Source organism: Gossypium arboreum, chromosome 13, assembly GCF_025698485.1.
Source record: "Gossypium arboreum isolate Shixiya-1 chromosome 13, ASM2569848v2, whole genome shotgun sequence".
Classification (NCBI taxonomy): Eukaryota; Viridiplantae; Streptophyta; class Magnoliopsida; order Malvales; family Malvaceae; genus Gossypium; species Gossypium arboreum.
The window spans coordinates 125618034-125729451 of NC_069082.1; the positions used below are offsets into that span (position 1 = coordinate 125618034).

General features: G+C 30.1%; 14 protein-coding genes, 1 non-coding gene and 1 pseudogene across 24 annotated transcripts; 6 read left to right on the top strand and 10 right to left on the bottom strand.

Annotated features, from left to right (window-relative positions):
- Positions 1-2633: 2633 nt before the first annotated feature.
- On the bottom strand, positions 2634-6922 carry LOC108464113 (ubiquitin C-terminal hydrolase 22-like). Its single transcript, XM_017764210.2, has 3 exons — positions 5901-6922; positions 5647-5771; positions 2634-3982 (listed from the first exon to the last, which is right to left on the bottom strand). Exons 1-3 carry the CDS (start codon positions 6758-6760, stop codon positions 3192-3194), a joined length of 1776 nt encoding a protein of 591 aa, XP_017619699.1. The 5' UTR covers positions 6761-6922; the 3' UTR covers positions 2634-3191.
- Positions 6923-11508: 4586 nt separating this feature from the next.
- Positions 11509-14750, bottom strand: LOC108463142 (monogalactosyldiacylglycerol synthase 2, chloroplastic-like). Its single transcript, XM_053024362.1, is given in 8 exon segments — positions 11509-12155; positions 12237-12311; positions 12389-12476; positions 12529-12752; positions 12841-12982; positions 13055-13216; positions 13359-13531; positions 14265-14750. Coding segments are annotated over 8 exon segments (1434 nt in total). The 5' UTR covers positions 14574-14750; the 3' UTR covers positions 11509-11894.
- Positions 14751-17761: 3011 nt separating this feature from the next.
- TRNAR-UCG (transfer RNA arginine (anticodon UCG)) lies at positions 17762-17835 on the bottom strand. Its single transcript has one exon. It is a non-coding gene; the product is annotated as a tRNA-Arg (tRNA).
- A 634-nt stretch (positions 17836-18469) lies between these two features.
- LOC108461866 (uncharacterized) lies at positions 18470-21419 on the bottom strand. 2 transcript variants are annotated; one of them, XM_017761834.2, is made up of 4 exons: positions 21107-21419; positions 19542-19585; positions 19164-19434; positions 18470-19028 (listed from the first exon to the last, which is right to left on the bottom strand). In XM_017761834.2, exons 1-4 carry the CDS (start codon positions 21165-21167, stop codon positions 18739-18741), a joined length of 666 nt encoding a protein of 221 aa, XP_017617323.1. In that variant the 5' UTR covers positions 21168-21419; the 3' UTR covers positions 18470-18738. The 2 variants fall into 2 exon arrangements, with proteins under 2 accessions (XP_017617323.1, XP_017617324.1); XM_017761835.2 differs by having other exon boundaries at positions 19170-19434; positions 21107-21328.
- Positions 21420-31130: 9711 nt separating this feature from the next.
- On the top strand, positions 31131-35089 carry LOC108464253 (pyrophosphate-energized vacuolar membrane proton pump-like). The gene is made up of 8 exons (XM_053024337.1): positions 31131-31611; positions 32309-32883; positions 32966-33345; positions 33432-33518; positions 33607-33937; positions 34021-34431; positions 34512-34571; positions 34659-35089. The coding sequence occupies exons 1-8, from the start codon at positions 31359-31361 to the stop codon at positions 34863-34865; spliced, it is 2304 nt and encodes a 767-aa protein (XP_052880297.1). The 5' UTR covers positions 31131-31358; the 3' UTR covers positions 34866-35089.
- Positions 35090-36018: 929 nt separating this feature from the next.
- Positions 36019-40681, top strand: LOC108464344 (protein S-acyltransferase 24-like). 2 transcript variants are annotated; one of them, XM_017764604.2, is made up of 13 exons: positions 36019-36591; positions 37258-37398; positions 37674-37786; positions 37953-38032; positions 38132-38292; positions 38412-38550; positions 38755-38854; positions 38966-39023; positions 39143-39220; positions 39319-39417; positions 39589-39667; positions 39774-39922; positions 40000-40681. In XM_017764604.2, the coding sequence occupies exons 1-13, from the start codon at positions 36295-36297 to the stop codon at positions 40333-40335; spliced, it is 1830 nt and encodes a 609-aa protein (XP_017620093.1). In that variant the 5' UTR covers positions 36019-36294; the 3' UTR covers positions 40336-40681. The 2 variants fall into 2 exon arrangements, with proteins under 2 accessions (XP_017620093.1, XP_052880117.1); XM_053024157.1 differs by lacking the exon at positions 37258-37398.
- Positions 40682-40729: 48 nt separating this feature from the next.
- On the bottom strand, positions 40730-44143 carry LOC108464342 (protein PHOX1-like). The gene is made up of 3 exons (XM_017764602.2): positions 41530-44143; positions 41255-41438; positions 40730-41161 (listed from the first exon to the last, which is right to left on the bottom strand). Exons 1-2 carry the CDS (start codon positions 43442-43444, stop codon positions 41302-41304), a joined length of 2052 nt encoding a protein of 683 aa, XP_017620091.1. The 5' UTR covers positions 43445-44143; the 3' UTR covers positions 40730-41161; positions 41255-41301.
- Positions 44144-46086: 1943 nt separating this feature from the next.
- Positions 46087-50405, top strand: LOC108461734 (protein OS-9 homolog). Its single transcript, XM_017761660.2, has 9 exons — positions 46087-46322; positions 47235-47311; positions 47666-47863; positions 48036-48107; positions 48458-48573; positions 48740-48806; positions 48906-49012; positions 49786-49932; positions 50060-50405. The coding sequence occupies exons 1-8, from the start codon at positions 46109-46111 to the stop codon at positions 49925-49927; spliced, it is 993 nt and encodes a 330-aa protein (XP_017617149.2). The 5' UTR covers positions 46087-46108; the 3' UTR covers positions 49928-49932; positions 50060-50405.
- A 579-nt stretch (positions 50406-50984) lies between these two features.
- LOC108462441 (receptor like protein 21-like) lies at positions 50985-62998 on the bottom strand. The gene is made up of 8 exons (XM_053024621.1): positions 62731-62998; positions 56485-56559; positions 55699-55857; positions 55555-55611; positions 55027-55173; positions 52733-53166; positions 52425-52603; positions 50985-52314 (listed from the first exon to the last, which is right to left on the bottom strand). Exons 1-8 carry the CDS (start codon positions 62996-62998, stop codon positions 50985-50987), a joined length of 2649 nt encoding a protein of 882 aa, XP_052880581.1.
- A 2003-nt stretch (positions 62999-65001) lies between these two features.
- LOC108463519 (probable ubiquitin-like-specific protease 2A) lies at positions 65002-67532 on the bottom strand. Its single transcript, XM_053024762.1, has 7 exons — positions 67299-67532; positions 66150-66342; positions 65878-66045; positions 65665-65796; positions 65496-65577; positions 65308-65418; positions 65002-65211 (listed from the first exon to the last, which is right to left on the bottom strand). The coding sequence occupies exons 1-7, from the start codon at positions 67360-67362 to the stop codon at positions 65143-65145; spliced, it is 819 nt and encodes a 272-aa protein (XP_052880722.1). The 5' UTR covers positions 67363-67532; the 3' UTR covers positions 65002-65142.
- Positions 67533-71218: 3686 nt separating this feature from the next.
- On the top strand, positions 71219-79727 carry LOC108464239 (ubiquitin-like domain-containing protein CIP73). Of its 7 annotated transcripts, none has more exons than XM_017764420.2 (18): positions 71219-71525; positions 72429-72599; positions 72759-72846; positions 74030-74171; positions 74365-74482; positions 74620-74697; positions 75483-75595; positions 75706-75762; positions 76279-76434; positions 76540-76609; positions 76704-76846; positions 76969-77133; positions 77224-77295; positions 77377-77506; positions 77601-78026; positions 78123-78502; positions 78605-78670; positions 79227-79727. In XM_017764420.2, the coding sequence occupies exons 4-18, from the start codon at positions 74052-74054 to the stop codon at positions 79233-79235; spliced, it is 2103 nt and encodes a 700-aa protein (XP_017619909.1). In that variant the 5' UTR covers positions 71219-71525; positions 72429-72599; positions 72759-72846; positions 74030-74051; the 3' UTR covers positions 79236-79727. The 7 variants fall into 7 exon arrangements, with proteins under 7 accessions (XP_017619909.1, XP_017619911.1, XP_017619910.1 ...); XM_017764422.2 differs by having other exon boundaries at positions 72531-72599; XM_017764421.2 differs by lacking the exon at positions 72759-72846.
- A 1839-nt stretch (positions 79728-81566) lies between these two features.
- LOC108461473 (putative glycerol-3-phosphate transporter 5) lies at positions 81567-83041 on the top strand (annotated as a pseudogene).
- Positions 83042-83381: 340 nt separating this feature from the next.
- Positions 83382-84924, bottom strand: LOC108461475 (40S ribosomal protein S11-like). The gene is made up of 6 exons (XM_017761329.2): positions 84772-84924; positions 84642-84682; positions 84449-84549; positions 83958-84102; positions 83778-83867; positions 83382-83664 (listed from the first exon to the last, which is right to left on the bottom strand). Exons 1-6 carry the CDS (start codon positions 84781-84783, stop codon positions 83574-83576), a joined length of 480 nt encoding a protein of 159 aa, XP_017616818.1. The 5' UTR covers positions 84784-84924; the 3' UTR covers positions 83382-83573.
- A 2493-nt stretch (positions 84925-87417) lies between these two features.
- LOC108461904 (uncharacterized) lies at positions 87418-89314 on the bottom strand. Of its 2 annotated transcripts, none has more exons than XM_017761881.2 (3): positions 88768-89314; positions 88567-88685; positions 87418-87904 (listed from the first exon to the last, which is right to left on the bottom strand). In XM_017761881.2, the coding sequence occupies exons 1-3, from the start codon at positions 88921-88923 to the stop codon at positions 87625-87627; spliced, it is 555 nt and encodes a 184-aa protein (XP_017617370.1). In that variant the 5' UTR covers positions 88924-89314; the 3' UTR covers positions 87418-87624. The 2 variants fall into 2 exon arrangements, with proteins under 2 accessions (XP_017617370.1, XP_017617369.1); XM_017761880.2 differs by having other exon boundaries at positions 88567-88688; positions 88768-89210.
- Positions 89315-91951: 2637 nt separating this feature from the next.
- Positions 91952-92853, top strand: LOC108462440 (uncharacterized). The gene has a single exon (XM_017762386.2). The coding sequence runs from the start codon at positions 92217-92219 to the stop codon at positions 92658-92660; it is 444 nt and encodes a 147-aa protein (XP_017617875.1). The 5' UTR covers positions 91952-92216; the 3' UTR covers positions 92661-92853.
- Positions 92854-101517: 8664 nt separating this feature from the next.
- LOC108463455 (uncharacterized) lies at positions 101518-102184 on the bottom strand. Its single transcript, XM_017763393.2, has one exon. It carries the CDS (start codon positions 102068-102070, stop codon positions 101705-101707), a length of 366 nt encoding a protein of 121 aa, XP_017618882.1. The 5' UTR covers positions 102071-102184; the 3' UTR covers positions 101518-101704.
- Positions 102185-111418: the final 9234 nt, after the last annotated feature.

A 111418-nucleotide genomic window follows, 5' to 3' on the forward strand; every position in this document is an offset into this window, starting at 1 on the left:
TTTTTCCCTTTTTTGCAAATTCAGACCAGACCGGGCCTGAGTCAAAAAAACTTTACTCGAGACTTGACTCATTTTCTAAACGGAATTTATTTTTTTACCCAAACACATACACTTTTCAAACAAATCTTCGAGCTTGACCAATGTACAAATATAGTATTCAAACATTCTGACACATAAAATATTATTTTTCCATTTCTACATTAAAACATTACATAAAATGATTCACATTATTTATAATGCCTACTTAACTTCTTCTTCTTTCCTAAAACATTAATTTACAATATATATCAAATGTTAATACATTAATTTCAAAAATATAATTTGTGTAATTGCACAGTGACGGAGGCTGAGCTTTGAAGGATCTTGAAAGGGTTAAACCTTCTTTTGGAAAAACGATTCAATAAAGTCTGAATCCAAACTGATAATATTGAGGCTGTTAACATTATTCAAGATGGTTCTTCCAGAAACTCTAATTTTACCCTAATCAGGAGAACATTTCAAGTCCTGAATATGTTTAAATAGTGGAAGATTCAACATTTGCCTAGAGAAGAGAACTCAATTGCAGATAGTTTGGCTAAGTCCGTTTGCACTAGAAGCCTCAGTTTAAGATTGTTTGAGTATCCTCCTTTGTTGATCTAGTTTAATTACTTTGTAATTTTAATTTTTCACCAAAAAAAATTATATAATTTAACAAATTAAATAAAGTCTCTTATTAATTTAATTTCCATATATATTTTTATACTGTTTATAGATTTTAATTCAATTTATAATTTTTTTTTGCAGCTTATAATTTTAATATGTTCTTACATAGAAAATTTAAATTAATAGTTGATAATAACTAAATTATTTATTAAATATTTTTAATCAATATTTCTTATATGATATGATTAATAGAATAGTTGATAATGACTAAATTCTTTATTTAATGAATTTATTTAATATTTGGTATATGGTATGGTTTACTTTTACATTTTAAATAAATCAGAAATAAAATCTTTTTTGAGATTATCCACATTGAATACTAAATTGTAGGATATAATAAAATTTTACTTCTTAAATATACATATATTAAAATTAGGTTATTGAGAACATCATGTGATAGTATATTGGTTAAAGGTGTTCCTCATCTTAGGTATGACTTGAATTTAAGTTCGTTAATCACATTTGTTATTTGGACTTTACCCTATTATTGTAATTTAAAAAAAATTATTAATATCAAATATGAAATTGCAGCATATAGTGAATTTGCTCATCTTATATATACATATATTAAAACCAAAGCCTAAAATTTTGACACATTTATGTCTCAATTATTTTATTTTAAAATTCTAAATATCATATATATAATAGATTATATATATTACTTTTAATGCATTTTGTCAATATAACTGTTACATTATAAAAATAAATAAATAAACGTATAGAAAATATCAAATTTAAATATCAAATAAATATTAATATATTGTACATTATATGTCAAGAAACATATTTTTACATCTTATGCAATTAAATTGAAATTTTAAGTCCCTAATAAACTTTCTTTTCTTTCTTTTTTAACAATTAAATTAAGTTTCATAAATCTAAATTAAATAACTTATTTTGGACTTTTTAGAATATTTGCATTAATCATATTGAGAATTTACTTAAATCTATTTATGCAAGAATAAAAATAATTTTATTGTGAATATATAAAATTAAGGTAAACTATATAAATGGTAACTCAATTATACTTGTGTTTCTATTTTGATTACTTAACTTTAATTTTTTTAATTTAAGCACTAAACTTTTATTTGTTCCTATTTTGATCATTTACCGTTAAATTGATAACTGAAATAATTATGTGACCCTTTTAACTGGTATAATAACATATTTTTTTGTACTACTTACATATTCTATTAATTTGATCCTAATTTTAAATAATTCAATAAATTTAACTCTTCATATTAACAAACTCTATCAATTTAATCCTCAAACTTCCAAACCACAACTTTCAACTTTTAAAATAAAAACATTCCAAGTTCATAAATTTGTGAAACCCAAAAAAATATATATATATTTCATCGCATATACGAATAGTGAAATTAAAAGTTTAATTTCTTTCAAGTGAGGTTTAAAAAATTATCACATATTTAATTGACTTTTAAATTTTTTGTTGTATTAAATGTATTTATATAATTATCTTTTGATCTCGTGGAAATACTAAATTCGTACTTTTATTTTATTATTGTTTTTAAAATTTTAAAATTTTAATAATTTTTCATTGAACTTATTGAATCAATCAAACCGATGATATGATCCAATTCAAAAGAACATTGGATTGAAATAGTTTTTTTTTTAACAGAGATAATGACAAAACTCACCCAAAATGGTTAATGAAATTTTAGTTTTAATACCTGATTCAATCAAAATATAATTTAGGTACCTAACTCAAAAAAAAAACAATATAATTTAAGGACTGCATATTGAATTAAACCTTAAACAAATTCTCTCTTTTTTTAAAAAAAAATTAACACTGATTATTTCTTAATTTTTAAAGAGAGGAGTGAAAGCTTGGACTTGTTATTTGATTTGCCACTTTCCTCGTGCAAATTGCGTTGTTGAATGAGGGAAATATCAGACAGACTACAGAGAAGAGACCAGAATAGATATAGTTCATGTATCTAAGTCGTGTTCGTGTTCTGGCAACTTTTGTTTATCTTGTCCGTTTCATGTATATGATTATGCCTGATTTTACCAGGGAATGCCACACACACACATATATATATACACACATGTATATACATATATGTTCCCTTGTTATGATTATGCCCCCAATATTCTTTCAACTCATGCACAGACAGGATTTGAAAGACAAAAAGGAAAAAGAAATCAATTGGCCAACACTCATTCAGAAATCATATTTAAGGAATCCATACCTTATAAAATTTTGATTTCCGGGAATATTGGAGTGCCTCAAAAATTTAGGCGCACTTAACTCTCTGACCTGATCGAGTATTAAGCGCTCGGAAAGAACAAGCAGCCCCCAGTCCTTTTTACCGACAAGCAGAGCAGCTTGATGAAACTTGTTTTCATCGTATACAAAATTAGCCATGACATCTGATGTGTATCTCCACGGTACCTTAACTTTAATTGATGTAGCAGCTCTCCTTCTGAGCTCTACTAGATTTTGATTCGACAAAACACCCAAATACTTACTTCCGAACATCACACCACGAAGCAGCTTGCTTTTCACTTGCTTTGTAATATAGCATCTTCTGTACGTAGAACATCATGTATCCTTGTGCAGCAAGTACGATGCTCTCGTTAACTCGAGTAATCCATGCATCATCGCACTTGTACCAGTGGTTACTTAATCGCAAATACGTCACGTAATGGCCGGCATCTAATTTACCTGTGTGTGTGACAACAGCAAACAACTCGAATTCGGATGATACTTCATTGCATCCATCTTGTTCATCTCCATCAAAAGGGAAGATCCTGTTTCCAAATCGACTCCTCAAAATGGAAGATGAGAGATAAGGAGCCATGTCTAACGAAAATGGGAACTGCAGATACTGGTCAACCTTCCTTGACATCCTTCGTATTGAAGAATGCTCGAATCTTTTGATGTGAAAACACGAAACCAATGGAAGCTTTCTTATGGACATCTGCTTAAGGGATTCTTGTCTCACCTGACACTTTTGACAGAAAAATTTCTGATCAGAACCCAACTTCTCAGCTCTAGTAAATCTTTCTAAGCAACCCTTTAAAGTAGATATCCCACAATTTTGACTTGAACCCGTGCAATCTGCCTCAACATTGCAAGAATTGTTGCTTTTTGCCAATGAAGATTTCCCGGAAACACCTTGGCTTGGCTCCAAATCCAGAGAAATGTCTAGACACGGATCATATGTCGTGGATGTGAAACCACAAGCCATACACATGACATCAGATCGCAGAATACCAGAAAATACTCTATGTGCAATGCAACAATCTCCAGTGCCTGCATCATCAAGTAATGGGGTTAAGAAAATATCCGATATAGGAGATACATAGTCATTAAAAAATTATCCATTTATGAAGAATGGCATCACAAGCATCTAAAACTAGCTCTACGTTTCAAATAAACAACTAGTTATTCAGACATGCCTTCAAACTTTAATAGCTCAAGCTGATTAGCTCCTAGTGAGTGTCAAAAACAAAGAGAGACATGCTTCTACAAAATTTAAACAAGCCTAAATTTCGATTGAAAGCAACTGCAACTCAGATGCTAACTTTCCACTAGAGTTATAGCAAAGAAAAAAAACCCTTTGGGTCTTCATTTACCAGAACTAGGACAGAGAAGCTAGTTCCACACTTGCATTGACCAGAGAAAGGTGGTGATATAAAAATTTTAAATGCAAAATCATTGCAGCTCAACTATCGCTCAATGAAAACTTATAGTTAGAGTTTTTCTGTTTATATTTAACTTCGAGTTTCCAGGCAGAAGATCACTTCTCAACACACATGAAGACATTTTAGGCTTCATAAACACTACCAGAAAATAGCGAGAAAGAAAAGAAGTAAGAGGTAGAGAAATGGATTAAGTTGGGATAACCTTGTAGACAACTTAATCAAGTTCAAAAGAACCCGGGGTTCTTCCCATCCAAGGCGATTGAAGGAAGTTTATTTAGAAACAAGATGATCCAAAAAACAAAAATGCCTTTGATGCACGTTGTAAAACTAAAGCAACTCTCTCCTTTTTCTGAGACAAGGATCAACTTTGTCCAACGAAGAGATCCTATACATGGTTAAGGGGGAGTAAAATGAGAATTAGGTGAGGTGAGAAATTCCTATGATCAAATCAAGTGGGCTAAGGAAGGTTGACTTACTGGAGTAAAGTAGTTGACATCATCAAGTCTGCAGTACTAAATCTGAGAGCACTTGTCAACAACTAGGGCAAGAAAGAAGGGACCTAAACTCACACCCTGCAGTTAAATATCGGAGTTACTTCTTAATCTTTAGCAAAATCTTCGATGATGTCGATTAAAAATATAAATGCTAAAAACAGTAAAGTGAGGGATAGACCGACAGTAGATGCTCATTTGCCCTACATGATTTCTTCATTCAACTCACTTCTTATAGTGATCTATTCTAGTTAGTTAACTAAATTGCTCTTATCTGGATTCGATCAGCCTCTTGGTAACTACAAATTTTGGCCACTAAAACAAATAGGAGCAGACAACCCCATTGTTTGCACAGAGTTAATGAAGATTGCTAACCAAATCCATCAATCTAAAACCGATTATAGAAAAAATGGATACCAGGGCATGTCAGCATGAATACATTATTACTACACAATCAAAGTCAATATTTGATGTACTACACTTCCAAACATTCATATTATTTGATCAAATGCAAAAGATAACAGTACCCTTCTAGAAGAAACACCCTTTGAAGAAACTGACAAACATGTACCTAACACATAGATCAGCAATTACAGAACAAATGTAGATGTGGACCCAGAAACAAATTCCTTAGATTTAGGAGATTCTTCAATCTAAAGATTTACTTTATATGGGAACTCCAAGCATAGGACATATTCAAATTACTAAGCATTTAAAATATATTCTACAAATGTAACTCGAAGTCACTACAACGATCTAACACGGTAAGAAAGCTAGTCACCTGGACTGTGGGTCTTCCTTTTTTCCTTAGCCACCTTTTCATGGATCCCATCAAGCATGGAAATGAAGAATTCATGTGCGTCCTGCTGCTCGTAACTCGCCAAATTTGCTGCATGTTGCCACCAACTGCAAAAACCTCATCAAATTAGCCCCACACCTTTCTTTTTACCTCAAAAGCAAATATTAATAGCTTACACAACATCAATATGGTGAAGAAAAGAAGGGTGGAAATCAACTTTTTGATTGAAAATTAACCTGTGCAAGAACTTAGCTGGACTATAAGGAGTACGATCCCCCGAGAAAACAGCCGAAAACATGGCGTCCATGTCGCAAGCCAAACAGAATCTTGAATTTTTGGAACCATTGAGGGTGGCGCCATTTTTTTGCTGACAATAATATCTATTATGCCGATCACTCAAGAAATAGTTTCGCAATGGTGGCGTATGGAGCAATGCTTGCAAAACCGAATTCATAAAGCACGTATTCCCCAAATTATTCAATCCGCGTAATCCCCAAGGTAATTCTGTCGATGAAATCAATGAACCATTGGTGGCGTCGTGGAGAGGAATCGAATGGTTTTCGATTATGGCGTTTTCTCTTGAATTTGGAGCCCACAAGCTATAATCTACTCGACGGCGCTTTCGGAGGTTATCCGGTTGAGATCCCGTGGCTTTGCATTGAGTTACGGTGGATCCAGAAGTGGAGGTGGTGGAGGTGATAGTTTGAGCGAGGACTACAGCGGCGTCAAAGTCGCGATCGTAGACCTGGTCACGGCACGCGCAGCAAAACAGCTCAGCTCGGTCGACATCAACAGCGATCTCGTGGCCGGGGACGGAAAGCGCGTGAGCCGACGCGTGAGAATGAATTGGAGGCGCGTGACAGAACACGGCGGCGCAGGCGACGCAAGCGTAGAGCCTTGGACGGGAGGATTCGTCGCAAGTGCCACACCGGGGCACCTCGAAGGGTTCCCTCCGTATGGCGGCGCGACCACCGGGCGGCTTGACACGGATACAGTCCTGGAGGGCGCGAAACGGCTTGGAGCCGTTGCGGGAGCAGAAGTCGAGGAGGTGGGGACACGGCTGAGGCGAAACCCGGCCGCTGATCTTGGAGGACATTGTGGTGGCGGGAGATGGAGATCGTGTTGGAAAGGGAAACCCTAGATATGAAGGACATAAGGGTCATGGATCTAGAAAGAGAAGATCAACGGTTGAGATTGACTGAATGAGAGTGAGGGAACATGGAGGTTGATGAAGACGAATGTCACCTTTATTCAAGTTTTCCTCGGATTTTTTTAATACTCCATTTTTTTATATATTTTAAATATTAAATTAATTAAATTGTAAAATATCTATATTTAAGCATGTTGGAACTTTTAAATTATTGTAATAAAATAATACCAGTAGAGTTTTAACTTAATTGGTATTGATATTGTTGTTAATGCATAAAAACGTGTGAATTCGAGTATATTGAAGTGTATTATTCGAAAGCAATTATGAGTAGTTGTAGACATTAAAAAATAGATATTATAATAAAAGTGAATTTTTGTGTTTTTTGTTTTTCATTATATTTTTTGACTTTTTTTATTAAACTAACCCAAAAAAATAAATTAATTATTAAAATAACCTACCTTTTTAATTAAATACAAAAATAACTCGTTTTCTACAGTAAAAAATGGTGGAGCCATATGATATGACGCCACTACAGTGCCACGTCAGCAAGGAGTGTTAAAAAATTATTTTTTGATGGAGCCATGTTGAATGGCGCCACCAGTATAAAATATCAGGAAAATACTTAAAGTTCTGGAAAAATGAGGGACTTAAAAAAAAAATTTACCATTTTCGGGTGAAGCCATTCTAAACGGCGCCACCACTTTTTCTGTCTGACACCTTTTTGTTTTCTTTTTCTTTTATTTTCATATTTCTTTTATTTTTTTCTTTTCTTTTCATATTTCTTTTTTTTACTTTTTATTTTGTTCCTTAATAAATTTTATCTTTTATTTTTTTACTTTTTTATTTTTTTCTTATTTCATTTTGTTTATTTTGTTTTATTTTTATTATTAACTTTAAAATGGTATAATATAATATATTTTTTAATTATGATATAATATAATATATTTTTAAATTATGATTGGTTTATCTTTTTGTATTAAATGAGAATTATAAGGCCATGATTGCTTTTTACCTTTTAAAGATAGGTATTAATTGTGATGAATATTTCATCCTATTTTTCTAAAATCCAATATTATAATTAACAAATATTAGTAAAATATATTGCATTTAAAAAATTATTTTATTCATTCATTTAATTTTTCATTTTCTTAACTTTTAAATCTATTTTTCACTTAAAATTGATGAATTTTTCAATACATAAATAGCTATGTGGATGATATCTTAACATTTAATTAATTTTAAAATTTTAAAAATTTAAAATAATTAAGAATATATAAAAATTTAAATTTTAAAATGAATTAAATGTTGACATATCATTATATGACAATCAAATGTGAGATATGTCAACAAAATTAATTTTTTGAGGTGGTTTTAATAAAAAATAAAAAAATTGATTAAAATATTTTTCTATAAAATTAGACTGCAAAAACGACAAAATGTGAATAAAAAATCATTATAAACATAAAAGTCGATTAAAATGGAATGATAAAATTTATTGAAGGATCATTATAAACGGTTAAGGTTTTGGGGGGGGGCGGGAATATTAAAAGTAAAATAAAAATAAATTTTATTTATTTATTTTAAAATTATAATAGAAAACTATTAAATTTATTTTTAGATTTAATAGTTATAGTAGATAATATTTTCTTTTGACATGGGTGTTAAAATCCAATCATAATTAAAAAATATATTATATTATATCATATTAAATAAAAAATAAAATTATATTAGACACCACATAATTATATTATATCATAATTAAAAAATATATTATATTATATCATTTTAAAGTTAATAATAAAAATAAAACAAAATGAAATAAGAAAAAAAAGTAAAAAAATAAAAAGATAAAATTTATTAAGGAACAAAATAAAAAAGTAAAAAAAAATGAAAATAAAAGAAAAAACAAAAGAAATATGAAAATAAAAGAAAAAGAAAACAAAAAGAAAAGTGATGGCGCTGCCCATGGATAAAGAAAAACCGTTTCAACATCAAAACAACAAAAACTAGAGCAAACATATAATAACGGATTGAAATTGTAACCAAGCATCGCCCATTGGTTCTATACCCGATTCATAACTAGAAAGTTTTTCGGACCCTTTCTAATCGGGCTAAAACTCCGAAATTAGAAATGCCAAAATAGGAATAGCACTTGATATTATTAGAAATGCCCGAAAATATCATATTAAAAAGCGAAACATAGACGAACTCCTATGAATGTGAAAAATAGATCGGATTAGTCGCCCGACACGGAATTCATTGTCAAGTCATCCATAGCTGTTTGTTTAGTCAAAACAACAATTCAGTTTGATCGAATCGTCCGATTTCGTTTGTTTGCGGTGTTTCCATGTTTGCTTTTAAGATTTATTGATTGGAATTAATCCTATTTTATTTACATTCCACTTATTTCGATTTCATTTCGATATAGTACTAATTTGTATAATACTAGTATAAATATCCACCCAAAAATAGTAAATTTATTTTTAAGTCCTCTATTTTTCCAGAACTTTAAATATTTTCCTGGTATTTTATACTGGTGGCGCCATTCAACATGGCTCCACCAAAAAATAATTTTTTAACACCCCTTGCTGATGTGGCACTGTGGTGACGCCATATCATATGGCTCCACCACTTTTTATTGTAGAAAACGGGTTATTTTTGTATTTAATTAAAAAGGTGAATTATTTTGATAATTAATTTATTTTTTGGGGTTAATTTAATAAAAAACCTATATTTTTACTTCAATACCAAAAAAATTAAAATGATTATTCAAAATTTTCTATTAATATTTTTTAGTATTTATTAAGGAAATTAAAGAAATGTGGCATTTTGTAAACCGTTAGATTGAGAATCTAATGTGTGGAAGATCAATTGCTTGGCCCACCAATATTGGTTTCTTTCTTTGTTTTTCCTCTTTTTCGATTAAAAATATTATTAAAATGTTAATATAATTAAAAATCAAGTTAATCACTTTATTTAAAGTATAGACCAATGCCAATACTTTTTGCACTTAAATCATTTTTAATCTTTTAGTCTTACTAAAATAAACTCTTAAACCATTGAATTATAGGAAAAAAATTGCAAATTTTTTAATGAATTTGTTAATTAGCACAAGTGTGATGGGCCATGTTCACGGGCTTGACTAAATTTGTTTTCTTGGTTTGGCCCATGGGCTCAAATAAATACTTATTAAATAATTAAAAAATTATATTTATCTATTTTATAGTAATTAAATAAATTTATTTTAAATTATTTCATAATAAATCAGGTCCATCTAACCAAGGTTTCAAAAAATTATCCGAAATTTCATCAAATAGACGAAAATACAATTTTAGATTAACTCAAAACTTCATATTACTATTTAAAAATAATAATATATATAACTTTTATCTTAATATCTATAAATTTTATAACTAAATTTAATAAACATAAATTTTAAAAAAATTATTTAAATTTGGGTTAAAAGGACCCGGAGACAAAAAATTTATTCAAATCCGAACTAAATCGAATCAGTTGACTTAAATCTTGGTATGTTGGATATAGTTAATTGAATTCTTTTAAGTTTTTAATTGAATAAAAATTGTATTTTAGCCTTCTTAAAATTTCAATAATTTAAGTTAAAATTTTAACACAAATTTATTAGTTTGGTATCTCAAAATTTTATAAGTAAGAATTTAAAATCAATTTTATAAATAAAGAAAATATTTATAGAAGAGATTTGGTTTCGTTTAAAATTTTCACCTACTTTTAACTATTAAATACCAAAAACTGTGTATGTCAAGGAAAATCATTGCTGGAGTAATAAATAAATAAAAAAGAAACATTGGTGTAGTTGGAATTTAGAGTTGTACATTGTGGGGTTAGGATTAGACCGAATTTTAATAAAATTTTAGTTTTGATTTATAGGTTTGGGTTCGGTTTAAAAAATAAGTTTAAATTTTTATCTAAATTCGATTCAGGTTATAGATGTTCAATTTGGGTCCGACTCGAATTGTATTAATTTTTTAATTATTTTATTATATAAAATAAATTTAAAAATATAATATATCAAATACACTAAAAATATTAAAACAAATGTTCTCTATCAACTTTTAAAAATATATGTATTCGGGCTGGACCAAACCCGGACCCTGAGAAAAAAATAGTTTACTCAAGACTCGACCCATTTAAAAAACGATCTTTATTTTTTGTCTAAATCTTTTTATTTTTTTAAATAAATTTTTAAACTTAATCAAATAACAAATCCATTAATAACTCTATTCGACGGTGATACAAAAACATTCATTAATCTTGATCTTTCCGTTGAAGGAAAGGATAAAAAGTACATTGTTATTGACCCACCATCAAAGCATCAACTACTACCACGTCATTATCTTACGTTCATAGCTAAAGATGAATTTAGTTTAAAACTAAATTATAAAAAAATATTTTTTATTGGTTTAATAATTTTCTTTTATCAATCTTAATCGTATTAGTTTAATTGTTCAATTTAATTCATTCAAGTGACTCGTGATAAACTTGTGTAGGTTTAAAGTTGATTATTCAATATTTAATCTTCATGTTTATAATTTCTTTTCGTTAGAATGTAATTGCTTACTTACACAAAAAAAATAGATAAAAATCAAATTTATTTTTTTAGTGATTCAATGCACAATTTTATCGAGCCTCAATTTTTAATTTAACGGCACCAAGAATTCATCTAAAAAATTCATATTCAAATAATCAATAAAATTTATACATGATAAGACTCGAATTTAAGTACCGGAAATCATAGGCGTTCCTGGCTTGAACCTGAACGCAAGCTTAGAACAAATTTCATTCCAAACAGATCACAAATTTGAGCAGAGAATGCCATTTTCAGGTAGAAACGAAAAAAAAAAAACATGTAACATTGCAACATCACAGCTTACAACAATTCAACTTTGACATTAACCTAACAAAACCCCAGAGTTTGTTTTTTTGAAAACTTAGCAGCTCTTTCATGGTGACAAACCTGAGGCCAAAGAATGATGCTATAACAGTACAGCTTAGCTACACAGATCTTGGTCGAAGATATTTAGATGTTCTATTTATATAAGTATTAAATAAGGCTTGTGAATGATGATGTCAAGACATAAGGAACATTGGCAAGAGGCCCTCTTTGCAAGGCTAGCTCATGGATGTCCTTTACAATATCAAATACAGCCTCTGGTTGTGCTAGTTTTAGAGCATTCTCCGACATCCTCTTCAGCTCATCTGTCTTTGTACTGAACCATTCAGCCACGATTCTAGCTGTTTCCGACGAACTTCGGGTGAAAACCCCAGCTCCGTTGTCGACTACATATGGTACATTCCCCTTTTCCTGCAATCACCAAAAACAAGAAGCCATTGAAGCTCATGAATAATGCAGTGTTATTAGTAGAAAAGATTGTGTCATTTAAACCTGTCCTGGAATGTAGTCATTGAGAACAATAGGCAGCCCTCTAATCAAAGCCTCTGCAATGGTGCCGGGACCAGCCTGTAATTCACATAGATAAGATCAATCCATTTATATAAATATAGACAGAGTTTTATATCGAAATTTCATGAACTTACTTTTGTGATTATGCAGTCACAAGCTCCCATCCATTTCTCCATTTGTGTCTCAAAACCTCTTACCTACAATAAGATTTTGTTACTCCATCTCGGGTATGTATCTGTCATGAGTACTTCGAAATAACAAAATGAAACTTAACTTCACCGGGATCTTCCATTCCTTTGATTCCAGTGTCGAGGTAAGGCCTTTGTTCCGGCCGCATATGATGATCAATTGTCCTATCGGTTTCTCTTGATCTTTATCATACAACGATTCACCAAGAGCCTTTGCTGCTTCCTTAACAGGTCCCATTCCTTCACCTCCTCCCATTAGTAGAACAGCAGGCAAATCAGGATCCCTTTCAAGCTCTTTTCTCAAGTCATCCTACAAAAAAGGAAACCAGAAAACCCCATTAAAGTAATCATATAGATGACATAACCAAGTTTTTTTTTTTATGCCTAAGATCACTCACCTTGGAAAGAACTGCTCGTGCGAAAGAAGGCCAAATCGGCAAGCCGAAAACCCGAACCTGTGACTCTTCAAGACCATCATATAATGCTCTCTTGGCTACCTCATTTGAAGGGCAACAACATCTATTAACCCCTGGATGGAACCTGAACCAGTGCTTCCAATTTGTTAAAACTTTAAAGAACTTAAAAAAGGTCTTTGTTTTGTCAAAAACTCACCATGTAGGGTGACAAGAGCTCAGGTCTGTAATAATAGTGACAAAAACTACTTTCTTTTGAAGGCTTTGCCATTTAAGAACCCAGAGTGGAATATGTTGCATTAATGGATGAACACTAATGATAATGTCTGGTTTGTACTTCATTAGGCCTGCCTCTACCTCCCTACAAATGACCAATATATGAGTTGATAAAACCCCATCAAAATGTTTAAAATCATGCTACTAAAGCATCATCACTTATGTGGACCTCTTCAGCTAATCATTTATGAGGAAGATGAAAAGTGATATAAAGAAGATGAAGGTACTTGGCATAATAAGCAGCAATGGCAGCAAGGTAGCAGCTATGTATCCATCTTGGAGAGGTACTATGAAAGGCAACTTTCCAGAGCTGTACATGTTTCACCATGAACTTGTAGGACCTTTCCATGTCATTCAATGGCCACCCAGTGTATTCTTTCCATACATCTTTCACAATTATCTGGAAAACCAAAAACATTTCATCCATAGATTAAAAACATTGGATTTAATATAAACTCACCATCCTCAAATTATATATGGTCAAAGATAATGAATTGCTCTCAAATTTCAAATCTGGTTCTTTTGGTAGCCTATTATCTTGAGAGTTAAATGTCAGCTCAAATCTGATCAAGGACGAAGTTAAAAATTTTTCCTTAGATGGCCGAAACTAAATTACATATTTTTATGAGAGTTAAGATGTACTTTTACTAATTTATTAGTTTACAGCTTTATAATTTTCAAATGATCAAATAAAAAATTATTTTTAGAGGGCCAAATGCAATTTTATCATATATTAATTTATAAATTTATAAAATTTAAAGGGTCAAATATACAATTTTTCATTTTAAACATGATCAAATTGTAAACATAAATAAATGCTTTGATACCTTAAATTTTAAATATGTCATTTTAAAGAAAATGCTCTTACACTTTTTTAAACGTACATACAAAAGTGTACATGTATTTATAATTTGATAACGAGCTTTAATATGCTACATGTCATATTATTTTAATGATGGAATCTAAGAACCAATTTAAAATTTAAACAAATTTGAGGACTTTCAATGCAATTAATCCAAAGTAATGAAATTTGAATTTGCAGGCAAGGATATTTGTTATAAGATACCATAATATTATAAAAAAGATTTTTAAAAAACATAGGAAAATCTATTAGAAAATGAAGGAAATTGTACCCTATATTCATCACCAAATTCAATACTGAAGGCGTCCCTGATAGCCTCAGCCGAAGCCCGATGACCACCGCCGGTATCAGTCATCAGAATCAGCACATTCTTGGTTCTTTCAGCTCCCATCTGCATCAACTGTACGGTCCCAACCCCATCATAATCCTCGTACTCATCATCATCGCTCTCGTAAGAACACCTCCTCAGATGGTTGCCGCCGCCGCCGCTGCTGCTCGAAGAAGAATTCCCGTAAACACTCTGCCATACTCTCTCCGTTATCGAAGCAACTTTCTTCGGCGACACTAAATTCGTCGCCATGGTCGCAATAGATACCGAGAAACTACAAAGAAGACCCTTTTTTTCAATGAGGCATCAATGGAAATTTTTTTTTTTATAAGTTGGCAAAAATATTTGAAGGTTTTATTAAGGTTTTGTTTGTTGGAAGGAAGTTATGAATTATTATTATTGCTTAAATTTTTTACGGTTGATCTTTTGGTGCGTGGGGTTTTAAATCAATTCGTAACCGTCAGATTCGCATTTTGCATTCGAATGTTCGGTGTGATTATTCGAATCTTCGCTATACTCAAATGTTTTATTCTTTCGATTTAATGGTAATGTGGAATTTTTGGTAAATTTTATATTTTATATTTAAATTTTTATATATTAGGAGGAGTGAAATCAGAAAATTTTTTAAAGGGTCGAAAATCAAAATTAATTATAGTTTTATAATAATAAAATATAATTTTATTATTTTAGTAATTTATATTTTATAATTTTAAAAGATTAAATTAAATTTTTATCGGTATAATTTTGATTATAAATATTTAGACGTATATCATTTATATTTATAATTATAATAATTTTTCATTTTAATTAATCTAAATAATTAAATTTTTTCGAAAACAATCATTTGATTTAAGATAAAAATTTTTATGTTAATGTAATAATTTAGAATTTTTAAAAGATTAAATTAAGAGAAATTAAAATATTTAAATTAAATATTAAATATAATATTATAAGACCATTAAAACCATATTTTAAATGTTATGGCAATGTTTACTCTTTAGTCTATGTGTTTTAAACCATTTTATTTTATTTAATAAACAAATGTTTGTCATAAATTCAATATTAAATAATAATTTCTTTTTGTATTTCTTAAATTCTAATATGATTATTTAAGTTTTAAAATTTAAATTTTAATTCCTATAATTTAATTTTATGCATTGAGTCATTGTATTTTTTTAATTTAAAAATCTCAATCTTTTATCTAAGTTTGCTATTAAAGTTAACGATATCAAAGGTAAAATAATTTTTTAGCCCTCAAAATTTACAATTTTTTGTTAATTTGATCATTAACTTTTAGAAGTACATAAAATTCTTAAAATTATTTTTTATTTTTAAATTAAAAATATAATGATTTAAAAAAACAAAAAAATTATGAAAAGAATAAAAACTTTTAAAATTCAAAGAATAAAAAATAAAAATAACTTTAAAAATATAAAAAATTCTAAAATTCAATGTTATCTATATTGGATGGACCAACCAATGATGGAGATAAAAATCAGTTAACTCATGAACCAATATAAACTGATTAAATTGAGCTAAAATCAATTAAATTAGTAATTAAACCTATTTTATAATTTTTAATATATATGAAAATAAATTTTCATTTTTAAAAAGTATACATATATGAAAATTTCAATACGTAATGGTTCGAGTTTATTCTCAATTTAGCATGAGTGTCAATTACTTCAGATTGGATAAGATATTTTTATACAATAAAATAGCATGTTTTATGATTACGAAAACAGTGATATAAATTTAGCACCATATATACATATATATATATATATATATATATATATATACGAGTGAATTTTAATAATAGCGTAAAATTTAAAACACGACTCGAATCTAAATCATACTTGAGGTTAGAGACGAAGTTAGAAAGTTTTTTTAGGAGGGACTGAATTAAATTATAATTTTATAGTAGTAAAATATAATTTTTAAAAATAAATTAATTTTTATCATTTTAGAGGTCAATGTGTAATTTTATTTTTATTAATTTAAAATTTTAGGAGGCCGGGGCTCCTTCCAATACTCCTCTAAATACACCCCTACCCGAGGTGATAAACACCCGACTATAAGCATCATATATTTTATTATTTTAATATTGTTATACGTTTATTTATGATTACAAGCTTATTAAGAAATACACTATATAAGATATTTATACATAAATTATTTAATTATAAAAATTTATATTTGATTATCCCACACTAAAAACTTTATTTATAAATAATTTATATGGTTCTCATTTAGGTTTAAATTATTGAGTTCATGCCTCAAAAATGACTTTATATTAGTGTTAAATTATGTCTCATAGATAATAAGGATAAAAGGTTACTAAAATATATTTTTATTAAAAATTCAAAATAATTAAATAAAATTGTGGTTGAAATAATAAAATTAAAAATTTAAAAATATTGTACTACCGCATCTAAGTTATATATAAAAATAAGAAAAGATAAAAAATATTATAATAATATAATTTAAATTGTTAATAACTTCTTGATCTAATGGTAAGTAGACTTGTCACTTGCCCATGCGTCGGGTCACACAGTCAAGCCCAAAGGCCCATTTAAAAAATGAGAGGACCCAGAAAATGAGCTTGGGTAAAAAAATAATGTCTATTTAGAAAATGGGTTGGGCCTCATGTAAGGTTTTTTGGCCTAGGCCCGGCCCGAATTTGTAAAAAAATTTATTGTTTTTGTTGTTGTTTTCTCACAGTTTTGCTTTCATTTCACTATAATGTTGCTATTATTTTGTTGTTATTTAGATATTGTATAATTCTTGTTATATTGTTAATTTTACTACTATTTTAGAAGTGTTTGCTTGTTAAGTTGCACTTATATTAATGTTATTTAAGTATATAGATTTTTTTAAAAATTTATTTTCAATTGGTTGAGAAACATTTATTTTAATATTTTTGATGTATTATATATTTAAATTTTTATATAAAAAATATTCTAATCTGGTGGATTGGGCCAGTTCGGGCAAAAGTTTAAGTTTATTTTTCAGGTCGAACCAAGCCTATCAATCTAGCCAAAAAATTTATTAGGACTCAGCCCGAGCTCAACTCGACCCATAAACAACTTCAATGACAAGAGTTTTATGTTATAAGAATGAGAGTTTGAACACCCATTTCACACCTTAATTATATAAAAAGAATAATATAATTTAAATTGTAAAAAGTTATTTTAATTATTTTAATAAAATACAAAATAATATACTCTAATAGATAAATCACATTGCATTATAAAAAATATATAAATTCAAAATTTAGAAATAAAATAGCCAACTCTAAATAGGGACATCCATGAAACAATAGAATTGTCGGGTTGGATTTAATTTTTAAAGGAAAAAATATGATCCCGGTCCAGGTCCACAATTATGGTCTTATAGCCTACAAAATATCTGTAATTTTTTTGACTAATAAAAAAGATCGACCACAGTGGGAGTCGAACCCACGACCTTTTGATCCGAAGTCAAACGCGCTAATCCACTGCGCTATGCGGTCAATTGATTATTTGTTTATCAATATTTTAAACAAGACTGTCTTTAAAGTTTGTATTCTATGATAATAAAGTGAGTAAATTATACTAGAGGTATGAAAAGTTATAAAATGACCACTTAACTATTAGTAAATTTTCTTTTTCGGTTATCTAACTATAAAAAGTTTTAAAATGATTGCTCAAATATTCAATTTTGTCTTTTTTTGCTAGTAACAAGCTAATTTAAAAATGAAAACATTAAAAAAATCCAAGATAGTTAAGTGACCGAAAAAAACAAATTTGGATGGTTAAGTAACCATTTTTGTAACTTTTCATGGTTAAGTGACCAAAAATTAAATTTACTAATAATTGAGCAACCATTCTGTAACTTTTCAAAGTTGAATGACTACTTTATCCTAATAAAATAGATGAGATTAACCAAGTTTTTCTTAAAATTTATTTTATAAATGTAAATAAAACATATTTATATTACATAATATACCAAAATTTAAAATAGTTGGAATTAATTAAACCGGCTTAAATCAATTTCAGTGTTTTTTTTTTTTTTTGTTAATCAAGTTAATTTGGCCAGTTTAATCAATTTAGAGTTCAAGGCAAAATTCTGCCTAAAAAAAGGGAATAGCTAAAGCAAAAGGCCTATTAAGAAAAACTATACTGCTGTTTCTTGCAAGAACAGTGAAAAGGTTTTTTAAGGTACAAAATGAGCATTTTTCAAGCATTAATAGCTGCCAACTAGAACATTAGCAATAAAATTGCATGGTTAAGATGCTAATCTGTAAAACTACAGCTTAGATCATAAACAAACATCCTATATTTATGCCCTAATTAACTTGTCTCCTATAGTTCTCGAAAATTAGTACGATAAAACATGTAGATATATGTACAATCACTTCTTTCCACTAGAAGAATCAAATTTGTGACGGTGAAGTGGAACATAACGGACACCGCGGGTCACGCCTCTCCTCGAAACTCGTTCTCTTTTCCAAACAATCCGCATGGTATACGTGGCCACAAACTAGAACTGCCACAACAGAGAATTCACCAGAAGCCAGGGTGTTCCCGAGAATATAAGGTTTCCGTCTCAAATGCTTTTGACATAAGCCACAAACCGCATTCACCTGGTCCGGCAGTACTGCATCCATCACTAATGAAGTGGATCTAATTCTTTCCGGTCTGCCGAATGCTTTTTCCCTACCATCTACAAAAGTTTGTAAACTGAAGTTAATGGCAGGGACTGGAAGTGAAAACGAGCAACATGAGTTTCTAAAATTTGCCGAGAGTTTCCTGATGTTAATATGCTATAGAATATATTCTAGGGATGAGACACTACAACCTGCACCTCGTCCAGACTCGGGTTTATATTGAGCAAACTTGAAAGATAATCTCTCATCATGTAAAGGACTAATCAGGCCACGAGAAGTTGTTGGATTTGAAAGGCTGCCGGAGTTTCGGCGGGAGTAGTGATGACCATAGTAATGGCGTGATCTTTTTAAGAATATCGAACGCCCAAGATTGTAATGGTGATGAGCAACAGAAGAGTTGGAATTAAGTAGCTTCATTGAACTACTTCCAACATCAATGCCAGCATCCAAATTCGAAGAATGCTAACAAAAGCATAAAAAGATATCAAAGGACTATCGGTTAAAAAAATAACGAAAAAACCATTGGAGAAGGAACGATTTTCGAAAATGAATGAGGAAAAGAACAAAACCTCTTTTGATAATAATGCTGTCCCCGATGAGCACGGCATGTTCTCTGCAATACGCAACAAAAGGCACAATGGTTATTCACATTTAAATAGGGGAGACTTCTTAACTATTTCACAAAATCAGATTATTAGCTGAAAATAGGCCAAATCTTCCATTGCATGAATATATTTCATGTACTAAGGCAAAGATAATCCCCGAAATCTCATCTAATCTATGTTGCCGCAACTTTTCAATTTTCTTAAAGTACCCATATCCGACTTGTTCTCAAACATGGGCATGACCCTTTAAGTACCCTTCAAATATATGAAAAAAACTTAGAAAAAACCAAACATACCCATGCCAGACACAAACCCGACACTCACACCTGAGTCCGAGTAACATAGCATCTAACCACATCAAGGTAGAAGAACTACGTTAAACCGAAAATAAGGATAAGAATGCATAAGAAAATGTAGCAAAGTAAGAGTGATGCAAACAAATGCTACATTTTTGTTGATACAAGCGTTCAACTCTAGACAATATTTCATCTACTGAGACGAAGATAGATAATCACCAAAGCCTCATCTAACTTAATGTTGCTGCGACTTTTCAATTTTCTTAAAGTACCTGTATTCATCTCAGACATGGGGATTACCGTCTAAGAACATTCGGTAATAAGATATAGAACTCGAAATTGAAAAGCATACATGAGGTCCTAGATTTTTCCATTCAAATAAATCAGGCCACAAAATTTACAAAAATAATGTGTACATAATGTATAGACTATATCGAAGACTATAATAAGAATAAGATAGACGACAAAAACATTTAAGCCATTGCGAGTTGGAAACCTATATAATTCTATTAATCAACCTTGCAGGTAAATGTGAAGATTTGTTATTCATACCTATAATAACAGGCAAATTATGCAATGTTTATCAAGAGAAACATCTAAGTTTCAAAATGGCGAGCAGGCCGATACAGATACAATCAAACTACTATATAAAGTGGCAAAGAAGCAAAACTAAGCATTGTGCTTAAAATCATTCTAGGGCAAAGTATAATACACTTGAAAGATTATTAGATATTTTTCCCCTTTTTCAATTCAATCTTTAATAGCTAAATCATATGATTTTCCAGCCTATGTACTACCAAAATAAACCTTTCTTTCCTCATCAAATTTCATAATGCACAAAAATCCCACAATTTTACTAAAAAATTCATACAAAATATTGTGAAGAAAAACATCAACTACAAAGCATCCTCATTGTCAAATGAACAAAAAAGAATAGCTTCAACTAGCAATTTCAAGAAATTAAAACCCCACAAGAAGCAGAACTTTTTTATGTACTCCCCCACTAATTAACAAAGTCACCCAGATTCGATACAGATGAAAAAAATAAATTTGCAACAAACCTGAAAACCCCATTCCATTTTCTTAAAATGAAAGGGTAAACAAAATTTTACTTCTTTTTTCTCAAGGATTATAGCACCGATTTCTTACAAAATTGGGTAACATTTCTCATGAATCAACTCTTTTACAAAAATAAAATTGGGTTGAAAAAAAGAGAAGGGAATGGAAACGTACCAGAAGGAGAAGGGAGGTCGAGATTACGATGAAGTTGGGAACTTTTCTTTTTCTTTCCCATTATAATGAAATTTGAAACGAAAAAAAGAAAGAACCAAAATATAGTAAACTATCCAAAATTAAAAGACAAAAGAGTTTTTTTTGGGAGAGTGACGTTCTACGACCAATAATACAAATAACCCCATTTTTCTTTTCTTTTTTGTGTGTGGTTTTTTCAGAAAATAATAATAAAGGGGCTTCCTTTTTTCTGGAAATTTTGGGGGTTTGGGAAGTGTGAGGTGAGTTTCAGGGTTTTTTTTTTTTACTCGGAGGTGAAATAATAGTATAATTTCCCCAGCTTCGCCCGATAAATCTCTTTATAATTTCTTCTTTTAGGTAAAATGGTAAATTCTAAAAATAGTCACTTTTGTTTGCCTTAAGTTATATTTTAGTCAATTACATTATCTCTTTGTTATAAAGTGGTTATTTTGCTATTAAACTCCGTTATCTCCCTAACAACAATTCTACAAGACAGTCTAAATAGGTTTTAAATGTCAACTTGGATGTCCAACTAGGACGAGAATAGGTTTTTAATTAAATAAATTTAAGTAATTAAAAATTTTAAATTAATTACATCTTGAACTGGAAAAGAAAAATCGGATGTCTCCTTTTTTTAGTTTTCTTTTCCATTTTGACTAAAAAAATTATTCTCATCCCAGTTGGCATTTAAAACACATTTGGACTACCACGTAGGATTGTCATTAGAGAGGTAACGGAGCTTAACAGCAAAGTGACTACTTCGTAACAAAACGATAATGTAAGTAACTAAAACGTAATATTTCAAACATAAGTGACTAAAATGTAATTTGAGGCAAATAAAAGTGACTATTTTATAGTTTACCCTAGGTTAAATATATCATAAGATTATGTACTCTTTATAAATTAAAATTTAGTCCTTATATTTTTATTTTTAAGAATTTATTTCTTTTACTTTCAGATTTTAAATTTTAAGTCAAACTCTTAACTATTAAAATTATATTTTTAAATTCAAATTTAATACAAAGCTATTTCTTTTAAATACATTACATCAACAAATTAAACAAAAAAAATAACAATTTTAACATTTAAACCTGAATTTGAAATATAAAAGATAAAGAGACTAAATTTTAATTTTATGAAAAGTACATAAACCTATGACACAATTTAACCAATATTTTATAAATGATAAAAGGATGTAAATGAAATATGAATAAATTCCATTCAAGCATATTTTTATTACTTGTAAGGCATACACACATATATAGATATATACATACATATTATTTTTTACTAAAATAATAGTTTTCTATCTCTCATTCATTTTTTATAAATATATAATCACTTATAATAATTAAATTTTTTATTTTTTAAATATCAGTAAGACATGTGGCAAAATTCTAATTTTACTTTTCATTATCATGCACTAAATAATTACCATTTTATTAAATAAAAAACTAATGATTGTGTTAGTTATAAATTATTTTAGATTATATTATTGTTACGGTGTCTCTACTATGTTTAAAAATAATTTAATATCTATCATTTAATTTTAAATAATCTTATTTCCCTACTCATTAGTTAATTGAAATAGTTGATACTCTCCGTTATTTTGGTAAAAATATTGAGGTCAATTTTTTTTCTTAAAAATATCCATCCCAAACTTCATGTAAAAATATAAAGGGGTGTTCAAATTTTAGTTAAAGCCGAATTAACCGATTAAACTGATCTAATTCGATCAATCAATTGGTTAACTGATCTAATTCGGTCAGAGAACGGTTAATGATTTTTTTTGAAAGTTTAGTTATTGGTTAATTCTGTTCAAAATCGAGTAATTAACCGAACTTAATAATTAATAATACAAACTATGTGTAGTTTTAATTCGGATAATTCGGTCAAATGAATATTATCAAATTTTTATTTATATGTTTTATACTTGATTTAACCAAAAAAAAAACAAAAACATATAAATTTCAGCTAATTTGGTTAACCGAAATAGTTCAATTCGGTTAAATTTGTTTGAAAAAGTTTTGATTCGGTTAACGGTTAAAGGATTAAAAAGTTCAGTTAATTTAGTTAACACTAGTTTAACTCGGTTAACCATTGGAACACCCCTAGAAATATATATAACGTGTTTAAAAGGTGTTTTTGAAGAAAAATCACATAATCATTTTAATCTATATAGCTAAGGATTTTATTTATTTGAGATAACTAATGACATTATAAAGTAGATAATAAAATTGTGTCAATGTAAAATATAAAGACTAAATCTCAAATATGAGCATAACAGAGAGATTGAAACTACAAATTAGCATCCTTAATATTTTTAGTAATTGGTATGAATTTTTTAATAATACTTATTCCAATTCATTACGCAAAAATAATATTTTTTATTGAATAGTAGTTTAAAAATAGACTGAAAAAATTAATTGGAATAGTTAAATATGTTAATTATTTGGACTACCTAATATCATTGTAAAATTAGAGAACTAAATTATGTCAAATAAAAATATAAAGATTAAATCATAATTTTGAGTTTAATAGAGGAACCAAAACTGCAAGTTTACCACTATAATTGAAATGGCAAACAAAAGCTGACGTAAAAATTTAAAGATTATATCTTAAATTTGAGTTTAACAAAGGGACCAAAACTGAAAATTTACCATTATAATTTAAATGGCAAAAAGAGTGGCCATAAAAATATAAGTTTAATAGAGGGATCAAATATGAAATTTTACCATTGAGAGAAAAAGGGTGGACCTTGGGTATAGATTTGAAACTTGAAAGTAGCTTATTTGGGTGGACCGAAATGAATTCGAATGGTCTTGAGATCAAATAATTTTAAAAATATGATTTCATGGTTAGTAATTATCTTTTTAATTAAAATTATAATTACAACCAACTTTAATTTTTTTAGATGTATTTGGTAAATTCAATGTAATTATATCGTAATTTTTAATTTATGTTTAATAAAATAAATGATAATTACACAATTATATAATTTAAAATTTTTAAAATCAACATCGGTTTTCATAAAAATATAAAAAAATTAATTATTAATTTAGAAGGGTAATTTTAGAATTTACAAATATAAATATAACATAATTATGGTAGAATCACAAACAAATATTCTACAAAGTAAAATTAAACAAATGTAAACTACAAATGATCTAAAAACCAAAATAATTCGAACTAAAATCGATTTATCAGAATAAAACTCACATGTGTCGGTTATGTATGATGAGACTTGAATTTAGGTGCACAGAAATCCGATGCCTCAAACTTTTTTAATAATGCCAAGGTCTTAAATGTTTACATCTTCTGTCATTTTGGCCCTTATTTATTTGTTAAGCTAAATTTCGCTGTTAACATTTCAAAAAGAGTTGATTCAATTTTTTTTAATAAAAATGTTAATTAAATTTTTTTCTAACAATGTTGGTATGACAACTCGTGTGATAGTCCACGTATACTTTATCTTAATATGTCAAGTCAACAAATAATTTAAAATTATTAAATATTAAATAAATTCAAAATTTTAGCATGAAGTACATATGATTGCCATGTAGGTTATCATGTTAAAAAATTTAATGTTTTAGTTAGTATTTTCGTAATAAAAAAACAATTTGACTATTTTTGAAAGATTGATTGTCTATTTTTACTCTTTTTAAAATGTTGAGGGGCAAATTTAGCTCAAAAAACGAATAAAAATTAAATTGATAAAAATTGTAAACATTGAGGGCTAAATTTATCATTATGCCTTTTTTTCTAATATACAAAGGAAGTGGGGAGAGATGAGATAATCATCCGTACAAACGACGTCGTATTCGTCGGAGGCCTAAAAACTATGGCCCAAAAGCAACTTCTTTCCCCGATCCAAATGGAATTTCCCACTACACTGCATCAACTCCTTTATCTTAATTACTTTATAAATACGGTTTTAATCTAGTTACTTTATAAAGTTTTTATTAATTGGCCATATTTAGTGCATTTGATTTTTGAAAAATCTCTAAGTCTTAAATCATTTTTTTTCTATCTCATATTGCAATAATTTTTTAAAACTCTAAATACTTATTTTTAAATTTTACGATGCCTAAAATTACTCATAGTCTCTCTTAAATTCATAAATAGGATGATAATACACTTTAACACACTTAAATTCCCGTCCTCCTACATTGACAACAATACTAATAACAATCGAACTAAAACTCAATCAAATTTTTTTTTAAATAATCTATTTGTATATATTAAGATGTTTTTAAGTGTTATGGATACTTTGATGGCTTATCTCTTAGCATTACAAAATTTGAAGCATATGATTCAAAGTTGAAGTAAGTCGTAAAGGATGGCATAACTTAAAATTAGTTAACACCTTACCTAATTATTACCTACAACATTAACTCTCAATATATTCTTATCAAAACATATCTAATATAATTTTTTTAATTAAAAAGAAAACCAAAGCTCTTTAATTCTAGATTTAATTTACAACTATGTGTTATCTAAATTTAAAATAAGTGTTAAATATAAACTGTTTTCAGAATTTTTTTATATATTCAATAATTTATATTGTTCTAAAATAGAAAAGAAAGTTTTTGTTTGATACTTAAATTACATGCATTCAAATCTCGTCATTCTCATTCTTTCTCCCTCGATATTATAATAATACAAAAACATATGGTATATATATTTTTATTTTGCAATGTATCTATTTGAGTGAACTCACTAACTAATCTTTCACATTTTGTAAGCTCATTAAGGAGATAGATGTTAGTCACGAGTTTTAAAATTGCTTCATACTCAAAGGGAGAATCGAACTCTCGACTACCGGCTAAAGTAGGAGAAAAACATATAGCATATTTTGACCTTCAATAAACTTTTTTTTCTTTCACTTGTTAGTTATTTTAATAATACTTTTAAGGTAGTTTCAAAAAAAAAATACTTTAAGGCTATTTTTATCTCAATAATTTAATAAATAAATATCAACCATCCTACAAATTAATTATCGAAATAAGTCATTTGTGATAATATTTTTCGATACCGCTCGACTGTTGGCGGCATTGAACTATAATATAATTAATTATTATATTTATTATATTATAAAATAATTATTCTAGTTCAATTGATATGGCGTATGGCATGGTTGTGGGTTTGATTCCCAAAAATAATATTTTTTGCAAAAAATAATAAAGTAAAACTTACTTTTTGGAGAAAAAAAAAAGAACGTAAAACTTACCTTTTGGAGGAGAAAAGACAAAATGATGTTTGTGAGAATTGACCACACCATCACCTAATTAAAAATCACACTCTACCACCTAAGCTAATCACTAATTATATTTTAATTCGATTTTGTCACTGTGTCTAATAGCACCAATAAAAAAATATTTTTTTAAAAAAACTCACGTGGTGGCGCAATCATTCAGACGGCACTGATAAATATTATAGCAAATAATCTATTTCGATAATTAATTATAAAATAATTTTTTAATTTTTAATTTTTGAATTATTAGGTAAAAAAAACCTACTTTTAACTTCCTATAAGAAAAACCAAAAAAATATAAAATTATCCGTCAAACATGGACTGAAGTGTTGTCTGAGAATATAGGATCTTTTACAGTGAAAGTGACAAGTTGCCCTGAAGTTTGTGCCATGTGCTGCCTTATCTTTGAGAAGATCCAATGATGTAAAAAGAAAAACCAATTCCCATTATTTTTGGATTTGAGAAAAAATTATTATAATTTATTTGAATTACAGAATTTAGTCTGATTTTTATTCAGTTTTTGTTCAAGTTACTAGAGCTAAAACCCAGCCGACAGTTTATAATTTTTTAATCAACAAATAATAAAAAGTTTTAGGCTAAATTACAGCATCCATCCCTGCACTTCAATTAAAATTATATTTCAATCACCCAGCTTTCAAATTTTACAATACTATCTTTAATATTATTGAATTATTACAAAATAATCACCCAATTGTTAAATGTGGTTAATGGGATAATGCCTACCTAATTTGGCATGTTAAAATCCCACATATTTATGAAAGAAAAAAACTTTTCCTTTTTTTATATATATTTTTTCATTTTTTAGTTCTTTCATTTTTTTTTTCTTCATCTTCTCCTCCTTCCCAAACGAAACCCCCGAGTGACCGTTGCCTATCATCGATCGTCTCTCCAGCAACTCAGACCGTTTCCCACCGCTGGGATCCCTCAAATACTCTCTGGATGTCTTCAAGTTTGTGGCTTGCCAAATATTAGTGATTTTTATTGTTGTTTTGGTTGTAATCTGGTTTGGTTTGAATAAGGAAAGGTTTTTGGGTTTGCAAGTAGCGGTTTCTTTACGTAATGCTGATGATGGTTGCCATGGTGGAGGAGAAGCTAGGTGGGTTTGCATGAGTTCGAATGTGTGGGGACGAGTAAGTTAGCTTAACAAGGAAGAAGATGGAGCTTGGGACAATGAGTAGATGGTGATACAATGATGGCAGAGGAGGAGTGGAAAAAAAAAACCCGGTGGAGGTCGGCGATTAGGGCTTCAATTCGGGAAAGAGGAGAAGAAAAGAGAAAGGAAAATAAAGAAAAAAGACAAAAGGTGAAGGATTAGTCACTAATTAATATTAAAAAAGATAAAAATAAATATATTTTAGATACGTTAGATAAACATGATCCATTAACCACGCTTAACGGTTAGCTAATCATTTTGTAACAATCCAATAATATTAGTGACAATTTTGTAAAATTTGAAAGTTAGGTGATCAAAACATAATTTTAATCAAAGCTTAGGGATAGTTGATATAGTTCACCTTTTATTTTATTTTATTAAATAATATAAAATAAATTTATAATATTGTTATTTACTTATTTATATCTAATGTGATGTTTATATGCATTTTAATAAATATTTTTAAAATATACAATTTTAGTTATAGAATATATAAATAATAAATAAAAATAATACAATATAGGAGAAATCTCAAAATTATACAATTTTGATTCAATGTATAATTTGATACATAAATTTTGATTTATGTACAATTCTACACACTAAACTTTAATTGTGATTCGAATATATACATAAAACTTTAATTTTGATTTAATGATACATATTTAAAGAAATAAATACATCATATTACTTTTTATATTGGATAAATATAATTATTTGTGTATGTAAAATGATGTTATATCAATAATTATGTTAATAATACAAGAATTGTATCAAATCAAAATTTCATTTGTAAAATTGTACAAAATCAAATCTTATATATAAAATTACATATTAAGCCAAAATTTATGCATAATTTTCAGATTTAATCTTACGATTTGAAATCTTAAAAAACACTATAGTTATAATTTTACAATTTTAATATACATTATGTACTAAGTGTTTATTTATTTGATTAAATCACTCATAAAATTAGTGAAAAATAATTTTGATCATATATTATTTGGGAAATAATTATTATTTTCATGTTATTATTAAATGAAAATTTTAAATAATTTAGTAATATTTTATAATTTTTTAAATTTGAGTGACTAAAATGTAAATTTATTAACAATTTAATGATTTTGGGTGAAAATTACCTAAATAAAATAGTTAGAGTAATGTTTAATTATAACATTACACCTAATGACAGCACAGTCCCATCCTGACCCTTTTTAAAATTAATTAATTAAAAATGAGGATGCATTTTATTAATTGGTGACAAGTAAAATGTCCAAATTCTGATCCAACAGACAACAGTTGTGTTGTCTATTGCTCTTCGTAGCTGGCACGACAAATTCCTTAATTTGCAAACCAACATTAAGAAAAATATATATATACACAGAAACCGAGAGAATGTCCATATCTAGGTGAAACTTATTTTAATCAAATACTTAGGAAAATTAAATATCATCAAATTTACCAAATTGCAATTTTATAACATTTAACATAGAATATTCATTATCCTAAATGTGACCTACGTTCGAATAATATAATCGTCCTAAATTTAACTTGCTATTATAATTCAACAACAATAACAAAAAAATTCATACGTTATAACCGCCATCCTAATTTTTAAAAAGAAAAAAAAAATATGTTTTTGTTGGGTAGGGATTGCCTCTATAGAATGAAATTTGCAAAGTTTGGTTGGTTTAAAATTTATAAAATTTTCAATGAATCAATATTGTTTTCGATGAGAATTTTATTTTTCAATTTTCTTAAAAGTTTGAGTGTAGGGATGAATTCAAAAATTCTTTTAATCAGGGTTGGGATTGAAATTTTTAAATTTTTAATAGGTCAAAATATAATTTCATCATTGTTGAAGGGACTAAACATAATTCTTTTCCATTTTTGACGGAGGTCAAAGTAGAATTTTACGATATATTTACTTAAAATTTCATTATTCATAAATGGACTAAATTGCATGATTGTCTTTGGGGTCGACCCTACTCGAGTGTCTAGTGGCGGGTCCAGAAATACGATTTAAAGGGGTAGGGCGAAGTCAAAATTTTTAAATAAATGTAAATTATATATTTTATGATAGTAAATATGTAATTTCATCCTTTTAATAGCTAATGTTTTTATAATTTTGGAGGATTAAACCAATTTTTATCATCTTGAAAGTTTAAAGTGTAATTTTAATATTACTAATTTAAAAATTTATAAATTATAAAAACTCAAATAATTTTTTTTCATTTTATGGGGCCGATACGATATTGATAATTACGTCACAACAATTTATAAAATTATTTATTAAATATGAAATTGGATGAGGGTATCAAATAATTTAATATATTATTTGAATGTTAGGTCATAGAATATGTATACCTAAAAATCTGATTAATCTGATTAATATCTCCCACTATAAAAATAAAACTAAATGAAATATTTTAATGAATAAAGCATCTTATGTTTAGTGTGAAGATGATGCTTCCCTGCATTTGTGGAGTTCTATATTTTCTCTTTGTCATTTTCAAGGTTTCAATTTGGGAATTATGAAAATAATAAATAAAATACCTATTTTTATATTTACAATTAATTCACACACTATAAATTAGAAAAATAAAAGCTCGATTCAAATAAAACATGTATTATCATTTTAATATCATTTGTTAAATATTTTCCTACTTTATACAAAAGTGAATTAATTAAAATTAGATCATATCACATTTACGATGTGAGCGAATAAAATAGTAAAATTAAATGTTTAAAGTTCATACAATTTTAAGTTTAAATATTAATTTTATACAAAATATAAAAAAATGAAACCCTCATTTTGATATATTTCACTTTGTTAAAAGATGATTTTTTAATAATTAGTAATTTTTAACCGAGTTAATATCTGGTTGCCTTATAATATCAACTTGGTAAAAGGTATGGTATATGGAAAATCATTTCGTATCCCACTTATGGAGAATTTTAAACTCCACAAGCGTTGAGGGTTTGGCACGTAATTTATAAGGTGTAATAAAAATATAATATATATAAAAGAGACACTTGTCACACTTTTTACCTATTTGTAGAGTTTAAAAAATTCGTAATTTCGATATAATGTACAATTTCGTACATAAATTTTGATTTGATGCAATTGTATAAATGAAACTTTAATTTTCAATTAATTTTCATATCTTGTCAATTTTAATTTCGATACAATTTTGCACAGTTTTTCATTTTTTCATACAGAAATTGTTAATATAATATTTTACTAACTTAAAAAACAAATGAATAAATTAATTTGTTTTCAGATAGATATAATTTAAATTTATTCGTATTATTTTTAGTCTATTTTGTTATATAAATTTGACAACTAAAATAGATCCTTCAAGATTTAATAAGATATTGTCACATTTTTAATTCTTAAAATTTAAGTAATAGACGTGGCATAATCTTATAATGTCACATCTTTAATTTTTTTTATTTGTTAAGTTTATGGATTTAGTTGCATAAATCCTAAATTGAGGGACTAAATCGTAAATCGAATGAACAACAGCAATTTTCACTGTTTATCTGTCACACCATATTTGTCCCGCTCTCCCAACTCAACATATCTGAATTTTCTATTCTATCTTATAATAATAATAATAATATAAAATACAGAAATCTTCATTTTCACACTTTGATTTTTAGCTATTACACTGCAAAACTTTTTTTTTTCTGTATATAAACCCTCACTTGTCTCTCAGTTTTCCTCACTGGGAAATTTTGTTCTTTACCATCAGCTCGTAGCTTCTTATTTCGTTTAGTTTGAAGGGTGGTTTTATTTACGTATGGGGGCTTCGATTTTGTCTGATTTCGGAGCCGAGATCCTGATCCCGGTTTGCGCCGTGATTGGGATTGCCTTTTCGCTCGTACAATGGGTTCTAGTTTCCAAAGTGAAGCTTTCTCCGGGCCGGGAGTCGGTGAACAATGGTTCGGGCGCCAAAAACGGGTACTCCGATTACCTCATTGAAGAAGAAGAAGGTCTTAATGACCATAGTGTTGTTCTTAAATGTGCTGAAATTCAAAGCGCCATTTCTGAAGGTTGTTGCTCTTTTTCACTTATTTTTTGATCTGGGGTTTCTGAAAGATTTATCCTTTTGAGCTTAGTTTGATTCTTTTGGGTGTCTGAAATACTTAACCGACAAGTTTAGAACTTTAGATCTTTGGTTTTTTCATTGTGCTTTCTTTATGTTCGGTTGATAGAGATTTTGGCTTATCGCCTTAAGATTTGGTGGTTTCGTGGATTATTTATATTGCAAGCTAGGAAAAACTAAAGCATGTGCAAGTTATCTTGATTATATGTATATACGTGTGTATGTGCATAGATATGTACATGTACATGTAATATGTGTATGTGTATGTGAGTGTATTTGTATATGTATATGTACGTGGAAAAATGAAAAACTAAAGCATGTGGAAGCTATCTTGATTCTTGAGTATATGTATATGTATATGTATATGTATGTATATGTATATGTATATGTATATGTATATGTATATGAATATGTATATGTATATGTATATGCGTATATGTATGTTTATGTGCATATACATGTAGTGTACATGTATATGTCTATGTGAGTGTGAGTGTATACATATATGTATTTAGATCCAATGCATTGTTCATTTCCTTTCAAGAAATGATTTTGTTACGTAGGGTTATTGGTTTACATTTGCTTGCTCTGTTTATTGCTTTCCCTCTTGGTGCTAGCTAATTTTCGTATTTATGAGTTTACAGGTGCAACTTCGTTTCTTTTCACCGAGTATCAGTACGCTGGCATTTTCATGGTTGCTTTTGCAATCTTGATTTTCCTTTTCCTTGGCTCAGTAGAGCGTTTCAGTTCAAAGAGCCAGCCTTGCACGTACGACAAATCTAAGATTTGCAAGCCTGCTCTAGCCACAGCTGCATTCAGCACCATATCTTTCTTGCTTGGTGCCATCACTTCAGTTGTTTCTGGATTTCTCGGGATGAAAATCGCTACCTATGCAAACGCTAGAACCACCCTCGAGGCAAGGAAGGGAGTTGGAAAGGCATTTATAACCGCGTTTAGATCTGGTGCTGTCATGGGCTTTCTTCTTGCTGCAAATGGCCTTTTGGTGCTTTACATTGCCATCAACTTGTTCAAACTTTATTACGGCAATGACTGGAGTGGTCTTTTCGAGGCAATCACTGGTTATGGGCTTGGAGGTTCATCCATGGCTCTTTTTGGCAGAGTTGGTGGAGGAATCTATACCAAAGCTGCTGATGTGGGTGCTGATCTTGTAGGCAAGGTGGAAAGGAACATTCCTGAGGATGACCCTAGAAACCCAGCTGTAAGTTCAGTACTTAGATTTTGGAAAAGTAAGTTGCGGTTTTTCCTTTCGGATTGTCACCTAGTTGTTTCCTTGTTTTCAGGTGATTGCTGATAATGTCGGAGATAATGTTGGTGATATAGCTGGAATGGGATCTGATCTTTTTGGGTCCTATGCTGAATCATCTTGTGCTGCACTTGTTGTTGCTTCCATCTCTTCTTTTGGCATCAATCATGAATTGACTCCAATGTTATATCCTCTCATCATCAGTTCCGTTGGTATCATTGTTTGTTTAATCACAACCTTATTTGCAACTGATTTCTTTGAGATCAAGGCTGTTAAGGAAATCGAGCCATCATTGAAGCGGCAACTCATAATTTCAACTGTTCTCATGACTATTGGAATCGGGATTGTTAGTTGGATAGCTCTTCCATCTTCCTTTACCATTTTCAATTTCGGAGACCAGAAAGCTGTGAAGAACTGGTAAGCCGTTTATTTACCGAAATATATCAAAAGTCGTGCTTTACTAGAAGTCTAGAACAAGTGTGTAACATCGAGGTTTTTTGCAGGCAACTATTCTTATGTGTTGCTGTTGGTCTTTGGGCTGGCCTAATTATTGGTTTCGTAACTGAGTACTATACTAGCAATGCATACAGGTAACAGTCTCAATGGCGTTATTTTTTCTCCTCGGGTCATCCTTAGTCTCGTCATTGATTTTAACACTATCTTTGTTTTCTCTTGCAGCCCTGTACAAGATGTCGCTGATTCCTGCAGGACTGGAGCTGCGACTAACGTTATTTTTGGCCTTGCGTTGGGTTACAAGTCTTGCATTATTCCTATTTTTGCTATTGCAATCAGTATTTTCGTTAGTTTTAGCTTTGCTGCTATGTATGGCATTGCTGTTGCTGCCCTTGGAATGCTGAGCACCATAGCTACCGGGTTGGCTATTGATGCTTATGGTCCCATCAGCGATAATGCAGGAGGCATTGCTGAGATGGCTGGCATGAGCCACAGAATACGGGAGAGAACAGATGCTCTTGATGCTGCAGGCAACACCACTGCTGCTATTGGAAAGGTTTCATGTTGTTTCCGCTTAAGCATGACACTTATTTCTTCTTTAAATCAGTTTGGCATAACAAGTTTGTGTTGCCTTTTCAGGGTTTCGCCATTGGTTCAGCAGCACTGGTTTCCCTTGCTCTCTTTGGTGCCTTTGTGAGCCGAGCTGCTATCTCAACTGTCGATGTATTGACCCCTAAAGTTTTTATCGGTTTGCTTGTTGGGGCAATGCTTCCTTATTGGTTCTCTGCTATGACCATGAAGAGTGTGGGAAGTGCAGCTTTGAAGATGGTCGAGGAAGTGCGCAGACAGTTCAACACAATCCCTGGTCTCATGGAGGGCACCACTAAGCCCGACTACGCTACCTGTGTTAAGATCTCTACTGATGCTTCCATCAAAGAAATGATCCCACCGGGTGCTCTTGTCATGCTCACACCCCTCGTTGTTGGTATCTCTTTCGGCGTGGAAACTCTTTCCGGTGTCCTCGCTGGATCCCTCGTCTCAGGTGTTCAGGTAATATAAAAAACAATATGATTTAGAATTGAATGTTAAATTCTTAGGATATCAACAATATGTCTTGGTAATATTTGCAGATCGCTATCTCTGCATCCAACACGGGGGGTGCTTGGGACAACGCCAAGAAGTACATTGAGGTATCTTCGATTTGGCCGATTTAAGATTGAGCTTAACGAAAAGTAATCTTGGAATATTTACACTCTTGATTTTGTTGTAAAATGCAGGCTGGTGCTTCACCACATGCAAAATCTCTTGGCCCCAAAGGTTCAGATCCACACAAGGCAGCTGTTATCGGCGACACCATCGGTGACCCTTTAAAGGATACATCTGGGCCATCGTTGAACATCCTCATCAAGCTAATGGCAGTCGAATCACTCGTCTTCGCTCCCTTCTTTGCTACACACGGTGGGCTGCTTTTCAAGTTATTTTGAGTGAAGGTCAACAAAAAGTAAACAGCTAATGGTCCATCCACCCATTGCTGACTCTCTCAATTGATCCATTTGAATCTGTAGAACATTTTGAGTTACCATATTCTCTTTAGAAAGGTTAAATCGGCATTGAAAAATTTTCCCTTGGTAAAAGGGTTGACAAAATAACTTTGATGATGTTGATAATGGTCAACCTAGAAATGAGTTAAAAATGTCCCCTTTTTTTATTGCGGCTATTATTATTTTTTGTCTCTCTTTTCCCTTTCCCTTGCCCTTTCGTTGTTCTAATATGCTTGGCTTTGAAGTTTGAACAATTATCAAGAATGGATTATTGAACATTGGTGAAAAAAAATGTAAAAAAGTTGGCTTTTCTGTATTCAAAATATTTAAAGTTCTATTTTTTTTATAATTAACGTTTATTTACAAAAAAAAAAAAAGCGAATCAAAACATGTCGGGGATATGGATGATTAGGTGGTTGTTGGCCACATTGACTGTGCGTTCATTAGGGCAAAAGATTGTAATTTTTTATTAAAATCGTATAAAATATTTAAAATGGTAAAATTATTTAAATTATTAAAAAAACTAAAAATTGTAAAAACTTAAATATTGAATAATTATTAAATGTTATAAAAATATTTTAAATTTGTACAGAAAATTATTAAAATAATAAAATATTATTTAAATTTTTAAAATTATTAAAATTGTAAATAATTAACGAATCAAATAATTCTCCTTCTTCAATTTTCTTTACAAATTTCAAAAGAATACAAGAAAATTTTCTATGTTGTCATCTTCTTCTCTTGATTTATTCCAAGATTATTACTTTCAGATTCGCAATCTTGAAATAATAATAACATATGGTTCGAATAAAAATTATAAAATCATTTAGAAATTGTGAAATTTCTAATTAAATGTCATCTATTCACAATTTTCAATTTTTTTACAATTTTTAATAATTTTTCCAAAATTTAATAATTTTAATAAATTTTAAACTAAAGTTTTATATTTTTAATAACTTTTTTACAATTTTAAAATATTTTTAACAACATTTAATAATTATTTAAAATATTTATTTTTACAATTTTAAATTAATATATATTTTAACAATATTTTGATCCAATGGGCCGTTTTGTTATTTAAATTACATTTAAATACAAAACAGATTTCTAAATTTATTGAATCAAACTCGACCTTACAAACTCGTATATTTGTAAATGGCTTCAAATTTCAAAATTGATACAGTTGATCATCATAAAAACTTAAATCCAATCCGGATTTGTCGACGGCTACCAAGCACACACCTAAGACCCCGCGCATCTCCATTGAAGGAACTTATTGAGAGAATCAAAATTAAACTTGGATCATCAAAATTTGAAAATTAAAGCAAAAAAAAATTGTTTTCAATTTTTCTTAATTGTTGGATTTTGAGAGATGTCGTCGAAGATCAAGGTGGTGGAAAAGGTTCAACCTTTGAAGCAATTGGGTGGTGTCGTAACGAATGGAAATGGAAATGGTGAAGGGTATAATGCGGTTGTTGGTGATTATGCTTATTATGCCAGCTTGAGGAACGATGTGTATTGCGCTGCTGCTTATGGGGATTTGGGGAGGCTACGTATGTTGGTTGAGTACCTGGGTTTTTCTCTTAAAGAACCTGATGCCCTTGGTTACTATGCCCTCCAATGGGCTGCTTTGAATAATAGAACCGACACTGCCCAGTATATCATAGAGGTTTTTTTTTTTAATCTTTTTTCTTGGTTGTTTGATGGATTTGCTGAATTGGGTTTTTGGCTAAGAGTTGGAAATTTTTCATTTTGAGAATTCGAGTGTATAAGGTTTATTTATTTGGTATCTAATATATGGAAAAATAAATTCTTTAGAAGGTTCTTTGAATTGTGTTTTAATGGGAATGCTGAATTTGATATTGGGAATACATGCTTTTGAGCTTTGGCCATGAAATTTAGGGTTGTTTTGGCATTTTTTAAGGTTTAGTTCTGAGATTGTTGAAGTTTTCATTGATATATATATACACACGCATATATCATTAGAAGGTTTGTTGAATTGAGTTTTAATGGGAATGCTGAATTGGATTTAGGGAATGCATGTTTTTGGGCTTTGGCCATGATTTTTAGGGTTCTTTTGGCATTTTAAGGTTTAGTTGTGACTTGTTACATGCTGAAGTTTTCATTGGATTAAATTTGAATTAGTTTTTTTTTTTTTGTGTGTGTGTGTATATAATATTTCTCTAGAAGGTTTATTGAATTGTGTTTTAATGAGTCATGATATTTTAGGTTGATTTGGCATTCTAAGGTTTAGTTGTGGCATGTTAGTTTTGAGTTTTTCATTGGATTAAGTTAGACTATATTGAGTAGTTTCTGGGTTGTCTCGAATTGCTAGCATGGTGGAGATGTAAATGCAAAAGATCAAAGCGGGCAGACCGCCTTGCACTGGAATGCAGTGCGAGGTTCGATACAAGTTGCCGAGGTTTTACTCCAAGGGGGTGCTTGGGTGGATGCTGCTGACGTAAATGGCTATCGGGTTAGATTTTCTTTCAATGTGGTCGAATTTAATGCAGTTGTTAGTGTAACACGTTGAACATCACATATATGGCCATTGGATTTAAAGTCCTACCATATTGGACAGCAACATTGTCATCTGCATCATACGCCAGACAGTGGGTTTCAACTCCTAATTTGATGCTCGTTTTTAAATTTGATCGTGGGATGATTATCAAGTGCTCAAATCGATTATGTTTCTTTTATTTCAATCTCTGGATGAATGCATACTTATTATTTTTTTGTAATTTTCTGCAGATAACACATGTTGCTACACAATATGGTCAGACTGCTTTTCTCTATTATGTTGTTTCAAAATGGAATGCTAACCCTGATGTTCCTGATAACGAGGGGCGGAGCCCTTTGCACTGGTACATGTTCACTTGAACGGTCTAAAGATAAGGCATTTTGGTGCCATTGATTCTTTTTTATCGATTTTGTTTTGCCTAGAAATTGGTTGATTATGGTAATGAAAGTTTTACGAGTGTTAAGTCTGTTATTTTTATTCTGACTTCCTTTCATTATGGATAACACTAGGGCTGCTTATAAAGGTTTTATGGATTGCATTCGTCTTCTTTTATATCTCGATGCAAATAGAGGATGCCAAGACAGAGAGGGTAATTTTCTGATTCTCAGACTGAAAGTGTGATTTCGCTTGGTTAACCATGATTCATGCATAATTTTACTCGGTTAACCATGATTCATCTTTATTTCAGGTTGTACTCCACTTCATTGGGCAGCTATTAAGGGTAATCTAGAAGCTTGCACGCTCTTACTACAGGGTAGCCAGGAAGGCTTAGCGGTCACTGATAATTCTGGCCTTACACCTGCACAGCTTGCTTCTGAAAAGAAACACAGAAAAATTGCTTTTTTACTTGTAGGTTCCATATGATTTTAACTTGGTTAATGAATTTTCTTTGATGAATAGTTCGTTATGTATTTTATTTGTTTCTATATTCAATCTGTATTGTTTTCCTTAAACACCAAACTCTGCAGGGAAATACTCGAAGGTTGCATGAATATCGATCTAATGGGAACAGCCTTCTTGGGAAACTTCCAAAATTAGGACTTGCACCAGTTCTTTGCTGCGTTATTGTGGTACATCTGACGACCTATATTCATTCCGTCATAATGGGTGCGTCTCTTGATCTCTTCATGACAATGTTGCTCCAAGTACCCTTTACGGCTCATGTTTGGACATGATTATGGGGATATGATACTCATACTCGAGTCCAAGTAACATGACTTCATGAAAGTTAATTGTGCCATACCATCAAAACCGTACCTATCTCTGTCTCTATATTACCTTTTTATTTGTGGCTTTGGATATTAATTGCAGCATCAAATTTGCCGAAATTGACAGCTGGATTTGGCATTCTTGCATGGTTGGGTGTTTTCCTATCTTCTGCTGGTTTGATTTGGTTTTATAGGTGTAGCAGGTATATTCTTTTACATGGACATTACTTATGAATCAAAAAGAAAATCTGGGATAAATTATCAAAAGTGAAATGCATTTTGCCATTCCTTTTCTTATCTTTTTCCTTCTGCAGCAAGGATCCGGGTTACATCAAGATGAATGTCTCTGATCATCAAAATTTGAAAGAAGATGTGCGTTCAGTTATAAAATCCGGGATATATTTTGTTTCTTCAAACCCTATACGTAGAACATTTTAAATGATTTTATACAGTTTCTCACTATAGAACATTTATCTTGTATGTTCTGCTAGGAACCCTTACTGAAAATTGAGGCAAATCATCCTGCTTTGCTAGACGGGAATTGGTCTCAGCTTTGTACGACATGCAAGGTGCTTGCCGAATCTAGTCTTTTTGTCTATATGTTACTCGTTTGATAATATCCGCTTTCTCTGATTCATTTTGTTATGTTATTTTATAATATCATCAGATTATCAAGCCTCTTCGTGCAAAACACTGCTCCACTTGTGATCGTTGTGTCGAACAATTTGACCATCATTGCCCTTGGGTATCAAATTGTGTTGGCAAGGTAGGGACTTGAATACTCATGACATTGCTCTCCAAAAATATAGAAAATACGGGTGAAGTGCGATGGCGGGTTGGTTACAAACTTATGGTCATGCCTATAGATTGAATTTCCCATTCGAAAGAGAATAATATTTAATTATTGACGAGCTTCTTTTGGTAACTTGTGATGCAGAAAAACAAATGGGATTTTTTTCTTTTCATTGTTTTAGAAGTTATGGCGATGGTGATTACCGGTGGAGTTGCTATGACACGTATGTCATTTAATCAAATTCCAAGTTCAAACTATTTCCCAATGTTAGCATAGTAAACTTTTTCCTCCCTGGATGTTGTACAAATGTGTTATTGTCATGTATACAGGAATCTTGATGGATCCGATGGCTCCAGTGGGGTTTTCACCGATGTTTAGCCATGCTAGTACTCATCATATTGGTGCACTAACATTTTTGATAATGGATATTTTCTACTTCTTTGGAGCGTCAGCATTAGTTGTTTCACAGGCTACTCAGGTATGACTTGAGGTTTTATGATCCATAGTTGTCTTTTACATATCTAACTTCTGTTGGACATGAATAAATTGCAACAGATATCTCGGAATATAACGTCGAATGAAATGGCGAATATCATGCGGTATAGCTACCTTAGGGGTGCCGATGGTCAACTTAGAAATCCATATGATCATGGATGCTGGAAAAACTGCTCTGGTTTCGTGATCAACGGCTACAATGAAGATGTGCCAATTGCTGAAGATTCAGCAAATTCTGAAGAAACTGGGATGATACAAATACCAAGGGATTCAAACTTGCAAAACAGCAATTCACATGCTCCAACGGACATAAACGGCCATATAGCTGTACATGTAAATTCTAGCAACACCAATGGACATCATGGCCCTGTTCATTCTCCACTGCAGCCACGTTAACCATACCTGAATCAGAAACTGAGAGCCGAGCCTTTGTGATCAGGCCTTGGTCACGGATGGAATTGTACCCATACCGCTGCATCATCACGATATTCATATCCAGGTAAGTTGAAACTGATGTTACAAACTTCTCTCGATCAATCAGTTGCTCATCCTTTGTGATCCAAGGTTATGGGTCTAATTTTTTCGATTTGTCACATTTTTTCAATGGTTTTTGCAATCCGGGGCTCAGTTTAGGGTGCTTGAACGTTGAAAGTAATCCGAAACGTTTCGGGTCGAATTGATGTTGTAAATAGTTTCATTCGTTTATTTATTACTAATAAAATGATTATCATTCAAATATTGATTAGGTAATGCCTATTACTATCTTCCTAATAATTCTAAAACATATATATTTTGTTATTACTGTACAAAAACATTTGATTTAAATAACAATAAATTTAGAGTTTTAGTTTAATTAGAGCAGAAACTTCCACCTATAAATAACAAATCAATCAATTAAATAAGCAAATATCAATGTATAAATCATTACAACTTAAGAATGGATTCACTGTGTATATGTGTGTGTGTATATATATATTCTGCTTCTTTGAGGGTTGAAGCTGATGAAGGCAAATGCAGAAACCTACTATCAAATATGAAATCACTGCGGCTGCTTCATGTCATCCCCAATCTTGACATGAACATCTATGGATATAATTTCGAACCTATTTCTCGACAAAAGGAATTAATCAAATGCTTCAGTAACTACGAGTCTACGACAGTCTATCTGACTCTGAAAGTTCAAGGCTGATGCTCAATCTGAACGAAAAATCGAAAGAAAAACCTGCGGAGGAAACGACCCAAGGTTATATGGATTACGACAGGTTTTGATCGCATAGTCAATTGTTGTATACTCCAATAGTATCAATCAGCTTACCTAAAAGACCTTGGGACTATAAATCTCACTTCGAAACAAGGAGCAACTCATGCATGATAATTTTTCGAAACTCGCCGTTGAAGTAAAGGTTCTAGTCGGAATGAAGGAATTCTGCTCTGCCACTTTTTGGCTTCGTACGTCTTATTCCATGCCTGTATTATCTCATCGATTGTAAACCCTAAACCTGCAAAACCGAAAGGATAAGTTATGCCTCTAAGGTTGATGCGGATGTTAGTTGCTAATCTGGAGTTACGAATTTTCCAACAATTAGTTACCTTCCGGTGCTTTGTTATTTGAGCAATGGTTCTTTACCATAACGGCTATATCCATAGGTGAAGCTCCAGCATGTTCAAATTTCTCAACAGCCACTTCCAAACATTCTTGCCAAAGAGGTAACCCTAGTTTGAATTCCATGATCGAGCGTTCGTAAAGAATGGTACCCCATAAAAGGTTTATCTGAGCACTCATTGTGAGAGCCTGCTCTGCAACCTCGTCTGCTGATATATCTTTGAATAAACCATCCAATCCCATTATTTGATTTTGTTCCTCATTCGGTTTGGAAAGCTCACGTAGGCGTTGCACTTGTAATTCCTCCCACATCAGCATGCCCTTTTCTATGTTTTCCTCAGCATTGTTATAAAGTTGCAGGACTTTCTTGGAAGGCCAAGTTTCAGGATTAACATTGTTGCTAATTGCGTAATACCAAGAAAGCTTTGCCTGTTCAAACTGTTGTTGACCGAGAGCTAGAAGAGCTTCGTAAAAATCAGGTTTGATCCTCAGTGCTTCCTCGTAACTCTTACCTGCTTTGGTATATTCTAATTGCGCCCAATCATAGGTAGTTTTGATCTGCTTAAGTACAGATTCTTTCGAGCCATCATTCGTGAAGTACACCCTCTTCCTCACCCGGGACATATGAACATTTCCCCAGTTGAACAATGCTAATGCAGTCATCTCTCGGAATTTCTCAGCTGCGCTGCCGAAATGATCCTGAGCCTCTGCGCTTGTAACTGTATCCTCCATGGCCTCGGAATATGGCTTCATACCAAGTTCATGAAGATTCAAGTATGCATCTGAATCAAAACTAACATGGTTCTTGAACAATTGGGCGAACTCGATTATCCAGTCATCGATGCAACATGAATCTTGTCTTGCTTCCGTAACCTTTCCAGCATCCCCATTTTCAAGATTGTGAACTTCCTCACGCTTGAATCTTTCAAAGAATGGATCCTGGTCGGAATTTACTTCTACAACATACAGCCTCATGGAACCCTGTGATACTGCTGATATTTCTGCCAATCTCAGTTCTTCATCACTCGTGATTGTAACTAAATCGCATTCTTCGTCTCTGTATTTGACAAGAACTGCTCTCGAGCTAGGAAATCGATCATGAATAATTTCCCTTAGTTGCACAAGGCTGCAATTAAGTGGCAACTGAGCGCATCTTATATCTTCACCGTAAATCAACTTCACGTTCTTCTTTGATTCTTCTTCCATTTTACTACTGATCATCTCCTGTACGACCCGTTTATCTTCGGCCTTCTTTTCATTCATATTTTCATCAACCTTCTTCTCCTGAATTTGGTCCACACGAGCTTTATCAATCTTCTTGTTCTTCTTCTTGGTTTTCTCTTTAACAACTTTTGAAGCACTAGGATGTTCAACGTATTCCGGAGGCAATTCAATCACAGTATCATTGACCTGTAGCCCTCTTTTCTCAAGTGTACTTTGTACTCTTTCTGAAATCTCCAACGCCATAACATTATTTGGTTCCATGTTCAAAACTGTATTAACATCTCTAAACGCTAATTCCAACCGATTCAAAGCCTCGTAACACCTTGCCCTCTTTAGTAACGCTTTACTATAATTCGGTGTTACCTCTAAAGCCAAATTACATTCACGAATCGCCCTAGGGTACTCACTCGATCCCATCTGCATATAACAGGCAGCCATATTGCTCCTTAGATGGCATACATCCATGTGATTCTTCGGAAGCAATTCGAGCGCCTTTTCGTATTTCACCATTGCTCCTTCATGATCCCTCCTCTGAAACAGTTTGTTCCCTTCTTCCTTCAATTCTCGAGACATCGATACGAAGACCGCCAAGTCTGAATCATTCTGTTTAGGATTAGTAACATTACTATGAACTGCTTTTCCTGTTTGCTTCTTGTTCTTTACACTATGCTTCCCCATTGCAAATCCAAACAATTTCTATATATGGATGTATATAAACCCTATATCCTAAATCTAATTACCCTGAAATCACTAACCCAAAAACTAAGTAATTGACAAACAACTATAAAGAAAGATTTGAAGGTCTTAGGCACCAAAAACAATAAAAACCCAGAAATTATTTCCAAACAAAACCTTAAAATTAGGGTTTCAATCCACAAAAATAACTCCAAAAACTTAAAGTAAAATGGGAATTCTCTCTTACCACAATGCAAAATATGAATCACCCAAAAATGAAAATACTAGAAATAAAAGAAAAATATTATCTTTTATCCCCTCCAAATCAGGAATTGTCACACGTTAAAACAATGAATTAAGAAATCCCAATTCAGAGAGAAACAAAACAATCTCCAAATCCCTCAACTTCAGCAAAAGAAAGAAGACCTTTTTTCAAAACAAAAAGAAAAAAAAAGTTCAAGGCGAAAGAGAGAGAAAGACTTATCCGGGGAAATGAAGTGAAGAATGGGGTATGGAAATTTTCCTGAAAAAAAAAAAGATTATATCTTTTAATGAGAAAATGGGGTATTATGCAAAGGAGAAAAGAATATGGAACCCATATACAGAAACAAACCAACCAAACGTTTCTCTTTTTGTTTCTAATTAGAGGCTGGCGAAAAAGGGTTTATCATATTTCTAACTCTCTTCTCAACTTTCAATTATCCTTCTAATATACTCAAATTCATGTATTTTTATATTGACAATAATATACATGTTAATATTTATATATTTTTTATTTAAATATCTATGAAACTAATGATTTGGCTTTGATTATATCATTTTAGTGGTAAAAGCATCTTTTCATTAGCATTGTACTTAACAACACTTAAAATCTATGATTACCATCTTTTTTAAATATGAAGATCAATGATTAAGTACTTTATGTTGATATAATCATCAAAGTGTTACAGTAATAATGTATGCCATGATTTTTTTGGTTAAATGTGTAAATATAAAAGAATTCATTAAATATATTTTGTTAATGGTACTTAAACATATATTCTTATGTTATTTTTAAAATTTATTAATTAATTATATTGTAATTTATAAAATTTTTTATTGAATTAGTGTCACTTATCAATTAGGTCCCAACTCGTTAATGAAATTACTTTAATATCCTTTTACATTTAAAATAAATTATATTATTTGAAGTTACTTTAGTATTTTTATTTTAAAAATACGAAAAAAATATATAATAAGATTTGAACCTGCACCAACTTAATTAATAGTACATTTAATTTATCACTCAACCAAACTTTCATTTTGATATATTTTATATATTTCTAGTTTAATTTGTAAAATTTATTATTTCCATCAATTGTATATATAATTAATTTAATATAGTAACAAAAGTTTAACAAAAAATAGTGTTAATAGTTAAACTTAAATTTTAAAATCTGAAAATAAAAGGATTAAATTCTTAAAAATACAAGCAAAAGATTAGATTTCTAATATTATAAAAGTATAGGGACTATAAGCACATTTTAACCTAATAATTAACAGTAAGGCAATTATGGAAGGCAAGTTTGGGCAAGTGGCAAACTGCTTATAAACGGCAAGACAGCTGTTGTCGGCAACTCAGATCAGATCAGATCTAAATCCTTATTTTTTCAGCTTTTGTTCGTTAACATTGGTGTGTGTGTATCGGTGTCTTAAGATTAACGTGTCATCTTGTCGGGAAAAAAAGTTGTAATAAAAGATTCGAACAAAACGTGACATTAGCGATTCATATTCAGCCCCCACATTCGCTCCTTCGACCCTCCAATATCTGACCTTCTCTTTTTTTTTTTTTCATTTACTTTTAAAACTTCAGCCAGGTTGTTTTTCCTTATCAATGTGGGAAAAGGATTATATAAATATGTAGTTTAGGTCAGTAATTTTATATTAATAAAAATAAATTTTAAAAAAATTCTAGAATTTAAGATAAAATTATTAATGTAACATTAAACTATTAAAAATAGATAATATCTCTATTTCGCACCATCTTTTCTTTGACGCTCTCTCGTAAGTATAAAAGATATTTGTAAAATAAATGAAACTATAAATATATAACGATAAATTTAGTTCTTAATATTTATATTTTTATTAAATTAGTTATTATTAGTTGATTATTAAACTTTCAATTTTTTAATATTTTTAATGAAAATATTGATTAAAATATTAGTTTCTTTTATAATTTATGTGGTTATTTATGTATATTTTATGTTGACATGATACTATTTAAAAATAGTTTAAAATTATAAAATATTTTAAAAATAAAATATTCAAAATTAAAAAATTATATAAAGCTCATAATTTTTTTAGAAAATAGGAAAAAATATGGACTATCATGTTTAAAGATTTAACATTTTAGTCACTATATTTAAAAATTATATTAAAAATATGTTTTTTTAAAATTAAAATAAACTATATATTTAATTTGAATAAAATTTATAGAAAATAAAAATAAAAAATAAATTTAGAATTTCCTTTTAAAATATGAAAATATGAAGAATTACTTGTTAAAACAAATTCGGCTTAGGTTTTTTAGCACAAATGAACCCATTGGGTCGTAATTTCACTTCCAGTCCATTAGCCCACCTGCATGGTCTCATCGTCATCTTCACCAGCCCTTGATACCGACTCATTATGTTCTTTTTCTTCATAATCGAATATTTTTACCTTCATTTTAGGGAAGGAAAAAAAGAAAGGATGATTGTGGGGTTAAATTTTGAATTTGGAATTGAAAGTAACATCTCTCCAAAAGGGGGGAAAATGAGGTTGTTTATTACGTTGGTAGCAGCAGTTTTATGTATCTTATGCATCAATGTCTTCGCCGATCCCGTTTTCCCATCTCATATAGGTATCTCCATTTTTCTTTCTCTCTATTTTTTTTTATCTGAAAGTTCCGGTTTTTAATGTAAAACTGAGACCTTTTTTTTGGGGTATAATTCATCTGAATGGTGTTTGGGTTCTCGGTTTTCTTTAATTATCTTTAATTTTGAATTTTCATGTGTGAAAATACAGAATAGTTTAGCTTATGAGACCTAATTTAAAATAATCATGCTTGATAATTTTTTTGGTTTGCTTTGTTCTAGATTAATGAATATTTTCTGGATTGTTAGGTATGCTACTTGTTTATTGTTAATGGTTAGTAGTGTAATGTATGCTCCTTTTCCAGTCCTTCATAGTTAGAAAATGAGTTTTTTTCTTTTTTCTTTTTATTTGGAATTTGATTCAACCTAGTGTTCTAATAGAATGGTGCTAAAATTAGATATCCTTTGTCATTCAGTGGCCTGAGATCTATCCTTGTTTCGGTAACAATGAGGAATGTTTTCCGTTTTCCGCACAATTAGAAAGGATTTGCAATTGTAAATAGTTTTTTACTTGTAGCAATGGATTTTTTAGAGTTACTAATAGGTGTAGAAGTTGAGTATTTATCCGTTTAAAGAAAATTTAATGCTGAGAGCTGATTGTAAGATAAATCCGGATATTACGGATCATAGATCATGTTCTTATGCCTGTGTAATGTGTATATGTGGACTAATGAAAACCTTTTGGTTCTTAGAGTTTACTCTTAACCCAAGGGTGCTAATAATGGTGGTAGTCATAACCAAATCAGTCTTTGTGGTTGATATTATCTTGTGCAGAATTTCCATCCTACTCTATTGAAGTTGAATTATTGACTGTGTTATAGTATCCCTTTTTTCATATTTAGAATTTTCGTTCAATAGCTTTCAAGTTTGCTTGCTTGCTGAAACTCTCTGAACAACAGCTGGCACATTTGGCCATAGCTCCCGTGAACCAAAATACAAGATTGAATTTCATACAGAAGATTCGCCCTACCATCCTGTGAGTAAGCTTAGAGTTTAACATATTTTTGTTCTTCAGTCCTACTTTTGATAAAATCTGAATGAACATATTGAAGTTTTTCTTTATTGCTTATTGCATCTTATTCAATCTTAGCTGAAGATTTCACAATCATGTCCACGAATTTACAGTACCAGTAGATCATACTATACCCTTGATAATGAAGTTTTTCATCTTGGGTTCCCTTCTCCTAGGTTTTCTTTGTGCACCGTCAATAACTATCTTAACTTGAATAATTTCCATATGATTGTTGTTTTAATCGGCTGGTTTTTCCCTTTCATGTGAACCTGTTAAGTTCTATGTCGATTTATCCATTTGACTGATAATATTTTGCAGGATGATGGTCAGGAGTCTGTTGTTATGCCCAATAAAGATGGAAATAAGTTTTTATGTTTCTTGCCGAAGGTGGGGAAAGCCAAAAAACCAGTAACCCATCAAAACACTAGTAGTATGATTGTGGAAACTGAGAAACGGGTTAAACTGAAGACACCTGATGAACTACTGGAAGTACTGAAAAATCAATGCTTTGTCAGAGTGAGCATTTGATTCCTACAAACTGTTCGTTTGGTTTTTCCTATTCTATATGTTATTCTTGTCACCTTAAAATAAAAGGAAGGGGAGGGAGGGACCTTTGTTCTTCCATGGAATTGTCATTGTGTGCTGCTTATTTTCATATCTAGCTTATGTTGTCAACTCCTTCATGCAGCAAGAGGGTTGGTGGTCTTATGAATTTTGCTATCAAAAGCAGTTAAGGCAACTACATTTGGAAGAGGATAAGGTAGCCTTTAATTCAATCTATTTAAGGTACTAGTATTTAAAGGTTTGAGGGTTCTATCTGTGATGTATTATTTTTTTTTCTGATATGAACCACAGCAAATTTATGAGCTGAACCTGTTATGGACACTCAAATGGATGATTTTCGGCACTGAATTATTGGCTTGCATCATGTATCTGAGTAGTAATTTGTATAATAGGCGGTAGTTAATGGTAATAATAGTTGTAAAAGCAGCAGTTTTTAACAAATCTTCTTCTGGACTTGTTCTTGTCACTTTGGATTTACTTGGAATTGAAAATGTAGTTGATATGAAGCGTTAAGAATAATTATATTAGTTTTTGTAAGTATTGCAGGTGGTTCAGGAATTTGTGTTGGGTGTATATGATGAGGAGGCCACTGCTGCCGTCAACCAGAATCTCTCTGACATCTCCACATTGAAAGATCCTCGCTCAAAAGATGCTTCGCAAAGGTCTGCCTTAAGTGTGGCTTGGAAAAATTTAGATCGCACTTAATCTTTGGTGTATTTAATTTTGTTTCTATTATTTAAAGGAAAAGAGGTTTCAAGTGGTGAAAGGTAAATGGTTGCATTGAATAAAATGAAGGAAAAGGACTAACAGTTATACTGGTTCTCACAGGTATCACGCTCATCAATATACGAATGGAACTGCATGTGATCTTACTAATCAGCCTCGAGAAACTGAGGTATGAAGCAATGAAGTACAGAATTTTTGTATGGTTTCTAGTTTTGCTTTGGAGGGGTAGAAAAACATATTTGTAGAGGTTTATAATGTGTGTTTGTAGGTGAGGTTTGTGTGCTCGGAGCCAAGAGCGATGATTAGTTCAATTACAGAGTTATCCACATGCAAGTATGCACTAACTATTCAATGCCCAATGCTCTGCAAACACCCGTGAGTCTCTCTCTCTCTCTCTCTCACACACATCTTAATGCTAAGGTTAGATAATAATCTATGTTGCTCAAACTCTTCATTTTCATGTACCTGTGTCAGACACGATACATAGATATGAAAATATGACCTCCAAAGATTCTCCAAATACATGGAGAAACTTAGAAAAGTCTAACCATACCCATGTCAAATACATATCCATATTCAATACTCACACACAAGTCCGAGTAACATAGTTGTTGATACGTGCCTGTTGAAAAGATCAAAGATCAACCATAGAAGTGAGTTGGGAACTGTATGTAAAACATGACTGAAAACTTATTATCCTTTATTCCCAATACTTGGACTTGGGTGTTAGCATCGGATAAGGATATATGTATCACATTGGCATGGTTTGATTTTTCTAAATTTTATTATGTATCGGAGGATCGTTGAAGGTTATATCCCCATATTCATGTGTTGGGCACGAGTGTCAGAAATGAATATTTTAATAAAAATAAAAAGTCGGAAGTGACATAGGATGATAGTGACCTGAAACAATCATGCATTGGGTCATTAATTGAATGGTGAACGAGCAAGTATTAAGGTGCTTCAAAAGTGATTGATAGGTATAATGTAGGGAGAAAAGAAAACCATTTTGGGGGTTCTGTTTTGTGTAAGGGAAACCAAGATGACAATGGATGGTTTTAAAAAATGAATATCTGACGCTATCCGTTCTGCTTATAAATTTTGTCATTTTGAAAAATAAATTATGATCCACATACTTGATTTTGCAGATTATTCCAAGAAGAGAGACCAGTGTGGCACACCATTAATTGCAATATCCTTCCAAAGGATTACAAGGATACAAAGGTTGATGACACTCATTTTACTATGATGATGGACTCAGATGATCCATCTACATATTCAACCAAATGACTGCTGTAAATCTTCATTCACCTTTTGCATACATTTACAAATATATATGTCTTGTCTAACTGAAAGTATTACGGTATCAAATTAAATTATTTGATATATATTTTTTTTACAAATTATTCTTGTCCTTTGCAGATTACGTTCTTTATTAACAAAGATAACAATTCAAGAATTTGAAGATCTGACATGCATCTGTCAAAAAGACTAGAGTTTGGATGAATTGTCTCAAAAAAAAAAAAAAAGATTGCAAAGATTGCAACCTGTCTTTACCATGTCAAAGATAATATTATAGAATAGTTAAACTTCAAGTGTGTTTTCTTTTGTACAGAATAGAAATCATGAGCCACTTCATTGGAACTAGCCAAATACATAAAAAGCTTTTATTGAGAGCATGACAAACCACTAAGGACCAGTTCTGTATTGCTTTTTAAAAGTACTTATGGAAGAAAAGCTGAGTAGATCAAGTAGTTTTTGGTTGAAATTTTTAATTTTTTCTCTTTCAAAAACATTTTTAGTGTTTAATTACTTTTTACTCCAATAACATAGTACTTTTTATTTTTTTGTACTTAATTACAAATGTGTTAAAAAATTAATTAAAAATAAAAATATTTTTGTAAAATATTAATTACAAATATTTAATAGTTATATTTAAATATTTAAAATATAGTTTATATATTCTAATTAAATTTTATAAATAATTAATATTTATTGTTTAAAAATATTTAAAATTTATATTTTATATATTAAAATATTAACAAGAAGTAATAATAATTTTTTATATTCTTACTAAAATATAATAATATTAACTAATTTAAATATTATTTTAATGTATATTTGTTCATTGATAATAACATGTCTAAAATAAATATTTTATTTTTAAAAACACTTTTGACATGAATGTTAAACACTCAAATTTTAAATTAAAATTTTTAAAAGCTATTTTTCATAATACTTTTTCACAGCATTTTTTCAAAAGTATTACCAAACTAGCCTTTAAGAGTACGGCATTGATAAAAAATAAAAAGGAGAAGGAGTGAGCATGGCTTGGCTAAATGGTTCCTTAATGGAATGGTTTAGGCAGAACATGGTCGAGCACAAAATAATAGCAGGACATGGTGGCTGCTTCTACGTGATAGAACCATGCTTGTCTCCAGTAAGGATTAATGTACAACACTATGGCAATACACAATGGCATCACAATGTACGACCCAACAAAACTTGCGTAAAAGAATTCCATGTCAATGAAACCCTTGTCAGTTGCATTTTTCGGCATCGATGAAGATGATCCATCTATTGAGCAATTCTTTGGCAATGGTTCACCACAAAGGAAAAGATTTCCCAGGTAACTGCTTTCTTCAAATGTTGCAAATTGTCCGGTTATTTGAGGTGTAGTTCCTGATAAATTATTGTATGCCACACTGAAAAAGGACAAAAAATGTAACCCCAGAAGTTGGGAAGGGATATTCCCGCTCAAGTGGTTGTGAGAAAGATCCAGACTCTCAATTTGGGATAAGTCGGCAAGTGCTGGAGGGATTGGTCCTATCAAACTGTTGTGAGAAAAATTCAAGACGATGATGTCTCTATAGTGTTGGAATTGGTGGGGAATCTCACCAGTCAACTTGTTGCAAGAGAGATCAATTCCAGACAGGTAAGTGAGGACTGTTGCCTTATAAAAGTAGGATATGCATTTCATGGTGAACTTTATCGGCACATCAACATAGAAAGATCCGATGGAACCGTCGTAACCACTGTTGTCAAAATAAGCACGGGAACTATCATTCGATATTGTATTCATCAAGCAAGGAGGAATTGTACCAGAAAGATTGTTGCTAGAAACATCAATCAACCTTAACAAATGTAACTCGCATAATTGAACCGGAATCCCACCTTCAAAGTAGTTGTTATTTAGGAGAAGATAACTCAACGTAGAAAGGCTGCCAATCCAATTTGTAATATTTCCAATTAAGTGGCTGTTGCTAAGATCCAGTGTCACCAAACCACTGCTGTTAAAAAAATTGGTGATCGGCCCTTTTAGCTTGTTTCTTGATAAATAAACATGAGTGAGCCTTGAAAAGATGAAGCAAGACGGCAAACTTCCCGATTTGTTGTTAGCCGAAAGGTCCAAAAATTGAAGACTAGAGTTGAGATTGCAAAGTTCCATGGGGATTGGACCTTCAAAACGATTATTTGCCATCACAAGTTCTTCCAAATTTGACATCTTTCCCATCCACCTTGGTATCCCACCGAAAAGTGTGTTATTGCTTAAATCCAATGTTAACATAAGTGTCAGATTCTCTATGGAGCTTGGTATATCACCAAAGAGTTGGTTATTGCTAACATCGAATATGAACAACCCCATGGGCAAGTGCCTCGGTATTCCACCACTCAATCTATTGTTGGAGAAGTCCAATAATTGAAGGAAAATCATATCACCAATCGAAATCGGAATACCACCGCCAAAAAAATTATTCGACATGTTAAGAAGCTTTAATGATGGTACTTTGCTCCGATTTCATTTGGGATGTTACCATCGAGGGAATTATTGGAAACATCCAAATATAATAAACCCCTATGAGAAGTCGGTGGTAGCTGAAAATGTCCCGATTGAGAGCTATTGGCAAGATGTAGTTCCTTTAATTTCTTGTTGTTTTCCAACAACCAGTTTGGGAACTGATATCCCTTGAAATTGATGTTAGAGAGATCAACATCTCGCAAGTCATGTTGATGATTGAGAGATTGAGGGAATGATCCACCATCTCCGCAACAAGATTAACTGATAGATCTCAACTGGAATGTTGGGGTGTCTACAGAATGCATCTCAGTTTCAGCATTATATATCGTGTTGTTGTCTGCATATAATTTTTGGAGTTTTGAAAGGTTGAACAACGGAGCCAATGACCTTGGGATCTCAATATTATTGTTCGAAAGCCATAACTCTCGGAGGGATGTTAGACTCATAAAATAAGATATATCTCCAGAAAATTTATTCGAACGGAGATCTAAATACTCGAGCAACTTTAAATTTTTAAGCATAGATATATCTCCAAAAAAATTGTTGGAAGAGATATCTAAATACTTGAGTAACCTTAGATTCTTAAACATGGATATATTTCCAGAAAAATTATTGTAAGAGATATCTAAATATTTGAGGGATGTGAGTTCAGAGAAGCATTCAGGCAAACTAGCATTCCAGTAGCTGTTGATGATGGCCAGCGTTTGTAGCTTCCTCAATTCACAAAAACCTGCAAATGTAACATTACTATTCTAACATTATAAAATGTAAAAGTATCATATCAGTCTTTATATTATATTTTAGATTGTATTTTGGTATTTTATTAAAAAATAGATAAATTAATCTCTATGTTAAACGGGGAGTAAAGTAGTTCCTTTATTAAAATTGTGATGTTAAATGCTTATTTTGGTATTTTATATATAAGGCATATTAATAAATTTAACCTTCAACTTTTATACCTTTATTCAATTTGACCTCTACTCTTTTATATAAGTAAGATGACCTTCAAACGTTCCAAGTCTTGATGTGACATAATTTTATAATTTTAAAAATAATGAAAAAATTCTTCAAAAATGTAAATTACCTATATATAAAAGTTATAGTATAATGATAGAAGCATCTAATTGTAACAACACTTTAATTTTCAGATTAAATTAAAATGTCTAATAGTTTAACGATTATTATAAAATTTAAGTATTTTTTTATGTTTTTAATAATTTTTAAAAAAATTAAAATGTCATTAGATAAATAAATAAAGACCAATAGCAAAGATTGAAACAAAACACCTGGTGATGGTGAATTTTGAGGTCCTCTTTAATTTCCAATTTTTTATTAAATACTCATTTTAAATTGGCAATGGACCAAATACCTTATTCTTAATGAAAAATACTGAAAATATAAATTTTAGATGATTAAATTAAAATTTTATCATTTTAGGGAGGTTAAAGTGTAATTTTACTTTTATTAATTTAAAATTTTAAAAATTTAAAAGATCAAAATAAAAATTTTCTATTTTAAGGAGCGAGGCCCTGCTAGCTCTCTGGATTCTCCCTGCATACATGTAAAATTTATAAATAATCTTTAATTATCACATTACTCTTATATACTGATTTTTCAAAGTCCTTGTAGCAGAATAATTATTTTTACTTTTTTTAATACTTTAAATTTTTTGTATTTCTAAAAAATTATTTATTTTTATTGAATATTGTTTGAAAAACTTCTATAATTCTAGATTTTTATTGAATGTTTGAAAAGCTTTTATACGTTTAGAATTATTTATGTTTATTTTTTATTTTTTTAATTTTGATGAGATTCAATTCATAATTTTTGGAATTATAATTTTATTTATACTTTACTGAAATTTTTATAATTTTAAACTTATATGTTGATGTGATATATATAATAAAATAATGACACATCAATAATGAAAGGTTTGAAGTTCAATTTGCTCTAAATAAAAGAGTAGGGTCAAATTAAAAAATATGTAAAGATTAATGTCTAAATTTATTATTTTGTTTTACATATAAAACACCAAAATAAGAATTTAATAACACAATTTTAATGGAAGGGACTATTTTGTTGCTTCATCTAATGTACAAGGATCAATTTACTCATTATTTAATAGAGAGACTAAAATGTAATCCGAAATATGATACAGTGACTGTTGTGCTCCTTTTATCCAATATAAAGGTTATGTAATAGAAACCCAGTGTTATTTAAAGTATATGTACTGCTTAATTGAATGACATATATTTAGTTAATCAATTAATAAAAAGAAATAAATTTATGAAACAATTATAATGTAATGATGATGATTTTGACATGGACGTTTTGTCAATGGAAAAATTAGATGCGATCAACACTTATCACTCAATATGTGATGGTATTTTTTGTGTTACTTTGTGTTTTTAGGTTATTGTGCTTTATTATGTTGGTGTTATAAGTGTAATTTCTTTAGGTTATTGGTTTCACTTTAATTTTCAAATGTTGAAATTTTTGGGGTATTCTACTTTTTTATCAATAAATTTATTTTTGGCTAAAACAAAAAGAAACAAAAAAACTACAATTGAAAAAGATGTAATAAATGTACCATGTAAGGTGAGATTATCATCAACGTCACAACCATCAATGACCAAGTCCTCAAGAGAAGTGAGGGTTCCAATATCTTGAATAATGTTGGAAGTGCAAGATAAATCCGTTAAGGTCAATTCTTTCAAATTTGTTAAATTTTGCCATCCTATAAAAAACACTTACAGATATGAGTATGTTCTGAAATACAAAAATGCAAAATCAAATATGTTCTGAAATACAAAAATGCAAAATCAAATATTTCAGGTAAGTTGTACAAATATTTTAATATATATATTTTTATGTAATCTGGAAAATAACTTACTTTAGATAATTATTGTCCCATTCATTCTAACGCCTTCCAAGAAAAGAGTTTTCGATGACAGGAATATGTCCAATGATTGAAGTTGAAGATTAACTAACATAGAAACTTTTTTTATGGAGAGAAGAAATAAATTATATAGCATTAATAAACCTTTTTTTTAAAGAGTATTAGGATAAAATTAACAAATTAATTATTGAAACATAATTTTATTCTAGCAGCACGTACCATTTTCATTATGACACTCTAAATGTAGTTTCTCCAAGTTTTTCATAGCAGGTAACCCTGAGAACAATATTCATGGATAATTTTTTTTAAAAGAAAAGCAATGTTGTACTGGGAACAGGAGGAGAGGGAGCAAACCGTTTTTACCTATTGATTCCTCCATCGCGTCTCCATCAAATATATGTGTTAAAGACAAAGACTTGAGATTTGAAAGGCTACCCAACGATGACAATATGTTAGTGTTGAAGATATTCCCCCACAAATTAAGCTCTTCTAGGTTCATCAACTTTAGTTCCCTTTTATTATCTATACAAACACCATATAAAATGTTACAAGACATTTCTTGTCCTGATCTCACTTATGTGATTTTAACCTAACTTGCAAAAAGCTAATGAAATAATAATCTGCTTAGTATGTGCTTGTAAATAGTAATTAAAGATAATTAAAATATCTCTTTTTCATATTGTAATAAGTCCAATTTGTCCCGGCCTATAATAAACCAGAAAGCAAAAATAAAAAATAAAAAATATCAAACAAAAATAAAAATAAATCAATGTCCATTTACAAAACCCCAGGTCCATAAAGGAACCCAAAACCAAAAATAAAACAAACAAAAAAAAAAAACCCAAAATAATAAAAGTCCATTAGTCTAAAATAATCCAAGACCCAAACATTAAAATCCTAACCTAAAACCCGAGACCCAAAATAACTAATCTTTTCTCGTACGTAACCGGCTTCCGAACCCGTTTTTAAATTTACGTACGCCAAAATTGATTTAAATAGAATAAAATATTTTATTAAGTGATCCAATCACATCTAAACAAACCACACTTTATTTTAAAAATCAATCCTTATTTTTTCCAAAAATAAAAATGGTTTCGACACATATATTATAGATTTTTCCAAAAAAAAAAAAGAAACATGTTGAATTACCTTGAGATGGAGTAGAGTCATTTATTTCATCATAGCTTATATTCAGTATCTTTAAATGACTCAAAACATTTAAATCTGCAGAAAAAATTACAAACAATTAAAACTTGTAATGAGAAATTAATAGATGCATATGTTTTAAAGCATACTTGCCTTGAATATAGCTCCATTCGGTCAAAAGGTTACTTTCTATATTCAAAGATTTTAAATGCGGGAGGACAGCGAGAGATGAAAATTTGCAGCACCTCAAGTTTGGTCAACCTCAATTCTCTTTTCTGTAAAAGCGTAATTGGTAATTGCATAAACTGTATTTTCATTTTACTACTCAAATGTCGTATATGTTAAACATAATTATGTCTACTTACGCTTTGGAGGCTCTCGATTTTATTGTCGTTTAGATGCAACTCCTTTAAATTCTTTAAATTATTGAGTTCTGTTAAAACACAATAATACATATCATTTAGTTATTCAAAAAAAAATAAATTTTCTCAATATAAGCATGAAATTTTATGAGTAACTTTGTCTAAGATATTGATATTTCCTTGTAATCCACAATTTTTCAAAAACAAAGTTTTTAGAGATGAATGTGATAGGATGTTTCCTAATAATATGTTGTTGCTTAAATCCAAAATCTCTAACTTGTTCAATTTTGATACCTCTTAATGCCCGATAATCATCCAATAATATCATAAAATTAAATATTAATATAGTCACTAATTATTCACTTCAGCCTCCTTCATGTACAACATAATATTAACTTTATCATTAATAAGATTTGAGTCTGTGAATTAATTGCTTTCAAGAGTTAAAACTTATAAGAAAATCCTTTTTAAAGATTGCAGATAATAAGGTGAAGATGAATGAACCTTGATTGTCAATAAAACCAGCAATGTAGTTGCCTTCTAAATTAAGACTCTTCAATTCTTCGAAGGGAAGAAACAAAGAGATGTTGAGATACCATCCCTGATAGATATCCTCGTTGTCTTTTGTTGAAAAGTCAAAAATGGTGGGTGGTGGGAGGTGCAATTGGCACCGAAAGAAAAAAAGTGGCAAGCAACTTGTTTAAAGTTGAATGGGATAATTGCAATTTTGGTCCCTAATTTTTTAGGCCATTTGCAAGTTAGTCCCTGAGCCTTAACTATAAATAGGCCTAACCATTTCTCATTTCAATCATCCCAACCAATCTTTCTCTCTTAGTTTTCTCTCTTCTCCCATTTGAGAATTCTTAAGGAATTCTATTTGTTTGTAATATTTTGGAGATAGTAAAGTTATCATCTGGTGTTAGTGCCCGAGGACGTAGGTATAATTTACCGAACCTCGTTAAAACTCTTGTGTTCTTTCTTGTCCTATTTTTCTTTCAATATTTGAGGGTATAATAGTAGTATTTAATTGTGCTATTAAATTACTATAAAAGGGATATTCTGACTAAGGAAAGACTTGGTATTTAAGAGATCCTTGTGATCCACCTCTCTTCCCTCGGAATTGAACTTTGTGTGATTTTTTAGTACAATAATTTACACGCTTCAACCCTAATGAAACAACAAGTGGTATCAAGAGCGAAGGTTAATCGTAGTATGCTCTGTGGTTGCAGTTTAAACCGATCTTCCACATCGTAAAAGATTTCTTAGGTATATTGAAAGATTATGGAGAAAACGGTTGGTGTAGGAGCTTCAACATCGTCCATGTGGACAAGACCGACAATTGCAAATGCAAGATTGGCCGTGGAGATCTTTGATGGCACGGGCCATTTTGGTATGTGGCAAAGTGAGGTTCTAGATGCCCTTTTCAAAGCAGGTCTAGACATTGCCATTGATGAAGAGAAACCAGATGATGTACGGAGAAAGATTGGAAGGCGATCAATCGGTTGGCATGTGGCACAATTCGATCATGCCTTTCTCGAGAGCAGAGGTATGCTTTTCAAAGGAGACTTCGCAAATAAGTTGTGGGTGGCACTTGAAGAAAAATTTTGAAGAAAAACAGTCAAAATAAGCTCCACTTGAAGAAAAGACTGCTTTCGCTTCACTTACGTCCCAAGTACCACAATGAATGATCACATCACAGATTTAATCGGTTAGTCACTGATTTGTTGAATATGGATGAGACATTCAAAGATGAAGATTTGGCTTTGATGCTGTTGGGGTCACTTCCTGAGGAGTTTGAGTTCCTAGAAACTACTCTACTTCATGGCAGGAGTGATATATCTCTGAGCGAAGTCTGTGCGGCCTTATACAGTTATGAATAGAGAAAGAAGGACAAACAGAAAAACTCAATCAGAGATACAGAAGCTTTAGTAGTCCGAGGTCGTTCATACACTCGGAAGAAAACTCAAAAGGGGAGATCAAAGTCAAAGTCCGGACTGGAAAGATGAATGTGCCTTTTGTCATGAGAAAGGCCTTTGGAAGAAAAATTGTCCAAAGTGAAGAATAAGGGAAAAAGTCTGAGATGCTTGTGTTGCAAAGCATGATACCGGTGACTCAATTATCACTGGTTGCATCATCATCGTCGCTCCATTCTGATGAGTGGATATTGGATTCGGGTTGTACCTATCATATGTCCCCTAACCCGGGAGTGGTTCTCTTGATTTAGTAGAACTAAATGGAGGAGTTGTTTATATGGGCAATGACAATGCTCAGAAACTCTGGGATAGGTTCAATCCAATTAAAGAATCAAGATGGATCAACCAGAGTTCTAACTGATGTTCGGTACGTGCCCAGTTTGAAGAAAAATCTCATCTCATTGGGAGCCTTGGAATCCAATGGTTCAGTTGTTACTATGAGAGATGGGGTTTTGAAAGTGACATCTGGCGCACTTGTGATATTGAAGGGCATCAGGAAAAATAACTTGTATTACTACCAAGGTAGTACAGTTATTGGAGCAATCATTGCACTTCCAGAATAAAGAATTGGACTCAATGCAGTTGTGGCATATGAAGTTGGGACATGCCAGCGAAAAATCCTTGCAAATTCTGGCAAAGCAAGGATTGTTGAAAGGTGCAAAGGCTTGCAAATTAAAATTTTGCGAGCATTGTGTTCTGGGAAAGCAAAAGAGAGTGAAATTTAAGATCGCTATCCATAATACAAAAGGTATTTTGGAATATGTTCACTCGAGATGTGTGGGGCCTTCCAAAACACTTTCGTTGGGAGGAAAACACTACTTTGTTACTTTTGTTGATGACTTTTCCGAAGAGTTTGGGTGTATACCATGAGAACTAAGGATGAAGTGCTTAGAGTTTTTCTTAAATGGAAAACTATGATCGAAAACCGACCGGCAAGAAAATCAAGCGGTTTAGAACGGACAATGGAGGCGAATATAGAAGTGATCCGTTCTTCGATGTGTGCCAAGAGTATGGTATTGTTCGACACTTCACGATTAGGGATACACCATGCAGAATGGAGTGGCAGAGCGTATGAATCGAACACACGCTGGAGAAAGTTCGATGTATGTTGTCCAATCTTTGGGTTGGGCAAGCAATTTTGAAATTTGAGGTGTGACATACGCCGCCATCTTGTTAATCGCTTGCCATCATCTGCATTAGAAAGAAAAACTCCTATGGAGGTATGGTCTGAAAACCGCCATGATTATGATTCCTTACATATGTTTGGATCCACTTGCATATTACCATGTGAAGGAGTCAAAGTTAGATCCGAGGGCAAAGAAAGCTCTCTTTATGGGAATCACTTCTGGAGTGAAGGGATTTCGTCTTTGGTGCTTAGACACAAAGAAAATGATCTGTAGCAGAGATGTTACCTTTGATGAATCTGCCGCATTGAAAAAGGTAGCAGATAAAGATATTCAGACGAGCGATACTCCACAGCAGGTGGAGTGTACTCCAAAACAGGTGGAGTTTGAGCAGATGGGGATTTTCCCAGTTAATAAGTCTAATTCTCCAACCACAATGGAGGAATTAGAGGTTGAAGAGGTTTTGACCCAAGAACCATTAAGTACACCAGAACCAGTTGCAGTTGCAAGGCCAAGGAGAGAAATTCGTAAACCCGCTCGATTTACTGATATGGTGGCCTACGCCTTCCCGTTGTTGATGATGATATTCCTATCACTTATCAAGAAGCAATGCAAAGCTTAGAAAGTGATAAATGGAAAAGCGCCATGGATGAAGAAATGCAATCTCTCCTGAAGAACAATACTTGGGAGTTGGCGCAATTACCGAAAGGTAAAAGGGCAATCGGATGCAAGTGGGTATTCGCAAAGAAAGATGGATCTCCTAGCAAGAAAGATGTTCGCTACAAGGCAAGGTTAGTAGCTAAAGGCTACGCTCAGAAGGAGGGAATTGACTACAATGATGTTTTTTCCCCTGTTGTGAAGCATTCCTCCATTAGAATTTTGTTGGCCTTGGTAGCACAGTTGAATTTGGAGCTAGCTCAACTTGATGTTAAAACGGCTTTCTTGCATGGTGAGTTAGAAGAGGAGATCTATATGACTCAGCCCGAAGGATACAAAGATGCTGGTGGTAGAAATTGGGTTTGTGTTTGAACAAATCGCTATATGGATTGAAGCAATCCCCAGGAAGCGATGGTACAAGCGATTTGATAGCTTTATGAAAAGGCGTATACACAAGAAGCAAATATGACAATTGTGTGTATTTGCGAAGTTACATGACGGATCTTTCATTTATCTACTCTTGTATGTTGATGATATGTTAATCGCTCAAGAGCCAAAAGAGATAGATAAGTGAAGGCTCAGTTGAATCAAGAGTTCGAGATGAAAGATCTAGGTGAGGCCAAGAAGATTCTCGGCATGGAGATAAGTAGAGATAGACAGAGAGGCAAGCTTTGTTTGAATCAGAAGCAATATCTGAAAAAGGTATTACAATGTTTTGGTGTAAATGAAAACACTAAACATGTAAGTACCCCACTTGCTTCTCATTTGAAACTTAGTGCTCAATTATCTCCAAAACGAAGAAGAAAGAGAATATATGGCAAAAGTCCCATATGCTAATGCAGTTGGGAGTTTGATGTATGCGATGGTGTGTCTGCTGCCCCGACATTTCACAAGCTGTTGGAGTTGTGAGCAGGTATATGCATGATCCTGGAAAAGGACATTGGCAAGCTGTGAAATGGATTCTACGGTATCTTGAAAAACCGTAGATGTTGGTTTAATTTTGAACAGGATGAAGCACTTGGTGGGTTTGTAGTCGATATGTTGATTCCGACTTTCTTTGGTGATTTAGATAAACGTCGTTCAACTACGGGTATCTGTTTACTCTTGCGAAAGCCCCAGTGAGTTGGAAGTCTACCTTACGATCTCATGAGTCGTGTCTACTACTGAAGCGGAATATATGGCGATTCTGAAGTCATTAAGGAGGCTATTTGGCTTAATGGATTGTTGAAAGACTTGGGAGTTGTTCAAAGTCACATTAGTCTATATTGTGACAATCAGAGCGCTATTCATTTAGCGAAAAATCAAGTCTATCATTCAAGAACCAAGCATATCGACGTAAGATATCACTTTGTGCGGAAGTCTTTGAAAAAGGAAAATTCTACTTGAAGATTCCGACAGCAGATAATCCTGCAGATATGATGACCAAAGTGGTAACAACAATCAAGTTTAATCATTGTTTGAACTTGATTAACATCCCGAGAATTTGAGCACCTTCAGTGTATGGCGCCGAGAGCATTTGGAGGCATTACAAAAGATAGCTTTATCGAATTTGGGGAGTTGAAAGAAGTGAAGATGTGATTATCCTAATCAAATCTTCAAGGTGGAGATTGTTGAAAAGTCAAAATGGTGGGTGGTGGGAGGTGCAATTGGCACCGAAAGAAAAAAGTGGCAAGCAACTTGTTTAAAGTTGAATGGGATAATTGCAATTTTGGTCCCTAATTTTTAGGCCATTTGCAAGTTAGTCCCCGAGCCTTAACTATAAATAGGCCTAACCATTTCTCATTTCAATCATCCCAACCAATCTTTCTCTTAGTTTTCTCTCTTCTCCCATTTGAGAATTCTTAAGGAATTCTATTTGTTTGTAATATTTTGGAGATAGTAAAGTTATCATCGGTGTTAGTGCCCGAGGACGTAGGTATAATTTACCGAACCTCGTTAAAACTCTTGTGTTCTTTCTTGTCCTATTTTTCTTTCAATATTTGAGGGTATAATAGTAGTATTTAATTGTGCTATTAAATTACTATAAAAGGGATATTCTGACTAAGGAAAGACTTGGTATTTAAGAGATCCTTGTGATCCACCTCTCTTCCCTGGGAATTGAACTTTGTGTGATTTTTTAGTACAATAATTTACACGCTTCCGACCCTAATGAAACAACATCTTTATCATAACTATCCTCAAGGAAGAGTTGGGTGACTCGTCCAGTGGAAGTGCTGCACTCAACCCTATTCCATCGGCAACAATTTCCCTTCCCCCAAGAAATCCCTTCACCTTTAACACGAGGAAAGAAAGGTTTGAGTTGCAAGAGAGCAGCTTTCTCAATCTCCCAGCACCCTTCACTTTGATACCCTCCAAATAAGAAAGCAACCACAAACACCCACACCAATTTCCAGTACTCCATCTCTCTTAAATCAATGCTCACTAAGTCTCAGATATTGGCATGCAGCAGCACTACACCTTTGGGGTTTATATAATAGTAAATCTAAATGAGTACGTTTCCTGGAAATTCATTGAATAGGCCCACTGTTCAACCTTTAAAGTCTTGAAATCAATGGACTTTCAATGAATAAGTTTTTGTTTATTCTTTACCATTTTCATATTCCACGCTTTAGTGTTTGTAGAATTAAATTTACTTAACCTTTCTTTGTACTTTCCTGCAAATCTTTCTTTGTGGAAATACAGTCGAATTTCAGCAAATCTTTCTTTGTGGAAAATTACAGTCAAATTTCTTATTACTTTCCTGCAATTTTTCTTCGTGGGAAAGTATCCAAACTCAGGCCGTGAAAAACACACTCACCTCAATTACACACCAACTTTGACCCCAAAGCTAAATTAATAATAAATATATACTTAAAGTTTATTATTTTATTCAAAAATTCTATATACTTTTGTTATGTTTGAACAAATTCTTAAATTATAACATAAATTTAATATTTCCCCAAAAAATTAATTACAAATAAAAATAAAAGAAAAATTTAAAAAAAAGTAAATAGTTTAAATATTATTTTAATGTTTTAACCTTAATAATTGGTACTATACCAATAGGACGTATACTCCATTGGAAGTGAATGTTATTGAGAACAGTTGATTTCTTGACTGCATTATAGGTGAGAGGTCCTTGATTTATCTTAATTTTTTACTCATGTGATGTACAGATCAATTTTGTATATCGGCTAAAATGTATTAAATATTTTTCTTTTTTATAATTTTCATGAATGAAATGAAAAAAAATTCAAATTGATTATTAAAAGAAAATTGTTAAAACAAATAAGTGAAACAACAATTAAAATGAATAAATCTTAAATTATATATTAACTTTGATTTAATGTGTAATTTTTACATAAAATTTTAATTTGATCCAATTTTACAAATTATTGATAGAATTATTGATATAACATAATTTTATATTTATATATTGCATACATAAATAATTTATATTTATCCAATATATAAAAAATTAATGTATTTATTTCTTTAAATGTGTATGATTGAACCAAAACTAAAGTTTCACGTATACATTTAAACCACAATAAAAGTTTCATGTGTATAATTACAATAAATCAAAATTCATATATAATTGTTCATTGAACCAAAATCCATGTATGATTTTAAAATTTGTCCCTAATTAAAATGCAAAACTATATATTCAATAGTTTTAAGAATTATAAAACATTATCTGAACATTATTTAACAAATAATTTAATTTAATGATTTTAGAGAAAAAATTTAAGCCCTAATGTGTGAACTATTGCCAAGTTCAGGGCCTGAATTAGATAATAAAAAATTTTAAGCCTCAATGTAAGTTACCAAATTTAGGCTTCAAAATGTGATTTAACCCAATAAAAAACATGTTGTAAGAGCCAATTTTACGAATAATAACAGTGCAAGGGACTAAATTATAACAAAAATAAAACTTTAAGAGATTTAAAATAAAATTATCTTGCCTTTCCATCTTTCACAGCTCATATAATTATAAATACATCTTTTTTATAGTCTTCAAAACCCCTTAATTTCACGTATTTCACATCCCATTCCATCTTCAATTCATTATAAATTTTATCCCATGTGATAGCATTTAAGATTAAATATTTGCACACCCAGTCAAATTTCACACTACTTTTCACATTACTTTGTGAAAGTATCATAAAAGCCCCTGTATTAGGTATCAAATTACATTTTGCCCCTTCTACTTAAGATGAAAAATTAGTTCTTGTATATTAGATCAAAGAGCTAATGTTATCAGACATTCCTAGTTCAGCCCCTAACGCTACACCTTCCCGGTTCAGTCCTTTAGTAGTTAAAAGAATCGACTAGAGTATCCAACTAATCATAAATTATCACATGACATACACTAGCGTCACAATGTCATCATCAACCAGGAAAAAACACTTAAAAAGTCTTAAATTATAAAAAAGTTTCAAGAAATTATAAAAATTTAAAAATATATATATAAAGGGAACCAACCAGCTTCAGCATTGATCTACAAAAATGTTCATATAAAAATGTTAGATCAATATGGTAAAACTACTACTAAGCTAATGAAAATTACATGCCAAAATGTAGCCTCTCGCAAAAGCGTTCCACTGCTTCAGCATTGAACCAGTCATTTTTCATCTGCAATGTAAAATAGACACAAGTAGTACCTCATCATCATATTTATAATCCCGACTTCAATAAATATACCTTCTTAAAATGGAAGGAGAAACATACAAAGTAAGGGTAGTCATTGATGTTGAAGTTCTCCGGGGCACTTTTGACGAACAAATTTATGAAATAGAGAACAAAATTCCCACATTCTTTGCCATTCCTTTGTTGTGGCACCTGAAAAGATATCAAGGGTCAAATTGATTAAAAAAGAAAGGATGATCAAGAACATCAGCAAAGTGTACTATAATCACCTTAGGGACCAAAAGAGGAACTTGATAAATCATCCGCTTATTCTCGGGCCTGCCTTCGGCTTTATAAATGTCGAACATGAACCTGCTAGTGAGAAATATGTATTGAGCATTAGAGACGTACCTCTTTTACTCTATTAGTAATGCAAGTTATGCAAATGAGGAAATATACCTTCGTATATCTGCTTCGAGACGCAACGGGTCGGACATCTGTAATGAATCCAACAGCAATATACAAGGTGTTCTGGTTTTTGATTGCAAACTTTCACCGAAATGACAGAAGATTAAGAGGCTCCAATGACCCCTAAAGAAAATACAGTTTTCAAATGATGAAATCAAATTTAATGAAAAACCGAACACCACTGTGATATTTGACAATACTAACCAGCAAACTATCGGAATGAGAACATATTTCGTCGAAAATATCTCTTTCCTCTTAACCCAAGATAGAACCTTTTCTCTATAAGATGCTTTCCTATACCATGCAAACCATTGACAATCTAAGCGCGTAAACAAATCCCGCTTATCTGCTGGCAACCTGCTCCACAGGGTCCTGAAAATCTCCCAAAACCCATTCAGGAAAACACTCGCACACATGCACACACACACACACCAGAACAACAACACTGAAAATTACTAGAATACAATATAGCTTACTCCAAGTAACACTCAAATGATCCAGAGTCTAGCTTGTTTTTTAGTTTAGATGTTGATTTCTTTCTCGTAACTCGTCGCTTTGATCGTGCACGACATGGAATATTATCTAAAAAACATGGAGCAGTTAATTTAAGGCTTCTTAGTCTTTGAGCTTCCTGTTTTGTTATCTTCTTCCTGGAGGCCCTCAGATACCCTACAACATGAATCCAACATGAACGGTGTTTTGAAACCGGATACCGATTATAGTCTGCCAGAACATAGTGAACTTAGGATCAAATTTCTATTTATCAGTCAGCTTAGCCTTTGATGAATTCATTCTAAAAATTAAAAATAAAAAAAAAAATAGTGAAATGCTGGCAAAGGGTAATTTGATCTTCTACATTGCCATGGAAGTAAGAGCTGAAGAAATCAAATTACTTCATTCTCTTTCTTGCATTTCTTAAGATCATAATAATATATAAACTATAGAGTAAAATAAACAATTCAGTAAAATGCAAAACCAATTTTAATAAAATTGTTTTATATAATACTCATATCATAAATTTTGTTCCAAAAAACATTCCTACTATATTTTAGTCATTAATTCTTTAAATAATCCAGTTTTATCCTAATTCAACTTTAGAAATTAAAAAAGAAAAAGCAAAATAACAGATTCAGCAAAATACATAAGGTCTAATTATGAATTTTAATATTTATATATATAAAAGGTTTAATTTGCTAGAATTTGGTCCTTGTACTTTATGAAAACATAAAACTTAATCCAATTAGATAACATTGTTAAACCTTACAATTAAACAATTTGTACACAATGAATTAACAAAAAACCAGCAGTTAAGCAATTTATATGCAACTAATTAACAAAAATTAAAAGCTAACTAGAAGGATATATTTGAATAATTGCTACAAATGAAAAGGGAAATTAAAATGCAGAATTGCAATGTAATTAAATTAATATAATCATATTTTCATCTAAAAAATGCATATTTCCTGCATAATTTTTCCAATGTTTATATTTAGTTTCATAACCACATTCATTGTTCATTTTTCAAAATTCAAAAGAAAATACTCCAATTAAACAGATCTCTAATTGATAAACCTATAAACAAAAGGAAACAAAAAGTGGGAAAAAAGAAGAAAAAATTTGAATACCAGGATCTGAAGGGGCAATGTCGATTGGTATTATAGAATCATCAACCTGTTTTTTCTTTCCCATTAACTGATTTTTCTATCAAACACAACTGGGGAAAAAAAATTAAAATCTTCTAACAAAACAAAACGGAAGGATATGCAGAATCTGAAAGAGATGGAATTGAGCAGACTAGAACACAGTAGCAGAAGACAGTGATAGAGACCGCAAATTTTGGGAATTTGTATATATATTTTAATATTAAGTTTGTATTATTTTGAAGTTATTGCTAATTACGAAATAGTGAAGTTGACTTTTACTGAACATTTGACCGAGTTAAAATTTTATACTTACTCGTGATTAGAGATGCTCATGGACCGGGTTCGGGTCGGGTCTAAGCATGATATTAATATACTTTATATTTATCTAAGTTCGGCTCAACTTAAAATATGAGTTTAAAATTTTTTCAAAATCCACCCATATTTACAAAAGATTAACTCAAACTCATTTTAGGTTTGTCATTATTATTTTTAAATTTTTTTAAAAATATTTATATTATATTATACTATATTTTTATAATTTTTCATATATTCATCTTAACATTATTTTTAGTATTAATATTAGAGTAGTATTATATATTCAAAATATGTTTCTTTTTTTAAATGTGTTCTAAATTATATAATATTATTATAAACTTAAAAAAGGGTTGGATCAAGCCCGAGCCCGACTCATATTTTAAACAAGCTTAATATTTTTGTCCATACCTATTTTTTGGGCCTAATATTTTTACCTAAACCCTCCAAAATTTCAAGGGACCTTTGGGCCTAGGCAAGTAACCCGACTCATGAACAGGTCTACTTGTGGCTTACTGAAATATCACATTGCCCCAATTTTTTTTAATAATTTCATGACAAATTCAGATTATATCTGCTCTTTTTTTATACAACATCTAGAACTAAGTATAGCTCTTTCCCAACCTATAAATAGGAGGATAATGCGCTTTAACGCACTCAAAATCACATCTTCCTGCATTGGCAACAATGTCAATGTCATTCAAGTTAAAGACACAATCGGCCAATATGATTAGTTTTAAATAAATATATTTGTGTTTAAATAAAAAAATTATTGGTGGTTTAATTGTTCTTTTTATATAATGTTTAGAACCTTTAACCCTTAAATCGGAGGTAAACTCATGTCTTACTGTACTAGCAATGATGTCGATAACAATCAAATTAAGACCTAGTCAACTTAATTGTTGATTTTAAAATAATATGTTACATTATAAATAAAATATATATATATATATACTTATTTTATATGTTTTATTGAGTTGATATTATGATTCAATCGACATCAATTCAATTATGAAATTATTAAAATATTTTTATGTAAAAATTAAATTATATTTTTATGAGTTATTTTTGTTGTTTTACTTGATAACTAAAACTAATTTATTTAAAAATTATTGAAGTTAACTTTACATTGATGATCAAGCTTGCAAATCAAAATTGATATTTTATCTTCGACCAATAATTATATTGATTTCTTAAATCTTTTATTTATGATTTTCCTTTTAGTAATTTTAATTTTAAATTCAAATCATTTCTTCTATTTTAATCACTTGTTATCAAACAAGTTTTATAAATACCATCATGCTCGTCACTAAAATCATACACGAGCTGGATTACGATTTGATTCCAAAAAAAATTTAAGCTCAAGCTCATTTTTGAGTGGGCTTAGCCCAACTCGTTAACTTATTTCACTATTCAAAATCTAATAAAATATTAAAAGGTAAATTAATATTATTTATTTTTATAATTAAATTTAAATTTTGTAATAGTATACCTATACTGACGCATATAACTGCCAGTATAGGTATTAGCAAAATCAAATTCTACAAATGATACTACCCACAGATACTACTTTAACGACACTCAATAAGTTGGTATAAGCCTTTGGAACTATTTCAACGGTCTTGTTTTTGGTTGATAAAAGGCTATGGAGATTACATTTACCAACTATTGTTCTTCTATCGAAATACTCATTTTGATCGTTAGTATAGGGTTTTTAGACTCATGACAAAAATTTTGTTCTAGCGACGATTTTTGAACCATCAATATATAGTAGTTTATTTCTTTTAATGGACAGTTTACATCATTAACTTGAGTAGTTTCGAGCAAGTTTTTAACAACGTTCTCCACAATGAACATTTATCGCAAATTGTCAAAGAATGTTATACAATAATTATTGTAGGTAGGCATAAATGATAAATTATAAATTTATTGTTGTTGAACTATCACAATTTTAATAGTTAAAATAGAGTGATGAAGATTAAGGCGCATAGCAGTTCACTCTCTTGAAACAATATGTATAATGAGAGAAAATGCGAGTATATAATCCCATTTTATTTTAAAACTTTCTTTAAAATTTATTTGAATTTTATTATTATCCTAATAATGAGTCAATTGTATTAATTCAATGGAAAAATAATTCATTTTTATAAAATAATAAATATTACTATTTTTTGTTTTTTTAAATATTTTCATGCATTCTAATAAATTTAAACTTGGAATAAATCTAAAATATAGGTACATAATGATTCCCAACATTTCAATTTTATAATTTTAACAAAAATCTTATTTATTTTTTACATAAAATTTTTATATCTGTGGATTAGAGTGAGTGCATGACAACTTAATATCTATACTATATATTATATAAAAAATTTATTAAACCGTGTGATAAATAATCGCGTCTCAAGTTAGTTATGAATAACCAAAAGATCATTATTTTAACAAAGCAATAAATATTAATTTAAGGATATTTTTATCTTTTATATAAAATCTCAAATTTAATTTTTGTGTCACTTTTAAATAAATTAGCTTTTAATGTCACATGTATTGAAAGTGATTTTATGTGTTTAATATTTAACTAAATTTATAATTATTGTATTTTTAGTTACAAGAACCATCGTGAAATAATTATTATTATTTGAATTATTAAAATAATTAAAATAAATTATCTCATCAATTCAAATATTATAATAGAAAATTTTTAATTCATAATTTTACTTTATGTAATTAATACAAAGTAACATTATTCAAAATAATAATTAATTAACATAATTAATGCTTATATTAATTAAATGATAATTAACATCATTAAAATTTCGTTCAAGTAATAACTCTATTTTACATCAATCAAATCAGCACAACTTCTTTTTCACATAAAATTTTAATTAAGATTTGTAATTTAAATTATAATTACCATAAAATTTTACTTAGAGTTATTAAATTATAATTATTTTTAAATTTATAATTATCACAATTTCTATTAAATTATAATTTTTTAAAATTTAATTTTAGTAATATGATGTAAAATAATTTTAATTAAAAATTATAATTATAATTATAATAATTTTTTATTATATTTGATGCTTAAAGTTTCATTTAACTAATAACTCTATTATAAAATTATACTAACATTTTTACTAGTAATTATAAATTAAATTATAAATATTTTTAAATAAGTAATTATCACAATCTCCAAAGGCACCTCTAAAATTAATTTTTTCATTTTGGCCATTAAAATTTTTAAAATTTTAAATTTTAAATTAATAAAGGTAAAATTATACTTTAACCTTTTGAAAATGATAAAATTTTGATTTAATCTTTTAAAATTATACTTTTACTATAGTATAAATTACAATTTAATTTCGTCCACTCCTAATAACTTCTGTTAAAATAATTTTTATTTAACTTTTAACTTTTAAAAAAATTAGATGTAATTTTAGTAATATAATAGAAAATAAAACATATTCTTCAGTTTTTCAAAACAATGCTTTTATATAATATTATAGATAGATTATAGATTATAGAGAGATTATAGAGAGAATATAAATATATTACATATGTATCTATCTACCATAAATGTAGTGTATAAAAAACCGATATAGAACAGTGGGTAGTGGAGAAATCTTATTTGCCACTCGGCAATGACAAAGAGGAGAGACAGATAACACTACACATCAGCTTAATAAATGCACAAAAGAACCTTGAAAATTAAGGAGGAAAAACGAGGAAAATAACAGTGTCACTCTCTCTCTCTCTCTCGCTACTCAGTTTGGCTTTGGCTGTATCTCTCTCTTCCTTCAGTTTTCTTCTGCCTCTCTCTTCCTTCAGTTTTCTTCTGCCTCTCTCTTTCATTCGAGAGCCTAAAACCCTCTCTCTCCTTCCTCAGTCCTCTGTAAGGTATAATTCACCTTTGGTAACTTCAAATTATGTTATTTGGGTCCATGTTTGATCAAAAATCCTTTTTGATCCATTGTTTTGGTTTTTGTTTACGGTCTCTAATCTGGGTTGTTTCAAGTTTTGGTTTTTAGTCTGGTTTGGAGGGTTAGAATCGAACAAGGTCGTGTCCTTTTGTTTTAGCTTTTGGAATTTTATAAAACCCTAAGCTTGATTATGGAATGAATGATCAAATTGGGATAATGAGGAAATGGGAAATTTGATGTGATTTGATTTAACTTTTTGGTTGCACGTATGTAAGCTTAGGGATAATATTTTGGAACTGGCTCTTTGATGGGATAAACTCTGTTATTCAAGGTTTTAGTCACCTTTCTCTTATTAAGATGAATTAATTTTTGTTGCCATCTGGTTGTGTGAACACAAGATTTTTAATCTGTTACTCAAACTCAGTGTGAGTGTATGTATTAGACATGGCTATGGTTAGATTTTTCAAAGCTTTTTAATATATTTGGAGGATTGTTGGAGGTGATATCTTTATATCCATGTGTAGGATACGAGTGTTAGATATAGGTACTTCAAGAAGAATGAAGAACCTGAGCCAGCATAGCTTTTAACAATACATTGGTCTATGTTTTGTATCAATGCTCTTTCAGGTTAAAAGGGGGGCTTTAGTTCTTTTATCTGCAAATGGATTTTGGTTATATGAGCTACAAATAGCTTGGACGTGTGTCTCTGTGTGTGTTTATAAATCTTGCTTGAACTTATTACTTTCAAGGTCTTTATAATTACTGTTGGATGTGCTTTTAAATTTTTAGGATAGGAACATTATAGTGGGATGTGAACGTGTTTGTTAGTGTTTGGCGAGACAGAGAGTATTTCTAACTGTTCATGGTTATTTTCTGTAAGGAGTTCAAAATTCTTTTCATGTTTGCATGCTATTGTTAATGCGAACTGCTTTATATGACGGCAAATCGATCTCAAGATACTGAATCTTAGACACTTGTAAAGAGTTGAGAGAGATTAGAGCTGGAACTGATCGTAACGGATATTGGCAACTATACCCAAGCATTCCACTTGGTCAGTATTTCTGTAATAAGTTTGTTTGTTTCTGGTTTTAGTACTAACGACAACGGCTATGAAGTTTCGTGTTTTCCTTCTTATAGGTGGTTTAGTTTTCAATTTCTTTGGGCTGCTTTATTTTAACGTATTTATGGTAGATCGGTATGTATTATGCAGGGTTTCCTGTCTTACCAAATATAACCTTTCCTCATTCTAGCTGTCAACTTGATTAATCTTCGGTTCTCGGTCCACTTAAGTTCCTTTGGTATGATCTGATTAAGACTGCTCTTTAGAAACATTTGCAGATTCTCTCTCGCGATTTCTTTTATATTTTAATTGGTGCTTTTTTATAAGGTGATTGGCACAAGAAAAGCTCTCCTTATTAAAGTTATGTTTATTTTTTTAGACTTTTTCCATTAGTTGTACCTTTACTAGTGAGAGGATAATATACTTCTCTATGTTAAGTGTGTGACAACAGACATGAGATTATGAGGAAATAATGCGTATTGGCCAATAAAAAAGAAATAAAATTTTGATTGCTTAGTAGATAAACTGGTTCAATCTTTTAGAGTTTATTGCTATAAGCATATATAAAACCTTATTTCATATATATACACAGATGCATATGAAAAACATATACATATTGCGCCTTCACTCAGGTGAGTGCTCATTTTGCCTATAGTGTGCCTTGTGCCTAGGGCAATATTGAGCTTTAGATGTTTTCTCATTTTCAAATGATGCATTATTCATCTCTTAAAGTTATTGTTTGCTCTTTATGGTAATGGGAACCAAAAGAATCATAAAATTAATTATATTGCCTTTTTTATGCACCTGGGCAGATTGCATTGTATCTAAGTTTGCATTCCATGACAAATAACATCAAAGTTTTCATAACAGTAGCCCTCTTGTTTGTACATTTCATGTGTAAGAGCTGTTAGTTTGGTTAATGAGTAGAAAATAAAAAGATTGCTTACATGTTCTTAATAGTGTTTATATTAGATTGCTAATTTGTTTGTACAAAATGGAACTTTTATTGAAGAATCTATTATGTTCCATTAAAATGTCTCTCTAACGAGGGAGTGGATACCGTTCCCCAATACTCCTTCCTTTATTACAATCCTAACAAACCTTAACGTTCGTGCATTGAAAACCCTTTGTCTTTTGGAGGTGAGGAGGAGATGTAGAAGAAATAAAAAAGAGATGGAAATTTTCGTTGATGTCTACATTCTTCAGTTTTGATGATTCCTTAATTATGCTTTTTTTTTTTCTAATGGCGAAGAGAATTTAAAATTTTGGTGCTTTCGTTTAGTGAAGCAGGATTGGCTATCTGTTTTGTTTATGTTATTTCTAGTGAATACGTGCATAGTAATGATGAAACTTAGTCTTACAAAAATAGAATAATTACTTTTGCTTATTATAAAAAGTTTCATAGTGTTTTTGTATTACAGGTATCTGTCAGGATAGGGGAAAATGGGCGGGACTGGTGATGATAAAATTCCAATACATACCGAAACTGAAGGTTCCGAGACTACAATAGAAATAAAAATAAAAACATTGGCCGAGACTTATACTATGAGAGTGGATAAACAGGTAAATTACTGTCACTGTTGTTATTATCCAACTCAAGTTCTGATGGGGTGTTTATATTATTTGTGCCATGGTTCGGTTCACCATTTACATTTGGTTAATGCTTATACTACTGTATTTGTTCTTGATTTCGTGCGATGAATTGTCTAATACTCTTGCTTCACTGTGTTGTTTCTTTTCTCTGAATATATAACAGATGCCAGTGCCTGCACTAAAAGAACAGATTGCTTCTGTAACTGGTGTGTTATCAGAGCAACAGCGATTAATCTGTCGGGGAAAAGTTCTAAAAGATGACCAACTACTTTCTGCGTACCGTATCCTTTTTTTCTTAATATTTATATTTATTTGTGAACTATTAGATTTTATTGATTTTGTTAGGTAAGAAGTTGTTCCATTCTATCATTATCTATTCACATTTAGAATTTGAGCTGAGTTTCTTAATTGGAGGTAGATGTCGAGGATGGTCACACCTTGCACATGGTGGTCAGGCAGCCAGTTCCACCATCTGACGGCGCACCTAATCATTCAGGTTTTGCTAACTTGAGGATCTAGTATTATCATTTTTTATTTGTTCCTTTTTGGTACAAATATTGCATGAGCTCAAGGCTTTTACGCCCCCAAAAAATGCATGAGCTTTATCCAGTTTTATTTAAAGCAAAGGCCTTTTTGTCCTTTGCTAGCTATTTTTATCGACATGTATGAAGTATTCAGCCAAAAGGCAATGCCTTACCATCTCTCCAAATATTGCTTCTCTAAGGGTCCTGATACTTACGAATGATAATATTGAAAGTTATGACAAATATCAAACAAGTAGAATCATAATAATATTATCATTTTCTTTGCTGCTTTTTGAAACCTGAAGGCACGGCGATGCTATATCATCCTCTTGTTTGCACTTAAAAACAAAGAATTCTACGCCACACTTTTTGTTCTTATATATATACATGGTAGAGCATTAAATAATGAATAATTTGCAATACTATATTCGACAATTAACAGCTTTTGGCCATTTGAATAAGATTTTTTTCAATAATATTAACCACAAAGTCCATTTGTAAATCAAATATCGTGGGACAATGCGTCATTACATTTGCAACAAGAATGTGTTCAACAAAGAATTTCTTTCGTTAGCATTTTTGTCTTGTATGCCTCTCTCCTTTTCTCCAGCATAAACTGTGATCAGTTCGTACTATGTACACCTTTTGTTAATATATGTTTTTAATATTAATTTATTGTGCATTGCTTATGTCGCTAAAATGGGAGGAAAAAGCTAGTTAACATTTAGTTAGTAACATTTAGCACTATTTGCTGCAGATGATCCGGGATCAGGTACAAGCCGCAGTCATGGTAATCATGTCCCAAGTTTTGTGATAGAAACTTCCAATATGCCTGAACAAGGAGATGGAGTTCCTCCTGAAATTGGTCGGGTAAGCTTTTAACTGGATGTGAAATGAAGAACATTTCTAGTATAGAGGGAAAGTATATATGGCTTTACAATGAGTTTTTAGTTTTAATTTTATTCTTTCCTTCCAAGCAGATTGTCTCTGCTGTTCTGGGCATGTTCGGATTTGCAAATATGGCAAGTGATGTCCGGGTAAGTCTTAATAAAACTAGAGAAACTAATTAAACCCCTCAAATTGAGGTACAATCAAATTAAATCCTGAAATAAAAGAAACAATGAAACAAGAGAGGTTCTAGGAAAACCTTCCTAAGCTCTTACTTCAAGCAAGGAAACTAAAGAAATTAATCCCAAAAGTGTAGGGAATAACTTTGAAATTCTACCGTTTAAAATATCTTCAGCTGCATTAGCATGAAATAAACAGCTTGAAAAAGTGATCCACTAACCAATGAGGCCTTTGCTTGTTGGTTAAGGCAAAGGCCCTGGGTCCTTGAGTACCCAAGTTCGTGTCCCACCATGTACCATTGCGATGTGTGGGTCTTTGTCCCATCATGTGCGAGTTTTGTCCGGCTCTTCATTTGTTGTGCTTTTGTTTTCAAAGGTCGTTTTAGGGCCATGGCTTAACAGGATGAATGTTGACAAGTGTTCTTTATCTTTATGTGTGCCTCAATTGATATGAACTTACTTCTTCGGGGTTTTTGGATACCAAAGGAACAGGGTTCACAAAGGCATGAAAGAACATCTGGTAGTGGCATACCAGAATCGTCGCAGGGTCAAACTGAACAAACTAGCATGAGGAATCAATCTGATAGAGAACACGCTGCTTTTGGCCTTCCAGCAGCAGTTTCCTTGGGGCCTATACCTCCTGTCAGTTTGGAATTCCTTACATTCGTAACAATTTATTTGTTTCTTTGCATGTGCCTAGTGGATTTGTTATATGAAATGTATTTTATGGCAAACCTATTTTTGTAGGTAATTCCTGATTCTTTGGCTACTTTGTCTCAATATCTTAGCCATATGAAGCATGAATTTGATGGCATTGGTTAGTTTTCCTTGAAAAACTGTAATTATATTATCTGTCGGTTGCTTGAAAGAATACTGGTTCATTAATGATTGGCAATGCATTTGACTGCCAGCGAGTAGGAGTGGAGATAGAGATTCTATTCCTGCATCAAATTCAGGAACTATACGGGAAGGTCTTCCAACACCTGCATCTTTGGCCGAAGTGTTACAATCTACCAGGCAAATGCTCATTGATCAAGCTGGAGAATGTCTACAAGTCTGTCCACCTTTTTTCACTGTCTTTCCTAAAATTTACCTGTGTAAACAGTCAGCCTGGAAGGGACTATTACAGTCATCACCTTGAGTTCTCATTTTTTGTTTTGTTTTGCCTATTGTCAGCAACTTGCAAGGCAACTAGAGGATCAAATGAATGTAACCGACACATCAGCACGAATGATCGCTCAGTCGAATGCATGGAGAATTGGAGTTCTGCTACATAACCTAGGCTCACTTTTACTTGAGCTTGGTCGTACAACCATGACGCTACGCTTAGGTCAAACACCTGTAAGATAATTTCATTCTAAATTCACAACATTTAACTCTTTTTGACACCATTTGTGCTCTATTGTTGCTGTAACTTTTTTCTTTTTGCAGTCTGAAGCTGTTGTTAATGCTGGACCTGCAGTTTTCATATCCCCTTCTGGTCCAAACCCTCTCATGGTTCAGGCAATGTTTCAACAGCTTAGCCAAACATTCTTATTCGATGTAAATTATTTTAATTTAAGCTGATTATCGGTATCTGTTTAGGCTCTGCCTTTTCAACCAGGAACTAGCTTAGGCACCATTCCCATGGGAACTGTACAGCCTGGATCTGGTTTGGTTAATGGACTTGGGGCAGCACTTTATCCTAGACGTATTGACATACAAATACGAAGAGGTATGGTATACCTGGCTATTTTTGGTATTTATGTTTTTTAATATATATATATAGTACTTTCTTGGCCAAAGACTGAAGTGTATTTACTGTAAAGGTTCAACGACAGCAACACCCAATATAATTCGACATGAACATAATGATACCACCACACAGCAATCAGACCAAAGGAACCCGTCAGTGGGTTCTGGTAATGAGAACCATAGCACTCAAACCACTTCAAGGGTTTCAGATGCTCCATCTTTTGCTGGAGAATCAGGAGTTAGGGTAGTGCCTATTAGGACTATGGTTGCGGCTGTACCTGCTCCTTTGGGTCATGTACCTTCAGATTCTTCCGGTAATACCATGGGATTTTATTACCCATTGGTTGGAAGGTTCCAGCACATCACTCCTGGACATTTGAATGGTGAACGGGGATCTCAACCATCTGGTGAACATCTGTCAACTGGTGGTCAATCTGAGCAGCCCCCTGTTCCTGAATCTGCAGCGCAACACCAAAGTTTGGACGAGTCTACAAGAGATGGTAATATGTGAATCCTGCACTTAAACATACTAAAGATACTGGAGGGTGACTGATTATTGAATGGAGCTGACTATTAAATGCTTCTTGTTGTTGTAGGTTCATTACCAAATGCTAATTCAAGACAACAGGAGCGATCAAATACACACAGTGTCAATATCAGCGATTCATCAGTTGGAAGGACTCAAAACAACCAAGACTCCGAGAGGCAAATCCCCAGCAGCATTCTTCAGTTTCTAAGGGCATTTTTCCCAAGTGGTGAATTCCGTGTAGAAGAATCCAGTTTACAAGGAACAGCTGCTGGTTCTGTACCGGTGCAAGCAGGAACATCCAGAAGTGGTCCAGCAGCTGAGCCAAGTATTACTGATGAAGGGTTGTTTTTATCTAATTTGCTTCATCAGATCATGCCATATATATCTCAGCATGCAGGATCACAACAAAGTACTGTGCCTACTACAGGAGGAAATACTTCTTCCCAGGTAATTGGGATCAAATATAGATGAAGGGAAAGTGTAGTAATTGGGATAAATTTTAATGTTAAGATCAATGGATAACGATGCTAAACACTGCTTTGTTTGCAGGTTGAGAACTCTAGGACTAGACCTAGCGACTCTGAACCAAACCCATTGAACTCAAAACGTCAGAAGGTACTGGTTCTGAATCTATTTCTTCTTTTGGCGTTTATCATATTCCATATTAACTCTTTCCTATGTCTCACTTAAATGTTTGACAAAACCTTTTAGATTAGCCCCTCTAGTAACTCGATGAACAATGTTCTCTTGACTGTTTCTATAGTGTGTATTGCTTCAACATGAATTCATCCACTTTTTTATTGTTAACCTTGGAGATTGTCATCCTTGAATATATATACATAGTTGCATGTTAATACGTTAGATGGCTTCGTTAACATGGGGCTTCAATCTGTTGCTGATTTGAAACAGCATGGTGACACTTTTACTTCGATATTTAAAAGTGTATTTGTCGAGTTTGATCATTTGAGTAGTCAAAGTATGTACTGAAATTGTGTACATAAGATGTGATCTTAGTCTAAAATTATGGTACTAAACAATTTGGTGTAAAACATAGGATGTCGAGTTGGACTTGCATGTTCAATGTAATGATTAGTTTCCAAACCTACTTCATTGCAATACCAGATGTTTAGTGCTTCTTGATCACACACCAATGAATGGTTTCTTGTTGCAGACTGAGTAACATATCAAAGGGTGCAGTTTAATGAATCTTCTCATGGTTGTGGAGTTCGTGATTGCGAATTTGAGTGCTTGTGGACAGCGGCATGACTTTTATGTTGAATGTGGTATATCCTTCCTTTTTCTTGTTCTTCTTTTACTGCAAATGAGAAGTGACATTTTCATAATTGCCATAGGGAATTTGAATTGGATTTTACCTTCTAAAGCTTCATTTAAGCATCAATGGCTTTCGAGTTTTGATTCCATACTCTTATTTTTGTACATCCGAAATTTCATTCTTGTAGTATATCTTTATTTAAGTTTCATATCTAAGGTCATTAAAGGTAGAAATTGTGAAAAAGGCAGGGCATTGGTTGGTATGGGGAGATTCTTGATCTTAACCATTGTACATCACCATATGTAACCATGAAGCATATTTCTTGGCTGTTATAGTGAAAACCCCAAAATATGGCCTTTCCTTAAGCTCTAATATTAAACATTATAAAAATTGTAATAATTTGTGTAATTGGATAATTTGTCTTACACAACATTATAAGTGTGTTTAGCCATTTTATAAGAAAGTGTAATTACTTAACACCAGCTTGTAGTTATTAAGAAATTATAACTTCATAAATAGGTTTGTCTAATAATGCTTAATTTGGCCTTTGAACTATGCTTCTTATCCTATTTTGGCATGCTACATATACTATTGGAGTAGCGCTGAGAAAATTGGTTATGTGGTTCGAATAAGAATGTGCTTTGTGGCATCTTTCAACATTATGTCACTTGGTATGTAGTTCTATTTAAAATAAAACATTGATTTTGACCGGCATTGATTGATTATTGATTGTTCAGATGGTGCTTTTAGAACACGTCTCATAATCTTTTTTGCTTTTAATATTATATATAATATATTGTATAAAAAAATCATATACAGGATATAAAGATTTTGAAAAATTTAAAAATTTTGAATATAAAAAAACTAAAATATATAAATATAAATTTTAAAAATCAAATATTATATAAAATTTGAAATTTTGTCATGAATTTTATTTTTTCAAAACTCTAAATTTCACAAATTCAAAAATATATATCTAAATTTCTAAAATTCAAAAACTTTATATATTTTTTCTTTTTATGAACTTTGTATATTTTGAAAATTTAGATATATTGATTTGAATTTTTAGAATTTAGAGTTTTTGAAAAACAAAATTAATGAAAAATTTTCTAGAATATATATTTTGAAAAATTAATTGTGTTTGCAATTTTGTAGAAGGTAAATACTTTTTGTAAATGTTAATAAAATTTTCAATTTTATACAATTTTTAATTTTAAATTTATATTTATATTTTAGAAAAAATTAAACTTTTATAATTTTTTGAATTATTTATATATTTTATATTTTAAAACAATATACTCTATATAATATTAAAAATAAAAAGAAGGGTGACATGGCGTGTTCTAATAGTGCCATGTGGATAGTTAAAGCTGGTCAATATTGGTTAACATCTTGTCAATTAGTGGGTCAATATTTTTGTTTTAAATAAACCTAGGTGTCACATGGCACATTGTGATTGGTTGAAAGATACTTGTGGCATATTTTCATTAACGTCACGTGACAATCGGAGGTTTTTTTTAACACCGTTACAAAAAATGGATTGAACCGGAGATAAAAAAAAGTTCTAGGTACCAAAATAAGAAAATAGGCATAGTTTGAGAGTGAAATTCAGCATTAAACCTTTTTTATAAAAATAAATTTACAAATTAAAAGTTATGGTTGTTAAATACTCGTGCAATTCATTTAATTCCCAGTCCTCTTATAATAATTGGAGAATATAATTACGGAGTTTTAATTACTAAAGTATCTGTTAAATTACTAATGTTAGCACATAAACTTACGATCAATTACACCAATTTAATTGGGTGGTTTTTCATAAATACTTTACCAGATTTATAATAATCGTATAATTAGATAATATTTTACATTTACAAAATACTGTTTTGAGTCAAAAATTTATTTTACAAATATCCATTCTAATTTTTAGCATGATTGTTGATTCGAAGATAGTAAATATTATCTTTCAGTATTTATATTTGAGAAAATCAAATCTATTTGTTATTTTATTAAAAAATCTATATTTATTTACTATGTACAAATTTTATCTCTAAAATCTCTACTTGTAGTACAAATAATTTTTTTAAAAGGTTTTATTTATAAATGGACCCTTAAATTATACGTCAATTCTCAATTCAATTTTTATTTTTATTTCCTGTTCGTACTTACATTATCAATTATGGTTCATTTCACTATAATGTCCAATAAAAATGTCACAAACAATCAAGCTCGAATTCAATTATGTTGGAACCCACAATTCCATCGAATTCAAGCTCGATCGATGTTGGATGGGCTTCGTTCAATGGCTTAAGGAACTTGATCTTCCATTTCTATCATCTTATGCCATAGGGGTGCATTTTGCAGGACATGTAGGTGATAGGATCGATTTAAGGCTTTTCCTAGTGTTTGGAATGATGGGTAGTGGCCCTTTCACCATGCTTTTCGGCTCAGCCTATTGATTCGATGTTCATTGATGAGGTTATTTCATCTGTGTTCAAGTTATTTCCGGGGCTTTTCAATCTATAGGTTTGCCTTGTGTGGCTGCTATTGCGGGGAATTGGTTCGGGAAAGAGAAGAGAGAGTTGATTATAGAGGTTTTGGCCTCACATACATCTGTTGGGAACATTATTGGCTCTGTTGGAATTTGATTGGGGTTGGTGCGTTTTGGTGCCTGGAACTTCGGTTCTTGTGGTTGGGGTTTTGGTTTTGGCTTCCTAGTTGTGAATCCTAATGGTTTGGGGAGTAAAATGACAGCTCCTCGAACAGAGATTGAGATGAATGCAGAATCTGAGTAAGCAAGGCTGCTCGAGTCTGAGGTTTCGGTTGTCCTGGGTCCTTCGACTGCCATCAGGTTCTTGGAGGCTCGGAGGTTACCAGGTGTAGCACCATTTGCTTTATGCCTCTTCTTCTCCAAGCCGGTGGCTTAGACATTAGGTTGCCATTCTACGTAAAGCAGACAGGTACTTATTTATCACTTAATGTAATCCTTATTACATGGCCGAGAAAGTTTTAGATGTTCGAATAATTAGCTAAAATGATACAGTTATTGATTAAATTGCAAATCCTTGTTGGACATGTAGCTGTTGGGGGAATTCATTTGTCCCGAAAAACTGCTGGGATCATCTCTACAATATTCGACATCGGAGGAGTCTTCAGTAGGGTCATGGCTGGTTTCTATTCAGATATCATGAACGCTCGTGCTCGTTACTTTGGTTACTTTCGATTCCTGCACTCGTCTTGTACCAGGTTTATGGAAGTGCATCTGTAGTTAAAAACATCACGTTGATGTTCCTCTCCTGGTTGCTAGTGAACAGTCCTTACTACTTACAACAGCCGTTGACGCCAATCTTGGTACCCAAGACATGATCAAAGGAAACTCTCGTGCATTAGCCACAGTGACTGCGATCATAGATGGCACGGTCTCTGTTGGCAGAGCTCTTGGACCCCTTTTGGCCGGGTATATATCCACCAGGAGATGGAACAGTGTGGTCCTTATGCTCATTGTTGCTATATTCTTGGCTAGTTTGTTCTTGATCCATGTTGCAAAAACCGGGGTCAAAAGGATGGTAAATGAGAGAAAAGTGCGTTGCAGCAGTGTGAGAGCCAATTGATGAAGCTTCTCAAGGTATCAACTGTTGGTGTAAAAGTGTATATATACACGATCTTCAATTTTTTTATTCATGTACAAGAAATTATTTAATACAAAAACTATCATTTCCACACGTTGTTGGTATCCAATGCTAGAGCTAGATGCATCTAGTTTAGCCTGCAATGTATACATCATAGTCCTATTTAAGAAAGAACCCTAAACCTTAAACCCAAATATAAGGAAAGGGAGAGAGTTAACATGCAAAAAGTGGCCAGCCATTAGGTGAAAGATCATTGCATTGCATGTCAAGTCATGTATTCATGTATATTGCAAGCAAGAAACCTTATGTACTGCAAATAGTAGCTGCTTCAAATCACTGCCATTATAGCTTTCAAAGCAGATAACTGTGATGACTTGGCTTAAAGAAACCAGATATTTCATCCATAATATCATAATTAAATAATAGATTTATTATCTGAAAATGGGATTATACTAGTAATGCAAAAATTCAAGCATATTCAAGTGATATCTTCAAAATTCCAGATGTCAGCATCCAAACATAAGAAGTAAATGGAAAGAAAAATAATAACAAAAGAAATCTAACAGTGAAACATAGGCTCCTACGACCCCAGACAAAAATACAGAATAACACTCGCAGCTTACATTCCAGTGAAAGCTTTCTTCCCACCACCGGAAGATCCAGCGGGAATCACTTTCAAAACATTGAACCTCACGGTTTTTGACAATGGCCTGTAATTAGAAAACAGTACACAAAAATTACAAACAGCCAAAAAATGACTACACCTAACGGTAACAGATTAGATTCAGAGACAGATAATATAATCTCTGTTTAGAAATTTAACCTGCATTGCCCAATAATGACATGATCCCCTTCCTTCACACGGAAGCATGGAGAAATATGTGCAGGTATGTTCGAATGCCTCTTCTCATACCTGAGAAAGAAAAGAAGAAATTTCTTCAAAAGAGATTTTGAAAACTACAATTCACTTAAGAAAGTACAGGAAAATTGAGCTGCATCATGCCTTTGGTATTTCTTGATATAATGAAGGTAATTCCGTCGAACAACGATTGTCCTAATCATCTTAGCACTATGGCAGGTGCCAGCTAAGATACGACCCCTGATCGAAACAGTGCCGGTAAATGGGCATTTCTTGTCGATGTAGGTTCCTTTATTAAACAAATATACAAAAATCATCATCAAAAAATAACCAACAATGCCATAATTTGAATATCAACTGAATTGTAAAAGCATAGAAACATATTATATACAATACATTCCCTCCCAATTTCAGATTCTTGGTGTCAATCAAGTAAAGCACCTGTTCTTTACTTGCAAATTATAGAGGATCCATTACAACAAGTATTAACTAGCATGACCTTAAAGCAATCTTTACTAAGCTTAAGCCACTAAATGCAAGAAAAAAACAATAAATTTCTTTTACACAAACTGAACATCCATAGTTCCACAATATCTAAATACGTATACATAAATAGACATACAAAAAAAACGAACCTTCAATAGCTTCACGAGGAGTCTTGAAGCCCAAACCGATGCTCTTCCAGAAGCGGTTCCCTCCCTTTCCAGGTCTCTTCCCTTTCGAAGATTTCTTTGAGCTGAAAAAAACGACATACAATCAAACCCAAATCGGAAAAAATGCTAAAAAAAAAAGATGAAAATCATTCAAGTCTTTCAGTTTTGAGATTACCTTAAAAACACTTTTGGTTGCTTCAAAAAGGCTTTCTCGGTCTGCAAAAAAGAAGAGAAAAAAAAACCCAGAAAATGAGAAGCGAATAGAAGAGAGTAAGAGCGTGGAGAGAATGGATCAGAGAACGAACCTGTTCGGCCATGGTTGACGAGCTCTCTCTCGAGTGTGGCGCGGCTGCTGGCAAAGGGGCAGTGATAAAATGAGAGAGTTTTTGGTACCAGAAACCCTAGCTAATATCTAATAGTTCGGCTTTTATGTGGGATCAGCTTATAGAATTGGGCCTTCAAAATATTAGGTCCAAAACTGAACCTACAATAGGAAAGGGTAGGAATAAGAATCACATCATGTAAGATATATTTATTTTTTGAATTATCCGGATTCGTAAAATTACTTAAAAATTGGTGGTATCTATTTGAAGATTTCGTTATAGTGGAGTCTCGTGGATCTTTTTAAATCAATATTTTTTTAAAAAGAAATACAAATCGGTCGTTGATCATGTCAAGTAGGATTTGTATTGAGAAAGGTAATTAATTTTAATACTAGAGAATGAGAGAAATAAATTTTTAGAGAAAAGTAACATATTTAGTAATTGGTTTAGTAGGTTCTAGGTCTTGAAATTTTCACATTTTTTTTAAAAATAATCTTATTATAGGTTTTGATCATAAATGCTATTTTTAACACAATACTTAGAAATACCCATAGCCCTACTAAACCCATAAATAGGAGGAATGTGTTTTAGCATACTTAAACTCACATCTTCCTACATTGACAATAATACCCATGCCAATCGAGCTAAGACTCAATTGGTAATTTATATGATATTTTAGATGATTTGAATAAAATATTAAATTTATAATCTGGTTTGAGAAAAAGTAAGGTCAGATAAAAAAATGAGTTAAGTGTTTGCTCTAATATTCAAAGTTCAAATTTGACATGTACACGGCACTAGTCGTGTCTTAACTTCTCTATTAAGTTCATAAAAGTTAACTTTCAAAATTTACAAATATTTTTAATTTTATTCTAATTCTAAAAAATTCAAATATATATACACATAAATATATATAAAATAAGTAAATTTTGTCAAAAGAATAATAATAAATTTAAATTTTATATTAATTTTTTAACTATTACGTTAATTTATCGTTTGTGATTTTAATGGGAATGATCGAAATAACTGAACTATGCACAGTAAGTGCTTAAATTCTATTTTTTAGATGCTTAAAATATATATTTTTATAGCTGGGAGAATATATGAGTAGCTTTTCCTTTTTATAATTATTTATACAATGTTACAGTACAAATGTTAAAAATATATATTAAGTCTATGTTTAAACACTTAATAATAGATAATTTGTTGTTAAATTTTTTATAAAACTACATTTTCTTGTAAACTTTAGAAATTAAAATGAATTTAAACAAATTTGAGTTATTTTATTAATTTTAAATATGAAAAGATGCGGGCAAAATTTAATATTTTGTTTTGGACAAGTACATGTAATGCTAACATCATTTAATTAATAGTAAAAGATAAATTTCAGGCAAAACACCATTTTAAAAAAAAATTTAAATCGTTAAATAATAAATTTAATATCGTGTTTTGAGAAAAAAAATTATGTACTAAATTGAATATCAAAATCAAACTTAAGTAACATCATATTAAAATAAAATAAAATTTAAATTGTCAAACAATAAATTTAATATCGTGCTTTGAGAAAAATAAACTCTCGTGCTTTGAGAAAAATAAACTATGTATTAAATTGAATATCAAATTTAAACTTAAGTAACAAACTAAATATCAATAGATTTTTTAATTTTGATTTAATAAAATATTTTAATGTAATTTTATTTATGGACGTATCTGGAAATATAGTAAAATAAGAAGGGTCAATTTATCTAGAATGGTTATGGTATAACTTCTTTATTTTGTCTTATTTCACACAATAGAAAAAGGGTCAAACTATCATCCATTATTTATTAAAACCTTTTGAAATCATTACTTCAACTTTTAACTCAAAATAGCTGACTTCATCAAATCTCTACATTTTCTATATATAGGGTTAATTGCATTAATCTTATTCAAACTATGGGTCAAATTTTAAATTAGTCCCTAAAACTCAAAGCATTCTAATTGAATCCTTAAATTAATGTATCTTTTTATCAACCTACCGATCAGTTTTAGTGTTACATTATAGTTTGTATTTGACATAGTTCCTTTTTAAACATGTATGACTTAATACATTTTCTAAACACGTAAAATCTAAGTTGATATTTAATGCAGTTTTAATATTCATTCAGAGCAGTATCGATCTAGAAATTGGTGCATAGTTTGAAAACGTTTAATGTAATTAACCCGTATATATACACGTATGTAATTAAAATGGTTAATTTTTGCTATTAGTCCCTATCCTTTGCAAAAATTTTGAATTTAGTCATTGTACTTTAATTTAATCAATTTTAGTCCCTATACTACGCTTGGTTAAATTTAATTAATAGCCCTATACTATGTGTACAACTGTAGATTTAGTTCTTATTCTTCATTTTAAAATTTCAATTTTAACGCGAATGACAGTCGTTAATTCATTAATTGAATTTTTAGCAAGTAATATATGAAAATAGCAAGCTAATATAATATCACACATATGATAATGTGCTTGGCACATCAGATTTTGAAAATAGCATAACTTAATGAGTTTAATGTGAGAATTGAAATTTTTAATTTTGAAAAATACAATGACTAAAAATGACCAAATTAAAGTACAAAAACCAAATCTACAACTTTCATAAAACACGGGAACTAATCCCAAAATTTAACATTTTTAAATTGGAAATTTTAATTTCACACGTATATGAAACAAATCGTCTCTTGATTCATGAGTAAGCTACATTACCAACCCTAAAGCCACACCAATTTCTTGGTAATGTACCCAAATAAAACAAGAAAATTGATATGAAATAAAGAGGAAAAGGACCCAATAATTTAAGTCTAGGATAAAATTCCCAACCTACAACAAGGGCAATGGCCATTATTCTCTAGCCATGGGACCAAGCACCTAGAATGGAACCGATGGGCACATGGGGGTCGAACCAGGGTCTCACCAGCCTTGAACCTTTCCAAGCAAATCACACACTCATCATGCTCCAATGCCTTGCGGCTCAACTTCATCCAACCCAACCTCCTCTTTGATCCAAACACTTCTCTATGTAACTCCCCTTGAATCAAACATTTTCCATGCATGTGGTTCATAGTTTCTTTGCTATGTTGCCTGTTTTTCAATGCCCAAAACAGGGTAATAAGTGCCTAAACTAGTGATTTGTTAAATAAAAATCAAACTAATTAGTTGAATTGAGAATTGATGATTAGTCTGATTAAGGGTATAAAAAACTAAATAAAAATTAAATCGATCGAAAACCAATTCAATAGTTGAAAATCATATATTTGATTTAAAATTAAGGTATTCTCTAAGTTCACTTGATTGTAGAGATTAATCTTTTCGAGGTTTGTGGCTGTCATATTATTTTGTTTTTTTTTCTTGTATTAAAATTTGGAAAGGGTGTTTTGAAGTAAAAATAATATTAACATTTCAATCAAACTATTGCAAATCAATAACAATATCTTATAAAAATTTAAATTTAATTTATTTCGAATTAAAGTATAAAAATAAATTTTAAAATTTTACGTTGGATCTATTGATGAAGAGTATTCATCTATCCATAAGATGTGGAATCCATCGATGGGTTTAACCGGTATGGTAGTGTAGTTGTATCTTGTATGTGTGTGTGTGAGGGCGTAAGTTGTACTCGAATATATAAAAAATATTTTAGCATAGTATAAGGACCAAAACCATAATTTCACCTATTAAGAAAATCAACAAAACATCAAGCTGCTGTATTCAATATTCCAATCAGGTCTTTGCCATTTTAGTACCTTTTGGGTTCTGATTTTCTTTGAGATCTCAACCTTTCATCTAATCTTTCCTTAGCTTCCCTTGCTATTTCACCAAGCTTCTCATCATCATCTTCATACCCTTCAATTATTACCCTCCTCTGCTTCAATTAATTTCCGCAAATAAACCCAAAGTTTAAAATCACTATAAAAATCTGGGAAAAAAAAAAGAAACCGAATTACCTGAGAGAAAACAGAGCTATGAAGGGATTCATGGTTGCTTGTATACAAACAAAAAGAAGGTCTCCTCGTGAACCCAAGAACCGAATCAGATGAACCGCCACTTTGATGGAACCGTCTTCTTCGAGCACATTCAACACCAGCTAGCATACCCGCCATTGAAAATCAAGAGGAAATTAAGATCGGTATCTTTTAAAACTGTAAAAAGGATTGTAGAGAAGAAAGGGGGATCAATTTGAATCTATAAAAAAACTAGAGAAATTTGGGTTTGGCACATGATAGGAGTATAGTGGGAAGCGGGTCCCCAACATTGATTTTTGAAAAAACAAAAATCTTTTACTCAATCATGGAAGAAAAAAAAAAAGAAGAATTTTGTGAGACGTTACTGTGAAATTGGAAGAAGTCCAATATTATGCATTATAATGTATAATAATTAAATAAGCAAAAAGGTTGAAGAAGAAAACAAAAATGGCAAAGTACATAGTGGGGAAAAAAGTAAAGGAAATTAAGGAGGGAAAAGGAAATTTCATGGCAACTTCCCAATGGAATTTTGCTGATCATGCCTAAAAAATTTTAATGCATTTATGGTTGAAAAGTTTTTAATTGAATAAATAGGTAAGTAATGGCAAAAAAAAAATAGATAGTTAAATATTTTTAAGTTTTATAAATTATTTTTGTTTTTACTATAAAAAGTCAATTTATTGGAATATTTTACACTAGTTTTCCTTTTGGTGTAAATTTTAGTTATTCTCTCCCCAATCTATAAAAAACTGAATAATACTTTTCAACGCACTCGAATTCACATTCTTTTATATTCAGGGGCAAAGCTAGGAGGTGGCAGGGTCCTCGGCCCCCTTAAAATGTAAAATTATTTTTAATTTTTTTAAAAAAATTTAAATTAGTAACGGTAAAATTGTACTTTGGCCTCCTTAAAATTATAAAAATTTAATTTAATCCTTTAAAAATTATAAATATATAAATTATAAAAAATTAAAATTTCATTCGACCCCCTAAAAAATTATTCTAGCTTCACTCTTGCTTGTATTGGCAACAACGCCCATAACAAACGAGTTAATTCTTAATCGATTAGTTTGTATTAGTCGAATATATACATCTTGATAAATTGTATCAATACCACCCAAAAATAGCATATCTTACTTCAGTGAATTAAGTATAATTGAAATACTTCAAACCCTTGATAATACATGTTTAAAATAAAATATGAATGCCTCGAACCCATACTCTCCTGTCAGCATTATAATGCTTTTAATATAAAATAATAAGCTAAATCTATATACCTATATGTGAAGGAAAGGTTTAAAGTGTCTTCCTCGTTTTAACACATGACACATGCTTACCATCCCAATTTTTCATTTTATAAAAGTGATTAATTTTCAGTTTTATTTTTTCTAATATGCTTAAATTTTATATTTAATCTTTATAATCTTCCTTATGCTAACACATAATATACACCCGCCATACTCTTTTCTTTTCTTTTTATTTATTTATAAAATTGGCTAATTTTTAGTTTTGATCCTAATATGCTTAAATTTAATATTTAATCATTATATTTTAAATTCTAACATAAACTGGTATCTTGTATTCTTATAATATTAATAATTAATTCAAATAGTTGATATCATTAACTTTTCAATTAAAATGTTATGCAGTTATATATAATTTGAAAGCTGAATTTTAAATCCAAAAAATAGAATGATTAAATTCTTGAAAATAAAAGGGGACTAAATTTCAAATGTACTAAATATAGAGACTTAGAGCCACTGTTGTTTGAACCGGACTGACCAATCGAATCGAAACTAGCAGAGGTGTTGGTTCGGTAAGAGGCACCAAACTAGTTGATTCGCAAATCAATATGGACCGGTTAAACCAAATTAAAAAATCAATTGAAATAATTTTTTATTTTTTAAATATTTTTATTTTATAATTTTTGAATGATTTATTTAATGAAGGCACATGTATCATAATTGATTTCTTTAATTAACAATATAATTAGCTAATATAAAATGTATATTAAAATGAAAGTAAGGGTTTATTGAATAATTATTTATACACCAACTATATGTACCAAATATCATGATTGAAGAGGAATCCAAAAAAGGGAGAAGAGATGTGTCATCCCTCACTCATTGCATCATATATTTCCACAATCATCAATTCCCTCATGTGACTGAAAAAAGATAAAGAGGGGACATTCCAACTTAATTTAAGTTGTAACCTAAAATTATTATTGGTTTAATATAAAAGTTGTTACTATATGTTTTGGTACATAAAATTATCGGTATTAATATTTTAGTATTTACTTTAAGTTTTAGGGTTGATTTGATTAAAATTTTGAATTATTTAATATCAAAATAACTTTAAAACCTAAATTAAATCACATTTACGAGATTGTATTTGACAAACCAAACGTAAAATTAAACAAATTTACAATTAACACTAAGTTTATTCTATTAACAAAATTACGAAAAATTCAAATCAAATAATACCAAAATTTATAACTTTTTTCAGATATAAGTATTAGATTGGACCAAAAATAAGACATGCACTATATTAGAAAAAATGTCAAACCCGAATACCAAATTATATATTAAGCCATTATTATTAGATTATACTCAGCATAAGGTGAAAAAATATAATAAATATGTTTATGTATTATTTTTTAACAATTTTATTATAAGTTCGATCATATCTATTTTTTTGACACGATGCCTTAGAACTATCCATAGCCCATCCCCAATTCATAAATAAGAGTATAATGTCTCTCAGCGCATTCAAACACACGTTCTCCTGTATTGATAACAGTGTTCATGCCGATTGAACTATATTATATATTTAAATACACTTGAATTTATATTTTCTAAATTGTTAGAACAATAATGAAGCGAAATAAGAGAAAATCAATATTTATTTTATTTTCAATAGTAATCTCAATTAAAAATTATTATTTTATTATAGTTAAACCTAAAAATTTACTGAAAATACTTCTCAAATATGTTTTTTTTAGTTTTTTTATATTTTTAAATATTTTTAAAATTAAAAAGTAAATAATGGGAAAATAACCCAAAATCTAACTTACCTTTATATACTATATATTCATTTGTTTTAATATCCCAAAATAATCGCATAAATAACCCCAAAAAATCATATTATTTATACAGAGCATAAATACAGGCACAACGAATTTGCAAAATCACAAGAAATCGTAAAATCATTATTTTCCATTGATTTTTCCCCCTAAAATACCCAAAACACCCATCCCTCGATTTCAGAAGTTCAGGTTCCTCCGTTCTCATTTCCGTACCATTCGCGTCATTTCCGTAATTTCACACCATTCCGATTCTCTATCCCACTCCTCCTTATCATTTTAAAAATAATAAATAAAATTTTCTTGTATTTCTCTCTTTTTAGAGAAAAAGAAAAAAGAGAAAACAATGAGCGGCGACAACGAATCAACTTCTCCGATTTCACCAGCATCTCTAAAACAAAAACTGAAATCATCTTTCCGTCTTCCATGGCAACGCCACCAAAACAACCAACGCTTGGCGGCAAGTGCCTCAATGACACCACCGAGCCCTAAGGCTGACGACAACAATAGTCCGAGGCTGACGTCTTCTACGTGGCTTAAGTCGCCGGAATTTAAAGACAAGTACCGCAATTTGATTAATCGCATTGGAAACGGTCACCGTCATAGCCACAGTCATAGTCTTGGTAGACGAAACTCGGCGGAATTTCGATACGATCCGTCGAGTTACGCTTTGAATTTTGACGAAGGATGCGATGATAGCCAATTCGATGAGTTCCCTTTTAGGAACTTTACTGCTAGGTTACCGCCATCTCCAACTACAAATCATAATTCTAGGGAAATCGCCGCTTAGCTCAAATCAAAATTTGAGAATAAATAAGGTGCTTTAATCGGTTTTTCATTTTGTTAATATTTTTTAAAATTTTGCATGGAAAATTTCACATATTTATTAAAATATGATCAACTTTTTCGATTTAATTTTAATTTTAATTTTGTTTAGATTACATACGGATTATAGATATTTAGATATCTATTATTTGTATTTGTAACTAAACTTGTAAGTAAAAAAAAATCTTGGAATTGTTTCAACCTTTGAATTATTTGTGATTTTGTCTTAATTTTAGTTATTTTTGTACACAATATCTCTCTAAATTGCAACAATAATAGTATTAACTAGAGGTATAAATTAGACATTAGTGTTCACAAGTTATTAGAGTTGGACACGAATAAATTTGAACTTGATTCGGTAATTATTGAGCTGAGCTCAAATTATCGGTCAAGTAAAATTCAAGTTTAGTAATACCTTACTTGAATGGCTTGCGAGCCTTATCAAGTTTTTCATATTTTTTATATTATTAAATTATATTATTACCCTAACTTAATTATTGAGCTAAACTCAAGCTTAAATCGAGTAGCTAGATTATATATCGAATCAAGCTCAAGCTTAAAATTAGATGTTCAAATATCGAACTTAAACTAAATATCGAGCTACAAATCTTGAGTCGAGTTCAAACTTGACAATATATTCGAACTCGATTGAGCATAGTTACACCCCTATCCCTATGCCAAGTGAGCTATACTTACCATTATTTGTGGAAAGTATTATTTAATCTAATTTAAATAATATTCACTTATTTAATTCCACAATTATTTTTGTGTAATAAATTATTAGACGTGATAATCTTCATTTATTTTCATTTTTTAAAATTTAGCTATTTTTCTAATTTATTTTTACTTTTTATTATAAATTATAGACACGAGTATATATATAAATATTTATTAAAAGTTGAAACAATTAAATAACAATAAATTATTTGAAATTTCAATTATACCTATTAAAGTTTGGAGGTGAAATATTTGTCAATATGTTGTATAATTTTAAAAATTAATTGTACTTTTTTGGTGAATTATAGAGTAAAGTTGTGACAGCAACATAATAAGCGTGATTTAAATTCAAATCATATATAAAACGATGAACACTCGTAACCATCGTATCAGTATACGAGATTTAATAATTAATAATAAATTTTAATTGAAAAATGTACAATAAAAATAACTTAATTAATTAGTCTCCTTTACGATGCATGTGAAACAACGCCGACCCTTTGCTTGGAAGGAGTTTGTAGTAGAAATTATATGAGAACATGCATGTGTATTTTATTATTCTAAAATCAGCACAATTTTTTTTTTTAAAAAAAGGAATCATATGCCAGATATTTCTTAGAGATACAATAAATAAATTATTCTTAATACTCCAATTTCTAGATTCCAGAATTTTTTAACAATTTTGTAAATATAAATAAAAATATTAAAATTAGAAATAAATTAAGGACTCATTGGTAATAATATTTGGTAAATTTTATATTTTACCATACACATTGGTAATAATATTTTTTAATATTTAATTGAACTTTAGGGTTGATTGTTATTAGGTTTGAATTTTTATGATTTTGTTAATGAAATAAATTAGTATTGATCGTGATTTTTTTAATATCGTGTTTAATTTATTACATACAATATGATGAATGTGATATAAATTTTGAATTTTAGAGTTGATTTGATGGATGTATAACTTTTGTCAAAATACAAATATTAAATTAAAAAAATACAAATATCACTTTAAAAATTTATATCAAACACAAGTACTAAATAGTATTTTAAATCTTAAATTAATCGTATTTATAATATTATATAGAGCTTTTCATTGCTAAATCACTCTTTCATTTGTCGATAGAGTCTTAATTCGATTGGCATTGACATTGTTGTCAATGTAGGAGGACGTGGGTTTAAGTGCGCTGAATCGCATTGTCCTCTTATTTAAGGGTTGGGGAGGGGTTAAGCGTAGTTCTACGCATTGTATCAATAAGAGCTAATATGATGAGAAACTATAATGAGATTTATCTATGTATTTTTTATATTTACTAAGCAAAATTTAAATAAAAAGAAATTTACTCTCATTGATACTTATTTGTGTATTTTCTATTTATTTTATTCGTTTATCTATATTAAATTGTCTTATTAAATTAATTTTTACTAGTAAAAGAATTAACTTAACATTTATACCATTAAAAAGAATTGAATAAAATCAAATTGTAATAAAGTTCATATTTATATTTCGTTCAGTTACTAGTGTTCTAATATGTAAAAAAATTTATTTAATACATGTGTTCAAATAAATAGACATGAAATAAAGAACAATGAGTAAGAACAAAATATTTTATCTACAAAATCATAAAACATTAAAAATATTAATTTTGTTAAACATTAGATGATAATTTTTAAACACTAAATGTAATTTTATTAAAATTTAATCTTATCTAATTCTTCTTAATAATATAATCGCTAAAATCTCTTTAATAGTAAACGAACTAATTTCATCCACCTAATACTTCAATAGAAGTATCATGAAGGTCATTGTATTAGGAGTTAAATTGTATTTTGCCTCTTCTGCTAAAAAAATAGACAAATTGGTCATTTATATTAAAAATCTCATCTACTTGTACTGTTAAAAACTGACGTGGTTAACGAAATTACTAAATAGTAACATGTGATGTGTATATATATATATATATATATATATATATATATATATATACTCTTTTAAGGATAATAATCGTTAAAATTTTAACAGAAGAACCAGGTTTGCTCTTCAATCAAATATATAAAAATCACTTTTCTATTTTTATTAAAAAAGTAAAATATAATCTAACTTTTAATATAAAATAAATAATTCTACTCAAAACCATCCTCTCAATATACTTCCCCCACAATAATAACGAGAGTATCAAATTGATGAACCAATTATTGACCTCAACCTAAGTAGTGTAACCAACGCGGAATTTTGGAGACATGTCGTAGGAAATGGACAAATTTTACGCTTATTTCTTATTTACAAGTTTGATATAAATATATGTTTAAATTAATACGAAATATATGATTTAAAATAATTAATCAATAATAATATATAAATATTTATATATCAACGGTACTAAATTAATTTGTAATATCAACTCTATTAACATTATTAAAAATACAATTGATAGAAATAATAAATTATACATGTTAAACAAAAATGTATAAAGTAAATCAAAATGACTATATGCATATTTTTATTTTTATTTTATTGGTATTTATTAAGATAAAAGACTAAAATATTATTAAATAATATAAATTATTTTAAATGCAAAAGGGCATTAAAGTAATTTCTCTAATTAAAGCTTTATAAATAATAAATATAGATAAATATAATTGATGAAGATAATAAAATATGTATAATAAAATTAAAATTTATAAAAATATTAAAATAAAATTTTAATTTAGTTATAAATCTAAAGTTTTACTATCCCGATTGTCGAATATCCTCAAATAAAATAATTTATTTTAAATATAAGTTAACATTAAAAGTAATTTCATTAATTGATCATAGATTCACCAAAAAGTTAAAATGAAGTACAGATCTATATAAACTCTTCAATCCATATGGTACTCCCAGATCTGCCATAAACACTCCAGTAAATGAACGAATATAACGAAGAAACTAGAAAATTAAATGGCATCTGATCGACATTTTTTTTTCTTCTTCTTCAATCGTGAAAGAAATGTAAAGAGAGGAAAAAAAATGGTTACAAGTCACAAGAACATACAATACAACCTCGTTTGAACTTTGAACCAAAATAAGCTCAAAATCAGAACCATCATGGAATTTGTTCGCCAAAAAGAACAATTAAATTGATTAGGATTTACATGGATGTGTCCGAAAGAATATTGATCTAATACTTCAAAAAAGAAAAAAAATGCAAAAATCAAATCTCATATCTCCTAACCTGCTTTCTGCATCACATAATCAAACGTCATTGATGTCTTCGAATCCATGTTTTCTAACAGATAATCCACCGAGAAGAGAAGACCGAGAAGAGATCGATCGAGGATCGGTCGCAGCCATTGATAAGGAACAATCAACATTCCAGGTCTTTTTCTTAGGAAAAGCTATATTATTCCTTGAGCAAGAACAGGCGGATGAGCAGAGGACGCTACCTTTTAAGCTGTGTAAGGCGCAGCTGCAGTTGCGATGATAGGGGCGGCGCTCCACCTCGATTTCTCGCATCACTAGGCTTCCGTCCAGGACGCACCGGAGCATCATCTCGGTTGGTGCTGCTCCAGTGGCCATTGCTTTGATCGATCTCCTCTGTCTTTCTCACTCTCTTCTTAATCTCCCCTGTACCTTTGGTCGTCAAGTGTTTATATATATACAAGGAAAGAAGGGGAAAAGTGGGAGAAAAATGAAGAAGAGAGGAAATGAAGGATCTGGTTTTTTAATTGTTTGGTCTTTAAATGCTGAGAAAAGCTGGTTTACTCGGAAATAGGGAAACGAATGGCTTGGCTTGGCTTGGCTTGGTTACTTGCGGTAATATTCTTCTAGATTAAATAAAAATTAAAATATTAATTTTAAAATTAAAAATTTTAAGTTTAATCATTGAGATAGTATTTTCATCAAAATTTATTATTTAACAACGAGATAAAAGATACTTAATATCATTAAATTATTAGCAAGTTTATTTTTAATCACTTAAAATTAAAAGTTACAAAATTATCATTAAATTATTCGAAAATTTTATTTAAATCACTAAGTCATTAAGTTTTTTTAAGTCTGATAAGAGAGCTCCAAACGATAATTTGATGATCGATACGGTGAAATAGTACCCATTGATGAGAAAAAAGACATATAACTTAGATCCAAATCGATCTGTTGATTAATATTGAAAATCAAATAAGAAAATTATTTAAATGTTGATTCATAGAATTGTATTTATGAAAAAAAACTAAACGGTATAAGAGAAGATGTGGGAGAATGGCTCTTATTTTGACCAAATTTTATTTTAACTTTTCTTCTCCTAATTGAACTCTATTTTTAGTTTCCTACTTAAACTCTAATTAACTTAGAGTTACGAATTTCAGCTTATAAATAGACCTTAGTTACTTTAGGTTTTACACAACAAAAATTATTTAGATTAAGATAATTTTGTTCTTTGTTTTGAAGGATTTTTCTTGTGGGGCTTCGGATTTTTCTTTTAATTCTCTTCATTTTTTGTACTTTCCTTTATTATAGTGAAATCTCTTTTTAGTCGTGACTTTTTATTCTCTCTTGAGGAATTTTTTTACGTAAATTTTGCGTGTTTGATCTTTTTAATTTTGTATTTTATTCACTTTATTCGTTAGTTAATTGAGTTTATCTCCAACAGAAAGAAATAAAGAGTTTTTTTATTGATGTAGGCAATATGAAAAAAAAAATCATACAATAATAATTTTAACAGTTGAGTGACTCAAATAAAAACTTATAAATTATTTAATGACTATTTTATACACTAAATGATAAAAACATAGATTTACTAAATTAGTGATATTTGATATAAATTACCATCAATAATATATGGTAAAACTCTACTTATAAAGTTAAAAAAAATACGCATTTGGCTTGAAGGAGCGGAGCGGAGCGGAGCTAATGAGGTGTAGTTGAAGGAGGCTCCCAATGACAGGTGGGTTTTAAGATGCAAAACATAAAAAGGCAAAGCACATGCTGGATATTTAGTTGAATGCAAGACTTTTTGTCAACTTTAATTTTTTAAAAATTTTTATAATTTGAGGTCGGCTATGAATCCAAGCCCAAACAGCTAAGCCAAATGCTTTATTTTATTTTATTTTATTGCTTTTTCTTAAGCCTTTAACATTAGGCTCCCAACCCCTTAACTCCCAACTTCTTTTACCTTCATTTTCAACTTTATTTTTTATTAAAATAATTTAAAATATTTTTTAATTAACAATATGAGTTGGATAAAAAATTATTTAAGAAATTAACCTGATTTCTATATTACTTGTCGATACTGCCACTATATTAAGCAACGCCAACTTACTTTTACCTCAATCATACTTTAATTATTACCTTTAAAAAAAGTTAATTTTTTAGTGGTGATGCTTCATAAATAGTGACGACACCGAATTAAAATATAATTATATAAAATTTCAGAGATTTAATGAAGGAATTTTTTTTTTTGATAAAAAAAGACATAGCCACGTTAAATAGTTTTCAACTTTTCATCTATTTATTTTAAATTTAATAAAATGAGTATGGGAGGAATTTTTTGAAGGAGTGAGTCATGTGCCCTTTTGTCCAATATTCCACTACTGAACCACTCACTCACCCATGCCATGTGCCAACTCCTAAGCCAGCTTGACTTCCATTTTGATTAGTATTTTCTTTTTGGCATTTATTTATTGAAGGAAATCACATCTTTTAAACATTAATTATTGATTTATTTAAAAAATATTAGTCTTTTATAACATTATTAATTGAGAATCTTGAGGAACCTACTAGAATTAATATCCTTTTTTAGTTAATGATTATATAGTTAGATCTTTCACAACTCAATCAATATTATTTCAAATAAATAAGTATCGATTTAGTCTTAATTTGATTAACATTAATATTATTGTCAAGCACATTATTCTTCTATTTAAAAGTTAAAAGAGACTATTAGTAGTTCTAAGCATTGTATAAAACACATGGCACTTTTTATTTTATGCATTTATTTTCACTTTGAATAAATTACTCTTTCACTCCTTACTTTTTAAAAAAATATTTATATTAGATAATTATTATATATATATTACAGTTTACAAGACTCTTTTAAAATAATAATATTATAATTTTTATAATAAATTTCTTTGTTGTTGTTAATTATAAATATTTTTCATAAATTAATTTGTTTGCTAGTACAAAATTTTATAATAAAATATTGACATATTTTTTGCTATAATCTTTTAATATAACATTTCAAATCCAATTTTTTCAATTTATTTTAACAATTTACATCTCTATTTATTACAATCATTTTAATATAATATTTTCAAACTTTATAATAAAACATCTATTTTATATACTATTAATATGTGTTAACGATTTTAATGATTGATAAATATTGTGCATAGCACAAATACACAAACTAATTTTAGTTATTGGTTAGTTTATGTTTTGGTAATTTAAATTTAAAAATTATAAAATAGTTATTGAACTATTTAAATATTTTCATTTCAATCACTAGGTTGTTAAAACCACTACTATGTGACCTTCTTTGTTTGAATTTCCTGGACTAATTCGATAATTTTCCTTACAATTTTTTTTCATGAAATAATTTTGAATGACACGAGTTTGTGAACCAAAATTCAAATAATTTTATTCTCCGATCTCCAACATTGACCGTCAAATCAACTTGGATTAAGGTATGTTCTTCTACTCACAAATCACTTGCATCTATATATTATAAGCACGTAATCTCTACAATTCGAACTTATGACATAGGCTTAAACTGGATATCCATGGCCAGAAAACCAAATCCTGGGTTTAAAAAAAAAATACTTATATTTACTGCATTATCAATGAATAAAATTTATTTTTTGGCTTAAGTAAATGTATAACTTTATAAAATCATATTATAAGACATTGTTAATAATAAAAAAATATATATTCTAAAAATTAATAGAAAATAATTATAATATGTTTTAACTTGCCACATGTCTAGGGCAGATGTTTATTGGGGCTCAAGGCTCCAAAAATTTTTAGAAAATTTGCATTTGATTCTTAAAATTTTAAGAAGTTTTGATTAAGTCCTAAATCTTTTTGAAAATATTCATTTGATTCTTAATTCGAAGATCCAACACTGTGATTAAGTGGTAATTGAAATTTTGGTAAGCAAAGAGAGTTGGATAATTCAGGAAGTTTCTCTATAAATCCTGTCGTTGAAAGAAATTTCGTGATCAAATTGCCCTTCAACTCAAAAAGGAGAAAACGTGTGACGTGTTTCAAAATGCTCACTTGGGAACAAGCTCCACGTTTCTTGAGTTTGCTCTACTTTATATCAATCATATGTCTAAGGGAAATCTTTTTCAAATTACTTTTTTGGGTTAATGATAAATTTGGTCATCTAATTATATTTTTGAACTTTTTTATCATCAATTTTTGTTTTTTTCAATTTATTTTTTAACAGATTTAATAAAAGTACCGTTAAAAATTAACAGGATGATGTGAAATTTCATATGAGGAATATTTTAATGAGATATAATTTATTATTAAAGTAATCCAATAAAATAATTATAGGTAAAAATAATAAAATAAATAAACAATACATTAAAATAAAAAATAATTCTTATTTTAAAGAAAATAAATGTAATTATTTAAAAATCAAGTCAATAGAAAAATTTTTCGATAAACAAAGTATGAAAGATTAAAACATTTTAAAAGAAAAGAAAAATTAAAACATTGAATTTACTCCTGTTAGTAAAAACAAATGAAAAAAGATTGAATTTTAATTTTATCTTATTAAATTTGAAATATCAATTGAATTTTTAAATTACAAAAATGGGTTAAGAAAAGATTGACAATTGTATTAAAGGAAAATTGTAATAATGCAGTTAAAAGGATGTAAGATGAAGATGGATGCATTTAACATATATGAAGGTGATAGTAGATTTCAATAGCATACATCCATAATATAATAGAGTAAAGCCAGTGGTGGAGTAGAACATGCAAATTATGAAATGGTACAACATCTGTTTCTGTCTGTTTCTATTGTCATCTCTAATCGAATTCTAATTCGAATTCTAATTCTGAAATATAAATACGAGTATAAGAACTAAAATATATAAAAGAAGAAATCACATTCATAAAACATACTCCATATCATGCTCACTCGAATTCAAGCAATCACTGATTTAATTTCTATGATTTACAATGCCAACGAATCACAAACTATTTCGGATCTTCCAATGTTTTTTTTTTCAATAGAAAACTAACAAAATTTCCCATCCCTTTCTATTATTCTAAAACCAGAAAAAATAAAGCTGAATTCATTCAATTAAATTCGTATTCATTTTCACAATTTTACCATTTCCCAGCAGATCAATTTCGTCATCCTCTTTATACGGTCCCAAGTGGTGCTTCCCGGCCCAAGCCGGCAACGAAGAAGGTGACGAATGGCAAGAAGACGAAGCCGCTACCGCCATCATCAAGCATCCTTCACTCCACGCTCTCCTCATAGGATACGATACGTTCTTGCTTTTAGCGATTGAGCGAGGACAGTTCCCTCGCGACTTATCGTGGAGTGCGCAGCGGCAGTTCTTGTGGTACGGCCGGCGCTCGATGCCGATTTCGTTGCCGGATATGCACCCTTCGTAAAGCGACCAGAAAATTCCATCGGCAGCTCCAGCGGCCATGTGTTTTCCTTAGTCAAGGCAACCACAAATAGGCGCGAATGTGTTTTCCCCCTTTTTTTTTTTTTTTTTTTAAATTGCGACGTGCCGATCATTTCAATGTGATGGAAATCGTGGCATTTATAGGAAGCGGTTAAGGTATATTAAATGAGGTTTAATTATGAATTCTATCCCTATACTTTTAATAATTGAAAAGTTAGTCCTTTTAACTTTTAGTTTACCAAAAATTGGCCATTATACTTTATGAAAATTAAAAATTAATCCAATTGATTAACACCATTAAATCGTTAATTTCAAAATCAACAATACAATAATTTATATTGCAGGAACAAGTAAAAGAAAAAAGTAGCTCAACAAATTACACTCACCAAATTAGCAAAACACGTCAGTTAAATTACATGTATTTATAAACAAATAGACTAATTTTTCAATTTTTATAAAGTACAGGAATCAAATTCTGGTAAAATAAAAGTAAATCAATTAAATTATTAATTTTTATAAAGTAAAGGGATTAATTTCATAATTAGACGGGAAGTCAAAATGAGAATATATGCGGAGCAGTATGTGCGTCAATAGCGTGGGCCGTCAGCGTTGTGGGAGCCGCGTCCTGAGGTTCCTTCCAAATCCTTATAAGCATATAGCTATTATATTTTTTCAAAATTAAAAAAATTATAATTTAATTGATTATGTATTATTAATTTATGAGTTTTTAAATCAGTTAGAAATAAGCTGAATTAATAATAAATTGATAATATTATTTTTAAAATTTGAAAAATAACCTTTTAAATTGATAATTTTTTTTGAGGATCGATTTTTATTGTTGTGTATTATTCTCGTTCACCTAAATCACATCTTTATAAAATAAATGTTGGGATAAAAATAATGATAAAAGTTGCAAAATCAAAAATAAATAAATAATTATAAGGGTTAATCTTTGGTTTCTTGACAGTGTTTTTTAATATGATTAAATAAATCATTAAAATATTCAAAAAATAAAATTTATTAAAAATTAAAAGTTTGATTCAATTATTGATTGCAACTAATCAGTATGAATCTCGAATAAATGGACCTGATTTGCAGAGCCTAAAAATTTCAATGCCAATATACTAAATAATTTCTATAATTATAAATAAAAAGTATAAATAAATTATTTATCTTCGTTATCCAATATGCTTTGTATTATTCATTTCATATTTAATTTTGATTATTCTTTAAATAATAGTATACATTAATCTCAAACTTTATATTCAACAATGTTTTTAGGATTGGATCAGTGATTAAACTGATTAGGTAATCTGTTCACTAACCTAATCTATTTGCTCAATTCGATTAAATAAATCATTAAAAGATTTAAAAAATAAAATTTATTAAAAATTAAAAATTTGGTTCAATTACTCGGTCTAACTAATCAGTATGATTCTTGAATCAATTGATTCAAATTCTTTTCCAAATTGATATTTCGACCGAGTTTTGAACCAATCGATCTAATTGACTAACCGATCTGATCTGAAACTGTTTTAATTTTTTAATTTTTGAGGAGAAATATCTTAGGTTGTAAAAAAAAGCATCGGGGCTTACTTTAGTTGACCAAAGTTTTTATAAGGAAATTGCACTAAAAGGGGTCCTTTTTTTTTTTTTTGGTAAGAAACGTGTTTGATATGATTTTATTATGTAGAGGGATTATGTAATGAGTTAGTTCATCAGCTTTATTTATTTTTTTATTTTAATTTATTGATTTGTTCAGATTGATAAGTAGCTGTTGTTACCCAAATCTCATCGGTTGGTCCAATGAATTTGATCATAATTTTCAGTTTAGAAGTAGACTAATACAATTTTAAGACTTCAGAAATAATTAAAACAACATATAAAATACGATTTTAAATAAACATAATATAAATACATAAACCATCATATTTAACTAAAAGTGGTCGATTGAGTCTTAACTCGATTAGCATGAGTATTATTACCAATACAAGAGTACGTGGGTTCAAATGTGTTAAAACGCATTATTTTTCTATTTATGGGTTGGGAAGGGGTTATGAGTCATATATCATATGATATTCGAGTTTGACACATTTTCTAATGTGACATTTGTGTTATTTTTTATTCAATTTGGTATTATATTTGATAAAAGTTATATATTTTAGTATCCGGATGTAGCAATATTGATTTTTAGTGTTTAATTTGATGAAAATTAATTGCTAATATTATTATCTTTAACTTTTCATGATTTTGTTAATAGAATAAATTTAATGTTAATTGTAAATTTGTTAAACACAATTCGATGGATGTGATTTAATTGTTAATTCTCAAGTTGATTTGATGGAAGTCGATTGTTAAATATTATTAGCTAATTATAAATTTTCATCAAATCAATTTTAAAACGTGAATTAAACACTAAAAAGTTAACACTGTTATCTTTAAATACCAAATTATAACTTTTGCCAAAAAGAAATATAGTCAATTCTCTCTATTATGTGATTTTGGTCACATCATGGGATTCGACTCAAAGGTCTCGAGATTGAGCCAAGTTGGATGGGCCTAAATTCAAGATGAAAGCGTTTAAAACCCATGGAATGTTAGCATGTGGGCTTTTATGGCCCAAAATCATTCATCTTATTTTATATTTCCACAACTTTTAATTATTAACTTTTATGAATCATGTGTCTTATGTGTCTTTAATGTGTCTATTTCTATTACATGATAATTTGTGTCCATTTATGTTTAAAGGGATCTCTTAGTTTTCTATTATTAGATTTGTTTTTAATCATCATGAATTATTCGCATGTATCATTTTGATTTTTTTCGTGAGTTTAGTTCTAGGTCTAGAGAATCATGTTTAATTACGTGTGTGTCGTTTCACTTATGTTGAAAGTCTAATTTCATACATAGCGGCGTCATGCTTATAAATATATAATATGTTGTGTTTTTGTGTTTTTTTTTTTGGTGTCATTGAGTTAATTCGAATAATGGGTTGTTTTGAAGTGTTGAAAATAATCTAATGTCCTATTTATATTTGTTTTATAGGGACTGTTCGGCTGGCCACTTTAAATCCAACGTGAACCTACATTTAAATCAAATGCATGCACAAGTAAATTCAAGGCATTAATCGCAAGCTTAATGAAGCATACAATTCACCTATACATGCATGAGCGACAAGGGGAGAAGTTTTGCATTAAAATGGTTGCATTGCATGTCACCATACATGTATCTACTCAAGAGGAATGAATCTGCCCATTCATGCACTTTAAAAGGGGGATAAATTACCTCTTCAAGCACCTAAGTGATTCATGAACGTCCATGGAGAAAGAATATGACCATTCGGTCATACATTGCAACCAATCATTCATGTATCTTCCTATACATTGTATGGCACCATACATGTATGCACATTAATGGTCGAATATGTCCTTTAGTCTCCTAAGCTCTATAAATAGTTTGAAACTTCCCATTTGTAAGGTTAGACTATTCTGATTATAAACTTTATTTGTGAGATTTATTCTCTCCGGTTCTTAATTGAACTAAAACCGAACTTATCAAACTTCTTCGAGTTTGTGGCGTTCACCCATCTTATTACTTCATACACCATCCTGAAGTGTGGCGACTTCCTTTATACCGAGGTTTTAGTGAGTCCGAGTGTTAAACGGGTCTTAGTTTTAATATAGCTAAGGTTCTTTAACTAAGACTACTACGGGTCAAGGTTTCTACCATCATTTGAACCTATTCAAGACGGTCCATCTTATTCAAGCCATTTTACAAACATTCTAAGTCTGGGAAATCGCATCACTTTATAACAACCCCATTTGTCTATCCAGATTTTGTCTATTACAGAGAGGTGGTTGTTATAAAGAGATAATCATTGTAAGCTTACTATATAATTTATAACGTGAATTTTTATCAAATAACTAAAGTGAAAATTATGTTCAAAGAATAACAAGTGCATTTATTATTGCTTTTATGCATATTTTATTTTACATCATTTCACATGATTAATTAATGTAAAGTTCATAAATCTAACAAGTTCAATTAATCAACGAGTTCTCAAATAATCTAGTGAATCCGAGTGTTAAACAAGTCTTAGCTTTAATATAGCTAAGGTTCTTTAGCTAAGACTACTACGAGTCAAGATTTTCACCGTCATTTGAACCTATTCAAGACGGTCCATCCCATTCAAGCCATTTTACGAACATTCCAAGTCTGGGAAATCGCATCACTCTATAACATCCCCATTTGTCAACCCAGATTTTGTATATAAGTTTATAATGTTCCAAATTCATAATAGAATATTTAATTAGGAATTTAATAATTTATTGAATTGATATATTTAATTCCACTCATTGAAGAATATTTTCATTAAACAAAATATGATTAACAGAATTCTTCAAAGTGAAATTTAATCATTATGTTAAAATAATATTTTAATTAAAATAATATTCATTTAATAAATGATAATTAATAAACTTGCTTATATGAAATAGCTATAAATTTACTTCATGATAACTATGGATATTGTGTTATAAGTGAAAAGCTATTATAGAGAGCTAAAATAAAACATAAAAATTGATTCTTCTAAAAACTTGACTATTATAGCGCAATATTGTTATTACGAGTGACTGTATATAAAATCTGAACAAATGTTATAGTTGAGGGTCAAATATCGATATGTGACGCATATAATTACAATCGTTCTTGATATATTTGAAAGTTAATATCTTATATTTATATTTAATAAATATGAAAGTGTTGAGAATTGAATAGAGAAAGTGTTCATGGTAGTATCGAGTTTAAGCTTGATTTTGAAAATTTTCGAAACTAGGATAAAGTTTGACCTTGACTAGTTCAAATGATCTATTTTAATATTTTTAAATATATTTATAAAAATATGTAAATATTAATAAAAATTATTTATATATTTATTTATTTTTAATCATGAATTGGATGATTAATCTATCTCGAGATTTTAAAACTAATCACAAATTTGATCCATAAACACTTCCAAAATTGAGATACCATAAACATTAGAGATCAATTTACCGTTAAAAAAAAAAGATCAACAAGTGTTGGGTGTAATGATAAGACACATTGTATTCCTAAGAAGATATACATGTTCAATTTATGAAGATGACATTGTTGAAAGGGCAGCCACAAACCCTGAACATGGACCATAAAATGAACATAAAAAATATCTAAAAATATATTTTAAAAAAAGGAAAAAATGATGAAATTAATAGAAAATGTGTAAAATGTTTTGTTTCTCCAATGAAATGCATGACAACTATGTTTACGTCTTTACTAGCATCAACTCCCCGCTAATGCCGGGCTATTCTAAAATATATATAATTAATTAATATTAAATTAAAATTTATTAAATCAATATTATTTAATTTTTATTAATTATTAAAATTAAATTAATTATAATTATTTAGAAATATATACTGACTTTAAATTAATCTACGAGTTAACATGTACATTAATAAGTTTAATTTTTTATTTAAAATTAAAATAAAACATATTTTATCTTGTTGATCACGTATCCTCGTAAGATCACAAATAAAAATATGGATTAACTATTTTAAATGCATTTAAAAGTATATAAAAATAGTCGATTGATATTGGTATTGTTGTCAGTGCAAAAAGACGTGGGTTTAAGTGCATTAAAGCGTATTATCTTCCTATTTAAGGGTTGGAGAGGGGCTACGAGTAATTTTAGGCATTGTATTAAAAAGAACAGATACGATAGCAACTTATAATAATATTAATGTTCAACATATATATTGTTTAAATATTATTTTTGAATGAATCCCATATGATGGCCTGATAGTCAAGGGTGTTTATCATCTCAAGTATAGCTTGAGTTTGAGTTGCGTTAGTCGCACTTACTATTTGTTCTGTCTTGTTATTGTAATTCACTAAAAAAATATTTTTTTTAAACAACATGAGAGTGCATATGCAAATCAAGCCATTTAAAAATTAAAATTAAATAATATTTAAACAATTTTCCTTTTTAAACTTCTTCTGGTTGCTCCATTTTGAACTATATATTGTTTTGAGAAGGGTTAAATCCGAAATTACACATGAACTTTAATTTAATGTGCTATATATATAAATTTTAATTTAGTATAATTATATACTAAAACTCTCATTGTAATTCAGATTTATACTTAAAACTTTAAAATTAAAAAGTGATGGTTAAAATGGGTTTTATTCAAGACATGGGCTTGGGCATTTGCCTATTCAAAAATAATGAGAATTGGGTGCAAATCATTTTCATGTCTTAAAATTTTGATTTTTTTATATTTTTATGTTCATTTTATTATTCATATTTGAATAAATATAAAACTCATCTATTAATAAACTTAATTATCTTTAGTTATTTTTATTTGACCCGATTCAATGCACTCTAATTTTTGTTTTGACATAATCATAACTTTAACTTCCAATATTTTTCTTTTAAAATTTAAAATTTTATTTAAATTATTTTTATGAAAAATCGATTACTTTATTAAAATTTTAATTGCATTGATGTATATTTATTAAAAAATAGAATACATGAAATTATTAAAAGTTTAAAAATAGGAAATTAAAATTATCCATCTTGGCAAAAAAATACACATGAATTGCCACATAAAAATATAATTAAAATTCGATTTGTTACAATTTTATATATGAAATTTGAACTGGAATTTATATGTATACATGAAACTTTGATTTTAATTTAATTGCACACATTTAAAAATGAGAATATGCATTTATTTCCATATTGGATTAATATAAATGTTTGTATATGTATTATATCAATGTAAAATGACATTAATTAAACCTGCTAATGGGTCGAGTCACTTGCCAGGCTCGAAGACTTGCCCAAAAAATGAGAGGATTTGGATAGAATAAGCCCAAAAAATGAGCTTGAGTAAAATTTAAAGCCCTTTTTCTATATGGGTTAGTCCTTGGGCAAGAATTTTTGGCCTGACTTGAATATTATGTTATAAAATAATATTATATTAATTATATATTTATATTTATATTAAATCACTAATCCAAAAATAATTAAACTCATTGCCCAAAACTTTAAAAAAAAAATTACCCAACCCAAAATATAAAAATATAAAATTTATATCTAATACAATAAAATATTTATTATATTTATTTGTGACTTTAATATAATAAAATATTTATTATATTTTTAGTAGTGTTTTTGATATAAATAAATTTTAATGTATTTTTAATATGTTAGAAAAGTTTTATTTTAGCTTTTTAAATGCATTTAGTGTGTTATATTTTTTAAAAATATATAATTTTAAATAAAATTAATCTGAAAAAAGTTAAATATGAGTGGTCTAATCAAGCCTAGATTTACTGATCTTAAATCGGGCCAGGCTTGAAAAAGTGGCCTAAATACCTTACATAGGCCTGACTCAGCTTATGAGTACTTCTAACGCTAACTCGATAATGTTAGTGATTTGTGAAAACTGAATCAAGTCAAAATTTCATATATAAAACCGAATAAAATTAAGATTTATGTATAACATTACACACTAAATTAAATTTTATATATAATTTTAATATTTAACCCGAAAAATATTAATGAGTAAATCACTTTAAAATTTTAATAACGTTTGGTGTGACATATGCGTTGGGATCTCTTTTGAACATTATTTTTTGGCATGGCATTGACTTGTGAGAGATGTAATAGAATTCTTGTTTTAAGTGCAAAAATGTGGAAAAAAGAAAAGAAAAGGGTTATGAGTAGTGATCCAATCACATACTTAATTAAACTTCTTCCATAAGTAATCCATTAATGCTTTTGGTAAGATTTCAGCATCATAGCTTCTACATGTAATGTTTGGTTTACCTTACCTATTTATCTCTATTTCAATTTCCAACCCATTTATTTAATTGTTTACTATGATTCTTCTTCCTTTGATTTTCATATGCCCAATTTAATTAAATAAGGGGAAGTTAAAAATTTTATATTCGAGCTCGAGATAAAATTATAAAATTGTGTTAAAAGAATTTAATATTAATTAAAATTTTTTAGAAGGGACCAAAAATGAAAAAAGTTCCATTAACTGAGAGAAAAACAAAGGATAAAATTACATTTGCTCCATTCAATGAAAAAAGGCCAAGACCCTTGTCTATATATGGAATAAAATATTTTAATAACAATATAGGTAAAATTTTACTCCTGTGTTTGATCTGATAGTTAAGGGATGTTCATTGATAGAATTTATTTGGATTCAAGCCTCTAGTGGAGCAAGTGGCAAGCCTTTATTTGATTAACAAGTGGCGGAGCTAAGGGGTTGGCAGAGGTCTTGACCCCTTAAAATAAAAAATTTTCTATTTAGACTTCTTTATAATTTATAATATTTTAAAATAGTAATGATAAAATTGTATTTTGTCCCTCCAAAAATGAAACAAATTTGATTCAATCATTTAAAAATAACAAAGATACCATTAAAATGGTGAAATTACATTTTTACTATCGTAAAAATATACAATTTAATTTTGACCCCTCTCAAAAAATTTCCTAACTTTACCCTTATGTGTCAACTCCCTTCAAACGTAATATGTGTATATGTGGTGTGAATATATCCCTACCGTATAAAAATGAATACTAACCTTCTAATTGTGAATTACCATATATATATATATATATATATTGAAAATGTGTGTATTTATGTTGTTCATTTGGGTGGATAAATTAGATGTAAGCTCCATTAAACTTAGTTTTATTAATTGCTATGTCATTCATTATTTTGGGCTATTATTTTCATCTCATTTAATATTATTGTAGACTCATTTATAAATTGTGAAAATCATAGTTGTAAATCATTTAATATGTGGGTGTATACTTGTGAACTTCCCATCATGCATTTTAATATATGGTTTCTCATTTATTAATACTTTTAAACATTTTATATGCATTTTTATAATTTAATTTTAATTCTTTTAATAATATACATATATTAATTTACATACAAATATACTTAATCAAGTTAAAATATTTACTCTTTAGAATTAGCAAATAGTTGAAGGGTTGCCTTGATCATATTCAATTCAAGCCACCAAGATTTTGATAAAATTTTAAGTTAAATTTATTTTGAATATTAAAATAAATAATTTCGGTTAAATTTTGTAAATAAATAGAATACTTTTTTTATAAGGAGGAAAATTTTCTTTTGATGAAAGAAGATCACAAGCAGTTGAGAGTTAAGGTTTTATCCGAGACAAATGCTCAAAACGTCAATAATTTTAAAATTGGAAGCATGAAGAACAAGATTAGCCTTTGCTTGAAACAAGCATTCATTGCCCACTATCGTGGAAGCAAGGGGGGACTCATGCTGGTAATTT

Excerpts from the sequence above, each read along its gene's own strand:
- LOC108464113 (XM_017764210.2), bottom strand. The coding sequence starts at position 6,760 with ATGTCCTCCAAGATCAGCGGCCGGGTTTCGCCTCAGCCGTGTCCCCAC. Across the intron at positions 5,772-5,900 it reads CCAGCTAAGTTCTTGCACAG|TTGGTGGCAACATGCAGCAA; the intron begins GTTAATTTTCAA and ends AGGTTTTTGCAG. Across the intron at positions 3,983-5,646 it reads AAGGAAGACCCACAGTCCAG|GCACTGGAGATTGTTGCATT; the intron begins GTGACTAGCTTT and ends TTGATGATGCAG.
- LOC108461866 (XM_017761834.2), bottom strand. The coding sequence starts at position 21,167 with ATGGGAAAGAAAAAGAAAAGTTCCCAACTTCATCGTAATCTCGACCTC. Across the intron at positions 19,435-19,541 it reads CAGCATTATTATCAAAAGAG|CATTCTTCGAATTTGGATGC; the intron begins GTTTTGTTCTTT and ends TGCTTTTGTTAG. Across the intron at positions 19,029-19,163 it reads CGAGTCTGGACGAGGTGCAG|ATGGTAGGGAAAAAGCATTC; the intron begins GTTGTAGTGTCT and ends AAACTTTTGTAG.
- LOC108464253 (XM_053024337.1), top strand. The coding sequence starts at position 31,359 with ATGGGGGCTTCGATTTTGTCTGATTTCGGAGCCGAGATCCTGATCCCG. Across the intron at positions 31,612-32,308 it reads TCAAAGCGCCATTTCTGAAG|GTGCAACTTCGTTTCTTTTC; the intron begins GTTGTTGCTCTT and ends ATGAGTTTACAG. Across the intron at positions 34,572-34,658 it reads ACGCCAAGAAGTACATTGAG|GCTGGTGCTTCACCACATGC; the intron begins GTATCTTCGATT and ends TGTAAAATGCAG.
- LOC108464344 (XM_017764604.2), top strand. The coding sequence starts at position 36,295 with ATGTCGTCGAAGATCAAGGTGGTGGAAAAGGTTCAACCTTTGAAGCAA. Across the intron at positions 38,855-38,965 it reads TGGTTTTATAGGTGTAGCAG|CAAGGATCCGGGTTACATCA; the intron begins GTATATTCTTTT and ends TTCCTTCTGCAG. Across the intron at positions 39,668-39,773 it reads CGGTGGAGTTGCTATGACAC|GAATCTTGATGGATCCGATG; the intron begins GTATGTCATTTA and ends TCATGTATACAG.
- LOC108464342 (XM_017764602.2), bottom strand. The coding sequence starts at position 43,444 with ATGGGGAAGCATAGTGTAAAGAACAAGAAGCAAACAGGAAAAGCAGTT. Across the intron at positions 41,439-41,529 it reads AAATAACAAAGCACCGGAAG|GTTTAGGGTTTACAATCGAT; the intron begins GTAACTAATTGT and ends TCGGTTTTGCAG.
- LOC108461734 (XM_017761660.2), top strand. The coding sequence starts at position 46,109 with ATGTTCTTTTTCTTCATAATCGAATATTTTTACCTTCATTTTAGGGAA. Across the intron at positions 47,864-48,035 it reads AAAATCAATGCTTTGTCAGA|CAAGAGGGTTGGTGGTCTTA; the intron begins GTGAGCATTTGA and ends TCCTTCATGCAG. Across the intron at positions 48,574-48,739 it reads TCAAAAGATGCTTCGCAAAG|GTATCACGCTCATCAATATA; the intron begins GTCTGCCTTAAG and ends TGGTTCTCACAG.
- LOC108462441 (XM_053024621.1), bottom strand. The coding sequence starts at position 62,998 with ATGGAGTACTGGAAATTGGTGTGGGTGTTTGTGGTTGCTTTCTTATTT. Across the intron at positions 55,612-55,698 it reads CGCGATGGAGGAATCAATAG|GGTTACCTGCTATGAAAAAC; the intron begins GTAAAAACGGTT and ends TATTGTTCTCAG. Across the intron at positions 53,167-55,026 it reads TGATAATCTCACCTTACATG|GTTTTTGTGAATTGAGGAAG; the intron begins GTACATTTATTA and ends TTACATTTGCAG.
- LOC108463519 (XM_053024762.1), bottom strand. The coding sequence starts at position 67,362 with ATGGGAAAGAAAAAACAGGTTGATGATTCTATAATACCAATCGACATT. Across the intron at positions 65,797-65,877 it reads CTCATTCCGATAGTTTGCTG|GGGTCATTGGAGCCTCTTAA; the intron begins GTTAGTATTGTC and ends TATTTTCTTTAG. Across the intron at positions 65,419-65,495 it reads TTCCTCTTTTGGTCCCTAAG|GTGCCACAACAAAGGAATGG; the intron begins GTGATTATAGTA and ends ATATCTTTTCAG.
- LOC108464239 (XM_017764420.2), top strand. The coding sequence starts at position 74,052 with ATGGGCGGGACTGGTGATGATAAAATTCCAATACATACCGAAACTGAA. Across the intron at positions 74,698-75,482 it reads CGGCGCACCTAATCATTCAG|ATGATCCGGGATCAGGTACA; the intron begins GTTTTGCTAACT and ends TATTTGCTGCAG. Across the intron at positions 76,435-76,539 it reads CCTTGGGGCCTATACCTCCT|GTAATTCCTGATTCTTTGGC; the intron begins GTCAGTTTGGAA and ends CTATTTTTGTAG.
- LOC108461475 (XM_017761329.2), bottom strand. Across the intron at positions 83,868-83,957 it reads TATATCAAGAAATACCAAAG|GTATGAGAAGAGGCATTCGA; the intron begins GCATGATGCAGC and ends TTTCTTTCTCAG. Across the intron at positions 83,665-83,777 it reads GTCATTATTGGGCAATGCAG|GCCATTGTCAAAAACCGTGA; the intron begins GTTAAATTTCTA and ends TTCTAATTACAG.
- LOC108461904 (XM_017761880.2), bottom strand. The coding sequence starts at position 88,923 with ATGGCGGGTATGCTAGCTGGTGTTGAATGTGCTCGAAGAAGACGGTTC. Across the intron at positions 88,689-88,767 it reads ATAGCTCTGTTTTCTCTCAG|CAGAGGAGGGTAATAATTGA; the intron begins GTAATTCGGTTT and ends AATTAATTGAAG. Across the intron at positions 87,905-88,566 it reads AGAAAATCAGAACCCAAAAG|GCAACATAGCAAAGAAACTA; the intron begins GTACTAAAATGG and ends ATTGAAAAACAG.
- LOC108462440 (XM_017762386.2), top strand. The coding sequence starts at position 92,217 with ATGAGCGGCGACAACGAATCAACTTCTCCGATTTCACCAGCATCTCTA.
- LOC108463455 (XM_017763393.2), bottom strand. The coding sequence starts at position 102,070 with ATGGCCGCTGGAGCTGCCGATGGAATTTTCTGGTCGCTTTACGAAGGG.